We start from the raw sequence: 144,179 nt of genomic DNA, 5'->3' as shown, positions 1-144,179 counted from the left end.
TTGGGAAGAACCGTGCCTCTACAAAGCTTGTGCCGACGGGATAATTAGAAGATGCATCCCCAATGAAGAAGTCCAACCCATAATCTCTCATTGCCATGACATGCCGAGTGGAGGGCATGGTAGTTCACGAAAAACCGCCGCGAGGGTGCTCCAATGTGGATTCTTTTGGCCTTCCCTATTTCACGATGTGGCCACCTACGTCAAGAAGTGTGACAAGTGTCAAAGAAGTGGTAACATTTCAAAGAGGCATGAAATGCCAATGAACTACATACTTGAGGTGGAGTTATTCGATGTATGGGGCATTGACTATCAAGGCCCTTTTCCCTCATCAAATGGGAATGAGTATATTCTTGTTGCGGTGGACTACGTGAGCAAATGGGTTGAAGCAATTCCAACAAAGACTTGTGACGCAAAATCAGTGACCAAACTAATGGAGACAATCATATTCCCACGGTTTGGAGTTCCACGAATTGTGATAAGTGACCGTGGAACTCATTTCCGGGAGAGGACTCTTGATGCTTTACTCAAGAAGCATGGGGTGCAACATAGGCGGAGCCTTGCCTATCACCCACAAGCTAACGGCCAAGCCGAAATCTCTAACCGTGAAATCAAGATGATCCTTGAAAAGACCGTGAGTCGGTCAAGGAAAGATTGGTCTACCAAGCTTAATGATGCATTGTGGGCTTACCGGACCGCTTTCAAAACACCAATCGGAACTTCACCATTCCGGTTGGTGTATGGGAAGCCTTGCCATTTGCCGGTTGAGTTGGAGCACAAAGCACATTGGGCCATCCGACTACTTAACTTTGACTTGAAGAGCGCCGGAGAGAAGCGGCTACTTGACCTCAATGAGCTTGAAGAATTTAGACTAGAGGCTTATGAGAGCTCTAGGTTGTACAAGGAAAAGACCAAGCGATTCCATGACAAAGCTATTATAAGGAGGGAATTCAAGGAGGGGGACTTGGTTCTCCTCTTTAACTCAAGGTTCAAGCTATTTTCGGGAAAACTAAAGTCAAAGTGGTCGGGGCCTTTCACCGTGGTCCGAGCTTTCCCCTATGGGTCGGTTGAGGTATCCGATGGAGACCAAACATTCAAGGTAAATGGACAACGGCTAAAGCACTACATTGCCGGAACCCCTATCATCAAGAGTGTGAGCTCCATTGCTACCTACCTTCAAAATTATTGATTGTCATTCATAACTCCGTCGAGCCTACGACATAAAACAAGGGCGCTTCATGGGAGGCAACCCATGCATCTTTGTATATAATTTGCATTCTAGACTATTAGTGAGAGATTTGGAGTCGTATTTTGTCTATTTGGATTGGTGACGGAGGTCACTTTTGAAGAACACAAGTTTTTATTTTCGTTGACCCGAAATCCCGGCATCATGCGTCGGAGTAGTTGCGGAAAACAAGAATCCCGGGTCAATGAAAAAGCTCAAAGTTGAGTTGAAGAGAAATTGAGCAAATTTGAAGAACACAACGAAAAATAGCTGTGTGTTGTGTTTTGCCGGTGGACCGGCAGCCGGTTGGTCCACCGGCAGCGAGACCAAACCAAAATTTTGAAAATTGAAGTAAGGGTGTGTTTTGCTTGGTTTTGGCGAAGCGCTCACCGGCATAGCACACCACAAGATGAAAAAGCGAAGGATTGATGATTGAGAGTGTGTTTTGCCGGTAGGCCGGCAGCCGGCTCACCGGCATAACACACCTGATGACTTAGAAAAGAATTGAAGAATTGGTGAAGAGGAGTGTTTTGCCGGCAGGCCGGCAACCGGCCCACCGGTGAAACACTCATGTATTGAAGCCAGGAAGTTGGATTTTTGAGTGAGGAGTGTGCTTTGCCGGTAGGTCGGCAACCGGCTCACCGGCATAGCACACCTGGTATTTGGAAAAATAATTTGAGGGGAGTGATTTGCCGGTGGACCGGCAGCCGGTTGGTCCACCTAAGCAACAGCAGCCAAAATTTCGAAGGAGAATTTCGAAATTAGAAAATAGGGAGTGCGTTTTACCGGAGACCATGGCCGCCGGTTCGGTTCGCAACCGCAAAACGCACACGCAGACCACAAATTTAACCCGTGAAACCCCCCCTTTTTCCAATTCATTTCTTCATTTCTCCTTCATCTTTCCTCCTTATTTTTCCCCCTTTTCAACCCTAACTCCATTAAAACTCAATCAAACTCCCTCAAACCTTCACCAATCTACTCCAATCATCAAGATGTCGGGAAGAAGAACAAGGGCCGACATAGCAAGGGACCAAGAGGCATTGATTGCTCGGGCCGCAACCGATACATACCCCGATCCGGACTTTCCCACTGTCGAGTTTACCACACCCACGCAGAAGGGTAAGTTTATTCTCTTTAAAAATCGTCCCCTCACCCCTACTAAATTTCTTCATCATCCGTCTTTGTGTACCCTTGGGATTGCGGGGGAGACGGAAGCTTTGTTTACGGGGTGTGGTATGAGGGGCATATTTTCCATGCATGAATACACTTACCCCCGGATTACATGGGAATTTTTGAGTAGTCTTAAGATTGCCAAGCACCGGCAAACGGGGATGGTGGCCACCCTTAGCTTTAGACTCATGAACCGGGAACATAACATCACTTTGGGTCGGTTGGCTCAAATTTTTGGGCTGGAAAATGCGACATCGCACACCCCGCCCATTGACTTTCACTATTCCCGTGTATGGAAGGCGATTTCGGGCCTTGATGATCAACCTGGGGTAAAAAGGCCCGCGATGAGTTGCCACAATCCCGCCATTCGGGTGTGGCATAGATGTATGGGGTGCACCGTTCTTGCGGTAGATGAGCCATGGGTGTTTAGGACCCACGAGCTTGAAATTTTGGGGTCCTACTTGTTCACGAAACCCACCCCCTTCCGAATTAATGTGGCTCACTACCTAGCCCTTAATCTATCCAAGATTGCTAGTTCTCCGGGGCATAAAACCCCGATACATGTGGGTGGCATGATCACCCGAATTGCCCGCAACATGGACCGTCCGGTTGACCTTTCCACGATGAATTGGATACCCGGGGACACTCACTTGACAAAGCACTACTTAACTACAAAGCTTGAGTGGCTCAAAGAGAACCCCAATGACGGCCTTGAATATTGGCAAATCAATCACAAAAACTCCATCCGGCTTCCAAATGTTACCGCGGTAAAAATTGAAAAGGACAAGGAGTTCTATCTCCTTGATATTGAAGAAGAGCCTCCCACCGACCAACCTCCTCCCACTATTCCACGGGTTTATTCTAGGGACCGTAGACGCGACACTCCCTCCTCCCTACGATACGCCGCACCTCAAACTCATCAACCTCCACCGTGGCACTTTCAACAAGGTGAGGCGTCCTCCTCGACCCCTCCTCCCTTGCCACCTTCCCTCACCGAGTGGATGGAGAGGATGGACATTGCCACGGCGAAAGCCGCTAGTGAGAGGGACATTTTGGGGAGAAAGTTGGACCGGATATACTATGATCAAGCTACCGGTACTTATCCCATCTACGATGATTTTTGCCGGCGGGAGTACGTGGGCTATGAGGACCCTCACCCCTCTTATTTCACTTGGCCTGATGGGAACTACACGAGAGAGGATGGGAGTATAGCCCATGGAGGTCTTAACCTCCAACCGGATTACTTTGCGGCCCCCATTTTTCCCCCTAGGCCCGAGCAACGGCCGGAGGGACATGATGCCCAATGGTTGGGGGTCCGGCCTTATTTTGCTAGTGATGCGGGCGCGTCGGGTTCCGGTGGTGGTTTCACGGGAGGAGATAGTGGCGTGATGAACATGAGTGGTGATTTTACGGGTGGTTTCCCGGGTGTCGGCGGAAGTGGAGGTAATTTTACCTTCAACCCCGAGGATTTAGTCCAAGGCTCCGATTTAAATACCGGAGATGATATCAATGATGACGATTTTGATGATGTGATGGGGTCTTAGTCCCCGAGTTGATGACTTTCTATCCTCCCAATCAATCCAAATGACAAGTATGATTTCTCCCTTTTATCCAAATTTCTCATTCATGTTTAAATTTTTCGCATGCATTTAGTTGACAAAGCATTTAGTTGCATCATATAGGATTGCATTAGATTTCAATTTTGTAATATATTGTCACATTTAGTAATTGCATTCACTTAGCATAATTTGCATTGTCATTTCAATTTAGCATATAGAATAGAGCATGCATTGCATTTTTAAAATAAAAAAAACCAACTAAAAATTGAAAAAAATGACCAAAAAACCAAAAACATGTTAATTTATTTCACTAATATGCCCTCCCTTGTCTATAAATAAGTGTGGGGAGGGCCTAAAAAAAAAAAACAAAAAACATGTCTTTTAATTTGTACTCCCTCCACACATTTATTTCCATTTGGAAGTAATGTATATAAATAAGTGTGGGGAGGGAGTTCTCATATCAAAAAAAAAAACCCAAAAATATGTCCTTTTAATTTTTCAAAACCAAAAATCACAAAAATATGTTATTTTCCCTTTGAAAAATCAAAAAATCAAAAAAAATATATGTTCTTTTCTTTTCCTTATTCACTCCCTATGCTTTTGTCCATTGAGGACAATGTACATCTCAAGTGTGGGGAGGGAAATATCCACTCTTGTGCATATTTGTTTATATTTGTAAATGTTTATAAATTAGAGATAATGCCTAAAAATCGAAAAATTTCTGAAAAATTCAAAAAAATTGCATTGTATATATATGTTTTGTCTAACCTTTTGGCTTGGCACATTGACCACTTGAGGCAAAAAAGGAGCTAGAAGACCGCTTGGTATAATCCTTCCTATCTATTGCTCCTTTTACTATTCTTTCTTTTTGGTATCTTTGATATTTTGAAGGAGGATGGGAATTTTGTTGCTTTGGGTGTCTCCTTGGGAGACCGTTTGGAATTTTGGTGTTGATATGCTGCTAGGTTTAGCCAATTTGTTGCACGTTTCATTTCATGTTTGTTTGAATTTCCGCATGCATATTGTTCACATGTAAATACTTGTTGCATTTCTTTCTTTTGCATTGAGTTTGTAAATAAGCTTTTAAGGAAGAACATGGTCAAAGGAAGGGAACCAAGTACCCCCATGATGAACTAATGTGTCCAATAGTGCCTTTCCCCTCCTCGTGACTCGCACCCGTGGCCTCTTAGTTAGCCGAGGAAGGAGGGCGTGACCAAAGAGTTTAGACCAACCTTGTGAGACCTAGGGCCGCAGACTAGACCTTTGGCTCGACTTAGCTACTCAAAGGTAAGGGTAGAGCCTCCTAGGGTGGGTACATCCATACCCCGCCCTCATCTAGGTTTGAGAGTAGGCCTCCTCGCGAGGCGTGTCACATCACTACGCATAAGTGTGTCGCATCGTCCTTAGACCATGAAATTGCATTACATTTTTGTGCATATGATATGAAGCAAAAATCAGTTTTTATGAGCCTCACATAGCCAAATAGCCTTATTTTCTCCCCTACATTGCTTCCCTTTTTTATTCACCCCTTTGAGCTTAGCCTTTTCATTTGGCAAACCCACCTAAATAGCTACATTCCCATAACCACCCTTCCCTAATCAAGAATTGGTCGGTTTTTGTAGTTGTGTTGTAGGAGGTGATTTGGGGCATATATGATGGATAGTACCCATATCCATTTGGGTCGGAATTTGGTATAATTTGGCATTGTAAATAAATAAGAGGTCCTAAAAAGAAATGAAAAACAAAATAGAAAAGTAAAAAAGGTTATGAAAAATCAAAAAAAAAAATTGAGTTGTGTTGTATATATTTGTTTGTTGTCGAAAAAAAAAAAAAAAAAAAAAAGAAAAAGGCAAGCAACACCCCTACTCATCATTTAAAGGGGTAGAAAAAGCCGTTGCTAAATAAAAGGGCAAATTGATGTTTTTCCAAAATGAGTCGGGTTTACACAATTTTTGCATAACTCGGGAAACCGGGTTTTTGTTAGGGTGTAGACGTTGCCATTTGTTGAAATAAAAGGAGTTCTATCAAATTTTTCCTACTTGAGTTGGGTTTATGCAATTTTTGCATAGTTTTGGTCATCATTGCTATGTTAGGGCATAGACGTGTCTCATGTGTTGCAATAAAGAGACGGGATGTGTTGTGTCGACGATTCTTGATTTGAACCCCACATGTCCAAACGGTGCTTGCACCAATCCCGTTTCGACCTTCTCCTTAGCCCCGTTGTAACCCTTGCTTCATGTTTTGTGCATTTTCCCATTGTTTGCATTTCATTGGACATAGGACGATTTTACACATTAGATTGCGGGCACGTTTTCGCTAGTCGAGTTAGTTGAGTGATTTTGGTTACTTTTTGTCTCAAAAATCACCTTGTTCTTTCATTGAGTGACGAGTGAAAACCGTGAGGATGTCGTTGCCTTGGTCTCCTTAGTCATGGGTCCTTTGGTTGAATCTTGTGTCGGTTTTGTAATTCTCGGCGGACTTGCCCTTTCTTCCCTTTCCCCGCTCTTGAATTTGTTTCTTGAGCATTGGTCACACAAGGGTTGCTTTTGTCACATTTAGGGGGTTGGCACCTCAATTGGCACTCCTGAGACGGTACTCCCGACCGAGACCATGTTTTGTTGTTTGAAAAATCCGACCACTTAGATGAGGAAAGTGGGTCATTTTGTTAGATGCATTCTATCTGTTGATTACGTGCTTTCATGATGAATGTGTCAAAAGTTTTGTAGCAAGACCCGACTTGCCTTGCAATAGGGCACTCTCCCCTCATGGGTGTCAAATAGTGAGTTGAAGGGGCGTTGAGTGCGCTAATACTCGATCGGCTTAAGTAGTAGTTTAGTTGAGTGATGCTCATATTGTGCATTCACTCTCCATATCTATCATAATAATGCTTTGTACATTTGGTTTAGGGACTTACTCGGGGACGAGTAAGGTTTAAGTGTGGGGAGGTTTGATATACGATTAATTTACCTCTAATTCCCTCTTTCTTTTATGCATACCGACTCTTATCGAGTCGGTTTCGGGTGTTTTTCCTTGCATATTGTGCCCAATACCCGTACTTGTTACCGCGTGTGTCCTTTTGTAGGAAACGACCTAAGTATGGAGAAACTGGGGCAAGAAAGGCACCCCATTGCCTTTACATGAAGAAGAGGGGAATAAATGGTGAAGAGTGTGTTTTTGCCACGGACCGTGGCACGGTCCGGCCACCGGAAAAACACACCCCGAGAATCACTTAAGATTTTGAAGAAAAGGCCGAGAATGTGCTTTGCCGGCAGGCCGGCAACCGGTCCACCGGTAAAGCACAAAGAAAATGGAATTAATTGAAGATTTTGGTGAAAAACAAGCTTGGCCTCGCTGCGGTAGGAGACCCGAAATGGTCAACCGGCATTACGCACCATGAAGAAGAAGAAGAAGTCCTGAAGAGTGTGTTTTGCCGGCAGGCCGGCAACCGGCCCACCGGCAAAACACAAATGCCAGCTATTTTTAAACCTTGCACGGTTTTACCGGTAAGACCACCGGCTGCCGGTGGACCGGCAAAACACAGCAGCACGGGATTTGGGCTTTTCTTCCTCTTTTCTTCCTAATTTTGTACAAGCCTATAAATACCCCCTCTTAAACCCTTTTGTACACACAACCCTAGATCTGAATTATTTCCTTTTCCAAGTTTGAAACCTTGTTAATTATTTCACTAATCATTCCCTAATTAAGCTAGTTCTTCAATCAATTAGTGATTGAATTTGGGTTTGTAAGAAGATTGAAGGATTTCCTTCTTTATTATTTCTATCCAAATTCCTCTTTCACTATTTTGTTGGTATTAATTCTCTCCCTATTTTCATTTGTTTACATTTTGTTCTTCTTTTATGTTTGTTTGATTGTTTATGTTAAGATTGTTGGTGTTGTTTGTTTGTTGTTGTTAATTTCATCATTGTTCATCTTTTCATTGTTGATCTTTCCCTTGTTTCTCTTTCTTTTGTTCATCCTTGGGTAGTTGTCCTCAAAGACTTAATCTTTGAGTTGATTTGGTTAAAGATTGTGTCTTTAGGTTTAATCACTCTCATTATTAGATTAAATCATCTTTCCTTTCACCCATTGTTAGATTGTTGCATGTTTAGTAGTGAATTTCATCTTCCCACCATGTTTGTGACCAAAGTTTCCATCTTTATTGTTTATTTTGCAATTAGGATCATGATTAGTGAGTAGTCCTCCACTAGGGCTCGGTTTGACCCAACATGAGTAATTCCATTAATTGAATTTCTTAAAGGCTAATTATTTGGGGAAATTGGTGAGGGTAGGTTAGAGGATTGACTTGGTTTATGGGTTGACTTTTGGGTAGTGTTGACTTACGACCCTTGACCACCAACGAGAGTTGGTTAGGTTGTGATTTGGATACCCATGATTTGACCCTATTGTTGACCTTGGTTGAGACCGAAAGGAGAACCGGGGGTAGAACACCTCTAATCTAGCGTTTGAAATCGACCCTCGAGAGAGGGAGTGGGATGACCCGGGAATTGACGGGGCTTAATGACCTTAGCAAATATTGGACTACCTTGGGAATAATGCATGTTTTTGGGGTAGTCGGGTATTGAGTTAGGGATTCCGACCTTCGAACCCGAGAGGGGGGTTGGTGGGTAGCACTAGTGTCCTATTTCGAACCCGAGAGGGGGGGTCTTAGGCGAATTAGAGTCGTCACCTCCTCACCTAACTACCCTTGTGATTAGCCTAGAGATTTGATTGTGTGGAATTACGAATTGTTTGGGGAGAACCGAGTCTTAGGCTTTTAAATTATTTGATTTCCATCTATTTATTTTGTCTAGCTCTTTCTCTTATTTCTTTATTTAATTTGATTTACCTTGTTGTTAGTTGCCCTAGTATAACCTTCATCCCTTATTGTTGACTTAGCTAAACGATAGGATTAGAACAATTAGTAATCTTTTCAACTCCTTGTGGGATCGACCCTTAATAGTGTACAACGATAAAATCGTGCACTTGCGAGGTATAGCTTGATACCATCAGCGAGCTAGTAACAGAATCAAGGTACAAACCCAACACTATTTATATCAAAGCTTTACATAAAGGATGTGAGAAGGCGTTACTCCTATACCCAACAAAACTGACCAATCCAAATGACCCGACCCGAACCTGACTCGCACTTGAATTGAGAATCCGAACCTAACTCGAAATCCGAATTGACCCGACCTTATTCAATCTGACACGAATGTTTATTATTATCGCATACCGACTGACGACTGTTAGTGCCAAATTAAATAACTTGATAACAATGTAGCCGAAAATAACCTGAACCCGAAATGACCCGACCCGAATTCTTGTAGAATTGAACAACCTGAACTCGAATTGACCCGACCCAATTATCTTAATTAACCCGTTTACGAGATCTACTTAATCTTATTACCACCTGATAACATTATCTCATTTTTCCATATCCATATCTCAAGGTATCATCAAATTTGAGGAGTAAAGTCATGAATGTGAAATTTAAACTAAGTATAGAAACACTTTAAATTTGTACGCATTTTATTATTTTTATTGTACATCTCGTTTGGCATTATTTAGAATTATTTCTTACCAATGAAATTGCAATTAAAGAATAAATTGTTAGAACTCCCTTTGTGAGAGTCGAGCTTGAACACCTCCTCATTTTTTTCTTAATGACGTGGAGCTTATTGAGTCCTAAGTTTCTGATGATAGTTCAGATTATATTGATGGGGCTCCATACGCAGACTCAATCATGAAACTCTTTTTACTTATTTGTTGTATATTTATAATGAAATACGGAGTACTTCGTATATTTTAATAAAATCCTGCTAAAAATATTTTAGTCATGCTTAAAACATTTATTAGCTAAGGTGAAATAATACTATGGAGTAATGAATAAGATATTAAAATATCAGTTTTTCAAGCGTGTACCTTAAAATACATCATAATATTAAATAGCTTCTGAATATTTAACAATAGTAATTAGACTTTTACATATTACTCTATTCAATTGCAACATAAAAATCATAAATATACATAATAATACAAGCAAAAAAAAAAAAAAAAAACTCAAATTCCAACAAAAAAAAAGAATGAAATTATATAAATGTCTCATAGCATTTGCATTTTGCTTTCAAAATAATAAATCTCCGATAATTACAAATATTAATATTAAATTCTTAATAATAAATAACAAATTAATTATACTATTTGACTTTAACAATTTGAATTTAATTCATCCTAGCTATAACTAATTTAAACTCTCTTGCGTGTGTAGAAAAATAAACTATAATTGTCTAAAAACAATGAACAAATTAAACAAAATGTAGATACGTAGGTACGGTCACGTTTCAATGAAACCCGTCAATCGTAGAATTGAATTCCTAACTTGAAACAAATTCCTACCCTTAAGAATTCTACCATTACCATCTTCTAAACAATATGAACACGCCATTTCCTTATTAAAATTATTAATTCTTCTAGCTATTATCAAATGTGGAGGCAATCTCCTCCTTTCCAAGTCTTCATAACCCTCATCGTCGTCTTTGCACTCGATCACATCGACATACCGGAATGAATTAACCGGTATGTCCAAGGGTAAGGATTTTTTGTTGATCATACTAGTGTTTTTTCTTTTCCCTAGGGTTGTACTTGTATTAGTAGCATTAACCCTAGGGTCAGGGTTTCGACAGGTGTTTGGTAATTGACAGATTTCAGAAAACACGACTTCAGATTCGTGGAATTCTTCCTCCATGGTGGATGATTGATTATTAAGAGGTTTTTGGATGGAATGGTGTAAGAAGGGAGGAAATGTAGAGGTAAAGGGAAGGGAATATATAGGTGGTGGGTGGTGATGGAAATGTGAGGGTTTAGTATAAATAATGTCGTTAAGTTTGCGTCATTTTATTGGCGCGTTGAGTGTGACATACGTTACTTCTATTACACCATCCTATCATTTTTATGATAACACCTTACGTAAATTCGAGTAAGACGATTATACACCCTGAGACGATCTCATTTAAGAGAATACTTATTTATTGTTATTAAGAAAAGATTAATTTTTATTCAACTGGAGTACTGAACTGTATTACACCGTGAAACCGTCTTATATTATAATTACTAATGTAAGATCATTACGGAGTACATTTTACTATCATTATTAGTATACCATAAATTTCTTTTATTTCTCGTACATTGTAATTAGATGTTCTTGATTTTTATAGGTTGATTGATTGTATCATGTAAATGAAACAGTCTAAAAAATATTCACATTAATTTGAGAGCTATCAAATTCAACACCTATGCTAATGTACATTAATAGTGTATTAATTTTACTCTAGATTGAAGTCAAGAATCTTATCGCCGCAGTTTTCTCCTTTTCAAAAGTAACTTTTTTTACACGAAACTAATAATTACACTTATTTACGACATTAAAATAATAAATAAGTTTGAGGGTAGTAACAATCACTTTTTTCCCAATTTGTAATTTACATATATATATTTTTTTTCGTTTATGTGTAATTTTATGTGGGTTAATAATTCAAATATGAAGTGATTTTTTTATATACTATGTATCTAGGAAATTTAATTCATTTATGTTTTCCCTTGGTTACAAATTTCATTTCCTTATTCAACCAAGCATATACTTTTTGGTACGTAAGCAAAAGCAATTTGTGCATTGATACTTTGATTGAGATTAAATTATGATACGATATATGACATTGAAAAGGTCAAAACATGAATCTTCAAATACTACTCCAATAGATAACCATTTCTCTTAGCATCAAAATGGTATCTATAAGAATACAATACCTAGAAGAGTCAATTTTGAGCTTGGTTAGTACATAATGCAATTGATCTATTAGCTAGATTCCTAAACAAGATTCTAATCGCAATCCAAGAATAATCATTCAAATTATTGTGGACGTAATCTTACTGTTTCAGTCATTTATTTATCTTTTATATTCACTGTAAAAGCTATTTTAATCGATGGTAAACAAATGGCTGGAACAGATTTAAGAAAATTACTATGTACAATTCTGTTATGTCGAAACCTGTATTAATAACGTAATAAAGGGCAATGTAAAAAGGCTTACTTTTGTTTTGGTATTATGAGAGTTAAAATGTCGAATGTAATTCTGATTTAAATCCTGATTATATGTCACCCCTTATAATTAGCCGCTAAAGTTAGCTGACATATATATAAATTAAAAATATCTTGACATATATATACATTAAAAATATCTTGGTAGTTAAACTCATAATAAGCCAAAGCTATCATAATCCATTTGATTGGTTTGTCCAATAGGAGTAACAATTAGGTAACCAGGCAAGTGGGGGAGCTAGCTATAGGTTGGCCTTTATGTTGCAAGTTAAGGATTTGGCTTGATAGAATACCTCCGTTACTTAGGGCAAACGCCTCTAGTAATGGAAACTTGCAAGTAATAAAATAGTGTATGTAATGTGTGTTTGGGAGCTACAACATACAATCTTTCTCTAGAAATTGCCATAAAGATTAATAATAACACACATATACAAAAATAAAAATGTGTATGCAAACTTACCAATTCCTTCATTTCGATCTTTAACGTTTTTCTTACTTGAGTATCTTAGTAGCCATTTTTCTACTTTTTCACTTTTATCAGGTATAAATAGGCACGAATGTTAGAAAAAACATGTGATAATTTGCTTTTATGATAAATCATTAATTATGCTTTAATAACCTTTAATTTTATTAGTTAAGTTTATCGGTTTCAAAAACCAACGTATTAATACTCGGAGATGTTGAGTACTAATTTTGCTATACGACTACAACATAGTACTTCGTATAAATCTTGGACTCGCCCCTGGGTACAAATAAATTGACAATTCTTCCCATGGCAATTCACTTTTTCACATTCCTCGTTCTTTTGCTTTTATGTCAAAAACAAACGTAAAGATAAAATCAGGCCGGACTATGTATTACTCAAAGATAAGATATTAAAACAAATACTTGATGAAAATAAGTTCATTATCATTTATCTAAAAAAAAAGTGATTATGATTGTTAGAGCACTATGCATGTATGTGTCATGTCAAATGTCATTATATCAAAAAATGAGTTTATTTCTTGTATTAGTAATGTGTGCTAATTGTGTATTCCTATCCCTTTCAAGTTATGCCTTGGGTTTGGCCAATATTAGTGAAAGATGTATCTACTCTATGATGAAGGACACATACTTAACTAGTTCTTGGTCATGATTTTGCCATCTTTAGTGCCACATAATTACAAAAATTATGTGCCTAATTAGTGGTTAATTATTTTGGTAATGTTCATAACCCTTTCTCTTGTGTATATCTATTAGCTCTGTTTTTTTTGTCTAAACCATCCGGTAATCCGAACCACATTGAGCCGACTAATCCGGATTTTGGGGCGTGTCCAAGGATTACGGTATTTAAACCCCTCTCAATCGCAGTTGTGGGGGATCGATCCGCAGACCTCCTTACCAAGCGCAGCCCCATGCTAGCACTGCGCCAACCAACAATTGGTATATCTATTAGCTATGTCGTAATTTGTTTCGCCTTACTAGGTACGGTTACCCGTCTTTGGATGTTCAATTTGAGGTCGATCACAAAGGCGAACGTTTGCTTGAAACGAACTTTTGATATTTCACAACCATTTCCTCTTTTTTAATATTATTTTAGCCAACGGTAAAATGTCACAAGCTTATGAGTTGTGACGCGTTAAAAATGAGAATTTGTGTGATCTAGCAAACATTACAGAGTATGATTTAAGTCATGTCTTAAATAATATACATTGTACACCACCATGCTTATGTTTATGTCAAAATTTCATTTATTGCACCAATTAATGAAATTAATTTCAGAGTACGTCACATGAAGCTCATTTATCCCTAAAGGATAATTACAAATCTAATTATCTTCAAGTCTACTCATTAACAGGCTAAGGCATATTTTGTTTTGGCTCAAATATTCCAAATTTCATACATTTACGCTACCTTAAATGGAATGCGTCAACTTTGCTAGTTCAAAATCTGTATGATCTACTCCGTCATAAATTAAATTGAAAAACAAAGAAAAAAAGACACATTAACTATGATGAACTATTTTTAAAATTTTATACAAAATAATAATTAATAAATATAATTTGGGATTACAAGCTAGTAAATTTGTTTGGATAATAAGTCAAACTTTATTTCTAACTTGCAAAACCCGGCAATAGAATTGTAGGACCAAATAATATGTTCGGCTGTCTAATTAAGAGTTGATCAAATGCGGGTTTGGATAGCAAGCGTGCCTATCCCACGTAAGTTTGTGGCATACCAGCAAGAAGTGAGACTAGCTAAGCTAGCATATATAGAACGAGTTAGCAGGTTGGGTATGTATTTCTAAACGTCTAAATCGCAATGTTAACAACTTAACCACTTCTTTAACAAACCGGACAGGATAACTTGACATGTGATTAGCTCTACATACCCGTGATTAAACTACATAACTAGGACCTTGTTCTTTTAATTTGGACTTAATTTCAACTCATTTCAGTTCTATTCAATTCAGATCAGCTGATCTGTTCACAAATTACTCTTGTTTTAGTTCGAATAAGCTCTATTATGTTCAATTCAGATATTTCCAGAATTTCAGCCGAAAAGAACAGAGTTTTTAACAAATCTTCAAAGCTTAATGGATAAATATTATCTTAAACACTAACAAAAATCTCCAAGGTTGACAATAATATGGATGATTGCCACACCAAAACAAAACCAAACTTACCAAATAGGAGCAATTGGCAATATAATAGGAAAGTCGTATAGGTAATTTCTACATAATATTACGTAAGTATGATGATAACAAATTACCATAAAAGACAAATCATGAATTTTTGGAGTATACTATACAAGTAGTATAAAGTCTAAAAAAGGCTAAATATAGGATGGTCCAAACTCCAAAATGTAAAAAAAAGTCGTCGATTATGTAGTACTCAACTAGTACATTATACATACGTAAACAAATCAAATGATTGAGAGAGTTAATATTGAGTAGGTGTAAAGTTACGGTGCACCACCTTAACCGGATCCAACGGCTCATGATCCGAGATACTATGTTGGGTCCACATTGTTATCCATAAGTTTTATCACAAATTATCATTGAAGACATGACATATCCGTCACAAGTTGAAGACGGATACCATTTTACCTCACAAAGTACCCACTTTTTCTCTCTCTGCAACACTATTCATGTGGTCCCCTTTCTCCACTAACCCATTTTGTTACCATTTTATCTCACAAAATATCCACCACAAATGGTAACCCGTCACAAGGGAGACCAATTGAAGTTTTATAAATCTTAATCAGCATGACGATTGGTAAATGAATAAATGAATTTTCACGTGTACATAGTACATTACAATGTGTTAACATCATACACTTGTGAATCGTACATGAGTAATCAGAAAACGTATCAAAAATGTGTTACTCTAGTACTCTAGTAGTTAGAATTTACACGGGTATGCACAGTGACAAAGTTTTAACGGGGTGAATGAATAACGTGTTAGAATATTTAATAATATTCGAGTGGCCTATGTGTTTCGGGTTTAAATAAAAGTTAAGTTAATATTAAATATTACGGGACTTTAATATAAAAGACGACACCGTGATGGATCGGTCTCGATTAAATGTAATTAAAGTTCGGGAATTATTATTCCCTCTTACCTTACCCTATTATACATCGTCTTTCACGAAAAGGTACGATCGGGTTTGATTGTGCGAAAAGGTACGTAATATATTATATATATTACGGAAGTTAAAAGTATAATCAATCATACTGACAAAAACCACAAACATACGTACAAGAGAAAAGAAAGTGAAAGGGTGAGACAGTTTCTTCTCCATCATCAAGAAACATTAAAGGAAGGGTTAAGGAGGAGAATCAATCGTCTTATACTTCTTATTGAATTGATTGCGTCTGTAAGATATACTTTACCAAGTTAGTCCTTTATTTCGTCTATTGATTGTATTAGGGTTGAATTAATTCAAGTCTATATTGATTCTTGGGGCTGATTTCATTATTAAAATCATAAAGTTAATCTTACATTTGGTATCAGAGCAATTATAGATTTGATTAATTTACCCATTAAAGTTTACGTGAATTAAATATATTTGCGTGATGTTCCGCTACTTAACTATACTGAAAGAGTTTGTCATTAATTAATTTTGGTCATATCCGTGTGTTTGTAAAGGAGGCTGTAGATTTTTTGCAAATGCATTCATGACAATTTTTTTTAGTATGTTGGCAGATTGTATGGTTCTATGTATTGATGATTGTTTTGTTTATAGTCATTAATATATGTGGTGTCGAATTGTCGATCACTTCATATGATTTGAATTACTGTGTCTTTTTCTTACGCACGACAGATAAAAGAATCATAAAGCACAATTGCTTCCGCGTTCTTATGGTGAAATTCAGTCACTGATTAATACGTATAAGATAGGGTTGCCTTACCCTATTACATTGTCTTCTTATTATGGCCTGTTATTTGTTTGATAATGGATTAGAATAACAAGTGCATTTTGATTTGTCACTTATGAAGGCATGTACAGACAAATGAGAAAATATGTGTGCCATTTCTTTACACTGTACATTTAAGATTTCCATGGACCATGATAGTTTTTGGTCATTCATTGTTTTTCGTTTTGCATACAAACAGTATGGTTTGTGCCTTTGTTTCTACCTTTAATGTTTGTTATATGGGCTATCAAAGAAATAAGTCCACTGAATTGCTTTTCATGTTTATGTATGACAACTACAAGCATTGATCTGCAAAACTTGATATTCACATGTTGATATATGTGATAATGTCTCATTTTAAAGATAAGGATCCGTAAGATCATAACCAAATTTAACCCAAATTGTTGGTGGGATTTAATTCTCACATAAGGGAGGGCTTAGTGATTTAATGGGTAACTTCATGTTATGAATTGTTAACATATTAAGATAATATATTTACCATTAAAGTTTAAATGTTTTATTATATATGACATGTTAGTCACCAAAGTGGCCTTGTTATATTGCATTAGACATTTGAAATTAAAGTTTTAATTGATCATGATTAAAAGAGATGGTTAAATGACATTATAGTTTGATTGATCAATTATTTTTTTGTCATCTATATTTTGGGAGATCACCCAAAGGTGGGTCATTAAATATAGTTGATGATATAAAAGGATTAATTATTCATAAAGTGGGTCTAATAGTATGTATATCCAAAGATAGCATTCTTATTTGATTCATGTGTGTTATAATTAATTGTTAAAGTATACATTAGCATCAATGATGGTTACTTGTATTTAAGTGTTGCCCAAAGGTCATTTAAATACATGTATGAAAGTTCATATAATATTATTTGAATCTGTATGATAGTTTTTCAAAGCACTAATTGGTAACATGTATAAATGTTTGCAAAAGATCTCCAAATATGTTTGCATCTCCGACTCTTTTTGTAAAGTTTAATGGGCTTAATTATGATGAGTGGGCATTAAAGATCCAGTATACACTGGGTATAATGGCTTTGGACATTGCCATCCTGACAGATGAGGTGCCAACAAAAATTACACCTGAGAGCTCCGAAGCCGAAAAGTGTCATTATCAGGCTTGGGAGAAATCTAACAGGTTGGGTTTACACCTCATGAGGATGACAATGGCTGATAACATTAAGCCCTCCATGCCTAAAACAGAGAAAGCAAGGGAATTCATGCTTAAAGTAAAGGAGTGTTCACAGTCGGATTTAGCTGATAAGTCATTTGTTGGTAGTTTAATGAGTGAACTAACTACTAAAAGGTTTGACTGGTCTCAACCGATTCATGATCATGTGACACACATGTCTAACTCCGGCAAAGTTGAAGTTGAAGACTTTAGGAATGGACGTAAGTGATACTTTTTTGGTCCAATTCATCATTAACTCTCTACCTTATGAGTTTGGCCGGTTTCAGGTGAACTATAACACCATAAAAGATAAATGGAACTATCAAGAGTTAAAAGCCATGCTTATACGGGAGGAGGAGATTAAAGAAGATGAAAGATCAAGTCGTTTCATTTCTGAGTCATGATGGTGCCAAAGAAGTAAGGCTAAACCGAGTAAGAAGGGTAAGAATGGTAAAAAGGGAAAGTCTTTCTTTAAGGGACCTGAAAGTGCGATCCAGAAAGAAAAGAAGTGTCACTTTTGCAAGAAAACGGGACACTTCAAGAAGGATTGTCCTAAAAGGAAGGCATGGTTCGAAAAGAAAGGGATATCGTATGATCCAACCCATAAGAGGAGCTGAACAGTTTGTATCCATGGGAAATAGGATGAAAGCACGCATTGAGGGCATTGGGACTTACAGATTAATCTTAGACACTGGTTGTCATATAGATCTTACAGATTGTCTCTATGTACCCGATTGTGCTAGAAATCTTGTATCATTAAGTAAATTGGATAATTTAGGTTTTAACTTTAAGTTTGGACATGGTGTATTTTCTATGTACCGTAATGAATACTTTTATGGTAGTTGTACTTTGATTGATTCACTTTATAGGTTCAATCTTGATGTTAAATTTTCCGATTCCCTATTTTATGTTGAGTGTCAAGGTATTAAACGTAGTGCATCGAATGAAAAATCAGCTTACTTGTGGCATCAAAGGCTAGGTCACATATCCAAAGAAAGGTTAACGAGGTTGGTAAAAGATGAAATTCTACCTCAATTGGATTTTAGTGACTTAGATGTGTGTGTAGACCGCATTAAAGGTAAGCGGACTAAACATACAAGAAAGAAATCACTACAAGAAGCTCTCAGCTTTTAGAAATTATACACACCGACATTTGTGGACCTTTTGACACTCCATCTTGGAGTGGTGAAAAGTACTTTATCACTTTTATAGATGATTTCTCGCGGTATGGTTTCACTTATTTGTTGCATGAAAAGGCTCATTCTGTGGATATCCTTGAGATATTCATAAATGAGGTGGAAAGGCAGCTGGAAAAGAAAGTGAAAATTGTGAGATCGGATAGGGGTGGTGAGTTTTATGGAAGGTTTACTGAAAATGGACAATGTCCTGGTCCATTTGCAAAGTTACTTGAAAGTAGGGGTATTTGTGCACAATATACAATGCCCGGTACACCTCAGCAGAACGGTGTTGCTGAAAGGCGGAACCGTACTTTAATGGAAATGGTTAGGAGCATGTTAAGTAATTGTTCTTTACCTCTTTCACTATGGATTTATGCATTAAAGATAGCAACCTATGTTTTAAATCGGGTTCCTAGTAAAGCAGTTCCTAAGACTCCTTATGAACTGTGGACGGGAAGGAAACCGAGTTTAAGACATCTTCGAGTTTAGGGTTGCCCACCAAAGTAAGGTTGTATAACCCAAATGAAAAGAAGCTAGATCCTAGGACAGTCAGTGGTTATTTCATTGGCTATCCTGAAAAGTCAAAGGGGTATAGATTTTACTGTCCTAATCATAGTACGAGAATAGTAGAGACTGGAAATGCTAGATTCATTGAGAACGGTCAAACTAGTGGGAGCATTGAACCACGAAAAGTGGACATTAAAGAAATTCAGGTTGAAGTTTCTTCTCCTGAAGTTGCACGAGAAATTGTTGTACCAATCGTGTCGTCACAGTCAAATGATATAATAGGACAACAACGAAATGAAGTGCAAGACCCACAAAATGACAATAACAATGACGATCAAGTCACAATTCAAGGGGAGAATAATATGTCACGTGAACAGTCAAGACAACCTGTAAGGCGAAGGAGGGTAGTCAATGTTCCAGAGGAACAATTAAGGCGATCTATAAGAGAAAAAAGATCAGCCATCCCAGATGACTACGAGACATATAACGTTGAATGTGACTTGAGCATTAGTGAGGATCCCGTCTCATTCCGTAAGGCCATAGGAAGTGATAATTCTGAAAAGTGGTTAATTGTCATGAAAGAGGAGATGAAATCTATGGATGACAACAAAGTATGGGACTTAGTAGTGTTACCTGAGGGTTCTAAGGCCGTTGGGTCGAAATGGGTCTATAAGACCAAAAGGGACTCTAAAGGTAACATTGAAAGGTATAAGGCTCGACTTGTTGCCAAAGGTTTTACTCAGAAAGACGGTATTGACTATAAAGAAACTTTCTCTCCGGTGTCAAAGAAAGATTCTTTAAGAATTGTCTTGGCTTTGGTAGCTCATTATGATCTAGAGCTTCACCAAATGGATGTAAAGACCGCTTTTCTAAACGGTGAGCTTGAGGAAGAAGTATATATGGACCAACCTGAGGGATTTGCGTCCCCAGGTAATGAAGATAAGGTGTGTAGGCTGAGAAAGTCGATATATGGACTAAAACAAGCTTCCAGACAATGGTATTTAAAGTTTAATGATACCATACGTCATATGGGTTTGTAGAGATTACCGTCGATCGGTGTATCTACATTAAGATCAGTGGGAGTAGATTTGTTATTTTAGTCTTATATGTTGACGATATTTTGCTTGCTGCGAATGATCTAGGCATGTTGCATGATGTAAAGAAATATCTATCTAAGAACTTTGAAATGAAAGATATGGGTGAGGCTTCCTATGTGATCGGAATTGAAATTTTCCGTGACAGATCACAAGGATTGTTAGGGTTGTCTCAGAAAGCTTACATTGACAAAGTTTTAGAGAGATATAGAATGAATGAATGCTCTGCAGGGATAGTTCCTATACAGAAAGGGGACAAATTTAGTAAAATGCAATGTCCCCGTAATGAACTGGAACGAAAAGAAATGGAGAGAATCCCCTATGCATCTGTGGTTGGGAGTTTGAACTATGTTCAGACATGTACTCGACCAGATATCAGCTTTGCTGTTGGAATGTTGGGTCGGTACCAAAGTAATCCCGGGATGGACCACTGGAAAGCTGCGAAGAAGGTCCTTAGGTACTTACAAGGCACTAAGGAGCTCATGCTTACTTATAGGAGATCCGATCATCTTGAGGTGATTGGTTATTCGATTCGATTATGCCGGATGTGTTGATAGTAGAAAATCAACATTTGGCTACTTGTTCCTTTTAGCCAAGGGGCGATCATGGAAAAGTGGGAAGCGGTCTGTCATTGCTACTTCTACTATGGAAGCCGAATTTGTGGCATGCTTTGAGGCCACTATTCATGCATTGTGGTTGCGAAACTTTATCTCGGGACTTGGGATCGTCGATAGTATAGCCAAGCCGCTGAGAATTTATTGTGACAATTCTGCAGCCGTCTTCTTCTCTAAGAACGATAAATATTCCAAGGGTGCTAAGCACATGGAATTAAAGTTCTTATCGGTCAAAGAGGAGGTACAGAAGCAAAGAGTGTCATTTGAGCATATTAGAACGGATAAGATGGTAGCAGATCCATTAACTAAGGGATTACCACCCAAGGCGTTCATTGGCCATGTAGAACGCATGAGTGTTGTATCAAAGGCCTTGTTATTATAAAGTTAATATGCTTGTAATAAATATGACATCTAGAATTCACTTATAGTATTGTTTCTGTTATAATAGACATGTTAATCATTATAGTATATGTATACATTACAGTTTAGATTACATGTGACTAATTGTGAGAATTAATGTTCTTCTCAAATTAAAGGTTTATCTAGATTTGGAATTGATTTGTGATACATGGAAGGAATCATGTCGATTAGTAAATGACGTGTGACCGCCATGATCCAATTAGTTCTAATTCATTAAAGATACACAAGTTAATGAGCTTAACATAAAAGTGCACATTATAGTATTATTGAACCATTAAGTAAACACAAAGGCCAAGTGGGAGAATGTTAGAATATTTAATAATATTCGAGTGGCCTATGTGTTTCGGGTTTAAATAAAAGTTAAGTTAATATTAAATATTACGGGACTTTAATATAAAAGACGACACCGTGATGGATCGGTCTCGATTAAATGTAATTAAAGTTCGGGAATTATTATTCCCTCTTACCTTACCCTATTATACATCGTCTTTCACGAAAAGGTACGATCGGGTTTGATTGTGCGAAAAGGTACGTAATATATTATATATATTACGGAAGTTAAAAGTATAATCAATCATACTGACAAAAACCACAAACATACGTACAAGAGAAAAGAAAGTGAAAGGGTGAGACAGTTTCTTCTCCATCATCAAGAAACATTAAAGGAAGGGTTAAAGAGGAGAATCAATCGTCTTATACTTCTTATTGAATTGATTGCGTCTGTAAGACATGGACCAAGGTTAGTCCTTTATTTCGTCTATTGATTGTATTAGGGTTGAATTAATTCAAGTCTATATTGATTCTTGGGGCTGATTTCATTATTGAAATCATAAAGTTAATCTTACATAACGGTATAAGATCAATTGGTCTCCCTTGTGACGGGTTACCATTTGTGGCGGATATTTTGTGAGATAAAATGGTAACAAAATGGGTTAGTGGAGAAAGGGGACCACATGAATAGTGTTGTAGAGAGAGAAAAAGTGGGTACTTTGTGAGGTAAAATTGTATCCGTCACTCAAGAGTGACGGATATGTGCCGTCACAAACAAGAATTTGTGGTATAAGATAAAGTTGGAAAATGTTTGAAACTTTAACTAAAAATTTCAAAGTTTTCATTTTTCATATAGGACTAGCCCGTCCCACATTGAGCCTCTCATTTTTTTTTTTCCAAACCGGACTTGTGCCCCAATCAGGTAGGTTATATGGCCACCCATGCAATTCTCTTATAAGACCGTGTTATAGCATAAGACTGATCCAATAGAAGAAAAGTCAAAGCAAAAACATTAATATATTAAATTTTCGATTTATTTGGATAAAATTAACATATTTAAATATGTAAGTTATTAATTTAAAATATTAGGTTATTAAGTGATTTTGTTGGGCTTTATGCTATTGGATTAGTCTTACCTAAATCGAAAATTCTTATTTCAGATGGGTTATTTCCAATCTGAAATAAGACGAAACAAATATAGTCATTTTATGATACTCCTAAAATGTTATTATTTTCTAATAAAATATTACCATCATTTGCAGAGTAAAAAGTGATAAATTTAGTTATAACATTTTGTATCGCACCAAAAAAAAAAGTTATAACTTGTTGTCATTGAATGATTACTTTCTATTTAAAAAATAGTGACATTTAATTCATATTATTTAAATATGTAAGGCTCTCTTCTTTTCAACTTCGTTAGTTACTTTAGTTTATTTACTTTAATTTTAATTTAGTTCATTTTAATTTAGTTCCTCTCAGTTGTAGTGAAAAGAACAAATTTAAGTAACAATTAGTTTTGCTGAAGACGGGTCGGAGCAAGTGACGGGTAATGTCACTCACAAAACGGATAGGGGACAAGGTGGGGCACTCCCATGTGCTTCCCTCTCTCCTCTATTTGAGTCATTTGTGAGAGAAAATGATATCCGTCACTCTAAAGTGATGGATACGTGCCGTCACAAATGAGATTTTTTGTTTAAGTAATTGAAATGTATTTGGTGGCATTTGTGTTAACAAGTGGGTTGAGATCAAATTATAATTTGGCGTCACACACATTATTATAGACAAAGAAGCAAAGAGTAGTATATTTTGTATCCTAAATGAGTGCCACGTTTTATGGTTGTTGCTTTCGTGCAAGCCATCCAATAATTAAGTTTGGATAAGAAGGGCTAAGATGATATTACTGTTCAAGTAAATATGTTCGATCGAAATTTAATTAAAGGGCATTTTATTTAAGCAAATTAGTCACATAAAAAGTTTTTTTTTGCTAATATTTTGTTAATTGTAATACTAGATTTCAATTGAGTGTCACATTGGTTAACTTTTCAAGTTGGTTGCATTATACCGTATGTCCATATTCAATCATACATTGAGGCATGGGATTTGAGTGAAAAATTAAAATCAACTACTTGAGAGTTGAGGTTAGATTTGTAGATCTGGTAAACGGGTTAACTATATCAGGTTTGGGCCAGGCTAGTTCGGATAGGGTCAATCGGATTTGCTAGCTCCGAGTGACCGAGTTAGGTTCGGGTTGTTTCGGGTCAACTATTATCAAGTTATTCATGGATAATAATCCGTTTGCAACAATAAACATTCGGACCGGGTTATTGTGGATCAGGTCAAACTGGTTTTCGGGTCAACCTCTGGTCTTGAGTTCAGGTGTTAAGTCGGGTAAGTTTTGCCAGATGTGGTTAGATGTGTATATAGATATTGACTCTTCTATTTTTCACTGGTATAAAGGACGCTACATGGCGAATGTGATACTGACGGGATTTAAACTCATGTCATTAGTGTCATCCTTATAATTTATCAACTAAGTTAGCTGATATATGCACTTTTCTATCTTACTCGGCTAATTCTTAAGGTTTGTAATTCCATTTTATATGTATACGAAGTCGCAACAACCACCTTGCCGTCCATATTATATCCTCCGTCTTTTGTTATCTTTTATTACGTATATTATTTATAAGTAATATTTTAATCAAAGTTAAACATATGAAAGAATTATTATAATGCTCCCAATTATTACCTATAAATTATTTTATGGGACCAATTTATCAATAAGACCAACCCAATGGCCCAAAATCCAATTAAACTAATTAATATAGTAGTACATTTTTTTTTAATAACATAATATTATAAATTTGATAACTTACACATTTTAACATGTTCGTATTCATTTTAAGATGTCGAGTTATCAAAATAAAAAAAAATGTAAACAAAATTAAATTTGATAAGTAACACATTTTAACATGTCCGTGTCAGACTGTCAGGCCCGCCCTGCCTGGTTCGTGCCGGTTCGTCCATGCTCGTGCCTTGGTACGGGAATTTTCACAAATCGCAGCCGCGGCCCGACTCCAACCCGCTCGTGTTGTTCTCGTGCCGGTGGCATTGTTCATCTGGACCGTGTCGTACCTGTGCCTTGAGTCGTACCGGATTCGTGCCACCCGCCCCTGTCCCGCCCCGAATTGCCATCTCTATATAAGACGGGCCTATAGAAGAGTTGCTTATTATTACCGAACCACAGTAATGGCCCAAAACCGTGACTAGTAAGTCCATGGGCATAATATAAACGAACAAAAACTCAATCACAAAAATTGACTCTAGTGGGTATTTGAGTTGCAAGCCTTTTTCTTTTTTAGGTGGCCTTTTAATATGTTTGTACTGTTTGATTTTAGAATCCTTAGCCCAAAAGCCCAAAACTAAAAAAATCCACGTTGAAAGAAGACCGTTTATTGATTGAATTAACTACGGATTTTACTCTTTCATATACTTGTGAGTTGTGAGTCGTAAATCACAGGTAAGGGTTTCAAATTTTTCTCCAAGTGTACCTTATAACAATACCCGTTCGCCTTCCCAAAGTTAAAATTCTGTCTCCACCACTGATGTAAATCATACGCAATACTAGAATTTGACGATACACGTAAATACTAATAAAGTGTTATAAACAATACTTCAAATTTTGCTACAGCAAGATTAATCACAAATTCACAAAGAACTTATTGATTGACAGCAAGTCTTGCTTGTGACGGTAATACTGAAACCATCTCCCCTTGAATTCCTTGTCAATGCAATCTGCTAATTCTTGATCTTTCAAGCAAATTATTCATAGCAATTGAAAATGCATCCTCAAAAATTTCCAACTTTGCCCTTGGATCAGCATACACTAATCTAGGCATAAGCTCAAAGATTATATACTTCCTCATTTTTTCCCTCTCTTTCAAAGGGATTTTCACCAACACTTCCACCACATTTACCTTCGACGACCTTATATCGTCCTGATCGATATACACTGAGTACTTCCGATAGTCCTCAGGTAAATGCCATGCATACTGATAATACGCGGTGAGTGGATTGAACAAGACTGGAATACAACCAGCAACTAGGGAATCGAATAGCGATTTCCTTGTTGGACTGTCCCCTGCAGGCTGCAGGCAGAACTCTGACTTCATGAATAGTTTAATGACAGGAACCGGGCTAAAACATGCCTGGTTCTCGCAGTCAAGAAAAGTGCATTTATCAGGAGTCGAGGTACATTGGTCGATGATCCTAGACCGTATGCTCTCCGAGGAATTTCTTGAAGCCCCTGCAAAACTGATAAAGTTAACGCGGTGGGTACGTCTCAATTGAGCCTGTAAGTCGAGAATTTCTTTATCTGAGCGAGGATGGAAGTGAGTCGGGTGAGGGACACCGACTTCATTGATCTCCCACGGGTGTCTTTCAATGAGAAGCTTAAACACTCTGTCAAGCCCATCAAGACCCAATAGTCCCGTCCCCCAGGTACCATTTCCAGACCTACGAAAATCCCAAGTAATTTTCCCTAAGACAAGCACATGGTCCAACCCGAAATTCCTTCTCCACGAGCTTTGCGACTTAAGCCAGTCGACCAGCTCGTGGGAGAGGGCGTCTTTCAAGTCGTTAGAGACGTTTTTGAAATGCCATCTTAAAACGTCTAGACCACCGTAAAAGGGCACATAAAAAAGGTTCGCTTCTTCAGCAGTCTTAACCCTGCAAGGATGGTTTAAAACTCGAGAGTGGAAAATCGGTTCCAACGAGTATTGATGAGTGTTATACCAACCGTTCCCTAGCTCGAGGAGAGGCTCGCCTATCCCGTCGTTGCTCAAGTATTTACAAAAATCGAGCCATGTTATTTCCTTGCATTTCGCTAGTAAATCTTTGTTGAATTTTGTAGGTAAGTCATACACATATATCCCCCTCCCATCACAATTTAAGGCATTTAAGGCCTTTGATTTTGCAATGTACGATCGTAGGACTGATACTTGTCTTTCGACCTCTTTTCTTGCATTCACCATCTCTTTGTTGTTAGAAGGCGCGCTTTGAGAGGCAGAAGGCGGAAAATGTGACTCCTTTTGTATGACATTGATCACAGGAAGTGGAATTTCGCAAAAGAGGTTGAATTTTCGAGAAGTTGCACAAATGCGGACAGTGGTATCGGACAGAATTGATGTCGAAGACGACCAGATGAATATGATTAGAACAGCAAGAAGGGAAAATGCTAGGATTTTACTGGAATCGAAGATGCTATTTTCTTTATTTACTGTTTTCTTGGTTATCTTCGATTTCTTGCTTCGCATGGGGATCGCCATTTTTCGAGAGTACGTGATTTTAACAATTTTGTAGCTTTGGTGTACTTCTGGTTAGGTAGCTCATGACATTGAACAACTCATGGGTCTTTATAAGCAATAGTACTGGTACATAGTACATACGAGTATACGAGTATGTTTTAACTAACCGAGTCAATATATAGGGTTTACTAAGTCCGAGTATGTAGTATTTGTAATCGTGCTGTCATGGTATGTGTAATTTGCCAGCTATCACGTATACTCTGGTTTTTGTAATCGTGTTGTCATAGTATATGTAATTTGTCAGCTATCACGTATACTCTGGTTAGGTAGTTCATGAGTCATGACTTTGAACAACTCATGGATCTTTATAAGCAATAGTAGATACGAGTATACGAGTATGTTTTAACCAACCGAGCAAATATATAGCCATATAGGGCTTACTGAGTCGAGTATGTAGTATTTGTAATCATGTTGATATAAGTGTAATTTGTTGGCTATCACGTATTCTCGAGATTTTTTCAGTACATACCTTATAAAAAGGTCCCCACGGATTCCCTCGTTATCAAGAAAATAGAAAATCTAATCTAATACGGAGTAGTTAACAAGGGTTATGTTATGACAAATCAAGTTAATTATTCCATTTTTATGTAGAAATCTTGAAGCCTAAATATACGGCAGATTAGAGGCATGATTAGTAAGAGTTATCTTAAATGCAGCTCCATAAATCGTGTAATTAAGGGACGACAATGATATGCTAATCGTTGCCATCCGCCAAAGGACTACACTAATAATGATGGAGTAATCAAGTATATATACATACAATAAGCCTTCCTTAAAAGGGAGGTATGTCTTAACATTAAAACAAATCAAATATCATACCATTCGAACATAACAAATCTTTTGCATTTCTATGCATTTTGTTTTTGTTTTATCACGTCTTAAATAAGAATTTTTGTCAAGTATTCTTTTTATAAATATTTCATATGGCTTAGTTTAGTGGTCAATACGGAGTTAGTATGGACAATAGGTCCTAGGTTCGAATTCCCGCTCCTCTCTATTATAATGCGACTAAGTACGCGATTTGTTAGAAAAAAAAAAATATATCATATGGCTTTGTTTGATAAAAGTTATCAATTCCGGCTAAACCACATTAGTGACGCCCTATCACCGTCCCAATATAACTAAAATAGAGGGAGTAATTCTTTTAAGCGGGTAGCTTACCATTTCAAGGCTAGTTCAATAAACTTAGCTAGGAAAATTTACAAATACTATCCTATCTACAACCAGTTGTACATTAATATTGTACAACCAACATATATCTAACTGAGTTTATTTGTAATTTTTTTGAGCTTTTTCTTTAAAAAAATAAAAATAAAAAATTAATGCTTAAGTGGGTGAGTTCAAAAACATTGTGATATAGCTCGGATTTGTAAAACAAACTCGAAAACTTTAATAAAACGTTCAGATTGGTAAATTAAAGTTTAGCCTAAACTGAACTAAAGTTGAACTAAACATTTTTCGAATTGATACTCTCTAAATTGAAAACTAAAATGGAAAAGTACAAATGCATAGAACTAAACTGAACTAAAGTTATAGGACGTGAACGGGATTGAAAACGCTTAAAAGTAAAGTGAAATTAAGTTCAAGAGAACAGAGCCTAAATATATGCAAATTACCAAAGATTAAACGACCTTACTTGAACATGATTGTAAATCGGCAGAATCGTGATACTACATACACCAATAACTCGACCGAAACTACATATTACTAGGCACATTAGTGCATTACAAGAGTAATTTTCATCTCAAAATGTATCAATGCATTATGCATGAATACAATCATCCTTCATCGATAACCCGACTCGAAACTAGCATAAATCAGAGTTCTTGGCCTTCTTGCTTTTGCTCATCAGTTGTATTAAACTGTGATGCTAAGTCTTTTAAAACCTGAAACAGACCCTTCAATTCTTTTCCACCAACTTCAAGGCAATCCTTGAGCAAATCACCCTCTTCCATCTCCTCCTCCAACACTTTCTTTAAAGGTTCCTGCAGCATATATATACGCATTTTCATAGACCGTCTTATTATATAATTTGTGTTCATTTAGTGCCAACCCTATTTTAGGCCATTTAAGTGTGGATTTTCAGTTATTTTGATCTGGTCTTTTATGATTTGGTCATTTTGGGTCCGGTCAGGTGTTACAAATCAATAAAGCACGAGTCAATTTTGAGTTGGGTCAGGTCGTTACAAATCAATAAAGCACGAGTCAATTTTGGGTTAGGTCATATCAACTCGGGCTCCGTGACAATTTCAGATATCCGATCCGAATGTTTTTTTCAGGTCGGATATTCGGTTTTTCGGATCGAATATGAATTAGATATCGGATCGGTTCAGATAATTAGATTTTTTGCTCAACACTACTACCAAGGACATTATAAAACACAATTACGGATTACTTATTTAAAACGGTCTAACACAATAAATGATTAGAAAAAAATAATAACACTTCACATTAACATCATTATAAACAGTCCGTCTCATTATAGACAGCCAGTCAGCCACTAATAGTGACCCTCTCACAAAATAAAAGTGGGAGGACAAGTGCCCGCTTGTCCTCCCACTTTTATTTTGTGAGAGGACCTATAGACGGATAGTGGCCGTCTATAATGAAAATTTGTGCATTATAAAACACAAATAATTATTTAAGACGATTTTACACAATAAAAGGCACTTACAGAAGTGATTAAAACAGAGAGCAAGCGAGTATATATGGCCTTAAACAACCCATTAATATCCTTATAATTACTCTGAACCCAAGCGACCCGTTCAACGTCATCCCTCAACCGGGCCAATTCCGTAACCCAACCCCTAACCGTCTCGTAATAATCGACAACATTCCGATACGAAAGCCGTTTACCAATACCCCGAGAACCGTAAGTATAATGCCTAACATAGGTCCAGCCCAAGGAGAGGACAGTGTGTCCGAACCTCCGGCCCAATATGCGTTTGACTTTGTCAGCGAGGATGTGGGCCCGGCGGGCCCCACGTGTGTCCCCACGTGAGGAGCGAAGGGAGGACACGCGCGTAAGGAGAGAGTGGATGATGTGAGGAAGAGAGAAGAGAGTTGGGATGTTGTAGAGGAGGAAGGTGATTAAGGATGTTGTTTGGTGGAGTTGGGTTAGTAGGAGTAGTGTGATTAGTAAGATAGTAGATGATTTTGGTGCCATGGTTGGCTTTTGAAAGACCGTATTAAGAGACCGTCTCTTAGAATATTGTGGTTTATATTTTATAATAGTGTGTTATGTTGGTGCAATTTTAATTTAATGCATGGTTGGAGTTTCAAAGTATGGGGAAGCTATAAAGTTGTGGATGTTTTGAAAATGTGTCACTGTAGTTGAGCAATCGTTCAGGTTTTCAGGAAGTCGTAAGATTTTTGTTCAGAATAAAAGATACGGATAATTGAGTAATGTATTCTATCCTGTCATCCTGTGTTAGCCCGACTCTTCGACACCGGTGTCGTGTCTAACACGTGTCGAGTGTCAGTTATGGTTGTTTTGTGCCAAATTTTCAATTTTCTAGTTTAAAATAAAATGTGGTGTCGGTGTTGACACTTGACAGGCAGGTGCCTAATATGGAACATGACAGTTAAGTGAAGTGTCGGAGTAACATAGATAATTCTATCTCAGTCATGGCTAGACTTTGTAAATTGTAAATGAGTTCATCCATTCTGGTATGTCCGTCAGATTGGGTTGGGTCGAGTTAAATTGATTTTGCTAGTCATGTTCTAGTTTATTGTTATCAAGTACTACCATAATTTATTATCATGATTGTTAAGCAACAATAAATACACAAAATCTTGTTTGTGACGGAGGGTATCCGTCACAAACAAGAGACGGGTACCATATTGTCTCACAAAAAACCCATAAGGGGTGAGAGAAGGAGCACATGGGGTGGGTGCCCACCTTGTCCCCTCTACCCATTTTCACTCACAAAATACCCGTCGTAAGATCCGACCCGTCACAAGGGAGACCTACTGCAATAAATATTCTGGTCGGCAACATAGGAATATAGGATGAGGTTAATTTGGATTTTGCGTCAACTCGGGTCTTCTATTCGGTACTAATTAGTGATACACACCAAAAATATCATGGAGGGTAGTTTAGTAATTTATCTCTTTAATTTCTTATTCCCCGAGGCATATAGCCTATATAAGGGCATTGGTAAGTTGTAATGAGTAATCAATGAATTTTATGAATGATGTATGAGATTTATCTCATTTGGTTAATAGAATCTAGATGTTATTTGATTAGAGTCATTTTTTATGAGGTTTGATTAAGACCACATTGATTAAGGGGAGTAGGTAAGCCACTTCCCACATTATGTAGGCATTTCAAAAATATGACAACCAAATAACCTTATTTGTTTATATTTATGGGATTTTCCATTTCCCGCATTTTTCAAGTGGTAACCAAAACACTCCTAATATTATTGTGAGAATTGAGTAGAGTTTTGTCTTAACTTCTGCAATAACGGTCCAATATCTTATCAAAGTTTTATAGATAGAGTTTCTAGAGGGAAAACATAATGTGATGTCACTAACCCATTGCTAAAATTCACCATAAGACTTGGTTGTCACATGTTTTTTTCATGCCATGTCAAATCAACTACCCTAAGGCCTAAGCATGAACATTTTCTGTAAAATCTGAAAAAAAAAAAAAAAAAAAAAAAAAGTAAAATGATTAAGTAAAAGTTTAAGGCAATGTGAGTATCACTAGAGGTGGACAACATGGAGGGCCAATCCGGCCCGGCCCAGTTTGGTCTTGTGGGCCGACTTTCTCCAGCCCGGCCAGCCCAGCATAGCTCGCTCCTTCACTCGGGCCGGGCTAGTGCCGCATTTTCCTTGGCCCAGTTCGGTCCAAACACTAAAAAAATCTAAAAATAAAGTTGGCCCGACCCGCTACTATGTTGGTTGTGCTCGGGCTGGACAAAATCAACCCAGTACTGGCCCGGCCCGACCCAGTCCCTCACCCGTGTTGTGCTAGTGCGGAGTGCCCCAAACCCTTAGCCCGGCCTGAACCCGGCCCAGCCCAGCCCGACCCATTGAACACCTCTAAGTATGACAAATATTGACTGATAGTCTGGGGTGGAGTCTATAAGCTAAAATTTAGGGGAAATTCCCAAAGGTCTCAACTTCAAATCTCATCAAGAGCAATCTTGAAAATGGCATGAGACTATACCTTCTAAATTTGGCAGCACACAGGAAACAACTTCTCAAGAAAAAAAAAAAAACAACGGAAACAGCGGCAGAGCTACATTTCTGAGACAAGTTTGCAGAATAACATAAACACAGAGAAAACATGAGTAATCAATTTGGAGATGTTGATATAAATATTTCATCTTTCAACTGAATGCCTTGCTGTTGAGATTACGCAACAGAACTCAACAGCGTAAGCATTCCTGCATTCTCCCAGATAGGCGATATCAGGGATCCGAAACTAATAAGGGACTAGGAGATAAATTTCCATTTCTGGTTGTCACCCTTTAGATTCTTAGAGAATGAAAGATATTTGTCATCATGGGTTTCCTTGCCGTCACGGCTCCGAGCATCCATGGCTAAGCCAGTGTTAGTAGCAGTCACTAGGTATGTAAACCCATAACCATCGGTTTCGCTTTCAGTCCACATAAAGGAATTGTCTGGAGTATTAGGCCTGTTTGCCAATTTCAACTGCACCAAAAATAATTAAAAATTTGAGCAACTAATTAATTACCATATATAAGCGGGTTTTATATTAAGGTAATGATATAAAGTCGTAAACTCACTGGTTGATCAGCTGAGGATTGTTTAGCAGCTTGAAAATTTGATTTGTTAACTAGCATAAAGCTCCCGGCTTGATTGCTTTGGGTATCATCCTTGTACCATTGCTGCATTAACAATGTCAACATATAAAATTAATTAATTAATTAATTATACAAAAACTGATCTTCGCCGAGACTGGTATCAGTTAATGAACTAATCAAGTATTTTTTTTTCTTTTTTTTTTTGTTGATGACGAGGGGGTTGAATCCCCCGGGCCCATGTATTCCCGCACAACCATATGGACTATATAAGCCACCCTCTTCGGGGGTTGTAGTGCCCATGTGATCATGGCCCCAGTTGGTAGACCTGGCAAAACGGGTCAACGGGTCGGATTCGGATCGGGTCAGTTCGGGTTTCTCATTAATTTCGGATTAACTCCGGTCGGGACGGGTCATTTCGGGTTTCAGGTTTGTTGGTCGGGTCAATTCCGGGTTGTTTCGGGTCGGGTCATTTTCGGGTCAATGAATAATGGAGAAAATGTCATTTTAAGTCTTTTCGGTTCAATTAGATTATATTTCGTTGGGTCATTTTCAGATCAGGCCAGTTCGGGTCAAGAAAGCTCGGGTCATGTTCGGGTCAGGTCGGGTCAATTAGGGTTTTCGGGTCACATTCAGGGTGATGTAGTTCGGGTCTCGGGTCAGACTTTTCGGGTTGGGTCAATTAGGTCGGATTGCTTTTGGCAGGTCTACCAGCTGGTAGTCGAACCCGGGACCTGTCAACTCCTGCATTTCTGCAAGTTTTAAGGTTTAACCCGGCTACCACTGAACTAACACCACTTTATAAATAAAAAAAATGTTGAAATCGAAAAGGAAAAAAATTGTAACTACCTGAGTGGGATCGTTGGGGTTGGGAGAGGCAAGAACAATATTTCCGGCTTTAATGGCAATACAGTATTGAGCATCCCTTGCTAAGCAGTAGATCATGTTACTTGGCTGCGTATACACAGGAGCCGGGGCAGGGGCAGGGGCAGGAACAAGTTTCCACTGCGCACTCTCTTTGATATGGTATTGATCAGTACAGCGATAAATAGAAACGAAAGCGCCATCAAAGACATCCTGAGCATCCATAGCATTGGTACTGAAACCTAGCGGCATGAAACCGTTATACCCGCATCCGAACCCTATAGATTCGGTCCACACAACGTAACCGGGGACATTATTGTAACTGGGCTTGTCCACCAGATACAACTGTATGATTGATTATATACCCCATAAATAAAAAAGGACAAATAAATATAAGCAAGTATAAAATTGTAATGCTAGAAATTATAGAAAAATGAGTCGTCGTCATCGTCATCGTCGTCACCTGCTGGCTGCGAATATGGCTAATAACCTTATTAGTGGCTTTATTGATCAGCATGAATCCGTACGAGCCATCATTCTCTTTCGACCACAGCTGTTTCAGCCACACAGAGAGTGTTTTCAGATAACATTATGGAAATTGTGACGACAAATGAAAAACGATACCTTATTCATCATATTTCGAATGGAAAGAAACCTGATAAGGATCAGAATCGTCCGGAAGAGCAAGAAACAATTTGTCACCTCGAACGGTAACACAGTAATCACCACCAGGTCCTTGTTTTCTACACACTAATCTGAAAGCCATTTTATGTATCAAGATATTGAGTGTTGAGAGTTGGATTATATACACACATTAATCATCCTATAACCACATTTGTTTTGGTTGACTCTTCTTAGTCGTCGTTTTTATGAATACTATTCTCTGTACATTATAAATACAACCGCGTTGAGCTCGCGTTGAGTTTCCTGGGAAAAACTATTTTTTTTTGTATTGCTTATATTAATCCGAAAATGTACAAGTTACTCACCTTATGGTTTTGACATTTTGCCAAAAATACCCAATTTTTTGGGTTTTTTAAATTAGAGAGGAATAGGGCGAATTAGTGAAAGAGTAAAGGATATTCTTGTCTTTTGGAATGAAAACGTCATCAATAGGTTATTAAAATGTCGTTGATGTTTTACAATCTGGTTATTAAATAAAGTGGGTATATTTTACATTCATAATTGTATGTTTTCCTTAAATTACACACAAATTCTCATTTGTGACGGCGGTATCCGTCACAGGCTTGTGACGGATACCGTTTTCTCTCACAAAATACCCATTGAGAGGTGAGTGAGAAGTACATGGGGGGGTCCCACCTTGTCCCCTCTCCTTTTTTGTGAGAGATCACAAGCTTGTGACTGGATTAGCCCGTCACAAGCAAGACTAATTGTAAATTACATTGGTGCAGTTGCATACTATTGCATTCTTGTTTCAATAGGTCTTGTTATAGACGGGTGGGGCGAACAGACGGGTAAAGACCTCTAATAAAATGGGTAGGGAGACAAGGTGGGGTACCTCCCATGTGCTTCCCACTTTATGACAAATGGGTATTTTGTGAGGGGAAATGGTATTCGTCTATACGTATAGACGGATAATGTCCGTCTATAATGAGAATTTGTGTTCTTGTTTTGCTTACTGTATTTTAGTGCAAGTTGTACGTACACTTGCAAAGTTGCACCACAGAAGGATAGAGTGTTACCCGGTGTCATAGTCAAGTATCACCTTTACACATGCATTCTTTGTTGAAGGGGTCTTCACTTATCATGTGAGAAGGTACGTCGAAATTGGGTGTCACCCGATGACGCCAACTCATTTTCGAATAATTAATGTACGGAAAATTCACGTGTCATCCTTGTAGGCTGGGCCCGTCACCGCCACTTAGACGGTCTCCTGACATGGTTAAGATGCCTACTCTTGGTCAAATTGATAGTGGTGATTCGGATAGGGTGTTGTCACAGGAGTTAGCCGACAGTTTTCGCCATGTTTTAGACGAGGAGGAGTAGTCGGAAGAGGGGTCGGGTGGACGAGGAGGAGAGTGACTTTCGGTTTGTAGCGAAACCGACATCCCAGTTACCACAACTCAGAGGGTGGCCCGGGATCCTTTAGTCCGCTATTCGAGTACTAGGGAGACTCACAGAGAGGTTGAAGCCGCTAAAGAGGGCCACTTTTTGGATCCTCAGAGGTTCTGTTTTAGGTAGGCCTAGTAACGGAGTTTTGGTGGCCGTCTTCAATGAGATTTTGTGTTCACACCCAATTTCACAAACATTTCAAGGTCCCACTTAATTTGATTTATTTTCAACTTTCAATCCTGAAGTCAGTATTATCAAGTGGTTTGCAACCATTATAATCTTGAAGGGAGGTAGACCCTATTTTTTTGGACTTGACCCTGTTCTTTTGAACTGAAACTTATAGGATTTGAATCGAATCAACTTATAAGATCTCGAATCGAATCGAATCGAACTTATAGGATCTCGAATCAACTTATAGGATCTCGAACTTAACTAAACTTATAGGATCTCGAACTTAATCGAACTTATAGGATCTCGAATCCGAACTTAGAAGATCCGAATCGAATCAACTTATAGGATCTCGAATCGAACTTAAATTAAGTGACGTATAGGATCTAAATCGAACTTATAGGATCTAAATCGAATCGAATCGAACTTATAGGATTCGAATCGAATCGAACTTATAGGATCCGAATCGAACTTATAGGATCGATTGAATCGAATCAACTTATAGGATCTGAAGTGAACTTAAATTAAGTGACTTTAAGTCCAAAAGAACATGGCCTTAAAGTCACTTAAGTTAAGTTCAGTTTAAATCGTATAAGTTCAGTTCAGTTCAGATTCAATAAGTTCAGTTTAGTTTAGATCCTATAAGTTCAGTTAAGTTCAGATCTTATAAGTTCAATTCAGTTTAGTTCATACAACTTATATTAACTAAAAATTCATACCCGTTTTCTAATATTGACAAATTGAAAAAAAAATAGTACGTTTTTCATTTAAATCAATGCAAAAAAATCAAATAATAAAATTATCCAATACACATTATTCTTAAATAAAAAAAAAAATCTTATAATTTGTTTATGCTAAACTGCTTACTCATTACTTATTCACAAGTTCACTCATCTCATTAATATTTTTACCCTTATTTCACCTATACCTCATTAACCTCAACAGATTGAGACATGTCCAAAACAAAGCGCAAGGAAGCTATGTACAAGGTACGGAATTACATAGTAAAAGACATTTGGCGAGACAATGGGTTCGATTATGTCAGTGAAAATGAAAATGAAGATGAAAGTGACGAGAAGGATGATAATATGGAAAGAGATGGTTAGAAAAAAAATGTAATATGTAATTTATTTTTTATTGTAATGTATTGTAATTAATACTTGTATAAAAAAGTAACTCATATAAAACGCAAAATTTTTATAAGTTTAGTTCGACTTCTATAAGTTCAATTCATATAAGTTCAGTTTAGCTCTAATAAGTTCAGTTCAGTTTAGTTCAACTCCTATAAGTTCAATTCAGTTCAGCATCTATAAGTTCATTCAGTTCAGTTCAACAACTTAAAGTTCAAAAGAACAGGGCCTATCTCTCTTGTTAATCAACTAATAATTCAAGAATTACATTAAATTATGGATTAGTTAATTATGGTTAAATAAATTAAGGTTTATAAACTTTTGTGTTAATGAAAAGTAGGAACATATGAAGGCTAAAGGGCGGCTGGGATGGAAGGGGAAGGGGTGGAGTTCAGGCGTCGGAGGGAGGCATGTGGTTGTAACGCCCCGAAAAACAAGCAGCTGACTCAAAATAGCTCTTTTATTTAACAATAAACAGTAGCAGAATTACAAGGGCGTCACCGCCGTATTCCCCCTTCGTAGAATACAAGGCTAAACAATTAAAATAAATAAACTATTAAAGCTTAAAACTATTTACAACTTGTACTTATTATCCTCTATAATGTCAATTCCTCACACTTGACCTTTCCCGATACCTGTACCTGAAAAAGAGTGAAAGTAACGGAATCAGCCGGTTGGCTGAGTATGACTCAAGTTCCCTCCACCGGCCTTATGTCAAAACATTTACTCAAAAGAAAATATCAACTTTATATTGCCCAATACGATACTTACCAGAATACAAATATTTCCTGTCAGGGACCAACCCGGTATCCCAAAAACATTATATGACTACCATACCAACAGGATATATATATATATATATTCATATGACACTACTACCGGTATACCATTACTGAAAAGAATAGACATTACGGAGTAAAACTCCCACCGGGTCTAGAACCCATCTCCGTGTACACAAGCTAAATAGTTTTCAGTCCATGGGCCATCGCCCCTCAGTTTATATATTGAGCCAACGCTCGCAGGGCCAACGCCCTCTGTTTATATATATGGAACCAACGTTCCTGGAGCTACTGCTCCTGGGGCCAACGCCCCTCATGTGTACACCGGTTATATAATAATGTCATCCCAATCCAATAATCGTATCCCGAATGCTACAATTGGCCAATTATGCAATATGACAACAACAACAACCTTATCACAGTCATATTTACATAAGACGGTAACTAATATAACATGTGAGTAATATAACAATCATAAGACGAAATTAACAATAAAACAAATATAACGGATTATTTCTAATCTCTTATTTCAAAGGTAAATAATTACTTATATCGACAAAGGGTCCCGAAATCATACCTTATTGTGAAGGTTGGTATAATATACGGAGTACTTGAGACTACTAAGCAACCTTATTGCTATTGCCCTTCCCCGTAATATTGCTAGAATTCTCCTTTTGCCGTTCTCTTATGCGCCCCAAACTGCCTTATGCAATTTTAGTGTATATATAAGGATATGATTAAATGATATCCTAGGTGAGTCACAATTAAGGGTCTACGTGGATTGCTAAAGAAATTACTCTTGTTTACTTTTTTTTTTTTTTTTTTTTCTTTTCCATAGTTATCTATATTAGTAAATAAACGCCATACATACAAAAAATGTTACGGGTTATTACATTATACCCTCCTTAAAATAAGTTTCGTCCCGAAACTTGAAATTTGAAAATTGAAAAGTTCAAAACTTCGGTTTTCCAATACACAAGAGTGTTACAAAAATTTTATTTCAACAAAAGTCTTTTAATCACATTTATCACAAGAGTGATAAAACTAATGGAACACACGAATTCCCGTCGCGAACAAGAATTCGAGAAATCCAATTCAAAACGAACTCAAATTATGTGTTAGTAGGCGTTGGACTAGTTATTAAACGTTAATAATAACAAGTCCTAGCATCCCACCTACCGCACAAGCTAAAGAAAACAAAAATTGAAAATTTTATTTTCAAATTCTAAGCAATGGTTAATTAACTTTTTTTTTTTTTTGAAATACACAAGGAACTAACAAGAATTAATTTGAACTTTTGTAATATAAGAAATAGTTTGAGTATCAAAACTTCGAAAACATTAAAGTAATATAAAAATAGAATGAGTGGAAGGCAAGGAGTAAAAATCCGAAAGATAAAATGTCCTGAAATTTGACAACATTTTTACTAAAACAAACATGTGTATGCTCTTAACAATTAAATATGGGATTTTCAGAGGGTATAACATGTATAATAATATACACATGAAGGAGATATAAAGGACAAATACAAGTAAAACATAAACATGATCAACATGAAACCACACATATGCATACAATCTTGAAATAAATGACTTGAATGAATAGATAACACAACGATATTATCTACCCCACTCACTATTAGTCGGTTTCTATATATTTGTTACGAGTTTTATACTAACCCCAAGAATTTTTTCCCCGCTAGACGTGTGGCCGAAGGCTCACCATGTGGTTGCAGTGCGGCTCTGATACCAATCTGTAACGCCCCGAAAAACAAGCAGCTGACTCAAAATAACTCTTTTATTTAACAATAAACAGCAGCGGAATTACAAGGGCGTCACCGTCGTATTCCCCCTTCGGAGAATACAAGGCTAAACAATTAAAATAAATAAACTATTAAAGCTTAAAACTATTTACAACTTATACTTATTATCCTCTATAATGTCAATTCCTCACACTTGACCTTTCCCGATACCTGTACCTGAAAAAGAGTGAAAGTAACGGAATCAGCCGGTTGGCTGAGTATGACTCAAGTTCCCTCCACCGGCCTTATGTCAGAACATTTACTCAAAAGGAAATATCAACTTTATATTGCCCAATACAATACTTACCAGAATACAAATATTTCATGTCAGGGACCAACCCGGTATCCCAAAAATATTATATGACTACCATACCAACAGATATATATAATATATATATATATATATATATATATATATATATATATATATATATATATATATATATATATATATATATATATATATATATATATATATGACACTACTACCGGCATATCATTACTGAAAAGAATAGACATTACGGAGTAAAACTCCCACCGGGTTTCTGTTATTTTTTTTTTTTGTCGATTTTTTGTTGTTGGTCAAGTAGTTGTTCTTCTATTGTTGTTGTTGTCGTCGAATTTGGGGTGTTGTTGTCGTTGTCAATGAGGTGTTCGTTGGGCGTTGTCGTGGTGGAAGGAGGGCTGAACCATGGACGAAAAGTGAATATTCAACAATCATAAATGAAGCGTTAAGAACGATTAACACCTAAGAGAGGAATGAGGTGAATTAGGTGTACCTTTTAAAATTTTATCCTTAACTTGGTTAATTAATTAACTTAAGTAAAGAATATTGAAGTACAAGACTTGAGAGATTTAATTGAATGTAAGTTCAGAAGAAGGTACATTAGTTCTATGTCACAGTATAGGTGACTGTGACACAGAACTTGATTAGGTACAAGCGAGAAATAGCAAAGTGGAAGAACGTAAAAATAAATGAACAAACAAACGACATTTTAAAAATTGGTTCAGCCTCTACTCCGAGGCCTACGTCCAACCGTTATTTTATTACTTGTTTAGAAATTTACTCAAACTTGCTAAACCCCTTACAATGAAAATAACTCGCCAACCTACTCCGGTTGCACTCAAACTTAAAGCTACTCCGCTTCAAGAGTTTATGGGTTCTATCTCAAGGTGTTACATAATCTTGAATCTCAAGAGTTCACTAAATGAACATGGAGATCACAATTAAGATCTAACACGAATTATGGAACAAACTCATTATGTCACAGTACAACGAACTGATACTTGGAGGTTTTACAGCTTTTTCGAAAACAATTTGAAGACTTTAAAAATCAGAAAAACGTTTTGCAAACATTTGAAGAACAAAGCTTTAAATACACAAATGATTTGCAAAGTTTTACAATAAATGCTTTGGAAGTTTTAAGAAATAAATGTGACCAAGACACTCTATTTATAGTGGATTTAGTCTTAGGTAAGTACAACTTAGAAAAATTAAATCCAATATTAAAATGGTAGCCTTGAGTGATGGTAAGTGTTAGACTATAGGCTTGAGGCTTAAGAAATCAGAAAACTTAAGCTACTACACTCAACATGTGACATTTTACCAAAATGGCAAAAAACTTTTCTTACTTTAGAAGTTTGACAAGTCTTCTTTGCCATTTTTGTAAAAGGTGTTTGCACAAATCTAGAAACTTAGTCAAGTGGGTTTGTGACTCCAAAATTTCAAATTATTTTCAAGCTTTTGAAAATTCAAATGTTTAAGGTTTGAAGTTTGCAAAGTTTTAACACTTAAAACATTTTGGTCGAAATTCCTCCTCCGTATGATAGTACCAGAAACCACAGTACAGCGTAGTGTTGCATGGTTTTGCCATTACTTGACTTAAATGAGAATGTTCCACTTACTCTTATATTTTTCGACTAAGGCTTAGAAAATATAATTGTCTTGACTTTCTTGATTAGCTTGATCATCTTGAATCATTGTTGAAAGTCCATTTGATTGCTTCAATCACTAATCATTTCAACTAAGAACAAACAATTAAATAACAAAGGGACTTGGCATCATCAACACAATGTGTTCTAACAATACATGGTCCAAACGTTGAGATTTAACGTTTAACCATGGGAGACAGTTGAATTTCAATGTTTCTCCATGGTCTTTTCTCCCCTTTTAGACATATTACCCAAATTTCTCCCTTTGTCCACCCTACAAAACGTGAAAAAGCCCTCTGCATGGGTTAAACCTTATCAAAAATCTCGCCCATCTCAATCTCCCTCTTCACCTCTGTCGTAAAATAATTTTTACTGCCATCTTCACCTCCTCCTTTACATTTCGACATGCTCAGCTTATAGACTATTTACTAATGTCCATCTTAGACATATTAAAGTACCCTCTTTCTCTCTTCAAAGCGAAGATGGTGGGAATAAGAAACCCATGATGATTTTCAATAATTAACACTAGGCGTTGTTTGTCCATCTACATAGTATAAAAGCCAAGTTTTTTTAAGGCTTCCTATTGGCTGATGAGTTTTATAAATTTGGCTGCATATGGATCTCCCCACTTTTTATATACTGTTTTGTTCCGGGTTTAATTCCAGAGCAGGTGTTTGTTACCACTCGTAGCTAACAGAATGATGTCCTTGCTTGAATCCTCCTTGCGGTCTCCTGAAACGATGAACAAACTGAGGGCTCGGCTTTGGCCGAGCGTACTCACTCCGACGCTCAAGTCAGTAAACTCAGAGAGAAGTTGTTGTAACTTGGCTAAGAGTGTATTGTAGAGAGATAAGCAAGATATTACCAGATGAATAGTGGTTATTAGGTCAATTTGTGGATCCTTTCCTCAATGAAGATTGAGGAGTATTTATAGGCTTTCGCCTTTTGTCACGTAGTGGCCAAGTGGCTATCAGGTGAAAAAGATCGTTATACCCTCGGCCGATGGACTGTGGCGGGCTCGCCGAGGGTCTTGGATATGAGTACGCGGTTTGTGTCCCGGCTGGCTAGTTGTCTGGCCGAGACCCGGTGTGACAGATGGGCTTCACCGGCTAGACTGTCTAAGTCGTTGACTTTGCTGTGAATACCCTTGACCTTGCTCAATGTGTTGACTTGGTCAGCGGTGCAGAATATGCCCCATCAATTTGCCCCCAGCGTAGTCTATGCCGTGGTATGGGCTTCGATGTATGTGAACGTATATTCTGCGTAAGTATTTTTGCAAAATTTTTGGTATCGGCTTCTTCTGAAGCATCGGCGTGGTTCTTGTTAGGCCGTACCATATATCCCCCCTCCACATGGATGCGTAAAGGGTATCCGATGTGGGAAATAATATGACGCTGGCCGAGACCAGGGCTGAGAGTGCCGGTTCTTTTTTGATTGCCCCCGGTCGGTGCTTCCTGGCTTGGTCGATCATGTAGCCGGCGGAGAGCAGGCACCTAGGATTTTGTTGAGGGAGATGAACAGGCGAAGAGATGTGAATGGGCGTGTTGAATACGCTTGGTAACTGTAGCATTGATTGACATTCAACTGTTGCAACGATTGACATTCCGTGGTTGCATGTCTGACACGTGTCCGCTTGCTGATTGGTTGACGCTTCATGGGCTGTGCCCTGATTGGTCCTTCTTCATGGCCTTTTCCCTATAAATAGGGTAGTTACTCCGTGATTTTGGCCATTATTTTCATTTCCTCAAATTTTCAAAATTTTCCACCAAAATCTTCCTCTTTAAACTTTCAAGGGCTTTCTTTTCTTCCAATCTTCGGTCTTCGATCCGGCGAGTGTATTTCTTCAAGGTAATCAAACAAATTTTCTTTTATTTCGTTTGTAGTTTGTTGTGAACATGTCTTCTGCTGATGCTGGACCTAGTAAACCCGCGTCGGGGGGCCCTAGGTCTCCTTCTCCTGAAGTTGATCCTCAAATTCTTGAGGAATGGGAGGACTCTGATTCCTATGGCGATTTTGGTGATGATTTCGGTGATGAAGAGGAAAGGTCTCGTCCTAATGAAGGGAGGCAGTATGTTATGGATCACGGCGACGCCTGTAAGGTCCGTTCTGACCGTGCTTGGGCTCATAAGCTCGCCATTGTTCAAGGCGAGGAATTTTTCGAGGGCCATTTTTTCTTCGGTAGGGGATACAAAATTGTTATCCCTGAGGAGGGTCAGGCCGTCTGTTGCCCTCCACCGGGCCACACCGGCGTGTATATGCGGCATTTGGAGTATGGGCTCCGGTTTCCGTTGAATGAGCACGTTATGGCCATTATTAGAGCTATGAACGTTGCCGTTGCACAACTGCACCCGTTGGCTATGAGGACCATAATCGGCTTTGTCTGGCTCTGTCTCTTCAAGGGAGAGGCCCCAACGGTGAATTTATTCCGCCGGCTTCACCATCTCAAACCATTTTCTCGCGCGTCGGATGGTACAACGTGGAGATGGAGCCGGGTTATGTCTCTGTCAACAAACTTTCTTCCTGCAAGGATCGGCAAGGCCAGTGGGTGTACGTTAAGGTCTTGGGATGACTATCCGCCGCCTCGCTTTTTCGGCAAGACCGAGTTAACTTGCGGTGTGAGACTCGGCGAGCACGATAGATGGGTTTCCCGGAAGAAGCTCAAAATGGATGCTAGCGTGTCTATCTCCGGGATGATGAGAAGTCGGCAATGAGGCTCTTTGAGGTGGACAAGAGTGGGGTGCCGAAAAGATGGATTCCTCCGACGCGAGATCATCCTTCGGGATGAGCCGCTCTGCCATGTCGGCCTCATATCGGCCCTAGCACAGGGTGAGTGGGGTCGGTGTGAGGCCCATCGCCGCTCTTAATGCTCTTGCTCCTCGAATTCCGGTTTATTTCCTCTACTTAACTCTTTCTTTGTTTCTTTCGCAGACCACTTTGGAAAGGGCTTGTCGAGGATCTTCTCCGAGAGAATGGGGCCGCACAAAGATGGGACCGTTGCCAACTTGCATCCCAAGGCTCAAACCCACGACCGTAGGAGGTCGCCGGGTGATCTTATGGAGCAGGCGGGCCGAGGGGCTTGAGCGTGGAGGAGGCTCGGGCGAAGGTTATCGGTGGCGTTGTTCGTCGGACGCGGAAAAAAAGGTGTCTTCGGCGGCGAGGGCGTCGACGTTGGCTCCAACTCCCACCCCCCCTTCTAAAAAGGTGGAGGTTGTTGATATTCCTTCCGAGGGGGACTCCGATGCGGAGGAATCTCCCCTTATCCGAAAGAGGAAGGAGGCAGCCTCTACCGTTGGCAAGGAAGTGCCTCCTCCGGCCAAGAAGGCGAAGCACGGTACCTATTCATTCTGTGGCCTAAATTTAGCCGAGTCATTGGGTGCTCCCGATGACAGCTTCTGACATGTCGATATACGTTGATACGACGTCTTTATTAAATTTTTGTAGGCCAGGCGCAGCCGGCTTCGCTCTCGTTGGGCGGCGGTGGAGGGGACCTCTGCGCGAGTTGGTGATCAAGGCGTCACCGTCAACCCTTCATCCCAGAAGGCTTCCTCCTCCCAGCCGCAGGTTGGGGGTCAAATTGTTACCACCGTCCCTTCATCCCAGAAGGCTTCTGTCTCCCAGCTTATAGAGGAAGGCACGAAGCTAATTAGGGAGCTTGCAAGGTGGAACGTGGTTACCGCATTGCTCGTCTCACGGAGCGGGAGAAGGCCGTGGCTCGAGCCGTTCATGAGCGTAATGCCGCTAAGCGGTGGGCTGCGTCGGCAAAGCCGGGTCTCCTTAATGAGCGGAAGCTTAGGGGAGATGCTTTGAGAAGGCGCTCTTGGGCGAGAGAAAACTCGGGGAGGACGCCGAAAAAGAGGTCCTTCTTTGAGAGAGCCAAGGCCGAGGCTGCGGCGGCCCGAGGCCGCGAAGTCTGCTGGAGAAGTGTAACCACGTTCTAGGGCGTGCCGACCTCTATCTCCAGCAGAGGAACGAATCCGAGGGCCTGTTTAAGGCCCAGGCGGAGGTGGTTCGGGGCAAAGAGGCCATCATCAAGCGATGAGGAGGCCGACATTGAGATGCTCCAAACTGTCATGCTTCCCAATCTGTGCGCTGAATTTCGGGACTTGGCCGAAGGAGCTGCTAAGGAAGTGATCGATGAGCTCTTCCCTCTTGATGGTTCCTTTCCGTGGGGTAGATATGACAAGTCGCTTGATGACAAGCTCGAGGCTAAGGAGAACGCCATGGTGGAGAAGGCCAAGGAGGTCAGTGAAGGCAAAGATTGATAAAGAGGCGGCCGCAGAGAAAGCGACTCTTCTTTGAGAGGGCTAAGGTGGCCAAGGAGGAAGCGAGAAAATGAGGGCGGCCGATGACGCCGAGGCCAAAGCCGAGGCCGCTAGGAAAGCTGCTGGGTTGCCTATTGAAGAAGATGCGGCTATCGCTACTGACGGTAAGCAGCACCAGGCATAGGTTGCTTGATGAGGGCAAGCTTACAGTAGATCTGCTTCAGCTCCTCACATACCATCATGTGCTGCTTGATGAGAACAAGTTTACAAATAGATCTGCTTCACTGTCGGGGCTGATTATTAAGCCCTTCCTCCCCGCCATCCTTTGGTGCTTCAAATGATAATTGTAGTCTTTTTGCTTTTCTCCTTGTATTTTGTATCCTTTGGTAGGTTGTGTTATCTCCATTCTTTTCGCCTGCAAACTGTTATTATAAATAAGAGTTCGTTTCTTTTGCCTTCGGTATGGCCGAGGTCTTTGCTTTATTTCTTTTGAGCGTCTCAACGGTATTTAGTGTTTCCACTTTGCCTCTGGCTTGGCCGAGGTCTTTTCTTGTTTTTGTCCGAGTTGTCCTCTTACGTTATTAATTGAGCGTCTCTTTTTGTTTGAGCCTTGGTTTGGCCGAGGCAGTTTAGAGTGTGTATCTCAACTGTTTTTTTAACGCTTTTGAGGCATTTTGATTTGTTTATCAACTGCGCTGGCCGCGACTGTCGCGGTGTCTTCTTTTTGATGGAGACTGCCGCTCTTGTCGGTACGACAGTAAGAGTCGGCGTCCGGATAGCGTGTTACGCGGCGTCTACCACTTTAAGTGACTGCCGAAGCGTCTACTATTTGGGGTGATCACAAAGACTACATTTCTTCATGGGGGCCACCGCTCTTGTCTATGACGCTGTGAGCTGGCGCTGGATAGCGTGTTACGCGGCGTCTACCACTTTAAGTGATCGCCAAGCGCCTACTATTTGGGGTGATCGCCACGCGCTACATTTCTTCATAACGATCGCTCTTGTCGAATCGACGATGAGACGGCGTCGGCCTCTTTTAACGATCGCCGCTCTTGTCGAATCGACGGTATGAGACGGCGTCGGCTTCTTTAACGATCGCCGCTCTTGTCGAATCGACAGGTATGAGACGGCGTCGGCTTTTTTAACGATCGCCGCTCTTGTCGAATCGACGGTATGAGACGGCGTCGACTTCTTTAACGATCGCGCTCTTGTCGAATCGACAGATGAGACGGCGTCGGCTTTTAACGATCGCCGCTCTTGTCGTATCGACAGTATGAGACGGCGTCGGCTTCTTTAACGACTGCCGCTCTTGTCGAATCGACAGTATGAGACGGCGTCGGCTTCTTTACTCGTACCAGTGATTTGTGGGGAAAATGGACATCTTCATGGGGGACTTGGTCGATTTTACATTCGATATTAACATGCGTCGGGATGCCCACAGCTGTTTTGGGCACCTCCGGCGCTATACAAGGTCTGTCGGTTTCTAATGCCTTATCTAGAGGCGCTGTTCCCCCAATGTCGGCCGTCGGTTGCATCCATAAGGTCGCCCTTCGGTTGTGAGGATGAGCTTTTCCCCTTCTCTCGATCGCTTCGCCACTTTGAGGGATTGCATGTTGCATCCTCGCGCGATATCCGGATGTTGACCACCTCGTCCTTCTCGTCTTTGGAGACGAGCTTATGCGCTTCCCCCGGTCCGAGACATACATTAGTGTCGGGGCTCGGATGGACATCACCGCGTCGGCATCGCTCGGAGTAACTCGGCCTATTAGGACGTTGTAGGCGGATGAGCCGTTGATGACGACGAACTCGGCTAGGACATTCTTGGCCGCATTCCCTCGCCGAACATCACCGGTAGTTTGATTGAACCCGGGGGTACCGGCCACCCGGAGAAGTCAGTATAGTGGATGGGCGCGAGGGCTCAAGTCCTTGATTCTCGGCCGAGGTCGGAAGCACTCCCGAACATGATGTTCGTGTAGGCGCCCGTGTCTATCGGACATCTCTTCACTAGGTGGTTGGATATTTCCAAGTTGACTACGAGTGGGTCGCTGTGAGGGGCGATGACTCCCTCGTAGTCCTTCCCTCCAATAGTCATATTGGGAGCGCTGGAGGCGGCGGTCGCTGCGTTGGGCACAAAGTTGATAGCCTGATACATGGCTCGTTCGGGTGCCGTTTGTGCCCATGAGCGGACCCACCGTTCTCGTTACCTCCGATTACTACATTGATAACTCCTATCCGTTGAAAAACGGATGTCTTATCCGAGCCGCCGGCGTCGGTCTTCGGCCTTTGGCCACATACTTGTCGAGGCTCCCCTTCCGATTAGCTCTTCAATGGCATTCTTCGAGATGCCGGCGATTGTCGATGAGGTGGCCGGCGCAACCGTGGTACTCGCAAGATCTTGGTTTGAGTCACCGTCTCCTTTTGGCTTGGGAGGCCGTTCCCACTTCGGCCCTCGCTTCGCTTAGGCGAAGACCTTGGCGGCCGATGCGACCAGAGGGGTTTTGTCATGGTAATGCCTTTGGTAAAACATTCCCGAACCGTCGCCGCGCCCGTCGAGGCCTGTTTCTTGCGTATCTATCGACCGTGACTGTTATTGTCACGGCGTTTATCATCGGATCGTGACTGTTGTTGTCACGGCGCCTCTCATCCGGCTATCATCCCGGCGGCTTTTTCTCCCGAGGGATCGGCCTCGGCGGGGCCCACCCAGGTCTTGTGGTAATCTTCCACCTTGATGGCCTGGTCGGCCATCTTCCTCGCGGCGTCTAGGCCCGGCCCCGTGCTTGATGAGCTCGTCTTTTAAGTTCCCCTTTGGGAGGCCCTTCATCGGTCTGGGAGCCGCCGGTTCGGGATTGATTTCCCGAATCTGCTGGACCTTGCCGTCGAACCTCTTCATATAGCTTCGTAGAGACTCGCCCTCCTCCCGCTTGATAGTTAGGAGGTCCGACGTCTCCACGACCGTCCTTTTGTTGCAAGAGTCTTGGGCTAAGAAGGCGTCCTTTAGGTCGGCAAACAAGATATCGAACCGTCGGGAAGCCCCTTGTACCAGTTTTGAGCCATCCCATGCAGAGTCGTTGGGAAGACTCGGCACCACACCTCATCAGGCTGCTCCCATACCGACATGTAAGACTCGAAAGCCTCGGCGTGGTCGGTCGGGTCGGCTGTCTCCTTTATATGTGAACACCGCAACTTCGACTTGGTTGGCACGGCGGTGTCTAGGACATAATCACCGAGGGGTGTTTGACCACGTGTCGGATGACACGCGGCGACCGACTCCTCGCGTTCCTAGTCCGGCTTCTCTCCTCGTAGCGGGAAGGACTTCTTCTCCGGCTCGGCTTCTTCTCCGCTCTCCGAGTCGGGCTTCGCCGTTCCCCGGGGTGTGCCTCGTCGGTGTTGCGGCGGCGATGTCCTCTCCCGAGTACGAGAAGGACTTACGTTTACCACGACCACTTTGGGCTCCTCCGGCGTCTTGGTAGGGTCTGCTTCTCCCAGTGCTCCGTTCAAGTTTCTTGGAGTCACGTTCGGGCCCCGGCCTCCCGGACGGCTTCCGCCGCTCGTGTCGGCGTGCCTATGTGAGCCGGTGTACTCCCACCAGGTCCAGGAGTGTCTTCAGTTTTGCTACGTCAACCACCTGTCCCATGATGGTGACCTGGTTGGCGGACGGCGGTGTGTCCGGTATTATCGGCATTCCGAATTTCGGTTGGACTACTCCGCCGGTGGAGGGTTGCACTACTCCAGAATGGTGAAATGTATCATCTTGGTGTAGCTCGGTTTCGTCGGTCACGACTACTTGTTGTTTCGACATCTTAGCTTTTTGGGTGGGTTTTTGTGTTTTTGTTTTTGTTGTTTGGGAATGAATGTGACTAGCTTCTAGTTTGCCTTTCCCACAGACGGCGCCAATTGTTCCGGGTTTAATTCCAGAGCAGGTGTTTGTTACCACTCGTAGCTAACAGAATGATGTCCTTGCTTGAATCCTCCTTGCGGTCTCCCAAACGATGAACAAGCGAGGGCTCGGCTTTGGCCGAGCGTACTCACTCCGACGCTCAAGTCGATAAACTCGAGAGAAAGTTGTTGTAACTTGGCTAAGAGTGTATTGTAGAGAGATAAGCAAGATATTACCAGATGAATAGTGGTTATTAGGTCAATTTGTGGATCCTTTCCTCAATGAAGATTGAGGAGTATTTATAGGCTTTCGCCTTTTGTCACGTAGTGGCCAAGTGGCTATCAGGTGAAAAGACTGTTATACCCTCGGCCGATGGACCTGTGGCAGGCTCGCCGAGGGTCTTGGATATGAGTACGCGGATTTGTGTCCCGGTGGCTAGTTGTCCGGCCGAGACCCAGTGACAGGCCGATGGGCTTCACCGGCTAGACTGTCTAAGTCGTTGACTTTGCTGTGAATACCCTTGACCTTGCTCAATGTGTTGACTTGGTCAGCGGTGCAGAATATGCCCCATCATGTTTAATTACCTCTCTCCTCTCATCTACTCCATTCTTGTTCTGATTGGTCTTATTCAGATGTCGATTTTTAATTACTTAAATCTTAATTCTTCAATCCAGTGATTAGTGATTCTATTAGAAATATTAATGATTAATATCGATCCGTGCATTTTTTTGCACGAGTTTAACACTAGTAATAGATCATTATTATTGAAGAGGAATTTACCGTGTTCAGATAAATGTCGATGGTGGTTTATTTTGATGAATTAGGATTTTGATCGGATAAGAGATGGACAAACTGAGGTGATTATATTAATGTTGGGTTTAATCAATATTTATCGTCGATTATTAGGTTTAAGAAGTAAAAATTAAATTTAATGTTAGAATGACAAGTCAACACAAGAAAGTCTTTTACAAAAAGAAGAATTGAAAGGTAGTTGAAAGACAAAAATAAAAGGAAAGGGACTAAGAGATAAATTTCCATTTCTGATTGTCACCCTTCAAGTTCTTAGAGAATGAAACATATTTGTCATCATGGGTTTCCTTGCCATCACGGCTCCGAGCATCCATGGCTAAGCCGCTGTTAGTAGCCGTCACTAGGTATGTAAACCCATAACCATCGGTTTCGCTTTCAGTCCACAGAAAGGAATTGTCAGGAGTAATAGGCCTGTTTGCCAATTTCAACTGCACCAAAAATAGTTAAACAAATTTGAGCAACTAATTAATTACCATATATAAGCGGAGTTTAAGGTAATGATATAAAGTCGAAAACTCACTGGTTGATCAGCTGAGTATTGTTTAGCAGCCTGAAAATTAGATTTGTTAACTAGCATAAAGCTCCCGGCTTTATTGCTTTGGAAATCATCCTTGTACCATTGCTGCATTAACAATGTCAACATATAAAATTAAGGAACTGATCTTCGCTGAGACTGGTATCAGTTAATGAACTACTCAAGTTTTTTTTTTTTTTTGTTTGATGACGAGGGTGTTGAATCATGCCCCAGGCTCATGCATTCCCGCACAACCATATGAACATGTAAGCCACCCCTTTCGAGGGCTGCAGTAGCCATGTGATCATGGCTCCAGCTGGTAGTCGAACCCGGGACCTCTCAACTCCTGCATTTCTGCAAGTTTTAAGGTTTAACCCTGCTACCACTTAACTAACACCACTCGATAAAAAAATGTTGAAATCGAAAAGGAAATAAATTGTAACTACCTGAGTGGGATCGTTGGGGTTGGGAGAGGCAAGAACAATATTCCCGGCTTTAATGGCAACACAGTACTGAGCATCCCCAGCTAAGCAATAGATCATGTTACTTGGCTGCGTATACACAGGAGCCGGGGCAGGGGCAGGGGCCGGGACAGGGGCTGGGGCTGGGGCAGGGGCAGGAGCTGGGGCTGGGGCAGGGGCAGGGACAGGAGCAGGGGCAGGGGCAGGGGCAGGGGCAGGGGCTGGAGCAGGGACCGGAACAGGTTTCCAGAGCGCTTTGTCTGAGATTGGAAAGGGATCAAAATAGGGATAAAGAGAAACGGATGAGCCATCAAAGACATCCTGAGCAACGATACCACCGGTAAGGATACCAAGCGAGCCGAAATATCTATACCCGCATCCAAAGTCTATAGATTGCATCCACAAAACGTACCGGTCGACATAACTGGGCTTGTCCACCAGATACAACTGTCCCATAAATAAAAAGGACAAATATAAGCAACTAAAGCAAGTATGGAGTTATTAGTTAAAGAAGAATTCGTCGTCACCTGAGTACCAATATTGGTCAGATGTCTAGCAACCTTATTAGTGGCTTTATTGACCAGCATGAATCCATCCAAGCAATTCTCTTTGGACCACAGCTGTTTCAACAACGGAGATCCTTCGGAGCAATTCTCTTTGTACCACAGCTGTTTCAACAACCACAGAGGGTGTTTTCAGGTAACATTATGGAAATTGTGACGACAAATGAAACGATACCTTTATTCATGTTCCAAATGGAAGTAATAGGAATAAATATAATAGTTGGCCGGGCCTCAACCATCACCGTAAGGTTTTGGTTGAGATAGTTCTTCTATCATGATATCAGAGCCAGTGTGACCAAGAGGTCACGGGTTCAAATCCTAGCAACTCCAATTTCAGCACATGGTTTGCGGGAGCCTATGCACTAACCACTCTCGAGTGAGAGGGCGTAATAGGAATAAATATAATAGTTGGGTTTTGGTTGAGATGCTTTATCTATCAGAAGCATAAACATATATATAGAGAAATAGAAAGAAACCTGATAAGGATCAGAATCGTCAGGAAGAGCAAGACACAATTTGCCAGCTCGAACTGTAAGACAGTAATCGCCACCAGGTCCCTGCTTTCTACAGAAAAATCTAAAAGCCATTTTATGTATCAAGATATTGAGTGTTGAGATTTTGATTATATACACACAATAATCATCCTATAACCACATTTGTTTTAGTTGACTCATCTTAGTCGTTTTTATGAATACTATTCTCCGTTAGATTATCTACTTATTTTCAACATTATAAATACAACCGTGTTGAGCTCGCGTTGTGTTTCCTGGAAAAAACTTTTTTTTTTTGTATTTCTTACATTAATCAAAAAATTTACGAGGTATCCTTGAGGTTTGACATTTTATCCTAAATATCCAATTTTTTAGGCTTTTTGAATTAGAGAAGAATAGGGTGAGTTAGTGGAATAGTGAGGATATTGTTGTCTTTTGGAATGAAAACGTCATCTATAGTTACTAAAACGTTGTCGATAATTTACAATCCGGTTATTAAATAAGTGTGTACATTTACATTCATAATTGTACTGTTTGCCTTATATACATTGGTGTAGTTGCATACTTGCATTCTTGTTTTGCTTACAGTATTTTAGTGCAAGTTGTACACTTGCAAAGTTATACTACTGACAAAGCGTCTTGCTTGTGACGGACACTATCCGTCACTCTGAATACGGATAGTGTCCCTCTCACAATAAAGCAAGTGAGAGGGCAAGTGGGGAGAAAATGGAGCACCCCATGAATAATGCCACTTGCATATTATGAGAGGGGCACTATCCGTATTCAGATTGTGACGGATAATATCCATCTTCAATGGGAATTTGTGCATTGCTGAATGGATATAATAGGGTGCCACCATTTATTAGGTGGCGTCGAGATTGAGTGCAACCCTTTTACATACATTCTTTATTAAAGGGTCCTCACTTATTGCATGTGAGACGGTGATGCAGTGTGTCACCCAGTGACGCCAACTCATTTTCCAATAATTAATGTACGGAAAATTCATGTATCATCCTTTCAGGCTGGGCCCCGTTGCCGCCACTTAGACGGTCTCCAAACATGGTTATAATGCCTACTCCCAGTCAAGTTGATAGTGGTGATTCGGAAAGGGTGTTGTCATGGGAGTTAGGCGACCGTTTCCGACATGTTTTAGACGAGGAGGAGCAGTCGGACGAGGGGTCGACGGACGAGGAGGAGGGTGACTTTCGGTTTGTAGCGAAACCGGCATCCCAGTTACCAACATTGACTCAGAGGATGGCCCGGGATCCTTTAGGCCGCTATTCGAGTATACTAGGGAGACTTCCTCGAGCACGACAGTCGAAGCCGGCCAAGAGGGACACGTTTTCGGTCGACGGACGAGGAGGAGGGTGACTTTCGGTTTGTAGCGAAACCGGCATCCCGATTACCAACATTGACTCGAGAGGATGGCCCGGATCCTTTAGGCCGCTATTCGAGTATACTAGGGAGACTTCCTCGAGCACGACAGTCGAAGCCGCCGAAGAGGGACACGTTTTCGGTTGACGGACGAGGAGGAGGGTGACTTTCGGTTTGTAGCGAAACCGGCATCCCATTACCAACATTGACTCGGAGGATGGCCCGGATCCTTTAGGCCGCTATTCGAGTATACTAGGGAGACTTCCTCGAGCACAGACAGGTCGAAGCCGCTGAAGAGGGACACGTTTTCGGTCGACGGACGAGGAGGAGGGTGACTTTCGGTTTGTAGCGAAACCGGCATCCCAGTTACCAACATTGACTCAGAGGATGGCCCGGGATCCTTTAGGCCGCTATTCGAGTATACTAGGGAGACTTCCTCGAGCACAGACAGGTCGAAGCCGCTGAAGAGGGACACGTTTTCGGTCGACGGACGAGGAGGAGGGTGACTTTCGGTTTGTAGCGAAACCGGCATCCCAGTTACCAACATTGACTCAGAGGATGGCCCGGGATCCTTTAGGCCGCTATTCGAGTATACTAGGGAGACTTCCTCGAGCACAGACAGGTCGAAGCCGCTGAAGAGGGACACGTTTTCGATCCTTAGAGGTTCTGTTGTTGGTGCCCTTGGTGGGCATAGTAACAGTTCCGTGTTACGGAGTTTTGGTGGACATCTAGCGTTCACTAGTTGGTCCGAACCTAACCTGGTGCACTGTTGAGATCATGGATCAAGTGTTACGAGAGATCGATTTTTATTTCAACTAATATATATGGACCACATAATTTTCATCAATTATTTCAATAATTCATAATTGATTTCCCTAGATTGTTACTTGAAAGTTTTTAATATTTTTATTATTTATTTAGTAAAATAACATACTCCACCCTTAATGTTTCATTTTCATTTTTCGTAAGTGTGCCCCATGTTAAATTTTATGTGAACCCAATTTCACAAACATTTCGAGGTCCATTTAATTTGATTTATTTTCAACTTTCGTCTCATTATAATCCTGAAGTCAGTATTATCAAGTGGTTTGCAACCGTTATAATCCTGAGGGGAGGTAGTAATCGTACAATATACTTTGTGTAGCATATTATAATATATCCGCCCCTAACCAAGGAGAATATATTATTAGGGTTTTTCTAAAATGTGCCTTAGAACACATATAAAATGTTAATAAGTTAATTACAGAATAAATCATGAAAGATAGATGTACAAACTCATATTTACCATAATTAGTGAAATATTCTCAACAAATTTTCTGTAATTAACTTATTAACATTTGCCCTAAAGACACATTTTAGAAAAGCCCTATATTATATTTATTTCGTTTAGGTTATGTTTTAGTTATTCATGAAAAATATTTAAATTCCAATTTTTCATTGAATGTAGAGTTTAATGACGTGGTACACCAGATATATCAAGAATTTCTCGCTTGTGGATGAACAATCGTTCATTTAAGTTAAACTGTTTCAATTTTCAAAATATGGTTCGAATTCTATTTTAGTATTAATGATAAAAATAACTATAGTAAAATCGTTGATTGAATACTATATTAACTACCCTCTAATGAACTAAGGTAGTTCTTAATTGTCTTTCTTTGAACGAGATTTTATTTTATTTAGTTCTAGTTGTATTGTATCCGATTAAATTTAATCTGGATAAAGGGAGGATAAACTAAGTTGGGTTTACATGTATATATCTAGTCAAATCAACAAAATGTTTCCAAAATGACACCCTACGTGTCTACGTCCCCCACACGGTGCACACATCGGGGTCAGCCAGCTCTTTGGAATCAAACAAAAATGACATTCCATAGAAAAGCTAGAATGGTGAAGTGTGAACCCTTTGTGTGGAAGGAGTTAACCTAAGGTTATGATGGATAATGAACTACTAATGTCGAATTAACTTAACTGAGTTGATGAATTTAATTGAATTAAGCTAAATTTAATTGGACTGAACTGAATAGAGTTGAACTAATGAGCAGAAATTAAGGCAAATGAACAGGGTCCCTTTAGCTAAATTTAATTGGACTGAACTGAATAGAGTTGAACAGGGCCCCTTTATCGAATACAATAAATGTATGTATTCTTCGTGTCTATATATGGTCTTTTCGAAATAACTCAACAATTCTTGGAATGTTTTAACAAGCATACGTGATATGCTAAAATTAACCTTAACCTATGGCTTGAAATATGCCATATTTTAATGCTCCAAAATCTAAACCACTAGCTACAATGCACATTTCAAGCTTCCAAACATCTTAATCTACAATTGTACACCATTTTTTTTTTTCACTTTGTTTTCTTTTACAATGGTAAATTCTAATCTCAAAATGTACAAATTTTTACCTACAATTTTGTTCATTTTGATTTTAATCAGCAATTTGAAGGTTCATGCAACACCTTTGGTACCATGTTACTTTATTTTTGGAGATTCGTTATCCGATCCCGGTAACAACAATGCCCTTAAGACCAAGGCCAAAGTAAATTACAAACCTTATGGGATTGATTACCCGGCGAGACGTCCCACCGGCCGATTCACCAATGGTCGAACAGTTGTCGATATAATTGGTAGATTTTAAGCTCGTTACCTATTTAATGTTTTTGATACACTTAAAAATTGTTCCATACTAGTATAGTTCCCGTGCATTTATGCACGGTTTTGTTAGATGTCAATATTTGAGATATGAACGATTAATTTACTAACTTCGCTTGTAATTTAATGATAAAACCTATGACTATTAAAATCAAATTACTACGAGTACTATTTAACAATTTACGGAGTAGTTTGGAATTTAATATCTATGATCATTTATTAAATTATTAGTAAAAATAGAACTTTAAGGAAATGATTTTTTATTTATTTATGGTAGTTTGAAATTTAATATCTATGATTTTTTATTTATTTAAAAGAGGAAGAGAGTAAGATCAATTATTGAGAGTGGGGGGCCACTTATTAGAAGGTGAATTCATAAGCGGAAAATTTGAGCGGAAAAGTTTAGAGTTGTGTTATTTTTCTAGTATATAGGGGATGTTGCTATGACTTTATTTTCAAATAAAAATTTAGAATATATCATAATTGTTAAATTATTCTTGATATGAACTAGAAAATAGAATTTCTAGTTATCAAATTATCGAAAAAAAAATTATTGACCACTTATTTTCTATATATTTACAGCGGAACATTTGGGATTCAAAGAGCATATAGCACCTTATAGCACCGTGAACAAAAATCAAATACTCCAAGGTGTTAATTACGCTTCTGGTTCAGCTGGCATTAGTCGAGAAACCGGTTCACATTTGGTAATTGATTTTTTGTATATATACAAATTTAAAATATATAATTCAAATGAAAGGAAATCATTTTTTTAATTATTTTACTAACGCGTGCCTAAGGTTGCATGATAAGGAGCTATTTAATTTTTTTTTACTTCATTTATTTTTGACATATTGATATTATTTTCATGAATATTTTCGATTTTCAGGGCGATCATGTAAGTCTAGAAGCGCAAATGGGGAATCATATAAAGATTACAAGAAGGCTTAAAGCTACGCTTAATAACACAACTAATGATTACTTAACTAAGTGCTTATATACAATCAACATTGGTAGCAATGACTACGTCAATAACTATTTCTTGCCAAAGTTTTATCCAACAAGTCGCAAATATACCCCTGATTATTTTGCTGCACTACTTATTCAGCACTATTCCAAGCAATTAAAGGTACGTCATATACACATATACGGAGTATATATCTCATGGTAGCTAATTTTATGTCGTTGTCTCGACTGATAAGTCATAACTAGAGCTGACCGTCAGCACGGGTTGACCCGCCCCGGCTCAGACCCAGCCCACATTGACCCGTTATTTTATGCAATTTGGCCTAACCCGCCCGGCCCGGTCTTGGCCCGTTGTTGTCCCTGGCCTAGCCCGGACCCTAAAATTCCAGCCCGGCTCGTCCTTGGCCCGTCATTTTAGCATAAATAAATAAATAAATTGGGAAGGTCCATCAGCCCGGCCCGACCAAGCCCGTCCATCCCCCTGGCATAGCCCGGGTCTAACCAGATGAGCCCGACCCGGCCCTAGCTCGGCCTGAGTACATGTCTAGTCATAAGCATGTCAGACCCAAGTTTGGGGGGTGTTTGGTAAACGACGTGCGTGTTAGGTAGATTTTTAGCATATTTGACCAATTAATATGACAATTTTGGTGTTTAGTAAACATCGTTATTAAAACCGCATATAATTGGGCAATATGTTGTTTTACAACACGCTGCTCAACAACACATTGGTTGCCATATTTAAAAATTTACTCCATTTTACAATGAAAAAAACAATATATTAATCTTTAATCTGTTAATTATCAAACAATAATCTAACTAATACTGCTAGTAAACTCTAAATAATCTGTCAATTATAATCTGTTTTCCAATCCGGCAATCTACTTACATGGAAAATAATCCGCTGATAACAAACATGGCCGTTGATCGATCATCTAGTAATTTTTTTTGTACAGTCATCTAGTAAAAAGTTGTGATTACACACTAAATCACAAATCATATACTTTTTCAAAAGTCCTACTTTTTATACGTAGCTACGCTCATAACTTAAATCCTATAAATTCAATCCAGATCATTTCTTCACCAATACACCATCCACATGTCCTGAAACACCTATTTTACGTTACGATCATAACTAAATCCTATAATTTTACGATATTCTTTTAGTAACTACTAATAAGATGTATGAATCTTATTGTTGAATCGATAATTTGGTTTTAGACCTTGCATCAATACGGAGCAAGAAAAGTAGCCGTGTATGGATTAGGGCAAATCGGGTGCGCATTGGCAGAACTCGCAAAGCGGCCTAACGGTGTTGTTAAGCATCCATTGTTAGGACCTTGTGTGAAAGAAATCAATGATGCAGTAAATATGTTCAATGCCAAGCTAAAGTTGCTCATACCTCAACTTAATCGTCAACTTCCAAATGCCACATTCACTATTATAAATACTGAAGCTATCTTTGCTGGTCCTGGACAAGGTACGTCTTTTTATTATGGATAATGATAGGGCACGCCGAGATTAGATGTCACCCTCTCATATACATCCTTTATTGAAAAGGTCCCCACTTATTGTATGTGAGAGGGTGGCGCCAACTCATTTTCCTTTTAATTATTCAAACTAATAACTTATCAAAAAAAAGGAAAATGCGGAAATAATGACGTGGACCCATTTTTGATAAATAGTTTGAAACCGACACCATTTTGTTAAATAGTTTCGGTTTCAACCCCATTTAAGCAAAAACTTCCTTTTTTCTCTTGTTTGCTTAAATAAATTTTCGAATTTGGAGTTGTGTCACTGGATCTGTATCATTTAGCCCGACAAAATTGATTAGGCTGAATGACCCAACTCGAATAACCTAATCCACACCCGATCGAGCTCAGCACCCAGGTATGACCCGGGCTCAATTTACCCGAAGGCTGAAGTCCCGAACTAATATGACCCGACCTCAATGTCTATCTTTGCAAACATGTTATTATTCAACTAAAAAACTTGATAATAAATAGACCTGAAAATAACTGTTAGAGTATAAAACCGATCTTGGCTACTTGGGACTTCAACCATAAGCTTAAGTTTTTGGTTAAGATGGTTTCTTGACATGGTATCACAGCCGACCAAAAGGTCACGGGTTCAAATCCCACCCCTTCAATTCTAAAGTGGAATAATGAGCACCGGGGGAGGTAAGAGGAGGCCTGCAGTTACATCCACACTTGAAGCCTAATGGACATGCGTGTGAGGAGGTGTGTTAGAGTACAAAACCGATCTTGAGAGTCCAACCATAGACATAAGCTTTTGGTTGAGATTGGTTTCTTGACAATAACCCAAACCTAGACATGTAAACAGGTAAATCAGTTCGGGTCAAGATTGGGTCGAGATGAGTAATTTCGGATTCAGGTCAATTTCGAATCTTTTATTTTCAAGTTATTTAGAGATAATAATCAGTTTCTGACCATAAACATTCAGGCGGGTCAATTAGGTCTGGTCTATATGTGTTATAGGTTAACATAGGGTCTTCATCTCGGGTTCGGATCGGGTCAATTTTGCCAGATCTCAACCCGAACCTTAAACTTAAAGAAAAAAAAACACAACAAAGAATAAAAACCAACACAGAGAACAACAGCACATATTATTCAAACACCAAGACGAATATTCAAATTAGATTATTTATAATTATAACACATCACACATGTTACATGAAATTGTAGGGATTAAAACAGTGACGAAGCCATGTTGCAAATTAAGAGAAGATTATCAATGCAAAGAAGGAATAGCTCCATGCAATAACCGCGAATCATATTTTTTTTATGACGGGTTTCATCCGACTGAAGCTGTGAACAAAATCACCGGAGCAATTGCTTTCAAAGCCTCGTCAAATTTTGAAGCCTTTCCATATGATATAAGTCATCTTATTAAGCAATGAAAAAGGGATTATATATCACTAGGTGTTATGGATTGTTGATCGACAATATGTTGTGCTTTGAACAGATTATTTTCGTATTCTTGTTTACTCTTTCCATCTCGGTTAATTGTTATCGCTGATTGAAATTCCCTCGTGGATTTCAAATAATGATAACTATTGACGAAGAATGAGAAAGTTTTTATCTCTTTTTTTTTTTTTTTTTTTTTTTTATTAATGGTGTGGGACTAATAGAGTCTCTCAATTTTTTGTATTTAGATTTGTTTATGTAAGTTGGTTAGGTAAAGGTATATAGATACCATAACATAACATTGTTAGATAATAAAATTATTGAATGAATCTCAACTATTATTTTAAGGTTTTGGTTGAGATTATTTTTATTGAAGCCAGTATGGAATATTAGCATCAGGTACAGGCTAGGAGGCCTGCAATGCATCCACACTTTAAACCCTAAGAGAATTCGTGTAAGGAGGCGTGTTAGAGTAGAAGATCATTAATTGAGCTTTAACTGTCATTTTAAGGTTTTGATTGAAATAGTCTTCTCACAAATATTAGCTGCTCCTTAATTTCGATAGCAAAAATGAGCTCAATCTATGATAGCATAGAGTTTATGATAATACAAAAGTATCAAACCACTTTTTTTTTTCCATGAAAACGTCCAAATATTTTTTAATTGCAAAATGAGATACACTCAGGAAAATACCGAGTCTCAATACCATCATCTCACATATAACATGTTAGGCACGGATCATTATCATGATTCATGAAGGCTGTTATTTTTGACCTTTTGCGAAACTAAGTTTAAATTGTCTTACTAGTTTCGTACAATTGTCTTAAGGCTTCACAATGCGGGCAATACAAAGTTGACAAACAAATCGATAGAACCTTTATAGTCTTGTCTGTGTCGCATTTGCAGTTAAAAATGGGTTCATCTGTTGATAGCTCCAGTCTGATTTATTATGATTATTAAAGGCTGGTATTTTTGACATTTTATGAGACTATATGAAATTTGTTTTATAATCGTCATAGCATTGTCTTAACACAAACTGTTGTTTAAGACAGACACTATTCGTCTTAAGCTTAGTATATACTCCCTTCTATTCCGAATAACTGTCCCATTTGTCATTTCCGTCTATTCACATAACTGTCCCATTTGCCATATTTGGACATTTTTTTTTACTTTCCTACCCTTACTCTTTTCTTTATTTACCACCCCCATCCACCCCTAAACCATCATATTCAATACTTTTCATTATTTAACTCTTATATTCTTACCCCTATACAATACTTTTCATTATTTTAACTCCATTTCTTAATTTTCGTGCTATTGTCTAAATGAGACAGTTATTCGGAATAGGAGGGAGTATTAAATATACTCAGTGGCGTTTTTGGCGGGGGTACAGGGGGGTTCATCTGCACCCCCTTTCCCGAAAAATAATTACAATATTTTTTAGTAAAGGAGCACATTAGTTATGTCGGTTTAATGGTTATTAAGATTATTTCTTAGTTAGAGGTCGTGGGTTCTATCATTGTATTGAACAATTTTTATTTAATGTTATATATTATACATTTTGTCCAACTAAACAATATTTTTTTTCATATAACTCGATATTTTCATAAAAAATTTTACGCACCCCCTTCCATCAAATCCTAGAACCGCCTCTGAATATACTCATGTGGGATAAATAGGACAAAAGCATAATGCATTGATATTTTCATAAAAAGTTTTACGCACCTCCTTCCATCAAATCCTAGAACCGCCTCTGAATATACTCATGTGGGATAAATAGGACAAAAGCATAATGCATTGAAAAAGGCACAAGACATGTCAAATATACTGTTGTTTACTAATCTTAAGTTTAAAACAGATAGTGTCGTCTTAAGTAAGAGTAACTGTTGTTTTAAAGTTTTGACAATGAAGGCAATACAAAGTTGACCAACGTGTATTTTATAGTTGTACTTGTACGTTATCGTATGATCGGTTGCATGCATGGATTGATCAACTTAATTATGGGCATGACGTCGTCTTCAATGACGATCTATGGAACTAATTTTTGGTCGTTCCGTTACATTATGAATCTTATTTCATGGAATAGTTTATTAACTTACATAAAATCTCATTCGATACCATCGAAATATAAGACGGCATTTTCCCATCTTATATAGTTTATTTAATGTTACCTACGATAACTATTGTATATTCCAAATATAAGATGACTTTAATTAAGACTAACGTTGGTCAAACATAAGGGCCAGACCCGCCTATTGGGTCATCACTTTTGCCCGTTTCCTGGCCCGCATACAGCCTAGCCTGACTCGCCCCCTATCTCAACATTCTCAAGCCGGTTCTGGGTCCCCCAATCCAAGCCCGCCTCTCCCCTAACCCAGCCCAACCCGGCCCGTCCTGCCCGTTGACTAGCCCTAATTAAGCTTAGATTGTCGGACCGTCGGTCATTCGGTTGACTCGGTTTTTCAGTAAATATGATATGGATCTGGTTTCGGATTCATTTTGATACGTCTACATATATTATTTTTTTGAAGCAGTCTACATATATTATTATACGGAGTACATAATAATTCAGCACAATTATTATTGCAAATAGTTGGACGTGCATTGTTGACCATGAGGGATTACGTACCTAAGTGTACTATAAATATTGCCAAATTACTTACTAATTTTGTAAATTTATAAACTTGTATCATACGAAAGAAACACAAAGATATAATGAATTTTTTATGTATATTTTTGTTATTACTAGCTACATGCAATTTTGTGCATGGTGATTTAAAAACACCATGCCATTTCATTTTTGGCGATTCCTTATTCGATGTTGGCAATAATAATCAACTAATTACCTTTGCTAAAGCTAATTATTTACCTTACGGTGTTGATTTCCCTGGAAATGTTGCTAATGGACGATTTACCAATGGCCTTACCATTACCGACGTGCTTAGTAAGTCCTCATTCTCCGTTTTATTTATTTATTTACCTTTTTTATACTTTGTAAGAGTTAATTTACTTATTTACTTAAAGGTAAACAAATTGCCGAAGCTAATTGTCTTAAATTGGAAAATGTTATGATGGATATACATCGGTTAATGGCGTGATTGGAAATTTGAAATTTATTCGAGAAAATGGATAAATATAATGGGATTAAAGAATATATTGGGATTTAATTATATCTCTACCCTTTAAAAAGAGAGGACTTGGTGGTACTGTAGCTATGAATAGTACCACCAAGTTCTCCCCTCTACCGTTGGATCTCACCCTTAAATCTCAATCCTCCATTTTTTATTTATTCACAGCCACATCTTTCCCCTTCTTTCTGACGCTCTACTCCGCTCATTCCGTCTCACTCTCACTTTTCACTACTCACTCTCACCCACTCAGTTCCTCTCAAATATCACACTGAGATGATGATGCGACGATGCCGATTTCTTTCTTCACCATAGTTGCTGCGATCCATATAGGTAGTTTTTGTTCAGTTTAGTTTTCGTTGTTGATTATTTTCATTGGTTTTTTTGTTCAGTTTAATTTTATTTGATCCGATTAATTGTTAATTATATTGTTGTAGTTGAATTAGGCGATCTTTAAAAATTAGGGTTTGTTGATTTCCCCTTCTTTAGTACCATTGGTTCTTTGTTCAGTATAATCCGATTAATTGTTAGTTGTTGATTTTTTCAAACTAATCTTGTTCCTTTCTCGTTTTTTGGTCAACATGTTGTTGATAGTGCGATGTAAGTCCTGTATGCGTAGTTTTTACTGGAGCTTAGGATCTGTTACTAACGATTTTGGAATGGACTTGGGTTGTTGTACTGTGATCGGCGCCGGCGGCTTCCTGTTGTTGCTATTGTCATTATTATTATTGGTGCGAATAGTGCTGGTACAGTGGTACTGCTGCTCCAGTACTCCTGTGTTTGTTTCTGTTATTAAAGGAATATTATTACTGTTATTATTGTTGTTACTATGATTATTATTTAAATTGTTGTTATTATTAGTGTTGTTATTATTGTCCTTATTGTTAGCGGAAGTGTTTGTTGGTGTTACTTTAGTTGTTCTTATTGTTGTCGAAAGCAAAACGTTCGGTTTTGGGGTCTGTGACGCTCCTGCTTTGTGTTTGACTGCATTTTCTTTAGTAGTAGTGCTGGGGTGTGTGATTAATTATCTTTTTTTTTTTTTTTTTGCAAAATTTCAGCAATTTGCAACAATCTGTCAAAGACCATATGCACTTGGACGTGTCGAGTGTTTTATAGTATACACAAAGCTCCTCTAAGATTTCCGGAAACTGAATTCTGGTGTCGTCTAAACAAGACCTTACCATGTTAACGCCATCTATCACAGTCCCGGAGCGAGGGAGGCAGCGGAGAAGGGAAATGATGGAATTAATTACCTTGCCTTGTATCTTCATGAACTGCGACGTGTTCTTGACTGGTCTTGCACTACTACATTCTTGACGATGTATGACTGGTTGAAGGTAGACACATTTTCCTAGATTTTTTTTTTTTTGATCACATTTGAACTTCTGTTTTGAGATAGCATCTTCTTTTAGCACAGACAATTAAATTGTACTCGGGCACTAAACCGCTAAAAACATAACAAATATTAGCTGTAGGCAAGTAGTCAAATTAGGAGCTTATTAGACATCATGCGAAAGTTGGAGATATTATAAACATGCTTTGACACTTATACTTGAACACAGACAAATATGTTGATCTTATCTTATCGTTCTTATTTGTTTCATAGTATTGTCTAAGAATTAAAGTACTTCATTATGAGTATAAGTATATAATGCGTGTGTTTTCAGTTAGAAGATATTCATGCAAGCTTGTTTCTTGGCAAATGTGATACGAATTTGAATAGAGCAAACCACAAGCAAGGACAGAACCAAACAAAAACAATGAGATTTTGCAATGGTATTTGCTTGTTCCTTGTGCTGATTGGTGTTATATGGGCTCATATGCTGGTAAGTGCTCATAATAAATATTTTCATCTAGGAAATCAGTAGCATACTCTTGACTTTCTCTGTGATCGTATCATATGAAAATAGTGAAAAAATATAGAGGATATGGTGTTTTACATGGACAATCAGGTAAAAGAGAGCAGCCCAGCAAACTGTACTATTGTTAAAAATTTAAAATAGCCTATGAAGTAATCTTCAAGACTTGATTAATACAATAGGGAACTGGTTCCATTTCACATAAGTTTTCTGATAAATTTAACGAAGACGGATAGTTTTCTTAGCTTCTAGAGAATGATAGGTTAGAGAATGATAGGTTAAGAACTTGCCAATGATAAGTTTTCCGGGTGTTCCACTTCATGTATTCATGTAATATGGCTTTGTACACTATAAACTTAATCAGTAATCTATTTCTTCCTCCGTTCCATTGAAGTGTTTACAATTTCTATTTTAGGCTGTTCCATTTGATTCTTTGCGCTTCCGTATATGGATATCTTTTGCTCAATTAAACGACCAGCATACCCTTATTTACTTTTTTATCTTTTGGTGCCTGCGTGACAAAAGGCGTGAGACTTACATTAGGGTATTTTGGTAAGTAAGCATATGTCCGCTCTTTTTTTTAAAACTAAATTTGTGGTTCTTTTAACAAAAAAATGCTAGATTGCTGATATACAGCACTACATGGGAAGAATGGGAAGCCTGCATTTTTTTTATTGTTCAGCTCTTGGGTCACTTATTTATTATTTACTTATAATGGTGTGCGAACTTATGTAGGGTGCGAGTATCTTGGCTTGGAAATTCAACCAACCATCAATTGTGTTGAGCCAGCTGCATCTCTCACGAGGCGTCACCAGCCTGTTGTTATGATGTTTGTTGAAGCAATAGACTTCATTCCGGTGTAATGGACAATTCTATTAGAGTAAGCGATCTGGTGTCATATATCAGTTCAAGCTTTTTGTTAATTTAGGTCGTACAACTTAAATACTCCTTCCATTTGTCTCCTTTGCTTTTTGCTAATCCGATTTTCTTCAGGTTCGAAATATTGAAACGCTACAATGCATCAAGACATTGACGGGCCATACTTTTGATATTATGTCTTTTCTCTCTTGGGATCAATTTTTGTTGTCATATTCTCCGGACCGAATCAGAAGGTTAGTCCTCTATAAAGTTGAGGAGCAGGACTTCTTTTTGTACCTAAATTCTATATTTGTGAGTGTCCGTGTCTTAAAATTGACACTTTTATCATGCTATCTACTGCTCTTCTGTGGACATGGTGTCCTATGGAAGAGAGCCCTGGCGATTTTCGCGATGTGTCGTCGTACCTAGCTACAGGTATCTGCTTATTACTGATCTGCTTTTTCTGGTGGAATTCCTTCAGGTTTCAGATATGCGTTTTTGCCCACTTTCGTATATGGTGAGTTGCCCTGTCGAATCTTGTGTTGCTCCCTGCCATTATGGCCATTCTTTTTTAATATAATCACACATGGTGCGAAGAAAGAATCATCCAAGTCTGGTTATTGTTCCTGTGTTGGGAATCACGCATGGAACTTGCATTTTTCCCCTTACAAGAGACTGATTTGAACACTAATTTAATTACTTTCAATTCTTTATTTATGTCATTTCTGTTTCATTTTGTGCTTTTTTTTCTCATTGGTTTCATCTTCTGATAAGATGTACCTTGTTGAAATTAATTAATGTAGTTAGTTGTACATTATTATTATTATTATTATTATTATTATTATTATTATTATTATTATTATTATTATTATTATTATTATTATTATTATTATTATTATTATTATTATTATTATTATTATTATTATTATTATTATTATTATTATTATTATTATTATTATTATTATTATTATTATTATTATTATTATTATTATTATTATTATTATTATTATTATTATTATTATTATTATTATTATTATTATTATTATTATTATTATTATTATTATTATTATTATTATTATTATTATTATTATTATTATTATTATTATTATTATTATTATTATTATTATTATTATTATTATTATTATTATTATTATTATTATTATTATTATTATTATTATTATTATTATTATTATTATTATTATTATTATTATTATTATTATTATTATTATTATTATTATTATTATTATTATTATTATTATTATTATTATTATTATTATTATTATTATTATTATTATTATTATTATTATTATTATTATTATTATTATTATTATTATTATTATTATTATTATTATTATTATTATTATTATTATTATTATTATTATTATTATTATTATTATTATTATTATTATTATTATTATTATTATTATTATTATTATTATTATTATTATTATTATTATTATTATTATTATTATTATTATTATTATTATTATTATTATTATTATTATTATTATTATTATTATTATTATTATTATTATTATTATTATTATTATTATTATTATTATTATTATTTTTATTTTTATTATTATTTTTATTATGCTTACTTGTGATTCAGTTAATATGTTATATGTATGTTCTTTTTTTTTCATTCCCTGGTTACATTATTTGAGTTTGCTTCTTTATTTTTTTTCAAGGCTTTGCATTTAGTTTTATCTGGGTGACTATGTGGCAAACAAATCAGTGATGTTTATGGAAGGGATGATGCCTAAATTATCGACTATGTTTTTTTTCTGTGTTTCCAAAATCAAGACTTTGTTTGTTATAGTTCGTCGAAAGGATATATTTTTTTCCCTTCGAGAGCTGATTATTTTTATATAATGGTGAGAAGTCGGAAATGTGATGATTTGATGGCAGGGAAAATATGGGTTTTGTTAGGATTTACCTAGCTCACTTTATGTTAATGGATTGTTAAGATGTGAGGAAGTATATGGTGGTCATGATCAGCAATGTGAGCAAGCGGGTTATTTTGATTGGTAAATTTCGTATTGGTTGGATACAATTTAAAATGAAGGGTTACGCCAAGTGTACTCAGGGTCGGTGAGGGCGTAATAAGGAGGGTGAGGGAGGGCGTGAACAATAGGAAGAAGAATGAGGTGAAGCTGTGTGATGTCGTTCTAGAGAAGCAGAGAGAGCCGACATGTGGGCTCGTCCAACGGATGGGGTTGTCAAAATAGATGTTGACGCATGTGTCTTGGCTGATAGAGGGACGTGGTTCAATGGAAAATTGATGACGGTACTGTGCAGTGGTGTGTGGTGACACAAGGGGTCATTGAGGCGGAAGCAAAAGAGGCGAAGGCTCACAAATCGCTTAATTTTGTTCTTAGATTAGGGACCCTTATTTGTGTAACATGTCATCTTTGACATATACATTTGATTATCTTTATCACAAATTAATATGGCTGCAAAATGTTTGAAGAATTTGTGGCTCATGTTATATATTCAAAACGGGTAAACTGCAGTGTTTATATATTATGTCGTATGGAGTTTTGATTGTTAAATATGGTGAATGTGAGTTAATATAGAGTCGAAGTAAAACAAAGCTCACTGCAAAACTTAGATATTTAAACGCAGTGGTCTAAATATTAGATTTTATTGTATTAGAGAGTAAGCAAGCTGCAAAACTTCAATTTATTGTCTTAAATTATTGCTCTGTTTGGCTAATTTATTTCAGAAAAAAATGCAGCAACTTCGTGATAAGCTTGCCATTGTCGAACGCAAAACAAAGGCAGAATCACAGATTCACAGTTAAAAGTAAGTTTGCCATCTTTTCTATTTTAGTGTATCTCCTTTCTTCAGTAACTCTCCTTTCTATAAGAGGGTACTGCAATTAAGATAACCTACAATTGAACATCATATTTTATAATGATGATGACATATTAATCACCTATATCATCATGTTATCAAAAGAAAAGTATGTCTATTATATACACAATGCATTTGTGCTCTTTGTTAATGTGTCAGTTCTGACAATAAGACGGACCTAAACAATTTTTGCCTGTGCATTACTTCTATCTAATGTTTATATCACTTCTTTGTAGAGGAAATACCATCTATGATGCAAGATTTTAGAAGAAAAGCTAATAGTATCTCCAATTGAAGTGCTAGCCCCTCTCATGGTCCTTGAGAGGGAAGAAGTGTGAGCAATGGTGGATCCCAGTTGGGAGGCACAAGCAATAGCCGAGTTTGCCGTCACCCTTCGGGAGGAGCGGAGAACTTCTCTAGGTTGTCTTGTAATGGGTACTTCACAAGATACAACAAGCTGCTAGCTCACTACTGCTTAGAGTAAGATAACTAGCATCGACGAAAAAGGCTAGATTATTTAATATCGAAAAGGTACCGATTTAGGCTCACCTTAAGCTTAAATATAATTCATTATTTATTTATTTGGTTTGTTAATAACAAGATATGAAGATTGTACAAAGAGGCGCAGTATACGTGTATCTTCCTAATAAGCGTTCTAATGCTTTTTACAAATGTGACGGTAGACAGTCAAAGATGTAAGTATTATTTTTTATTTTACCGAAGGATTTTTAAGTGATTTCGCATCGATGACCCACAATGTATCAATGACCCACAGCCGAGAGATGAGGATAAAGATGAGGATGATCAATACTAGAGAGAGAGAGAGAGGACGAAATAAAATAGTCATGGAAGGAGGAGCGAGAGGATAATTATTTATATTCGATTTCAACAAAACGTTTGCTAAGACGTTTAATATCTCACGATCCATAACGAAAAAGCTTTGGAAAATCATCATTTTGGTAGTAGGTAATTAAGCAAAAAAGAGTTTAAGAGCCATTTTGTTTCGTACTGTCATACCACAGATTTATAAAAAAAGTAATTGAATATAAAATAAATCCAGTTATCATGGTAAACTTGCCTCTTTCAAAGCACGTTATTTTAGTGTTTAAGAAGCAAGCTAAATCTGTATATATCATTGCTCTATTAGTCTCTAATAACATTGGTTTGATACATAGAGTAAATGTAAGTGACAAAAGCTAAAAACGGGTATCTCTTACCAAACTAACATTTTTTTAGGACACGTAGAAAATCATTTGAAAGGAGGAAAAGAACAATTTCAAACAAGGAATAAAGACAATTACACAGGTATTAATAATTTGTTACGGGATTTTATACATAAGCAAGCATTTACAACTAATAATGTACAAGATTGTTTTTCCAACAATTATGTTAGAACGTATACCTGACTACCTGTAAATAGTAAGGTAGCATTATTTAGAATGTTATTACGACAAAGCGGTATTAGAAATGGTGTGACATGCATCTCTAAATTCAGCGCTTAGCTTGACATGTAGCTCTAAATTGACATGTAGTCCAATTATTCTCAAAGTAAGAAGGTTGTGCAAGATGTTTTTTTTTTTTTTTTGATAAATCCGACCTACAGAGAGTAGAGCCGAGGAACAAAAACCACAAAATAGTACAAACAAACTGTTAAACACCAAAGGAACGAAAAGAACAAGTATTAAACTCTAATTTGCCTCCTCTTCTCCTTCCAAGTGCGGATGACTTTCCAATTGCAAATCCAATCCTCAACGGAATATGGCAGATTCTCCTTCCAGGCCTTACTCCAAAAACCAACTCTCAGGATGATCCTCTCCTTCATATGCGGCCAGTCAGGGGTTTTTTGTTCAAAAATAATCGTGTTCCTCAATTCCCAAAGACTAGTAACGACCGCAATGAAAAAAGCGTCCCAAACTTTTCTCTCAAAACCTTTCAGGTGCGAGTTATTCCAAGCTAAAAATGCCTCATCAATTTCCAAAGGCCAAACCCAGTCCAACCCCCAATCTGCACAAACCTCATTCCAGAGTTCCCACGAGAACTTACAATGGAGGAAAACATGGTTAATCGTCTCTAGGCACGTCCCACAAAATACACAAGTTACCTCGGCCGCACTCAAAGCTTTCCACTTGAGTATCCTATCCTTTGTATTTAGTCTTTTCCACAGTATTGCCCACAACATTATTTCATACCGTGGGGGAGCGAGCCCTTTCCAAACATGACGGAACCAAGGCTTACTATTATCCTCCTTGTATTTCATATCATAAAAAGCTTTCATAAAAGAATTAGCAGTGAACGTACCCGATTTGTCAAGAGACCATATATACGTATCAGCTTTGTCTCGTACTGGCGTGAAGCCATCAATTAGTAGCCGGAGACTATCTGCTAGCTGCAACTCCCATTGAAATAGATTTCGTCTCCAATGCAAGTGCCACACCCACTCCTCCCCCTGCCAGGACCCCATCTCCGACACCTTGCTCAATTTCTGAGTTGAAGCAATGAACAACCTGGGAAACGAGTCTTTAAGTGTAACATCACCTATCCAAGGGTCATCCCAGAACTTCAGGCTACTACCATTACCAACCTTTACCTTCACACCTTGTTTTGTAATCTTCTTAATGTGTACATCCCAACCGTTAATACTGCAAACTGTCTTCCAAACCCCGTACTTAGCTTCTCTATCACCACTCCAAAAGACGCCCTCAGGGTTTAAATCATGTATTGAGCAAATAATTCTCTTCCATAACGAATGGTGTTCCTGGGAGAATCGCCACCACCATTTAAATAATAGACTCGCATTCCTTATTTCTAAATCACCAACACCAAGGCCCCCTAAACTCCGCGGTCTTTGAATCATACTCCAGCTTATCAGAGGGGCAGGCCGCCCATCATTCATATTTCCCCAAAAGAATCGTCTTTGCAGATTAACTATCTTTGCCAACACTCCTTTAGGCAAACGAAAAAGGGACATATAGTACACGGGCAGAGAGTTTAAGACAGATTTAATGAGAACTAATCTACCAGCTTTAGAGATAAGGGGGACCTTCCAACCTGCAAGCTTTGATTTTACCTTAGCAATCACTGGATCCCACGTCGACAAACTACTCGGCTTAGCACCCAAAGGAATTCCCAGATAAGTCACAGGTAGTTGGAGGTTTTGACACCCCAGCTTCCTAGCATTGTCTTCCCCCCATTCATCACACTTACCAAGCACAAGGATAGCCGACTTTTGAAAGTTAATGGCCAGACCGGTAGAGTTAAGTTTAATCTTTTGAAATATGATCTGCGCCACTCAATTGGCCATATCCTCCTTAAAGATTAAACTTAACTCTACCATGTTGGAATTTTAATTTATACGTCTTTGTTATGTTCGACTATGCAGTTCCTTGAGTAGCATTACCATTTCGATGTTTATTACCCTTTTCAAAGGATCACACCTTGTGAACGGCGAGATTTACAAATCTTAAATTACATCTTTGAACCTCTGTGATTTTCTACGATATTTTTGTTTTTTCAAAAGACGTATTAAAAGAAGCCACATGTGATGACAACATTTATTTTCTTAATTTGGAATGGGGGTGAATTCTCCCATATATATTTATATATATTTTAAAATATAAGTTATGTTCACTAAAGTTCATCTTTTGGCCGGGACCAACAAATATTTTTACTGTCAATTCAAATAGCTATATTTGAGAGTTGGTGGCCGTATATGTTTTTGAATATTTCCTCTTGTTTGATCTACTCTCATATAAATGATTGTTGACAATGCATTAGTTTTTATTTTTTCGGTGCATACACGAGTTTCGCTCTATGCTGTCAGATTTGAGAAGTGGCAACCTTATACGAATCAATAGTAGTAAATCGGACAATGGTTAAGAAGTGTTATTATCCGTCCGTATTGAAAATTAAAAACAATATCGAACGTAAAATTTTAATTGTTTCCGTGTCCAACTGATGGACCGTGTCCGTTTACAATACTATTTATTCATTTTTTTTTTCATATTGTACGTCGTATAGTGCTTACCGTCTTCTATCCAGATCTTAGGAAACGTGAATTGCAATGTCCACTCCTGCTATGCCGCTTACTAATGAGGTCGTCTAAATGATTAACCAAATTGGGGTTCCACGCCCGGTAGGGCGCGGAGCAACAACTAGTTTAATTAAAAGTGTCATATTATTAAACTAGTTGATTAATTATATAATATTTTTTTTCTAACTTGATTAGCTAAGCTCTTGGGAATTCAAGGATTCATACAACCATTTACCACAGCATCTGGTTTCGAGAGATTAAAAGGCGTCAACTATGCATCTGGATCTGCTGGAATTCGTCCAGAATCTGGATCACACTTGGTTAGCTTTATAATCTTATATATATTTAGGTGATAACGAAGCGAGCCGAGAACGAGCTTGGCCTTTCTCGGCTTATATGTGCTTCTGAAACAAAGCTGGGGCCGATCTCAAACTCATCCAAGTTTGGAAAAACTAAGTTGATTACCGTGCTTGCGAGCTTTAACTCGAACTCGAACTTTGAACTCAACTCGAGCCTACATATAATTGTTAAATTATCGTTTTTTTCTTTTTGATATTTTCAATAACAGGATTTGCAGGTTATATATAAAAATATTGGGCGAATCAATGAAACACTTGGTTGATTATGCAAATATATAATCATGACACATTTTCCTATTAGAACTAAGCGAACGTTAGCTCGACTTGACTCGTTAAGTTATCGAGCTGAGCTCAAGCTGCTCGCAAACTATCTCATCTCATTATTACCCTTAGGTGATACTATTTCATTTTCCTATTAGAACTACAACACATATATAACATATTTTCTCGTCTTTTCGATGATGTAGGGTGATCGGGTATGGTTGGCTAAACAAGTGCTCAACCATAGAATAACAGTTGAGAAGCTTCGACCCTATGTTACCGGACCCGTTAACAACTACTTGAACAAGTGCTTATACACAATGAATATTGGAAGTGACGATTACATAAATAATTACTTTATGCCACAATATTATCCATCAAAGGCCATTTTCAATCCTGACCAATTTGCCACTGCACTAATTACTGAATATGGTCAACAACTTAAGGTTGGTGCTTCTTATTTTCTTCTTTTCATAATTACTTCCTCCATTTCATTCAATAGTTTACACTTACTTTATTTCCTTCTCACAAAATAAAATAAGTGTAAACTATTCACTTGGACAGAATAAGTACTCATCTCTTTAATGCATATACTAGTATGGATCTCGCGCATACATGCGCGCTATTTATAGATCCTTCAATTTATAATGTATTATTCATAGATTTAAAATTGTCATATTATTAATTTTTCATATTTAAATAAAAAATTGACTAAAGTAATCAAAAGAATTGAGTAAAGTCACGAAATGTTTATTTTAATGAAACTTTTTACCATAAAACTAATGATTTCAATTTATAAATTTTTTCAAATAATTTAAAAGTTTTTTTAATCACGAAATTAATGATATCAATTTATAATTATTTTTTTTTGTTCGTGGTAAGTTTTTCACCAATTTTGTACGTGGAAATTAACGAATTTTAGATTTAAACCAATTTTGTTTTATTTTAATTAAAAGATTATAATTTAGTTAAAAAAATCATAATGATTAAAGATTATATCTTAATTAAAAGATAACAATTTAAAAAAAGTAGAGACTTGTTCTTTATTTAGCCATTCCTTTTTGAGGAAAAACTATTGAGAATTTTTATTCTCTTAGTAGTAAATATATAAAGGGGGATTTATATTACTATGGGTAGTAATGAATACAGTTCTTAGGACTGCAAATAAGAATTAAATTTATTTTTTAAAGTGGAATTAAATTAAGAATGTATGACAAATTTCACCCAGATATCTCGGTGCCATATCTAAGCTATTATTCCACTTTTAGAACCTTAATTATATTAGTTTCCTTATATTATTACTCAAAATTGACTACCTCGAGACATTTATTTCATTTTCCTTAGAGTTGTAAATAAGAACTAGATTTGGGTTTAAAAAATTTAAATATATAGTAAAAACTTTCAATCACTTAAAAAAATTAGATTTACAATGGTTGTATAACGCTATTGTACAATTAGAGATACAATCCTATTTACCTCTACGGCCTGTAAATTAATTACATCAACTTTAAATTTCATTTTAAATTTCTATCATCCTATTTTCGCTATAAAATAAATTTGGTATTCATCATCCGACTCTTATTGTTATGTAAAATTCAAAAAATAATATTGTAATTAATAATTTTGACAGGCATTATACTCGTACGGAGCAAGGAAAATAGCAATATTTGGACTAGGACAAATAGGTTGCACTCCTGCTGAAATTCGAATGAACAAAGCAATCCAATGTAACGAAGAAATTAATAAAGCCGTCACGCTTTTTAATCAAAAATTAATAATACTAATTGATTCTTTAAATGTTAATCTCATTGGTGCAAAGTTAACGTATATTGACACAAACGCCATACAATCTGCATCTACTCCTCCTCCAGGTTGGTATACGTACTCTACTTCATCTATATTAGTTTCGATATGATAAATATTTTAACCGTCTTGTGTAAGATCGTTGTATGGTCTAATATATTGATATAAATATAATTTTTTGAAATTTTTCTTGCAGGTTTTAATGTTATTGATACATGTTGCAAAGTAAGAAGTGATTTCCAGTGTGAACCAAACGTTCCACCGTGCCCTAATAGAAATCTTTACGCATTCATGGATGGATATCATCCAACAGAAATTATGTATTTGCAAGCTGCTCAAGCTGCATTTATTGCTACAAATCGCACGTTTGTTCGTCCTGTTGATATTAATACTCTTGTCAACTTATAATAGCCTTGGGTTTGCCCTAATTATAGAACTAGACCGTCTTACAATAATGTAAGGAAAACGTTTAATACTATAAGACAGTCTTACACAATAAATGTTGTTGATGCTTTTATACTTGTAACTTGTTCAATGCCTATTGTATTTTCCATCTAGGTTTTAAATTTGACGTATGTCGCTAACCCAATTTCGAGTTGTTGATGTTTATATTGATCGATCGTAAGATGGTCTCATACTATAATTTGCTTTCTCAATTTGTGATTGTCCCTATTATTAAGTCCTCGACATGGTCTCTCCCTAAAATATATCGAGTTTGTTATCTTTTTATGGATATTTTAATGAATTTTTTTATTATTATTAATCATATCTTTTATCAAATAAAACAGTTAGTCTCCTATGTGACATATACTACCCGTCATATGTAAGAGAAGAGTCGGTTGCATACTATATTATGTTAATATATGTAAAACAGTAAAAGTGACCCATTTTGCAAATATGTCATTTCGTCTTTATTTGAACTGTCACCATAAAATTTTACAAATGTTAGCATTTTTGTCGAATATGTGACCACTTCAATTATAAAAAAGCATACAATTTTGCTCATCTCTAAATTCATGTGACCATACGAGAGTACAATGTTACCACTTAACAAACTATATGTTTTCATTTTGAGATTAAGGTTGTCACATTAAAGTTACTTCTATTACATTTCCAAATCAAGGAAGTCACATTTTTTTTTTGAGCGTAAGAGAGTACAAAGATCACCATTTGTATTCATATACTCTGTATGTTATATTTAATACTACGGTGGTCACAGTAAAAGTTAGTACCAGATTAAGGCGGTCACATTTTATAACTATAGAAAAGCATATAACATTACCATATCAGAGCACATTGTTAGATTTTGAGAGTGTATATAGTTTTAATTAAATGGTAACAATTTCAGTTTAAATAGTAACATAACATAATGTTCACAAAGAAGATTAATATGTAACCATTTCTTGTTTATTCCATGAAAAAATACGGAACATTTTTTAACCGATGAGATACACCAAGTCACCAAACTGACCAACTTTAAATAACAAGTCTCAATATCATCAACTATTCATCTCACATATAATATGTTAATTCCGAAAACATGAAGCATGTGAAACTTGAGAAAGTCTAAGATCAATTATTTAAAATGTTGTGATTTCTTGAAGAATTCTTCAATGGCTCATTATCATGATTGATGAAGGCTGGTATTTTTGACTTTTATGCGACACTATGTTAAATTGGCTTACAATCTTCATAATGCAGGCAATTAAAAGTTGACCAACGTGTATTTTATAGAAGTAGAAGCGAAGAGTCTGGTTACTTTCCCCAATAAAACAATTACTATATATAGTAAGTCGTTGTGTGGGACCGTAACTATTATTGAAGACGGACACTATCCATCATAAGCTGAATACGGATAATGTCCCTCTCATAAAAAAGCAAATGGATAGTGCAAGTGGGAGGGAAGTGGATGCCCCCACTTGCCACTCACTTGCATTTTGTGAGAGAGTCACTATCCGTGTTCAGCTTGTGACGGATAGTGGCCGTCTTCAATGAGACGGACTGCTTTTGCAAAGTCATTGTCCCGGACATCGACTAGCTCTCGCTAATAAAAAAAAATCAATTTATGATAACGTGACCCTATTTTATGTAAATAATTGGAAATTAACCCATTTTCGTAATTAATTTGCTTTTCGACCTCTCGTAAGCAAAAAATTGTTTAGGCTTGTACATATCAAGTTTAGTCTGTCTCATGATATGAATTACGTCAACTATACTAATAAGGGTTGTTCCCAATGGTAAGAGTACTAGCTTCTTCTAACTTTGAAGTCAAGGTTTGATTCTCATTGAGTTAAAACATCGCCCTATTGGTAGACAATCTGTAAACACTACCGCTTTAAGTTCTCAAAGAAGTCGGTGGTCGATCTGCCCTGGCCTTGAACTGGGGAACGCCCACCCATAAACTATTAGTCGATATCCTGTTGATATGTATTTTTCTATTATAAGCATGTATATTATTTAGTTATCTTATTTAGTTGATTTGTTAGGATTATTAGGATTGCATATAGCTAACCATATGGAAACAATATCTCCTGTAATGCTTATATATTGGAATAATAACAACCACCCTAATCAAGGGATTACGTACTTTCATGGTATCAGGTTCGTTTCGATCCTCCTGCCTCCTTCGGTTTTGCTCACGGTAAAACCTTATTCGTTCTCTCGCCGTTCCCTAGCTAGCCTCACGCTACCATGGGTGACGGCGCCACCTCGAATTCCTCAAAATCCTCTCTTCACCCTGTCTATACCGTCACGAACATACAAAACAAAGTTCGTGTCTTAGACGGTGCCAAAGTATCGTACGCGTCATGGGTCAACCTCTTTACGCTCCATGCCCGCGGATACAAAGTGTTGCATCACATTGATGGCACGACAGCTCCTGCAAAGACCGACCCGTTGTATGCGGCGTGGTATGAGATCGATGCCCACGTATTACAGTGGATCTACGGCACGATGTCGGATGACTTACTGCCACGAGTCCTTGAAGCCGAGTCCACTGCTCAAGAAGCCTGAGATCGTGTTAAGAACATCTTTCTTAACAATAAAGGCGCTCGTGCCGCTAGTCTCGAAAGCGAATTTCACAATCTCAAACTTGCGAAATTCCCTTCGTTCGATGCCTATTGTCAAAGGTTGTGTGAATTTTTTGGTCAGTTAAAAGATGTTGGTGCTGCATTCACTGACCAACGATTTGTTCTTCAAATGGTTCGTGGTCTCCCTAAAGAATACGACACGGTGGCCGCGTACATCAATCAGACCTTGCCAAACTTTGAGACCGCTCGTAGTATGATTGAACTTGAGAACCATCGACATTTCAGTCGCGACGATGCCACAGCTTTGGTTGCTTCCTCTGCTCCGGCTGCCGAATCACGGAATTGGGATGAGCCACCTGCCCCTCCGCGCAATAATAAACGCGGCAACAATGGCAAGCGTGGTCATCACAAGGGTGGTCATAATGGCGGCAGCAAGACTCAATCCAAGTCCTCGTCCTCCATGGTTTCTGCTCCACCAGGCTTTTCGTGGGGACCCATGCCTGGTTGGCCCGCAACCTGGACCCCACCACCGTGCCCGTATCCCACTTTTCCGGGTTGGAGTAACCCGTGGCAGCCTTGGCAAGCTCCTGCCCACTCCTATACTCCTCGGTTTGCTTCTAGTCGTGGCACTCCTCGCCAGCCTGGTACAGCATTTGGACAGGCTCATGTGGCTTCCGATGAGGGTCAATAGCAGCAGCAGCAGCAGCAGCATACGGATTTGGCACAAGTCTTTGCGGCTCTTCAAATGCAGCCGCAACCGTATACTCCAAGTCCTTTCTATATGGACACAGGTGCTTCGTCTCATTTGAGCGCGGACCCAGGTACGTTTCACTTCCCACTCAATTCAAGTACAATTGATTCTATTTACGTCGGTAATGGTGCTAGCATTCCAGTTCTCGGTTCCGGAACGACTTCCCTAGCAAACCCCAATAGGACCCTATATCTTCACAATGTTCTATACACTCCCAAAATAATTAAAAACCTCATATCCGTTCGACAATTTACCAAAGACAATAACGTATCCGTCGAATTTGACCTGTGTGGTTTTTCTGTGAAGGATTTAGCGAATGGGAATCTGATACTGAGGAGCAATAGTGACGGCGACCTCTATCCCTTCTCATCCGAGCCCTCCCCGCCGTCATCCAAGCCTAGCCCGCAGCTTCTTGCCTTCTCCTATGACGTCTGGCACTCCCGTCTTGGTCATCCAGGTGCCAACATTTTAAGTTTTCTTAAGTCCAAGTCCAGTATTGATTGTAGTAGCAAAATAAATTCGTCTTTATGTCATTCTTGTCAAATTAGTAAACATCGACGACTACCTTTTTTTGATTCTAATTCTACTACTCTTGCCCCATTTGATATTGTTCATAGCGACTTGTGGACTTCACCTATCACTAGCAAAGCCGGTTACAAATATTACTTAATACTCATCGATAATTTCACTCAATTTGTGTGGGTATATCCGTTAAAATTTAAATCCGAAACCTTCACTAAAATTCTAAATTTTCAAAAATATGTTGCCACGCAATTTCAACGATCCATTAAAGCTTTTCAATGTGATTTAGGCCGCGAATTTGACAATCAAGAATTTCGCAATTTTGCAAATAATAATGGCCTCATTTTTAGGTTCTCGTTTCCCCAAACCTCCTCTCAAAACGGGAAAGCCGAGCGTATGATACGCCGCATTAATGAAATTCTTTTAGCTTTACTTCACCATTCCTCTACACCCTCTGAATTTTGGGTCGACGCCTTACACACGGTCGTACACCTTCACAATATCTTGCCTACAAAAATCCTTCATTTCCGCTCACCCACTTCCGCCTTATTTCACAAAAATCCCTCCTACTCTCACCTCCGTGTTTTTGGTTGTGTGTGCTACCCCAATATCTCATCCAAACGACCCCACAAACTTGCCCCCCGATCAACCAAATGTGTCTTCCTCGGATACCCGCAAGAGTTCCGTGGTTACAAATGCTATGATCTCTCTAGTGGTAAACTCATCATCTCGCGCCATGTTATGTTAAAAAAAAATGAATTATGTCAACCATTTTTAATTTCCCTTAAAACGGGTCATTTTTCGTCTGAATTAATAAAATGGGGTTTTGAAACTACGTTACAGCCAAATGTGACTACTTTTGGAGTTTTGGGGAAAAAAAAGCGTCGTAAGATGTAAATACTTGTTGGGCTATTATGATTACATTTGGCCATAAAATAGTCTCAAAACCAATCTTATTACCTCGGACGAAAATGGTCCGTCTAAAACAAGAATTTGCGATTTTCAAAATATATTGATACGTCTACATATACCTTACATAATTCAGCATAATTATTGCAAATAGTTGACGTGCATTGTTAACCATGAGGGATTACGTACCTAAGTGTACTATAAATATTGCCAAATTACTTACTAATTTTGTAAAGTTGTTAATTATCTACTTATATCATACGAAAGAAAGACGAAGATATACGAGTAATGAAATAATGAAATTCTTACGTATATTTTTGTTATTATTACTAGCTACATGCAATTTTGTGCATGGTGATCTAAAAACACCATGCCATTTCATTTTTGGCGATTCTTTATTCGATGTTGGCAATAATAATCAACTAATTACCTTTGCTAAAGCTAATTATTTACCTTACGGTGTTGATTTCCCTGGAAATGTTGCTAATGGAAGATTTACCAATGGCCTTACCATTGCCGATGTTCTTAGTAAGTCCTCATTCTCCGTCTCATTTATTTATTTACTTTTTTTTTATTCTTTGTAAGAGTTAATTTAGTTAAAGGTAAACAAATGACCTGGGACCGAGAGAGTATGTTATGATGATATGGATATACTCGGTTAATGACATGGTATAATAATGCATGAGATTTAAAAATATTTAATTAAAATTGTCGTATTATTATTGTTGATTATAGTATAAAACAATTTTTTTTCCTGACTTGATCAGCTAAGCTCTTGGGAATTGAAGAATTCATACAACCGTTCACCACTGCATCTGATATCGAGAGTTTAAAAGGTGTCAACTACGCATCTGGATCAAGTGGAATCCGCCCAGAATCAGGATCACATTTGGTTAACCTTTTAATTAACCTTATATTTACGTGACACCATTTCATTTTCCTATTGAAACTACGACATCCGACTTATTTAGTTATTTTCTTGATTTTTCTTGATCGTGTAGGGTGATCGGGTATGGTTGGCTAAACAAGTACTTAACCATGGATTAACAGTTGAGAAACTTCAACCCTATGTTAAAGGACCAGTTCCTGAATACTTGAACAAGTGCCTTTACACAGTGAATATTGGAAGCAACGATTACATAAATAATTATTATATGCCACAATATTATCCGTCAATGGCCACTTTCAATCTTGACCAATTTGCCACTGAACTAATTACTGAATATGGTCAACAACTTAAGGTTGGTGCTTTCTATTTTGTTCTTTTCATAATTACTCATCCCTTTAATTTATACTCCATCCGTTCCAGTGATATGTTTACATTTCCTTTATTTTCACCTCACAAAATAAAGGAAGTAGTGTAACATATCACTGGAACAGAGGGAGTAGTATATATTTATATTTTGGCCCAATGGTAAAAAGTTCACCGTTTGATCTGATCTTGAAATCAGGGGTTCGATTCCATTGCCTTAAAATATAGCCATGTTGTTGTTGGTAGGCAATTTATAAACAACATTCTAAGCCCTCAAAGAGATCGGTGATCTCCCCTAACCTTAAACCTAAATTTTTTGAAACCAAAAAATAATACTCGGATTACTTAATGAAATATATAATTATAACTACTTTGTGACATTTATTTCCTATAATCACAAGCTACCCTTAAAAAATTGTGAATATCCTTGTTATTCTGGAAAATATAACAATAATTTTCGAGTGAGACGGTTCCATTATATAAAAAGCCAACTCATTTATTAGCATTAAAAGAACAAACATTTTATAAAAACGAATTGTCTCACGGTTTAAGACCTTATTTTTTAGAATTTATGAAAAATATATAGGAATACAATTGTTGTACTAACATCGGGCAAAAAGTCATTACAATAACAATTGTTACATGATCCGATTTACCTTAACGACTCGCGCAAATTACAGGGTAAGGGGGGTCGGACTGATACAGTCCTTACCCTTGTGTTAGCAACAGAAAGAGGCTGTTTTTAAATGACTTAATTAATTAGATAAAAATTGCATCTAAGAACTGTTGTTTCACTCGAGAAAGAAGCGCAACCATTTAGTAATACAAATTAAAATTATTCTCTATGTTCACAAAGAAAATATTATGAGTTGTAGAATACAAACAATTCAATTTGGAACATATTATATCTACACAATATTTTGTTTTACTCTAAAACACTACACCTAAGTTACATCAGTTAATGTATTATACAACTGGTTGTATATACAACTTAGTCAATGTAACTGAGCTTTGTTACAAAGTTGTCGAGCTCTATTAACAAAATTATTGAGCTATGGTACAAAGTTATTGAGCTTACCAGAATAATTATGAAGCTCAATAACTGCGCAAAATAGCTCAATAACTTGTAAAATAGGTCAACAACTTTGTGTAAGAGCTCAACAACTTTGAGATGGTTGTACAATATTATTATACAACTGGTTGTAGGATAGTATTTGTGAAATTACATCTACTTTAATTTAAATTTCATTATTGATTTCTATGATCCTATTTTCGATTGTAATTAATTTTGGCAGTCATTATACACGTACGGAGCAAGGAAAATAGCAATATTTGGACTAGGACAAATAGGTTGCACTCCTGCTGAAATTCGAATGAACAAAGCAATCCAATGTGTTGAAGAAATTAATAAAGCCGTCATGCTTTTTAATGAAAAATTAATATTACTAATTGATTATTTAAATGTTAATCTCATTGGTGCAAAGTTAACGTATATTGACACAATCGCCATACAATCTGCATCTCCTCCTCCTCCAGGTTGGTATACATGCTAAACTTCATCTATATTAGTTTCGATCTGATAAATATTTTACCCATTTTGTGTAAGATTGTTGTATGATATAATATACGGAGTACTCCGTAATTGGTTATTTTCATTAATACACGCATATTTGATGGCATATAAAAGATAAGGCAATTGTGCATGGTAAAAGTTGAGTATTTTATGTTACAAGTTGGCCTGGTTAGGGCCCTAAAATTCCATCCCGGCCCGTCCTTAGCCTGCCTAGCAAAATAAAAAATAAAAAATAAATTGGTAAGGCCCGCTTGCCCCGCCCGCCTCGGACCCTGACCCGGTCAAGCATATCACAGCCCGACCCGACCAAGCCCACCCCTTCCCATGGCTTGTCCCGGGTCTGACCAGGAGAGTCCGGCCCGAGTACAGGTCTAACCACGATCAACAATACAATAAATACAAGGTTACGAAAATCATATAAAAGGGTAAGATCGAGTCAAGTCTGTCAACTTTTACTCACTAATAAGGTTATGTTTAAATCTGCTTTAGAGCTATATTAATGTAAAACCGCCTTACACAAGATTAAATCACGATCAAACAAATATGTATAACATTTTTATATTTTGTGCAGGTTTTAATGTTGTTGATACATGTTGCAAAGTAACAAGCGATTTCCAGTGTGAACCAAACTTTCCACCGTGCCCTAATAGAAATTATTACGCATTCATGGATGGATATCATCCAACAGAAGTTATAAATTTGCAAACTGCTCAAGCTGCATTTATTGCTACAAATTGCACGTTTGTTCGTCCTGTTGACATTAATACTCTTGCCAACTTATTATAGTCTTGATTTTGCACTAATTATAACTAGACCGTCCTACGATATCTTAAGAAAAATGTCTAATATTATAAAACTGTCTTATACAATAATTATTATTGATGTTTTACACACTTGTAAGTTTGTAACTTGTTCAATGCCTGTTGTATTTTTCCATTTTCCTAGGTTTTAAATTTGATCCATGACTCGTCATCAAATAAATAAATACTCTATTACGAAATATAGGTTGTTTAATGTATTAGCGCAAAAGTTAAAGAAATGTAGATATCAATTAGCATAATTAGTAAACTTATGAAGGGCCGTAATTATGATCTAGGTTCAAATCTCGCCAGTAATAAATTCTTCCTTGCCGCTCCCTTTAGACCAAAAAAAAAAGTTACAGAAATGGTATTGAAGAAATGATAAACGCACTCAATGACCTTGTTTGGTAAACGGCATATGGGTCAATTTTTAGCATATTCAAGGGTTTTAGCATGTTTGACCAGTCAATATGCTGTTTTTAGTGTTTGGTAAATAACATATTGAAACAACATATTTGGGGTCAATATGCTGTTTTACAATATGCTGCTTGGCCCAGCATATTAGTTAGCATATTCTAAACTAGGAAATTTTACTACATTTTACAAAGAAAGCTAACAATCTACTAATCGTAATCTGCCAGTTACCAAACACTCAAATTAATTCTGCTAATTATAATATGCTAGTCAAACCTTCTGTTAAAATCTGTCATTTCTAATCAGCCTTTGCAATCTGCTTATGTTGAAATTAATCCGTTGTTTACCAAACATGGCCATTGTCTTATTTTAGTACTTCGTCCATTCTAATTATTTATATACTTTTTTTACTAAACGAAACTAAACAAAGATAAATAAATGCTTAAGATATAGCGCGTAATTATTAAAAATTTTATAAAGTATTTAATGAACTAGTCGATTATACATCTCAAGTTGGTCTAGTTATGTCCACAAGCCTATATTCCATATATCGTAGCCTTAATCCTTAGCTTAGGGCTTCAAAACGCATGCATTATAAAGTTGACAAACAAATCGATTAAAACTTTTACTTCAAACACAAGTTGTTGTGCAATCGTATGCAAGGATCGATCGTACGTCCAACTTAAAATTGGACCATTCGTACTTTCCCACGTTTTATTTAACACATTTCTTTTTTATTAATTTAATCGTTGAGTCGTTGCGTAAAGGCATTCTCTTGTACTCCGTACTAGTTACTATATTTTATGTGAAAAATATTGCAATTAAAGATAAACCGATGATTCTTCTGAAGAGGAAATAAAAGTATTTTTTTTATATTGATAGACTTTATATACGTAAACACATTATGGATAAATTAATCAAAGGCATTGCGGAAAATTAATACTTAACTTTTAGGAACTTTTATAATAATGACATTTTACTTATTTTTGTATGACCCTTTTAGCTTAGTAATGTCGATACAATGATATTCCTTATAAATTAGAATAATACTTATAAACGCTATTAAGCGTTTTATTGTGTTGTCTGTAATCGTCTTAATTAACTACGGGTATTGATAAATTCACTCCACTTTTCACTAAGGCCACAACTTGATCGGCTAATAAGAGATTTTGGATGTGCACATTACCCTTACCTATCCATGGCATTAAAAGAACTACCATTGGATTTTTTTTTTTTGGTATAAAGGTGCCGAAATTATAAAGAGTCTTAAAAGTTTACCAGAGTACATCAAGGGGGCGGGTTAGGGGATAATGCTACAATAACAGAGTCAATTATACAAAACGAATCAACAAAGGTTGGTGCAATAATCCATCGAAATTTCCCATTGTTTGATGATTGGTCATGAAGCAAGAAGCGAGCGAGTGAATCAGCAACTAAGTTGGCTAATCAGCAACTACCAGTGGATTTAGGTCAGCCCTTAACTAATGTACTCCGTAGTAGTTTGTATTTTGTATCATCGTATAATAAATTTTACTATTTTGAACAATAACCTTTTTACTATTTTGAACAATATCCTTTTTACTTTCATAGCTTACGGCCTTGTCCTGCTGAAAAATGAAAATTTCGAAATTTCTAGTTTAATTTTCGAACATTTTTCAAATTTTTATTAAGTTAATACCCGTTCACTCCCATGTAAAATTTTCACCTTATAAATGAAATCCTGGCTAATGCCACTAATTATTATTATTATTATTATTATTATTATTATTATTATTATTATTATTATACCGTTGTAGTGAAAAATAACTTTATATAATAAGTTGCACATGGCTAGTTTGAAAGTGACCATTTTTTTTATCGTATAATTAGGGTCTAAAGCCTACCCAATTAACCCAAACCTTTTTGAGCCTTCGCCTTGTGAGTCATTTTCGACCCGCCTTCCTCCAAAAAATAAAATCTTATGTAAAATCCATAGGAAATTGACGTGCATGATTGTGCATGAGAGTTACGTAACTACGTAAATGTACTATAAATATACCATAAAATCTACAAATTTAGGGCATCAATTCTTAATTATACCAACAAATAATATCCATACACAAAATAAAATTATTATGAATTTCTTAGGGTTTTTTGTGATAATATTAATTGCATGTAGTTTTGTGCATGGTGATCCGAAAGTACCATGCCACTTCATTTTCGGCGATTCCTTATTTGATGTTGGCAATAATAATAACTTAACTACTGTTGCTAAAGCTAATTATGCACCTTATGGTATTGATTTTCCGGGAAGTGTTGCTACCGGAAGATTTACTAATGGTTTAACCATTACCGATGTGATCAGTAAGTTCTAATGTAAAACCGTTATACATCACCATTTCGATATATACTCCGTATATATGTTACAATTCGATATAAGAACCGTTATGTAAATGACTATGCATGATTTATGACTATTCTAATAATCAATGTGGTTACATACATATTTACACAATTAAGTTATATACTGGTCAATGGTACTCAAAATCTTAAGCTGATGGTTGAAATGTATTCTAACACATTCTTGTTTCATTGTTAAATAGCTAATCTCCTTGGAATTCGAGGATTAATATTACCATTTACCACAGCAAATGGTTCGGACAGCTTAAGAGGGGTTAATTACGCATCTGGATCAGGTGGAATTCGACCTGAATCAGGAGCACGCTTGGTACTATACAACTAAATCTTTTCAATTCATGCATTCCCGTTAAATTATTACGTATTTATTAACCAGAAATGACCTAACCCGATCATACCCGAATCCTTGCAAAACCGAATTGGTCGACTCAAACCTGACCCGATTAACTCGTTTGCCAACTCTATATACCCGAACCTAGTGACGCTATCTCATACCGTTACTAACTTATTATCGCAAAATTAAATGTCATTTAGGGTGATCGAATATGGTTGGCGAGGCAAGTAATAAACCATGGAGCTACGATTGCAAAGCTTCAACCCTATGTTTTCGGATCCGTTAGCAAGTACTTGAACAAGTGCCTATACACAGTCGATATTGGAAGTAACGATTACATAAATAACTACTTTATGCCACAATATTATCCATCAAAGGCCATTTTCACTCCTGATCAATTTGCCACTGCTCTTGTTACCGACTATGGTAAACAACTTCAGGTACGTACAGTCCTATAACTTATCGTCTTACTCATTTGTTTATAAATCGGAACCTTATAAACCAAAAATAATCAACAAGACAACGACATCAGAGCCTTAATTAATCAGAACTAGTAAAATAAAATAAAAAGAAACTCTTGCTGCTTATATCGGAAAATGAGATGACATCAACAGGTGATACTGATACCGATCGCTCCCTAGGGGTAAGCAAAACCGTATACCCGATAAGGTTTTGAAAACCGTATCGAGTATACGGTTTTAAAAATCGCAAAAATTACTATACAGATCCGATACGGTTTAACCGTATATACAATTTTCGGGTACCTGGAAAAACCGTGTATACAAAATCCGTATATACGGATACGGTTTGGTGACAAATGCCCAATTAAACATTGTAATTATTCAAGAGCTAATAATTAGCTCTAACATGACTACCTCTTATAACGGGCTAATTTTTGTTTAATTGAGATAAGTTAGTAAAAAAGGCCGTAAAAAAACATTAAAAGAGTGGAGTTGAAAGAGGAACTTTGCATTTTTTTAATTTTTTTTTTATACAAAAACTTCAAACCGTGTCAGAAACCGTATATACGATTTCGTTTTTTAATTTTCGTATCGTATATACCGTATCATATCCGTAATATAAAACCGTAACGTATATTTTTGCTCACCCCTACCGATCGCGTCTCTGAACCATATATCATATTGGGTTGGCAGGTACTATACACGTACGGAGCAAGGAAGATAGCAATATTTGGACTGGGTTCGATAGGTTGCACTCCTGCTGAAATTCAAATGAATAATGCAACACAATGTGTTGATGAAATCAATCAAGCTGTCATAATTTTCAATCAGAAATTAATAACACTTGTTGATAATTTGAATGCAAAACTTATTGGTGTAAATATTACCTACATCGACACGCTCGCCATTCAAACTGCAGCTCCGGTTCCTCCTGGTGAGTTTTTTTTCCGACACATAATCCTTGATCATAAATAATACGGAGTATTTCACGGGAGCTGAATATCAAACTCTTATTTTACATCATCCACCAACTAAGTCTATCCATGACATCGTATATCAAACTCTGTATTTAACGTCATACACCAACTAAGTCTATCCATGCAGATGTCAACTAGTTTAGTTAATAAAGTCATGAGAGGTACTGATATTTATGACCTGTGTTCGAACCCCGTCAGCTTTAAAATCGCCCTTGTGGCTACCTTTAGCCCAAAAAAACCAACTAAGTCTATCTATGGCGTCTATCCTAAATCAATTAACAATTTTCGACATAGGGCACTCTTTTATAAATTACGGTTTACAAATTCCGTCAACAATCAAATTAATCAGCAAGCCGGTGTCTATCCTAAATCAATTAATGATTTTCGACGTAGGGCACTCTTTTATAGATTACGGTTTTACAAATTCCGTCAACAATCAAATTAATCAGCAAGGAGTGTACAATTTTCAGATTTCAATGTTGTTGGTACCTGTTGCAAAGTAAGGAGCGATTTCCAGTGCGAACCAAACGTTCCACCGTGCCCTGATAGAACGCTATACGCATTTATGGACGGATATCATACAACGGAAGTAGTGAACGTGCCAACGGCTCAAACTGCATTTAACTCTCCAAGTCCCACGTTTGTTCATCCTGTCGACATTAACACTCTTGTCAGCTCCTAGTCGCGACTTAAGAGTACTCGGCGCATAAGTCGCCACCATATTATATACTCCGTAACTTTTATGTAAGCATATCGTATTTCCCATTTTTACTAGCTCTTGAACTCGGCGCATAAGTCGCCACCAAATAAATCTGTACCCTTGTAACGTTGGTATCTTCTATAATACTCACTATTATTACCTTTACATGTTACGATGTTGCAAAATGTTTACATAACACGAGTTTCGGGTGGGTGGAGAGTTAGGGGGATGACCTGATGGGGGATAATAGATGAAATTGATAGATGAACCATCTCAACCAAAACCTTAAGGTGATGGTTGAGGCCCAACTATTATAATTATTCCTATTACGCATTTACGCCCCTCATTCGAATGTCCATTGGGCTTGAAGAGTGGTTAGTGCACAGGCTCCCGCAAACCATGTGCTGAAATTCCACTTCGTGAATTTTTGGGGTTGCCAGGATTCGAACCCGTGACCTTAGGTCACCCTGGCTCTGATATCATGACCAACTATTATAATTATTCCTATTAGAAATACCCGCAGCCTAAAAAAAAATCGATAGCAAAAGCAGGTGGACATACCTACAAACAAACCAACTGCTACCAGTACGGTTATGTAGCACCGCGTATTCAGCTAAACAATCAGCAACTACATTGCATTCCTGAATCTCGAAAAAGATTCTCTAATCCTGGTGAATCCTGCAATAGTTCCTTACGATCTGCACCAGATATTTTTCACCGGTATACTGAGATTACAATTCTTGATCATATCTTAAACTCTGATCTCCAAGCCGATAAAAGTATAAAACAATACTGCAAATGCAAACAGGTGCTGTGTATCTGAAAGACATTACTGTTTTGTCACAAAGACTCGAATTGCATAAAACCGCGAATTAAGAGTAGGCAAGGAAAAGCCGAAGCTGCAGTTTTTATTCATATGCTGGAACTAAGAAAATACAAGTAAAACCACATTAATATTCAGATTACATTAAATTTTTTATTGAACACCAGGTTGTATGAAAACATCATTCAAGTTCATATTCGGCAATTTTTTCCCAGGATTTGAGAGACTTATCTTCAGGATCGGTTTTGTAAAGTGCCAAGCGTTTGATTAAGAAGCTCAAATTTCCAATGCTGTCATCCACAGCATTAGCTCTCTCCTGAGCTTTCTTTTTCTCATCTTCTGTCAAGTCCGCGTATAGAAGGCCCATATGTGGCATATAAGCTGTAAAATGAAGCATTGCAAATGAAATAACTGAAAAATCGACACAATCAAGTCTCAAAATATCATCTCAGCCAAGCTAGGAAGTCAGTTTCCACAACACAATCAAATTAGACGTGATAACTAACATCGGCTACTCAGTTCACACTTCCGAAAAACGAGTGCAGATTAATACATTTATGCAATAACAGGGGTAAAATTTTAATAAGCACACCATATGAAGTAATATACTCCAATTCATATCCAAAGACTGACACAGCTTCGCATTGAACTTACGTGAGCGTCGTTCATAACCAAAATGCCTGCAACAGTGATCACTAGGTGCAACAACCTGTTAAACCAAAAAGGCACAATTATATAATAAGACCGTCTGCAAGGTAATACAGTCTTTTCATTTGTTAAAACATTTCATTTATTACTACTTCGTCCGTTCCAATCATTTTAATCGACGGAGGGAGTATCAATAAAACTATTATAAATTAACGATCAGCACACACCTGTAAGACAGTCTTACACAATAATTATCGATCGTGTCACAAATAATCACAAATCCCACAACAACCCACCAACCATAACATGAAACCCAAAACCCGATTAATCAAATTCATCTAAACCGACAAACGACAATTAAGGAGTAAATTACCTGAGGATTGGTATCGAGAAGGAGATAAACACAAGTACCGGTAGAAACACCCTTAGAATGAACAACATAAGCCTTCTTAAGATCAGTACATGCTGAATTAAATTTGTTAATAGCATCTTCTTGAGTTAATTTAATTGCACGAACAATAGTAACATGGGGTTCGAACTCGGGACCATTGAACTCTGCTGCCAATGTCTTCATCACTTTCTTCACTCTTTCTCTTACTTCTTCTGTTGGTAGGCCCCATACTGAGAACACCTGCTTTTCACTATCCATTGCAAAAATTTAGATCATGAAATGGAATATACTTGGACATATTAATAAGAGAGGTTCTTAGACCATCTTTATCAATGGAGCAACTTTTTCTCAGTGGATAGAAGTCGAGGAATCGGAATCCTCCACTTCGTTTCTATTGGATAAAGAAATGGAACGGCCTTATCCCATTTCTTTCCATGTCAAAAATGGCGGCCGAAGATGAAAGCAAGAACTTAAACTTTCCAACCCAAGGCTGCACTTTGTCAACAATGAAACAAAAATATTAAAATCAACCCCGACGGCCCGACCTACTCCTACGACAAACAGAAAGTACAATAAGTCTTGTTTCAGACGGTCTGAAATAAGACGGACCAAATGTCACCATTTTTTTATAGAATGTAACCATTTAATGACAAAATGTTATAACTAAACTTGTCACTTTTTACCCTGAAAATGATGGCAACATTTTATCAGAAAATAGTAACATTTTATCGTAAAATGGCTACATTTGATCCGTCTTATTTCAGACAAGAAATAGCCCGTCTGAAATAAGAATTTGAGCAGAAAGCACATTATTATTCCATGTTTAACAAGAACCGTTCAATTTACCTTCCTCGAATCATGTGAAAACAGAGAACATAGTGCACTCTAATTAAACAAAAACAAAAACAAAAATCTAGCAAGCAAAAAAAACATGAGAATTGCACAATGCTATTACAAAGATGCAAGGTTTGTGTTTACAGCAAAGGGTAAGCACAGAAAAGCAGAAGCTGTAGTTTTTATTCATATGCTAAACTCGGAAAAACAGTAAAAACACATCAATCTTCAGATTGCATGGAAATCGTTTATTGAACACCAGTTTGTATGAAAGCATCATTCAAGTTCATATTCGGCAATCTTTTCCCAGGATTTGAGTGACTTATCTTCAGTATCGGTTTTGTAAAGTACCAAGCGTTTGATTGAGAAGCTCAAATTTCCAAGGCTGTCATCCACAGCATTAGCTCTCTCCTGAGATTTCTTTTTCTCATCTTCTGTCAAGTCGGCGTATAGAAGGCTCATATGTGGCATATAAGCTGAAAAAAAAAATCGCAAATGAGATGACAGAAAAAGCGACACACTCAAATCTCAAAACAGTCTATTTGTGTTAACAACAAATAAGAAAGGTTGCAACTTGCAAACATCCGGACCCTGTTTTGTTTATCCAGCCATTTGCGGGAACCCTTGAGGCACTGAGGTAACATTTTTGTTGTAACCAAGGTAAGACATACCAGATCATGAAGAAGCTCTAGTCATAGTATGCCAATATCGATATTTAATGAAACTTAGGTAAATCAGTAAATGAGAGTATCTACATAACAGAAACCTAGAATCTGAATGATGGCTAAAGTTCATAAATAACACGATAAATTTTAACATTCATCCACTAATAGAAAGCAAATTTTAATAAGTACGAAGTATGAAGTAATATACTCCGTATCTATTTCATATCCAAAGAGTGTACCCAGTTTCACAGTGAACTTACGTGAGGGTCGTTCATAACCAAAATGTCTGCAACAGTGGTCACTAGGTTCAACAACCTGTTAACCAAAAAAAGGCACAATTATATTCTCAGGCAACGGATAGTCGAGAAAATTTCAGCTTCCTGAATTATATAGTACAGGTAGAAATAGATTGAATATCAGCAACTTGCAAATTGAAAAGACTATATATTCCCTCAATTCCATTTCTATTGTCCCCTTTTAACTCTAATCATCTAATGGTCAACCAGCGTCAACTTTAATACATACGGAGTATCAATATACATTAATATGGAAACATATGGTTGGAGAAAACATTTGTTCTGATGATTCAAGTGAGGCTTATTAACGATCAAAGTTGATAAGTTGATATCGGTTGACCACCAAAGTCATAGTGCGAACAACTTCAAACCTTAGGTCATGAGTACTATCACTAATCGACTAAACCCCAAATGAACTAGTTGACATTGCATCAAGTCGGCCAAATGCAGGCGCACAAAAACTAAGCAGGGCCTAACATGAACTTTTACCAGTAGTAGCGGATATATGCGCAAATATTAGGAGGGTCCAAGATATAAATACCTAACCTCATGGTCCGAAACATTCCTATACTCAACCATTGAGCCATCCAAGGACAACAAGTGCTAATTTATGTACTACATTCAATACAAATGTAAAAGCTAGCAGCGACAGTCCGACACACAAAGATCTGCCATTGTTTACTGGGGCAGTAGTAGTATCAATGAACATTCTAACCGTAGTCCATAACACAAAAGCTAGCAGGCAGATTAGACAGTCTAATAAGCAAGTTTATTGTCAAACAACTAGATTTTAAGATTACAACAACAACAACAACAACAACATTACCCCAGTGCCAAAATGGCTCCCGCAAATTGCGGGGTAAGGGGGGTCGGATGTACGCAGCCTTACCCTTGTGTTAGCAACACAAAGAGACTGTTTCCGAGTGACCCAAGATGAAAATTGCGTCGAGAACTGCATCGAACGACCACTACTTCACAAGAGAAAGAAGCGCAGCCACTTTAGTGAGCCATTTTGCTTTATTCCATCATAATCCAGAACCAAAGAGTAATGAATCTTTGGCTCCATTGGAAATATGGAAAAACTAGATTTTAAGATTAAATAAGAAAATTAGATTGATCCCGCCAACCTATTTCACCCTTAACCCCTTACGGACGAGTGAACATACTACAAGTCATCAACTTCCAAACCAATTTAACCCTTACTATCTCGAAATACACACAAATTACAAATATTTCAAAACTATAATGCAGAAATAGTCGCTCCAATAACTCTCCTGGAAGACGTTTTCACACTAACACCGTGTAAATTGCAGATGTCAATTAGCTTAGCTAATAAAGTCACGAGAAGTGGTGCTCGTCAGCATCAAAATCACCCTTGTGGCTCCCTTCACACCAAAAAAACTAACACCGTGTAAAACCGTTCATCATGTTGGTCTAAAACAAAATCAAACTCTTAAGAGCATCCACAATGGTAAGCTAGTTGCTACTTACCTTACTTACCATTGCACATATAAGATTTTCATTTCTGATATTTTTAAGCTTAAACTATTACAATGGTAAAATAAGTGTTGTTGTGGCTTAGATGGGCCCATATGCACAACAACATTTCTGAAAATGCAATTGTACTTCATGCCTATTTCCACGTGTATTAGTTTAGTTGGCAGATTTTTTGTAGGACCATTTGAGCCTTCTTACTAGCTCCATGAGGTAGTTCTTTCAATTTAAAATAGTTCAATAGAGTCTTTCCGATGGTTAAGCAAGTAGCTTGAATTTTTTTTTATTTGCAAGCAAGTCCTTTTGGGTAACCATTGGAGATGCTCTAATAGGCTGCGTAAAAAAAACGTTTCTTTACACAAATTCTTATACTGAACGTTTCTTTACACAAATTCTTATACTCTATATAAGACCGTCTTACGCAAGAACTTGTATTGTCGCTTATATAAATCAAGCATGACTATTGACTAGCTAAATCAAACAAAATCATACCAAAATAACACAGATTATATAATAAGACCGTCTTACCGGGTGAAACACTCATTTATGAAGGACAGTCTCACACTGTAAAACCGTCTTACACAATAATTATCGATCAAATCACAAATCCCACAAAAACCACCAAAAATAACACAAGCCCAAAACCCAATTAATCAAAATCAACAAAAAAAGAACACAATTAGCAAATTAATTACCTCAGGATTAGTATCAAGGAGGAGATAAACACACTGATAATAAAAAGTACCAGTAGAAACACCCTTAGAATGAGCAGCATAAGCCTTTTTAAGATCAGTACATGCTGAATTAAATTTGTTAATTGCATCTTCTTGAGTTAAATTAATTGCACCAACAATAGTGACATGGGGTTCGAACTCGGGTCCATTGAATTCTGTTGCTAAAGTGTTCATCACTTTCTTCACTCTTTCTCTTACTTCCTCATTTGGTAGGCCCCACACTGAGTATACCTGTTTTTCACTCTCCATTGCAAATTGTTTTGGGTGAATTTTTCTGGAATATTTGATTATTTGGTGTGTATGAGAAGATGGAGAAATAAAGATTTGAAGAGGTTGAATTTGTAGAGTTTTATTAGATTGGATCATAGAATAAAATATAGTTTGAGATTGACTTATAGGAGTAAATAAATTGGGTCATTTTTTATCAAAAAAAAAGAATTAATTGGGTCATCTGACTAAGGATTTAATATAAGACTCGGCAAAATGAGTCAACGGGTCGGGTTCGGATCGGGCCAATTCGAATTGAGTTATTTCGAATTTCGGGTTAAAGTGGGTCGGGTTATTTCAGGTTCGGGTCATTTTTATGTTAATCTTCTCTTCGAGCTCGTAACATGACGAACAATTGGAGTGTGTATATAATAATACACGGTTTTCAGGATTTCAGAGTCCCGAAACAAAAAAGTCCGTAAATCACACGTAAGGTCTCTCACATAAGGAAAAGCAACTTCACAAATTTTGTGGAAAAACGGATGACATTTGAAATTGTCGGTGTGCGCTAAAACAGTCTTGGACAAAAATCGGATACTCGTTGAAATTTGTTTAATACTTGTTATTCGGTGCTGAAATTCAACAGGGTAACTCCCGAATCGACCCTAGACATGTGGTAGAAAAATCAGGAGAAATGGAAACACGACCCGGTACAGCCTTACGAACGGCTCAAAATTGAGTATATAAAACACGGTTTTCGTGATTTTCCCCGGAAGGTCTCACACATAAGAAAAAGCAACTTCACAAATTTTACGGAAAAACGAACGACATTTGAGGCTGTCGGTGTGCGCTAATTCAGTCTTGGATGAAAATCAGATACTTGTTGAAATTTATTTAATACTTGTTATTTGGTGTAGAAATGGAATAGGATAACTTCTGAAGCGACCCTAGACATGTGGTAGGAAAATGAGGAGAAATAGAAACACGACCTGGTACAGCCTTCCTAACAGCTCAAAATGGAGTGTATAATCCACTTTTTCGGGAATTCAGGATCCCGGTACAAAAATGTCCGTAAATTACATTTGAGGTTGTCGCCTTGGCGGTGTGCGTTAAACCAGTCTTCGACGAAAATTGGATATTCGTTGAAATTTGTCTAGTACATGTTATTAGGTGGTGAAATTGAATAGGATAACTCCTGAATCAACCATGGACACGTGGTAGAAAAATAGGGAGCAATAGAAACACGACCCGGTACAACCTTCTGAACGACTCCAAATGGAGTATAATACACGGTTTTCAGGATTTCAGAGTCTCGGAACAAAAATGTCTATAAATAACATCGACGGTTTCTGAGGTCAGACAAAGCAACCTCAAAAATTTTGCGGAGCAACGAATGACATTTGAGGTAATCGGTGTGTGATAAACCAATCTCGGACCAAAATTGGAATATCGTTGAAATTTGTTTAATACATGTTATTTTGTGCTGAAATTGAATAGAGGAATTCCTGAATCGACCTTGGACACGTGGTAGAATAATGAGGAGAAATAGAAACACGACCATAGCCTCCTGAACGGATTAAAATGGCGTGTATAATACACGATTTTAGGGATTTCAGGTCCCGAATCAAAAATGTCCGTTAATCACACTGAGGATTTCTTACATAAGAAAAAACTTCACAAATTTTGCGGAGAAACGGATGACATTTGAGGCTATCTGTGTGCGCTATCAGTCTTAGACAAAAATCGAATACACGTTGAAATTTGTGTAATACTTGCTATTTGGTGCTGAAATTGAATAAGATAACTCCTGAAGCGAGCCTAGACACGTGGTAGAAAAATAAGGAGAAATAGAAACACGACTTCCGATTGAACCCAATTCAACTTTTAAATGATGACCTCGCCCAAACTATTGACTCGTTTGCACAATAACCGACGTGACCATGTTATTACTCGACACAACCCACCCAATATGACCCAACAGCTAACCGACCTGAAGGACTCGATTGCCACCCATTCACCTATACTTTTGGAGTGGACCAATGTCTAGTCCTTGCTCTATATAGGCCACAATGCTTCAAGATCAAGTACACTTATTGTGATCATTCATATGGTTCAAAATCGAGTTACAGTGATTCGTTTGTTGTCCTCCTTAAAATAAGAAGGAACTTGATGAATAATTTCATCATTCACACTCCATTTATTCCACTTGTCATTTAGTTATTGATAATGGGTTTGTCGCACTCCCCAAATCAAACAAATAACTCAACTAATGTAGTAGGGTAGTCGAGGTCGAACCACAGGGAGATCAAGTTTGAATACTAGTTTTGTCTTACATTATAAGTTAGCTACGTGAATCAAAAAATTGGTTGATATTAAACTAATTAACTAAATTAATAACTACTAAAACAATTAAAGTAAGAAAGCAAGTAATAGAAATGGCAATTCAACAAGAGAAGTGAAAATGAGCAAGAAAAGATTAAGTTGTAAATCAAATGATTAAAAGGCCTAGAACTCGGTTCTCCCACAACAATTCGTAGTTCCACATATTGATTCCCTAGGCTAATCACTCGGGTAGACAAGTAAGGAGGAGATGGCTCTAATTCGCCTAAGACCCCCCTCTCGGGTTCGAAGTAGGACACTAGCACTACCCACCAACCCCCCTCTCGGGTTCGAAGGTCGGAATCCTTAACTCAACACCCAACAACCCCAAAATCATGTACAATTCCGAGGAGGTCAAGAAATCGGTCAAGGTCATTAAGTACTCATCGTTTTCCGGGTCATCCCACTCCCTCTCTCAAGGGTCGATTTCAAACGCTAGTCTAGAGGCACCCTCCCTCGGTTCTCCCTTTCGGTCTCAACCTTGGTTGGTGACAAGGACAAATTCCGGGTATCCTATTCACAACCTAACCAACTCTCGTTGGTGGACAAAGGTTACAAGTCGACACTACCCAAAATCGATCCTTAAACCATGTAATTCCTCTAAACTACCCTCACCAATTTCCCCAAATAATTAGCCTTTATGAGATTCAATTAGTGAAGTTACTCATGTCGGGTCAAACCGAGTCCTAGTAGAAGACTACTCACTAATCATGTTTCTTAAGACAAAAGAGACAATAAAGATGGATTCTTTAATCATGAACATGGTGGGAGAATAAATTATACTACTAATCATGCAATTAATCAACAAAATTATGAGGAAAGACAAATTAATCTAAGATGGAAAGAGATTAATGCAAAAAGACACAAACTTTAACATAAGCAACTCAAAGATTCAATCTTTGAGAGCAACAACAATGGAAAACAAAGAAAAGATGGACAAGAGAGAAAATAATAACAATCCAACAACAAAGGTAGGAATTCTAACATAAACAATTAAGATAAAACTTGAAAGAAAAGCAAATGTAAACAAATGAAATTATGAAGAGAAATTATACCAACTCAATAGCAAAGAAATGAACTTGGATTGAAATATGGAAGGATTCTTCAATTCTCCAAATACAACCGAAAATTACTAATTGTAAACTAATGAAAAGAGAAGAACTTCAATGAACAAAAGAAGAATTAAACTAATAATTAAAGAAAGATAACAACTTTTTATTCAATGAAAATAAGAGAGGAAATATGAGGGTTTTACAATATTGAGAGAATAATAATGGAGGGACTAATTTCTAATCTAATTTAGAGGTAGTAATGTCTAATGTGTGGTCATTGTCCAATGAGAGGTAGTCTTTATATACTACTACTACTAATTACTACGGAGTACTAATAATTATAAGGGTTTTTCCCATCTGTACCCCCGTGGTTTTCACTTTTCCCAACTGTACCCTCGCGTATCAGAGATTACTAATTGTGCCCTTAAACTTAATTAATGACTCCCACCCGTGACTAAACTTGGCTACTCCGTTTGTTTTGGCCGTTAAGTGCTACCATGCCACGCCTTATGCCAACATGGTTGCTTACATGACATTATATTGACGGTTTTTCTTATTTATCATCTCACTAGCTTGCGTTTTATCGACTTTTAATTATTTGCAATGACCAAACTATCCTTATTATTTTCAGATTCCGAATCAAAATCGATCTAATTGAATCAAGAAAATTTCGCCCAAACCACCTCTAACTCAATCTTATTCAAACTCAGAAACCCGACTTCACATCGTTATTGAGCCCAAATTCTTAATCGCAGCATCCAACACCCTAATAGCTTTACACAATAAATAACATGGATTTGGGGGTTAGAGTTTCAAGGGTACCTGAGAAAGACGCCGCAACAATGAGCGAATAAGGAGCGCGATGGTGGATTGCGTCGCGAATAGGGGACGAATGGCCGGTGTCCATATCGGGTGGAGAGGTACGGATCGGCGGCGGAAGAACGGTGTCCGGCAAAGATGTGTGTCGCATCGGTGAGCGACGAGTGTGGCACGGACCTACGGAGGTCGGGCGAGAGGTGGGGGCAGCAGAGCAAGGTAGGAGGCGGTTTGGGTTGAGGAATGGGATAGAGTGAAGTGGTTGGTGAGTGTGAATAAGGCGGGACATTACAAATAACTAAAAGTCGGTAAAGCGTGAGTGAGACAATAAATAAGAAAAACCGTCAATATAATGAAATTAAGGGTATGACTAGTGAATGGTAGAAGGGAGTTGGCAGCCAAGTCATGCCTTGTTGGCACATTAAGCATGCCATGTTGGCAATTAACGACAACATTTGACGGAAAATTGGAGATTAGCCACGGTTGGGAACCATCAGGTAAGCTTAGGGTAGTATTAGAATCTACGATACGCGAGGACACGATTGGAAAAAGTGAAAACCACGGGGGTATAGATGGGAAAAACCCTAATTATAATAATAATAATAATAATCCTACTAACTAATCTCCCCCAAATCAAAGACACGTACAAAAACTAAATCAAAGGGGAAAGGGCATTACGGGTTAACAAAATGAAAAAGGGCAAAAGAGGACGAAAAATGCAACACGAGATGTCCCAGCCGGGTGGCCGGCCGTCGGTGATGGCACCGGCTGGGAGGTTCCTGGAAAACAATTCAATTTTGCATGTATTCCCAGCCGGGATGAGGGGCGGCAGACGGCTGACCGTCTGGGAGAGCAGATTTGTGTTGCGAGCTGGTTGACAGGCAGACGGGTGCCCGGCTGGGGATGCCTTTGTTGCTTATTCAATTGGAGGCAGTGGTGGAGCTAGGGGGGGCTAGCAGAGGCGGTCGCCCCCCTGGCGGATGAAATTTTCAAAGTTTTTAGTTAATTTTTTCGAAATTTTTTGAGGGTGCCTTATGAAATTAGTCGTTCGCCCCCCCTAAAATTTTCCGCCCCCTAAATTCAAATCCTGGTTCCGCCACTGATTGGAGGTGCGGGTTTGCTGCCACGGTCGTATTTGAACGGAGGTGGTGATTGCTGAACTGTTGGTGCCGGTGATTGACGGAAATGGTGGTGGCTGTCGTTTGTCGTGGACAGAGAAGGAAGGTGAAATGAATGGTTGGGTTCGGAATTGATGATGGGGAAGGAGGTGCCGGGCTGAGGAGAATGATGTTAATGAATGATGAAGGTGATGGTGAGTTGCAGAAAACGAAATGGTGTTGGGTTGTTAATGGTGATGGGTTGTTAATGGTGATGGAGTGCAGGGACGAAATGCTGTTGCTCTGTTGCTAAAGTCAAGAGTTGACTTTGCTTATGTGGTTCTTTCCATCACCTTCCTTTGACTCTACCTTGACCCGTCTTGTTTCCGTCTCGATCCAATTTGTTCCTTAATTTCCGTCTCAAATTGCGCTTGACTCGAATCCCCTCTTTATTATTCCGCCTTCCCTACACATTAAATTAATATAATAATATCATAATGTTAATAATACTAATATTATATAAAACCGACTAATTATTAAATATAACTAATACGACTAATCATTATAAACTAGTAAAGTAATGGCAATACGAATATTATAATAAAAATACGATTAATTATTAAACATGACTAAGACGGCTAATTATTATTAATTAGTAAATAAATGAGCTATTTAACCAATTATGCATACAAAATCGAGTCGAAATATGGGGTAAAATGACACTAAAATTATACTTATCAGTTATTGACTTAGTTATTGGCTCCCTTCCCTTTCTTTGGTCTTTGTGCCAAAACCAAAGGACAACAAATGATCGAAACGAAGGGAGTATAAATTTCTATTACAATGCCGGCAACAAGGGTAACTAGTGAAAGATACAACACAATATAATGCCTATTTCTTCCCACCACAGTAAAATACTCCTCACAACACAGTCAGTATTGTTTACTAGTGGCGTACTTCGTCTTATGGTATAAGACGAACTGATTATCGGTGATTAGACAAAGATTAAAGAGTAACTAAATTACAACAAGGTAAAACTGTTCGGAAAGTAGTACCGTGCATTACAAAATGCACATTTATTGTTTATACTACAGATTCACACACAATACACACACATTCACGATTTCACGCACAACGCACTTGTACTTATTACGGGAAGGGCGTGATCTTCTTCATCTCCTCGGTGACGACATCGACAACAAACCCTGTCCCGCTTTTCTTCCAGTAATCTGCATTCGGGTTTATAAACGTCGGACCGGTGATGTCTACCCTTAGATCACTCAGTTTCTCACTTGCAATCCCGTACTTGTGGTCTCTTTGTTGTAACAAAGGCGGCCTTATCATACCTGGTGGCTCCATTTGTGGAGACATCATCAAAGCGGGCTCGCCTATCGGAAGCAAGTCACCTATTTCATTAACCATCCGAAGTAATTAGCACATTCATTGTGTTTATGTTAATTAGCAAGTCACCAAACAGGATATATAAGCATTCTGTTTTCATTCTCACCTCGATCAACTTGCCAGGTGCACCAAAACTTTCCATAAGTCTTGGCTAAGTTGTCTAGTTCAGACTTGGCCAGAGCTTCTGGAACTCGAGGAGTTACCCACAACCCTGATTTAATCTGTCATCGTCATAACATTCAACAAACATTGTCAACTTGTTTGACATATACATAAAACTCATGCATGTAGTGTCAAATGAGCCACAACGACATTACAATATAATCTCTATCAGGTGGGAGAATCAAATTTGGACCTATTGCCAATAGGTAACCATTAGGCTGAGACATCTTCCGTATAAACAATCCAAATATATACAAGTAATCGAGTAGTATCATCAATAATTTATTTTTTTAAAGAACCGTAATGAGTCTTCTAAAAAGATTTTCTTGACGGAGATCCAATGTATTCCTATTCTTCCCAAGAAACTTTATTTTGGTGTAAAGGGAGCCAAAGGACAGAATAAATATGATTCTGATGAGATGTGAACTCAAGTAATGAGTATATATTACACTCCTAACTTTACCAGCTAAACTAACTGACATCTGCTCATAAAATACTTAAAAACAGTCTAAACTAACTGACATCTGCTCATAAAATACTGAAGACAATCAAAACACCAGACACTAAGGCGCTATAATATCATAAAACCACCCTAAACAACACTTATTATTCCAATACTAACTACTCCATAAAATTATTTTAAGAAAAATGAGTTAGCATCACCGGGTGACGCCCAGTCTCGGGGCTACTCTCTCACATGTAACAAGTGGGAATCCTATAATCATGGGTGTACCGTCTCATGCAAATTTCCATGCAACAATAGAAAAAACCCTCAAAAACACCAAATACTCGTACCTCATAATAGTGGGAGTGCCACAACTTTTGTTCCTCAGCCGGAAGTGCCTCAAAAAGGCGATCCGAGATAATATACTCAACACCAATAAGGCGACCGCTACGATCATCAGTATCATAAACAGCACACTGACAGAAATCCTGATTAACCCGGTTCACAAAGTGATGAGTCTCAATCTGACGGTTCATATCATGACTATATAGAGCAAAGGTGCAAACATGTTGATTAAATTGTTTAATTGGTTTTAAAGATTGCATCATTTCTGCACCTTTGTCTATTACATGTTGCATCATGCTCATTGGTTCTCCTGGTGTTTTCTCATCTCTTCTTTCTCCTTCTGTTGATGCCATTGTTTTATTTTCTTTGATTTCTTGTGATTTTTAGTATGAAAAAATGTTTTGTATGAAATTAAAGGGGGTTTTATGATTATCTAAGGGAGTTGTGTGGCGTACAAGTGTGAGGAGTGCATGTTGAGGAGTGTGTTCAACATGCCATGCATTTTGCAGGTCTTATAGACACCTGGACTTTGGACGTGTAAATAATTTGGACTCCGTAAATGACAACATTTTTCGCAGGCAGAAGTCGCAACAATCCGTTTTCCGCAAAATTGGAGTCTAATAGTTAAAATTTGGGTGAAATTCTTAGAAAATTTAGGTTCAAATCTCCTAAGAGTAATTTTGTGGAGTAATTATGGCCCGATTCTATGCCTTCTATGTTAGAACAATTAATAGAAACGAATTGCAGTAAGGCGTTAATTATACTTTCCTTAAGGAAGTTGGCATTGGTTCAGGAATGTGCAGACATTCTGTTTGGGCAAACCAAGGGTTTGGTTTCAGTTCGGGAATTGCAAACGTGCCAGTCTTGATTCGTTAAAGATCAAGGCCAATATTAGTGAATTTACACTTGTTCCACTAATGGCCCATTTATCTTAACTAATATAATCATTCTACTTTCACTTATAAACTCTCTTAATTCCTCTTAACCCACTAATGTGGGACAAACAAACAAACTGTTCCAACATTCTAGACTTCGAGTCTATCAGCCTGCCTCGGGTGGCTTACCTGGTTAGCAATTTATCACGTACACTCGAAGATTTATCCACTGCACATCAAAGATAGTGGCTGCGGTTCCCTCGTCATCCAAAGAAAAAAATACCCGTTTTAAACAATAAAACTAATTAAATAGAAGGACAAAAAAAAATGATTGGATGACAAACTCTTATCCCACGGGATTGTATTTGACACGATTTTACATTTAAGAAGAATATGACCGTTTTAAAAGAGATCTACTGCTTATATAGTGATATGCCCGATTTCAATAGTCGATAACACTTTCTTACATATATCTTTATGAAACTTATTATTCTACTAGTCCCTCATAGATTGTATGTAAGGACTAAAGAGTGATTGAGAGTCCGCGATTGGAGATCATTCAGTGATGTTGTTGAGATTGGAGATCATTCAGTGATGTTGTTTCATTTTAGACGATCTGAATGGCTAGCTAAACTCGCTCCACAAACTTTAGGATAAGTTCAGTTCAACTCTAATTCAATTAAACTAATTTCACTTCTAAGCTCAAACTCATACTGAAATTAACCAATTACGAGGTCAAACCTTGATGAGTTTTAAACCAACTCCAAACTCGAGTTCATATCGATTTAAGACCGTCTCATAAAAGGCTTATTTTTGCTCCTAAATATAATAGTCCTGCAACTAAATTCAACCAGCAAATTTCAATTTTTACCATTCATATTTCCATCTATTCCCTAATTACCCGCGTAAACTCCCTTCCTTCAAAATCCCCAATTCGTAACCCTAACCCTAACGCTAACTCTCCAGATTATCTTTCCTCAATCAATCAATCAATCAATCAATAAATAAATAATTCATGGAAGATGCAAAATCAACCGATGAAGACGACAATTTCGTCGACGCATCTGACGAATTCCCCTTCTACGATTGCCCAGAAACCCCCGAAACATCATCCTCTTCAATTAATCGGGATTCGAGGAATCGCGAAAATCTCCGACGCCGGAGATCACACCGTAAAACAATTCATCGTGATTCGAGAATTCCCGAAAAGGGTACCGTTAAACTATCGGAATTGGATGTAGAATTAGATCAATCGACGTCGAAACCCGACGTCGTTTCGAGTGAAAATGCAGAGAATTCTACTGTTACAATGGAAGAATTAAGTGAAGGGGTAGCTCGTGAGAGAGAAATTGATGATGGGCAGTTTAGTTTATTGGTTTATCTTGTTGAATTGTTAGTTAAAGCAATTGCATTTCAGTTTAATTTGTTAATTAGTTTGATTACATTCCCTTTTTCGGCGATTTATTACGGTTTGATGCTCATCTTTAACCCTTTTTATGTGATTGGGCTTGGTAGGAGGTATATGATGTCGAAATTGATGCAAATTTGGAAACTTTGTTGTGATGCAGTAACCCCCTTTTTGTCTGAATGGATAAAAGAGCATAAATCATGGTTAAATTTCGTGTTGCGATTTGGATGGGGGTTGTTTTGGTCGATTTATGTGTGTACTGTATTGGTTTGTTTACTGGTTTTAGCATTTGTTATTGGTGGGGTGGTGATGAAGTTTTTTATTGTGGAGGAGCCATTTCAGTTGAAGCAGCCTCTGAATTTCGACTACACGAAAATCAAGCCGGAAGCTTTCGTGCCTATAACTAGTTGTAGGACTATGGAATGTGGGGATAAGTATGATGGTGGAAGTGTTGGGAGAGGTGTAAGAGTTGTGCCTCGTAATCAAAAGTTGCAGGCTACTGTTACATTGGTTTTACCCGAGTCTGATTACAATCGAAATTTGGGGATCTTTCAGGTATACTCTTGTTGGAAAGGTTCATTTTTTTGGGGATAAAGATTATCTTTGATTCTTTGCTTATAATTGCACCTGTTAATTGATGGTAATGACTAATGAGCATTGCATTCATATGCATGCTTGGCGCTTAGGACACGGTTGTTGTAGAAACTTGTGGAAATCTGAGCTTCATTAAATACCCCCTCCGATATGATCATTTGTAGGCTTTAGGATCTTGCAAAAAACTTATATGAGACAGCTTTAGATGTGAATCCAATCCATTAACCTTCCGAATACTTCAAGAATACATTAGTATTTAGCTTGGTCTCACATGTGAGATCATCTCATACAAACTCACGGTTGGGATCTCTCAATAAGGTATAGATGATGCATAATCATAATTTGTGAATTGGTCGCAGCCTGAGGATTGGAATCTCGTATCTCGTTTCGTTCCATTTATTGGAAGAGGGTTTTTTGGGTTCGATCATTTTGAAGTTTCGATTAATTGTTACCTGATTTAGTTTATAAATGACAAAGATTTTACCTTGTACATGAGCTGACTCCAGGTTGCAAGTTTCTGAAGTAATAGTTTTACCTCCACTCTTGATCATTCAAAGAATGTAATGCTGCTACAAAGAGTTGAGTTGACCTGTATTTTTGTTGCTGCATATATACGTCTTAGAGCGTGATGGTTTGTATTACGCTTTTGTGCTGCTGTTTTTTTTGTATTTATGCTCTGTCAGACTTCTTCTAGTCTTCTAAATGGTTTTTCTTTATATTTAGTCATAAAGGATGATTCATGTCAGCCGACCCCAAATCATTTTGGGATTAAGGCTCTGATGTTGTTGTTGTTGGTTTTGTTAGTCATCATCAGACTGGAGTCGATTATTGGCCTTTTAATTTTCAGATGAAAGTCTAAGAGGTCTTCACTTGGAGATGATATTTGTCTCATAAGTTAATGAATATGAAATGCTTCTTTTGATGGAGGGTAATATATGAAGTTCTTTGTATTTAGATTGATGGTGGATTGCTTATTGCTGCGTATGAAAAAAATTGACATATGGGCTTTCAGTATGTTAGTGTAGATGTTTAACTCCCCCATGTCTTTTTCTTGCTATCGGATTAGTTTACGTTGTCAAATTTAGCAGCTTCGCTATGGTGATGGGAATCCATAATCTGTCTGATGTGTTTGACACGCTGTCTTCTTACTACTTGTCCCAAAAAGATTCGCCATTCACTTTTGAGTGTTTCTAAAAATAAATTCTCACTGTCGTTACCAAGTAACTTTTGATTATGATCTTCTTATATCACCCCCGTCAAAAGAAGCAAATTGGAAGGGATGAAATGGGAAGACTGCTTCACTTTTGAGGAAGATGGACATTCATTGTGAATCCTCACATTTTCTTAATAATGAACCTCGAGTCAAAATAATTGATCCTTTTGGATAAAGGGATAAAGAAGTATGAGTTTGGTACGGATTGAGTGTGTCACCTTTCATGTTGGCATTTTTTGACTACTGAGTAATACATGAGGAAGTATGAACCTTGGCATTCTGTTACCTGTGCTAGAAAAGTCGACATTTGGAAAGCTAAATAATTGGATGGTAGTATGGTTTTCTGATATACTGATACTGATCTAAGTGTTAGCATTTACAAACTCCTTCAAGTGGATAGTTTATGTTTGCTTTATTTTGTGAGGGAAAAATAAAGCAAATGTAAACTTTTGACAGGGACGGAGGGAGTACATTTTTAGCATAGTTCTTCATATATAAGTCAAATTAGTCCTAGCTTTTGCTCTTCTGAAGAAAATAGTATGTGGACAAGATTGACAAGTGACTCGGATACGTTTAACCTCTCAAAGAATTGTGATTCTATTCAAGCTTATTTATATCATGACTTTTGCTTTTTTATGTATGAGACCCTCGATTAAGAGTTTATCATGCATTGGATGATATCTATTTCATGTCATATAAGGAAACGCTGATATTGACAGAAAAATTTCCTTTTTCACAGGTAAGGGTGGATTTTCAGTCAGAAAAAGGAAAATCTCTGGCTAGTTTAAGCCATCCGTGCATGTTGGGGTTCAAAAGTGAACCAATCCGGTTATTACTGACTTTCTTCAAAATCGTACCTCTTGTTGCTGGTTATGTGTCGGAATCTCAAACTGTAAACTTGAAGTTTAGAGGGTATAGAGAATCCATTGTTCCGTCAGGTTGCTTGAAGGTTACAATTGAACAAAGGGCAGAGTTCCGAGCAGGAGCAGGTATTCCAGAGGTATATGATGCATTTATAAATCTTGAATCCGAACTCCCGTTTCTGAAAAGAGTCTTATGGTACTGGAGGAAAACTTTATTTGTGTGGCTAAGCATGATGTTGTTTGTCATGGAGTTGCTCTTTGCTCTGTTATGCTGTCGACCTCTAATACTCCCAAGGGCAACAACTAATACAAGGGATAATGATACAAGAAATCATCATGTTCAAAGGTAAATTTGGATGCTTCAAGTTTTAGTCGATTCTTCTTGTGCCATCTCATTTTCGCTTCAGTGGTGTTTTCTTGGTTTGGAAAAGGGCGGAATAGGTGATCTCTGAACTTGAGATCCGTTGTACCTGTGCTTGTTTGCATCGTATAGAATGACTTCATCAGCTAAGTTAGCTAACACTGGTTACTATCAATACTATGTATCGGTTGTACATTAGAGTGAAGAGGTTCTTTCGTCTCCTGTTATACTATTGTTGTTAACTTGTTATAGGGAAAAAAAAAACTGTTAATATTTGTAATAAGGTCCTTTTGATAATTTGATTTATATTAAGAGCAACTTACACACCCATTTGGCCAAGTTCGGGTTTTCTGTCTCATTTCCGTGTTTCATCTTGTGTCCCACTTTCCGGACTCCTACTCCTTCAAAGTATTGCTGTATGTCTCATGCTACCACATAATGTCTTCAATTTCAAGTTGGTTAGCGTATTTCATTTCCATTTATAGAGTGAAGTCCTTTTTTTTTTTTTTTTTTTTTTTTTGTGACAAGGGAACTCAAAGCCGCTACCTTTGTTGCACACTATATATATTAAGAAAGCTATCTGAGAGTGACATACTCAAAGTCAAGAAGACATGGACTCGGACTATAAAATACTCCACAAAACTGCTCTTGAAAAAGCTTAAACCTGAATCTCCTGAGAATTTTACCCGAGTTTTAACTACTAGACACGAATCTTAAGTTGTTCTAAATGTTAAGTTTGCAAAACCACTTAGTCACTTAGAAAGCAACCAGTCATCGAACTCTAAATTAATTTGAGATAGGACAAACGAATCTCATCCTTTCGAATGAGTGAGGTAAGTTGAAGTCACCAGTTTTTAAAACACCTTAAAAGAGTTAGAATGAATGTCCAGTAGAAATCATGAAGTCAGCAACCTTATTAATTGACTTCACGAAATCAATTTTTAATTACCACTATATCAAAAAAAAAAAAAAAAAGGTCTAATTTAACATCTTTGATAATACAGGAAATTTCCCAAGTATTACGGATTTGAGAATTCTAAGTACTTAGCGGCTAAAATACCTTCTTTTAAAGCTAGAACTTCCGCAACAAGAATACTATTAGATTCGCACTTTTTTGCTCCCAACAAAACGACATTACCATTATGATCTCTTATACAATATCCTAAAGCAGCTTTATTGTCTTCTATTCTCAATCCGTCAAAATTTAGCTTTAGAAAACCGTTTCTAAGTTTCTCCCAAGTGTTCCTAGCTGACTCGTCTATCTCCGGATTGTTGAGATCCTTAATCTAGTCTCATTCCAGGTATCTTAGTGGTATTCCATAAGGTAATAAGTTTGCAATAAGGAAGCTTTTAATCCACATGGATAACTCTCCTTGTGTAAGCCTTATTAATGAAGACTGTTCCGGGTGTGGTTCCAGAGCAGATTTGTTACCACGTGAGCTTGTAGAATGATGACTTTGCTTGACTCTTCCTTTCGGCCTCTCCTGAAACGATGAACAAACTGAGGGCTCGGCTTGGTACCGAGCGAACCCACTCCGACGCTCAAGTCAGTAAACTTAAAGGGATTAAGTTGTGTGTTACTTGGCACAAAGTATATTGTCGAGAGATAAGGGAGTTTATACTAGATTAGTATGTTTAATTGATTATTTGCGGATCCTTTCCTCAATGAGGGTTGAGGAGTATTTATAGTCTTTCACCTTTTGTCACGTAGTGGCCAAGTGGCCAAGTGGCAGAGCAGGTGGAAAGACTGTTCTACCCTCGGCCGGGGGACCCATGGCAGCCCGGCGGGCCCTGTTGACTCCATGCCGAGGGGTCTTGGATGTGAGTACGCGGATGTGTATCCCTGGTGATTGACCACCGAGACCCAAGTGACAGCCGGACAGTCGCGTCGGCTAAATAGTCCCAAGGTGTTGACTTGCTTTGGATATCTTTGACCTTGCTCAATATGTTGACTCGGTCAGCGGGTGCAAAATATGCCCCATCAAAGACCAACTGGTCGCAATAGCTTAAGGTTATTGTCAAGCAATGTAAAAATTTAATACGGGAAGAGCATTATTGGACAGTCAGGCTAGAAGCCTAGAACACACCTATAGAAAAGCAAATCGGACAGCCGATTTCTTAGCAAACCAAGGAGTTTACTCGAACACTACTCCTACTCATTTGGATAGTCCACCTAGTAGTTTACGATCTATCTTTCAGGAAGATATTTTTGGGGTAATTACTCCCCGTGTAATAGCTAATAGTTAAACATCGGGGCTCCGCCCCTCATTTGTACCGAAAAAAAAATAATAAGTTTGCTGATAATCTCGACCCATGTCGTTGAATATTTTTAGCATTAATAGAAAATAACTACACGTAATTGTACCCTTTATCCGACTCGCCAGTCACCAACCTCCCACTCGTTCACTCGACCTGCTTAAATGAACAAGAAAATGGAGGAAAATGATGGACGTTGGAGATAGAATGATGGAAGATAGTGTAATAGTCTATCCATTAAGGGGGTAATAATTACCCACCTTCCCCCTCAAGTAATGCATTACCTCTATATAGAGGTAATAATTTCTCTCTCACCACCTCTTTCCACCCTCAACAACCACCACTAACCACCAATCTCCTTCTATTTCCTCTTATTTTAGCCTCTATTACTCCCTTAATAATTACTCTCATTAAGAGCGAGCCCTAAGTGACACTTCCAAGCCTCTTAAGTCTTGAATTACTCATCCGCCAACTTACTTTTCCCTTTCCTGGTCCGCCTCATGCTTCTTTCTCTCTTTCTCTACCCATATTCGGTTTCTTAAACAGGCCCAAAAATCTCTTTCGGGTTTTGTCAAGTGAAGCCTCAAATCTTTGTTGGTCATCGACTCATCGTGATCATTGGGTATTGGTAATTGAGTACGGGTTTGCAGTGGTAGAGCTAGGGGGCTAGTAGGGGCGCTCGTCCCCACTGGCGGATAGAAATTGCAAAAGTTTTAGTTAGAATTTTCGAAAAAAATTCGAGTTTCCCTTATATCATTTACCCATTCGCCCCCCGCAGAAATTTTTCACCCTCGCTGAATTCAAATCCTGGCTCCACACCGTTTGCTAATTTTGAACCCTTGCAATTCTAAGGATTTATAAGTCCAAGATGAACATTAAGATCATCTCTAAGCAGAGGTCGTGCTAATTAGGTCGCGGTCCGATTTTGCTCTTAATTCCACTTTATTTATCTTGACCCAATATCACCCTCCCAAGTAAAAGGTCACGATCTATGTCATCAACCCAATCATTTTTCACTTCACAACATTCCCAATCATGCCTCACTAACATAGTATATACTTTTTCTTATTGTTTTTTTATTGTTCAACCAATATAAATTCTACACCTAGAAGGTCAATTTTATTCAAATGGTCACAAATTAACCTTTTAATGTAGAAGGTCACAAATTAATCATCAAAGGTCACCAATTATACTTTACTTGGGCATGATCTAAAGGGCTGGGTCTTGATTCTGGGTGGACCAGTAGCCACTCGCCATCCCCACTTGTACACATCGTTCGATTTCCCATTTGAATCATTTGTCTGGTTTATTTGATGAGTATAAGACAGGTTCAAAAGCTAGTATATATATATACTCCCTCCAACCCAATCCATTACTAACATTTACCTTTAGGAAGTTAAACTTGGAAAACTTTGACCATAAATTCCCAACAAAAAAATAGGAAACTTTGAAACATATTTGGATTTGCAATTCAAAAGTCTAATCATAAAAATAACGGTTTTTTTAACTTATGCCCACTAGGCATAGGATAAGAAACCAAAATAGGAAAGAATTTGATGGGGCATATTCTGCACCGCTGACCAAGTCAACATATTGAGCAAGGTCAAAGATATCCACAGCAAGTCAACGACTTAGATAGCCTAGCCGATGCAGCCCATCGGCCGGTCAGCCTGGGTCTCGGCATGACAACCGCCAGTAGGGACACATACCCGCGTACTCATATCCAAGACCCCTCGGCGGTGAGTCAGCAGGGCCCGCCGGCCTGCCATAGAAACCTCGGCCGAGGGGTAGATCAGTCTTTCCACCTGCTAGCCACTTGGCCACTACGTGACAAAAGGTGAAAGCCTATAAATACTCCTCAACCTTCATTGAGGAAAGGATCGAACAAATACACAACTAAACCTAAATACACTATTCATCTGGTAATATCTTCCTTATCTCTCTACAATATACATTCAGCCAAGTAACAACTTATCCTTTAAGTTTACTGACTTGAGCGTCGGAGTGAGTACGCTTGGCACAAAGCCAAGCCCTCGCCTTCGTTCATTGTTGCAGGAGAGGCCGAGAGGAACGATTAAGACCAAAGGAGAATCCCACTCAAGACATCATTCAACAAGCCACGGGTGGTAACTATACTTGCTCTGGAATTACACCCGGAACAATTGGCGCCGTCTGTGGGGAAAGATACTAGAAGCTAGTCACATTCATTCCCAAACAAAAAAAAAAAAAAAAAAAAAAAAAAAAAAAAAAACCCACCCAAAAAGCTAAGATGTCAAAACAACAAGACGCATCGTGACCGACGAAAAACCGCATTCTACCACGATGATACTTTCAACAATGCGAGTCGTGCGGCCCTCCACCGGCGGAGTAATCCAACCGGAGTTCGGGATGCCAATAATGCCGGACACGCGCCGCCCCGACCAACCAGTCACCATCATGGGACACGTGGTTGACATAGCAAAACTGAAAATGGTCCTGGACCTAATTAGTAATACGCCCGCTCACACCGTCACGCCGACAAGAGCGGCGGAAACCGCCCAGAGACCGGGGCCCAAAACGTGACTCCGAGAAATTTGAACGAGCACCGGGAGAAGCCGACCCACCAAGTCGCCGGGGAGCCCAAAGTGGGCGTGGTAGACCTAAGTCCTTCCCGCACTCATGGGAGGACAGCGTCCCCGCAACACGAACGAGGCTTACCCCAAAGGAACCAGAGGAGTCCGACCCAGCAGAGTTGGAGAAGAAGTCCGAGTCGAAGAAGAAGTCCTTCCCGCTACGAGGAGAGGAGCCGGATTAGGAATGCGAGGAGCCGATCGCCGCGTGTCGTTCGACACGTGGTCAGACAGCCCCTCAACGCCTACGTCCTAGAAGTCCAGATGCCAACTAAGCTCAAGTTGCCACCCCTATCATACAAAGGAGATAGTGATCCAGCCGACCACGCTGAGGCTTTCGAGTCTTACATGTCGGTATGGGAGCAGCCCGATGAGGTCTGGTGCCGAGTCTTCCCAACAACTTTGCATGGGATGGCTCAAAGTTGGTACAAAGGGCTTCCCGACGGCTCGGTATACTACTACGCCGACCTAAGAGACGCCTTTCTAGCCCAGTACTCTTGCAACAAGAGAAGGGCCGTGGAGACATCGGACCTCCTAACTATCAAGCGGGAGGGGGCGTCTCTCTACGAAGCTATGTGAAGAGGTTCGATGGAAAGGTCCAGCAGATTCGAGAAATTAATCCCGAATCGGCGGCCTTGCGGCGATGAAGGGCCTCCCAAGGGGAGACTTAAAAAATGAGCTCATCAAGTGCGGAGGCCTGAGCTTGGATGCCGCCAGGAGGATGGCCGACCAGGCCATCAAGGTAGAAGACTATCACAAGACATGGGAAGGCCCCAGCGAGGCCGAGCCCTCCGAAAAGAAGAGCCACCGGGAGGACAACCCGGATGAAAGACGCCGTGGCAACAACGGGTCACGGTCCGATGAAAGACGCCGTGAGAATAATAGGTCACGGTCGGACAAATCTGCCAGAAATGAACTCGGCGGATGCCGGGGAGCTCGGGAACGTATTACAAAAACGGTACGATGATCACACCCCCCTAGTCGTATCGGCCGCCGAGGTCTTCGCGTTGAGCAAGAACGAGGGCCATAAGTGGGAAAGACCCCCTAGGCCGAGGAGTGACGGTGACACGAGCCAGTACTGTGAGTACCATGGCCACACCGGTCACTTAACCAACGACTGCCGACATCTGAAGAATGCCATTGAGGAACTGATCCGAGAGGGGAGCCTCGGCAAATATGTTGCCGGAGGCCAAAAACCAGATGCCGGCGGGTCGCATAGCAAGTCCGTCTTTGAACGGATAGGAGTAATCCATGCTATCATCGAGGGCAACGATAATGGTGGGTCCGCTCATGGGCACAAACGGCACCTGAATGAACCGTGTCAGACCATCAACTTTGTGCCCAACACAGCCACCCCCGCTTCCAATATCCCCGATATGACCATTGGGAAGAAGGACTACGAGGGAGTCGTCGCTCTTCACAAATGACCCACTTACGGTCCACCTGGACATAGCCAACCACTTGGTGAAGAGGTGCCCGATTGACACGGCGCCTACACAAACATTATGTACAGAGAATGCTTTCTCGGCCTCGGTGCCGAGAGTCGAAGATTTGAGCCCCGCACCAACCCGCCGTACGGCTTTTTCCTGGGGTCGGCCGGTACCCCAGGGTCGGTCGACTGCCGGTGAGGTTCGGCGAGGGAACTGCAGCCAGGAATGTTATGTCTGAATTTATAGTTATCGACGGCACGTCTGCCCACAACGTGCTCATAGGCCGGGTCACTTTGAGTGAAACCGACGCCGTAATTTCCATCCGGGCCTTGACATTGATATACGTCTCGGACCGGGGGGAAGCACATAAGCTCGCCTCGAAGAACGAGAAGGAACCCGGCGTATGGGAGATACACACCAACGGCCCTTCCACGACGGATAGCTCGAAGGCCAGCATCGTTATTCTTAGCCCAAACGGAGACGTGTTCGAGCACGCCTTGAAGCTTACCTCCTTGACCTCAAACAACGAATCCAAGTACGAGGCGGTGATAACCGGAGTCGGGCTAGCCGAATCGCCGGGGCGGAGCATGTCGTGGTGAAAACAGATTCGCTCTTATTGACCAACCAGATCAAAGGAGAGCACAAGGCTCGGGACCATAGGACGACAAGGTATCTAGAGAGGGTGAGAGTCGTCGCTTCAAAATTAAAATCCTTCCAGATACAGCACACTCCCACGTCCGAGAACGACCGAACCATCGCATGGTTGAAGGAGCGAGAGAGGAGAGGTGGAGATTGACCCGAGCCGCACCGTGACCGTCGGTGTCAACCGGGAACCAAAATTCAGAGCCGAACTCCTGGACCTGCTAAGAAAAATAAGGACGTCTTCGCCTACTCAACGGCCGAGATGCCAGGCGTGAGCCGGGAGGTAATTATTCACAAGCTGAACGTACTCCCCACCGCTCGCCCTGTCAAGCAAAGGATGAGGAACTCCTCAGTCGAGAAAGATGAGGCCATCAAAGCCGAGGTAGATAAACTACTTACGGCGGGCTTTATTATGCCTTGCACTTACCCTGAGTGGTTAGCCAATGTTGTGATGGTAAAGAAATCATCGGGGGCTTGGAGAATGTGTGTAGACTTTACCCAACTTAATAAAGCATGCCCCAAAGATTGTTACCCTTTGCCTCGAATAGATAGCTTGATCGACGCCACGGCAGGATACACCATGCTGAGCCTGCTAGACGCCTTCTCGGGGTATCACCAGGTATTCATGGCTGAGGAAGACATGCCTAAATGCGCATTCATCACCGCTAACGGCACATACATGTACAAAATGATGCCGTTTGGTTTGAAAAACGCCGGCGCAACGTATACAAGGCTGGTGGACAAAGTGTTTCAAAATCAAAAAGGGCGAAACATTGAGGCCTACGTCGACGATGCTATTGTGAAAAGCAAGTCCGACAGCGAGCACACGAAACATTTTGTTCACTAAGGAAATACAAGATGAAGCTCAACCCAATGAAATGCAACTTCGGTGTCCGGGCAGGTAAATTCCTCGGTGTACTTGTCAGTGCCAGGGGCATTGATGCAAATCCAGACAAATTCCCAAGCATCTGTTCTCCGCCGGCCACATGGTCAACCAAGCTAAGTAGCGCCGGCCGGGGGCAATCAAAAACAACCGGCACACTCAATCCTGGTCTCGGCCAGCGTCACTTTCTTTTCCACATCGGATGCCCTTTACACATCCATGTGGAGGGGGGATATGGTACGGCCTAAGAAAGACCAGGCCGAGGTAAAAGAAGCCGCCGCAGAAGAAGCCGATGCAGAAGTTTTCCGCAAAATACTTACGCAGAATATACGCTCAAACGTACATCGGAGCCCATACCACGGCATAGACTACGCTGGGGGCAAATTGATGGGGCATATTCTGCACCGCTGACCAAGTCAACATATTGAGCAAGGTCAAAGATATCCACAAAGAAGTCAACGACTTAGATAGCCTAGCCGATCGACCCATCGGCCGGTCGGCCCTGGTCTCGGCATGACAACCTGCCAAATGGGACACATACCCGCGTACTCATATCCAAGACCCCTCGGCGGTGAGTCAACAGGCCCGCCGCCCGCCATAGAAACCTCGGCCGAGGGGTAGATCAGTCTTTCCACCTGCTAGCCACTTGGCCATTTGGCCACTACGTGACAAAAGGTGAAAGCCTATAAATACTCCTCAACCTTCATTGAGGAAAGGATCGAACAAATACACAACTAAACCTAAATACACTATTCATCTGGTAATATCTTCCTTATCTCTCTACAATATACATTCAGCCAAGTAACAACTTATCCTTTAAGTTTACTGACTTGAGCGTCGGAGTGAGTACGCTTGGCACAAAGCCAAGCCCTCAGTTCGTTCATTGTTGCAGGAGAGGCCGAGAGGAACGATTAAGACCAAAGGAGAATCCCACTCAAGACATCATTCAACAAGCCACGGGTGGTAACTATACTTGCTCTGGAATTACACCCGGAACAGAATTAAATGCTATTTTTATGGGAAATTGCAATGTCCCATCATTTTTACTTCAATTTACAAAAAAACACATTTAATTCTTTCCTATTTTAGGCTCTGTTTGGTAAAACTGACTGAAAAGGTACATGAAACCTGAAAAGGTACCTGAATGACTGAAATAAAAAAAGGTACCTGAAAAGCTAGCTGAAAATTGAAAACTGATAAGGTAGCTGATTAATTGTAAAGTGTTTGGTAAAATTAACTGAAAAGGTAACTGATTTTTTTGTAAAATGACATAAAAAGACATTAATAATTATAATAAATTAATTTAAATAAAGGGTAAATAAATAAAGTAGAACATTTCAGCTACCTGAAACTTTAAAAACCTACATGGAGTAGCTTTTCATTTCAGGTCCTGAAAATTCATTTCAGGTACCTGAAATGACTTTACCAAACAGCACTAGATGACTTTACCAAACAGCACTAGGTAAAACAACTATCTGAAATATTAGTCAAATCAGGTAGCTTGGTCAAATCAGGTACCTGAAATATCTTGCCAAACATAATCTTAGTTTCTTATCTTATGCCTAGTAGGTATAGGTTAGAAAAACCCAAATAATAAGACCCTCGTATAAGTGAAATCATTTGACACGAATTCTCAATTGTGATGGCCTATGTCCATCACAAGCTTGTGACGAGTCAAGTAAACCCACATAAGTACTCTCTCCCATTCTAGATAAACCTCTCTATTCATGGAGGGCACTAGAATTAAGGAAATGGATTAAAATAAGGTAAAATATTGTAGTCGGGTTTGGTAATTGGAGAGAGGGAAGGTATTGTGGGGTATTAGTGTGGGTGGATGATTAAAATAAGTATTGTTGTGGGTTGAACTGGGTTATTGTTGTGTGATAAGGTGATTAAAATAAGTATAAAATTTTACTAAATAAGAAAATAAGGAAGGTATTGTGAATAGTTGAAAAAGGAAATAGTGAAGTTTACGTAGAATATGGGAGAGTAATAAACAAGATAAACTATTTGTGACTCTTTAGATACTTTAATTTTTATCTTATTTATTTAACCAGTCACAAACTTGTGATAGATATACTCGTCACATGAAAGACTTGCCGGCAAGCTGAATATAACTCACACACAGTTCATAGACTATACATCTGAGTTAGTACCTCTTATTGTTTATTTTCTGAGTTTTATTTTAAAGTTTTTGAGTTATGCTTTAGTATAAAGTTTTTTTTAAGACATTTACTAGAACATTACACTAAAAAAATATAATATTGCTCAAAAACTATATTTATAAATGGTAATATGCTCAGAAAAAATGTGTATATGTTCAAAAACTACAAGGTCTGAGGTACTACCTCAGATGCGTATTCCTTTTTCTCATTCACACATGCAAGTTACGCACGTCATTGCATGAGTCATTCTATGTGGATAATACAACAGCTAATCTTGTTATAGATCGATATATTCCTCTATAGTTAACGACAAGTTAAATAGCTTGAAAGTAGTGAGATTTTTTGCCTCCATCACCCTACTTGTTGTTTGTCCTATTACAAATGTGATATTATATTTGACCCGTCTTTAATTATAGACGGATATATAGCGTGGATAATGAGATTTTGTGATAATACAATTAACACTACTATACGGATCAGCCACACAATAAATATATTTTAATTAGAAAATAATTTGTATTTCCCAATGAGACAACCGGTTTCGGTCGACTTAAATATGCATACACACATACAGTGGAGAAGTTGCTAGAAATGGCAAATTATTGAATCAACTAATCACATGATTCATGGCATGGAATGGCGAGGGAGAATAAACAATGCAAATAATTGTGTACTGAATAAACAACGCAAATAATTGTAATAATAATATCAATCCATAAATTACATAGAGAGTTGTAGCAATTAGTGGACTGGTATAATAGTATAAATATGGAGCTTTATAGCAAAGAATTTGAGCTTATATATATATTTTACGAATTTTATTGAAAAGAATCTGAACGTCTTTATAAAATGTTTTTAACGCAAAATATTATATTGAAATTCAAAAATAATACATATAAGCTCGATAAGATTTTAATTTTAACATTAGAAAATTAAAATGTGAGTCAAAATTTTTAAAAGCTTGAAAAAATTACATATAAGCTCAATTAGATTTGTATTGAATGTATCATGTTCATATACATTTGGATGCATAGTCCTATTTGTGAGAGTTTTAGACTTTTCGTCCATAAGACGTCCATTTTCATAAAGGAACTATTTATTTACCAATTAATGGATTATACCACATTATAACTGGTGGTTTAGAATCTGAGGTCTGTACTATAGTTTACGAATTTTGTTTTAAAGAATTTGAGTGATACCGTAAATTTTCTGAATTCACACACAAACATTAAAAAAAATAAACTTTTAAGAAACGCATAAATTACAATGTTAATTATATATTTATAAATTAGAGGTACAATAGTATTTGTGTTCATTTACTACTAATAAAATAATAAACAAAGGAAAAATTGTATATCCCAAGTTACGAGTTACGATCATCTCCAAAACCTCAAAAATAATGGATGATCCATTAACCTCTAATGGCGATCCTACACATCACCATCTATTACTTAATATTGTTACTCTTAGAACGTTTCCGGATAATATCTAGACCGTTGAGAGGAAATAGAGAGGAAAAGTAATGGAAAGGACCCAAATTACCAAGTTATAATCTTATCAAAATAATTAGCCAAACTACCAAATCCTCTATCCTATCTACTAAAAGAATAGGTTAACTCACAAAGTTTCCTTTCAAAAAGTATCTTTTTAAATTAGGAAGTTATTGATAATTAATTATATTCACTAAATAAGAAAATTAATAATTATATGTATTCATTATATAACTATTTTCAATAAAATTAATCTTTTTTCAAATTATATAATTTTCACTAAATACTAAACTATAATCTTTTAATTAAAGTATAAATAATATAAGACTATAAACTATTAAATCTTTTATTAATATTATTATTTTAGTATAACTTTACTCATACTATTCATACTACGTATAAACATACTACGTATAAACAAAACTATAAATAGTTTTGATTACTTTCAATTCATTAAAAAAAAGTTGAGAGAATTTATAAATTGGAATCATTAGCTTTGTGGCATAAAAAATATTTTTAAAAAAAAAAAATACATTTTAGCACATTACTAAATTTTATTTAAGCTATAAAATTATATTTAAGCTAAAAAATAGCTAAGGAGAAATTGGTAAAAATTTATATTTAAGCCAAAAATTTATATATAAACAAATTAATTAATTTTTTTTATTCAAAATAGTACTCAAATATATTAAGATACTAGATTTTGTGCCCGTACGTTGTACGGGTTATAATATTGGCTCGCCTCTAATTGTATCTTCGCAATTGAGAAGTTATGTTTACTTTCTTAACATTAGTTTTCTCGTGAGAAATTAACCTTTTTTTTTAATGATTTGTGTATATAAAAGTTATAATAGCCATGCACGAGTAACTAAATAGTGTTCTGTTTGTAAGTGAGCTTGTACAAATGTAGTTTTTTTTTTTTTTTTTTTTTTTTTTTTTTTTTGTATCTGGAAAATGTAAGTTTTTCTTCGTAGAATAAATAATTAATGAGTTAAATAAAGGTCTTGATTAATTCAATATTAATAGTTACGGAGTATGTTGTATGTTATATTTGAAGAATAATTAGAAATTATTATTATTTTAAATATTTAAAATTACAAAAATAATTGAAAAATCAAGTTTATATATTTTATTAAATTAATATAATTTTTATAAATTTTTCACTATAAGTATGGTAAGTAATATTAATTATATTATAATATTATTATTATTGACATGTATTCTGATTCTGCCACGACCCGTGACTTGTATAAGCCCACCCATATTTAGTCTGACCCGTATTCGAGTTTAACATGTATGAACCGCCTCAGCAGCCGACCCATCCAACCCGTTTGGGTGGTCTAGCAAACCTTGCATCAAATTCATGTGGTAATTATCTAAGTTTTGTAGTCTGACCCGTATTCGGATAAAATTATAAAACACTTTGTTATTATAAACAATAATAGAATCCTGAGAAAAAAAATAAGCTACGTTTTTTACGAATCCACTCCAATAATAATAATAATAATAATAATAATAATAATAATAATAATAATAATAATAATAATAATAATAATTGTGAAGAAGCCCAAAGTTCCACATGTGAGGGTTGTCCCACATTGATAAAAGAGGAGAAGAATTACCACCTTATAAGGCAAGGGGCTACTCCCTCTATCGTCAATTGGTTTTAGAGTGGAACCTCTTTGGCCACGTTGTGGACTCTTTCTCCTCCGTTTGGTGCGGCCTAGCGCCCGTTGTTGAATTTAACAATAATAATAATAATATATTGCCTTATGCCTTACAAATAACTTATAGTATTACCATCTCTAAGTAACATTAGATTATACTTCCTCCAACCTATGATTAACATGATTAACATGATTAAGTGACAAATCAGTTAAATTCTATAATGGGAGAGATGCTCAGTTCTACGCGCACAAATATGATTGTAGTTTGCGACTTTGCGTTGCTCACTTGCTCGTCAATTACCCGTTGAGAGGAAGATTAAGGGCACTTGTCTTTAGCAAAATCATATGCCAGATAAACTTAAATGAACCAAGTGATTTTAAGATATAATGGATTTAAACTCGTAACAATAATATGTATTTGAGCTGTTGCAATATATTCATTCATTGCTTATGTGCTGGTTTTGCCTTGTTTTCCTCTGTAATCCTTGGTTGAATTATGTTTCATGTTCCTGTAATTGGCCTTAACTTAACATTACGTTTAAGTACAACAACGAAACAGTGAGCCACTTATACGGTTATACTCCTAAACAATAAAAAAAACCACGTTAGTTAACTAATATTCCGATGATTCACTTGCATGGACGACATACCACCATAATAATACATGGAAATGTATTATTTATTCTTCTGGAAATAAGAAAATGATGAGAAATAAACATTGCAAACTATTTTTATTGAAAAAAGAAGAACCTATGTCAATATTGCGATAAATCCTTCAAACAGCAACTTAAACACCGTAAGTTATTGGTTGCTAACTCATCATACAACATGCGGAAGTGTGCTCGTCATACCTGAATTACGCAAGTTGCTGCCACAGTAAGTAGAGTAATGTTTTCTCATGTTTAGGAATTAGTATTTAGTAGAAATATCAATTTTTCATGATCTTTAAATCTCAAAATTATACTCCGTACTTGGCAACTATGATAAGTCGTACTCGGTTTTAACTCTTAAATAATAATACCAATTCGATAATATAATGTTTCATAATTACTATTCGTGATTAAAGATTGAATTGTAACATCGTAGATTATAGGCTAAATATATAATATTTGATGAAAAATATCGCCGATATGCCGATTATGACAATTGAATGTTGCGTAATCAAAGTTGGAAGAGTATACTGTACCTGCAAATACAATTAAATTAAATAGTTGGAAGAGTATACTGTACCTGCAAATACAATTAAATTAAATATAGGAGTATAAGACTTTGTGATGCTTTAGCCATTATTCTAACGAAATCAAGAAGCAAACACTAAGCTAATAATAATAATAATAATAATAATAATAATAATAATCATCATCATCATCATAATTACCTGAAGTGAGAACAAAGAAGGATAAAAAAAAAACAATGGTATTGATGGTGAGAAACTGAGAAATCATGATGGTGTAGCATTTTATACCCAATTAAATGTTCATAGTAATAAGAATTCTAATAAAGGTAAAACTAATCTTTTTGTTATTGTAGGTAAACCAATTTATGAGTAGGATTCTAAGAGTTATATGTCAAATTAATCAACGTACAACATCATTTTAGATTTTGTTAATATCTATTATCTTTTTTTATATATATATATATATTTATGTAAATCATTTTAGATTTTGTTTTATTTATTTTTGGTTAAGTGTTTTGAAATTGTTGGAGTCTCTAGAATTGCCTGAAAAAAGCCTCTTTTATATATATATATTGATGCTTTTTTTTATCCATATTCTCTACCCAAAATTTCCAAAATCCCTTTTACTATAAAAGCCAAAACATTTGAAAGCTTTTGATTGGTCCAAAAAATTAGGGAGAAAAAAGGAATTAATTTCTCTAGCACCCCATTTATCTTAGAAGATTTAATTTCACTATCTCCTTATTTCACTATTAATTCTCCCACCACTCACTCCTTATTAATTATCATGTGAACACTGATGATATTATAAAAAAAATTAATAGCGACGGTAACTCGCTCGGGCGGAGATTATGGCTTTGTGAAGGGGACTAATAATTGCTCTGGAAAAACGCCTCACTCATTTAATCATACAGACGGATTCTAAGACCGTTCGTGCTTTGATGGATGCAAAATTTACGTTTCCAATGGCGCACTCTCATTTGATCACTATTTGTCAAGCCTTCATACAAGACAATCCTTGGAGAGTGGAATTACACCATATTTATCGTGAAGCTAATTCGTGTGCGGATTGGTTAGCTAATAGAGGAGTCTCGCAAAGGCAGAAATTGAGCACATATGACCTTGATAATGTGCTGGATCAGCTATTCCGCTTAATGGAGCAGAATATCGTAGTTTTCTTGTTGTTTTATTTGGAGTTTTTTGTTTAGCTAGTCTCTTTCTTTTTATGGATGTAATTCCGCTCCTCTTTACCAAAAAAAAAGTTAATAAATACTCCTTCCAATTTCATTTATTGTTCCCTTTTTTTTAATATAAGATATAAGGGAATCAATTTGGACCACACAATACAAATGACCCCACATCAAATTGATTTTGGACCACGCAAAGTTGTCCAAAAAAGGAAAGAGACAACAATAAGGAAAATGGATGGAAAGGGAAAGAGGAACAATAAATGAAATTGAAGGGAGTATAATAACTATAATTTCACTCTCTCCTTATTTCACTATTAATTCTCCCACCACCCACTCTCTGTTAATCATCATATGAACACTGATAATATTACGGAGTATATGATAACTAATAAATATAATCTAACTATAATATTTCTCTTGCTCTTTTTATTAATCTAACTATAATATTAAAATCATGTTATATTCATTAAACATATACACTTTTAAATTATTTGTTAATTTATTTATCGGATTAATTCAATTCCTTTTATAAAAATGCACTTATATAACATTACTCATATTTTGCCTGCACTAAACCAAACCCATTATTATATTAAAACTTATTTTGTATTTCGGATCATTGAAGGCAAATCCGTGCATTTTTTGCACGAGACTAAAACTAGTTTATATTAATTAAAGAATATATAAAAAAATTGCAGTTATTAAGTAAATCGTTATTTGAAGTAACGACTTTGTTCATTTCAGTATTACCTCAACAACAAGTTGATGAATGAATATAAAGCGCCATGTACCATTCTTTTCGCTAGACTTTTAGACGTATTTGGATGAGATCATGAGTCTATTTCTTGCTTTTTGTGCTCTATTCCCAATACTACCGCCGCCTACCTTTAATTGTAGGTAAACGAGCTTAGGAAGGGGAATCAAGCAAGTAACAAGACACATAGAGGAGCTAGCAAGGGAAGAAGGGAAGAAAAGAGCAGAAGGTGCCCCTTAGCCGGCAGGCCGGTCATCCGGCAAATGGGTCATCCATGATGATTTAGAAGAATTCGAGCTCCATGGAGACTGTAGTTGACTTTAAACCCTTGACTGTCAATGAGAGTTGGCTAGGTTTGGAGTTGATGCGCTTTATGTAGAGTAGTTGTCTACTTGAGTTGAACCCGGAAGGGAGAACTTTAGAAGGGTGCCTTTAGTTAACGGTTTGAAATCGACCCTTGGGAGAGGGAGAGGGAGTGGGATGACGGGGGACTATCGCGGACCTAACGACTTGAGTCTTAGTGAGAGGTGAACGAAAATAGGCCAATTTCGGTGAGCCTTGACGTTAGAGTTGGGATTTTGATCCATGAGCCCGGGAGGGAATAGGATTAATAGTACTAATGTCCTATTGTGAACCCGGGAGGGAGACAATAGTACTTAGTTTACTTACTTCATGTTATTTAGCTTAGTTGTTAGATAACACCCCCAAACTTGCTCTTATTAAACTTAGCTAAACTATTGGGCGAAACGATTAGTAGTCTCATTTTGCTCCTCATGTTCGACCCTTACTAGTGCAACGAAACGTGCACTTGGGAGGTTAAGACTTATACCATCACAAGTAGCTACTATTTGATTGGGTGATAATTTAGTTAAAGTCGCTACTTGATATGCAATTTACTTTGTTACAAACGTATGACAAAAAAAACATGTTTTATACTTGGGAATGCCTAAATCGCTATGTCAAGTAGCGACGAGAGTTGTTGTCCTGTGTTAGTAACCAAGGTATATAGTTTGAAATGAGCCTTAAATCTCTAGTTATTTTGGTTTAAAGCATAATTAAAAAAAATGATACTATTTTTTTATATATAATTTGGATGGATTGTCTATATTCTAAATTGATTCACATTAAGCTGAGTCAACACTCGTAATAATAGGTTTGTTTCAGCTTAGTCATATTATACGTTATTTAGACTACATATTGTAAATGAAATTTCAAGTCAAACAAATTCAAGTCGAGAATATATTAAGGGTGAAAACTATTTACCATTTTTTAGTGATAAAAGATATTTAATATTGTTTATTTAAACCTTTATAAAATGTTCATAAAATACCCAAATTAACAAAATTCGAATTTTCTAACCGTTAAATTTAATGAAGAAAATATATTTAAGAATAAATAAACGAAATTTGTGATAATTGTTTGACAAGTTATCCCTACAAAATCAATAAATAGTACATTTTGGGTATTTTGGACCATCTTACAATGTGAAACTGTCCAAATCATTTCTACAATCAATCAAGCTAGGTATGATCCACGTATGTGTGTGTAATTGACTCCTCTATAAATATAGAGCCGAGTATTGGATTCATACTACCAGCAAAGCATAAAATCATACAATCATAAAACGAGCAAATTTACTCCCAATCTTACAATGGCAGCCTCTTTTCCAACGAACAACTTGAAGCCCGCTTTTACATCGTTTCTTGTAGTGCTACCCCCAACTCAGGTTCGATACGAGGATTGCTATTAACTTTCTCTTTACTCGAATCTTTTAATATTTTCTTTGTGTTGATCCAGCTCGATAATCTAACCTACCACATATAAATATTAAATAATATCCATTCCATTTCCTAATCAGAAAATTTTCTTTGTAACGGACATATTTTTCATAAGCTTGAGTTAGGTTAAGTACTATCTATATGGGTAGATAAGACAAAATAGATTGATACACCTAATTATGCACTCTTTTTTTATGACGAGGGGGTTGAGTCTCCCCAAGTCCATACATTCCCGCACCACCACATGGACCATGTAAGCCACCCCTTCGGAAGCTATAGTGACCATGTGATCATCGCCCCCACACCCCAGCTGGTAGTCGAACTCGTGACCTCTCAACACCTGCATTTCTGCAAGCTTTAAGGTTTAACCCGACTACCACTGGACTACCACCACTTTGTTACCCTATGCACTCTTCTTTTGTCTTATCTACCCTATATATAGACCCGTCGCAAGCTCACGACGGACATGTCCGTTACAAATGAGAATTTATGTTTCCTAATTGATCATCATTACTGTGCATTTTAATTTCTTTTTTCGTGCAGTTACTAATAATTTTCTTTGTGTAATATATACTTATGTGTAGGTCACACAAGATGAAACTGTCGCTTCATGCCCTGTGTAAGATGCATTGTGCATATTCAGTGATTGGCCTTTATCCTACCAATGATCGTTATGAGTGTGATGTTATGTTTTCGTTTTAAACATTAAAACTTGAGTTAATTGATGTGAGTGTGCAATATATCCAACTCATACTCTTAGACTCAGTCATATCCTTTGTATGTTTCCGTTATAATAAAATATAAAAGGCCAATGTTATAAATTTACGTTGTGTACGTTTTTATTATTATCTTAGACTATGTATTCATCCGTCCTTCACTAAAAAGTTAAAAATACCAACTTCACTAGTATTCTTACAGCGTAAAAACGAAATATATACACAAAGAAAATAAACGATAATGAAGATTAAAACTTAATGAAAAAAATAACTCGAACAAATTGTTCAAGTGTATTCTTTTCGGAATAGAAGAGGAAATACATACCGGACTTATAAGCCTCTCTCATTCTCTCACTTTTGACCATTAATGACATGAAATTTATATGAGCTAACTTAGGCTAAAATTGAAAACAAATGCCCGTAAGTTTGGAGTCTATAAGTGCTTAAAATTTGGGTGAAAATTTCAAGGAACGCAAGTTCAAGCCTCGTCAAGAACAATCTTTTGGAGTATCTATTTATGGCCTGATGAGCCTACCTATACCTTCTAAACATCGCGCATGTCACTCGTGTGTGGCTTACGTGGTTTGCCGGTTATTACATGGTCTGAGCCTATGCCTTCTAACTGTTCATAATTTTTGGCTACAAATTCAAAAAGTAATAGTTTTTCTTTTTTGTTTACTTTGACCGTCTTTGGAAGGATTTCTGTTTGAGAAAAAATTATCAATCGTAGTCAAGAGTATAGTCGGACAAGTTTTTTATTATACAAAAAAAAGTACGGTAAACTTAGAAAACGAAAAAACTTATAGGGTTACAATGAGAAAATCTTTGCTTCCACGAATTTGTATTGAAATCTTTGCTTTCCCAAGGTTTTTAAATTCCCGTACTTTTTGTACTTGTAGATGTTTATCAATTTAGATTCTCTCCTTTTCTTTACCTCTTCATTTCCTTCCATTTTCTTTTAATGGTTCGAATTAGATTTTAAAATGATCAAACAGTGCAAGTGAATGATGAGATAAATGTAGAATACTAATATAATATAGGATTGTGAGAGGAAATGGAGAGGATCCTTGCTCGATGTTTATGTACATAAGTTATGAGTAAGGAGCTCGCCTCTTTTATAGGATGACAATTGTGGCTCAAACCGAATCGAAACCGAACCGACCCCAAGGAAAAAATCTGATCCAAATCCAAAGTTTAAAAACCACACCCAATCCACTATTTAAATACCCATATCCATATCCACTATTGGAAAACTCGAACTATAGCCAAACATGGTCTATTCATACCCGACCCGAACCCGATCCAGTCAAATATTTTGAAAATTTAGGGTTTATTATACGTGAATTTTCAATGTTGTCATATAGTAAAGAATATTTTATATAATCAAATCAAGTTTTGGGTCGAGTTTTAGATTATATGTTGGATTGGGTATAGATTTGGAGCGGATATGGAATTGGAAAAAGGGTATAATGGATCGCGTATGGATTTTAAAGTTTTTGATATGGATCTGGTTTGAATATAAACTGGAGATCCAATAAGTAAGTGGATCGGGTTTGGATCTAACAAAACCCAATCCAACCCGATTCAATATATATACTTTAAGAGAACAATTATATTTGGACAAATGTACCAAACCTTTTTTCAATAGAATGGCTATACATACGTGGACAAAAGATTTCTTATATTGATATGAAAATGTAATTATTAGGGGGCAAATTCATGTGTTATATTATTAGGAGATTGGGTCTATACTAGGCTCGACTACCATTAGGGTTAGCCATATTAAGTTTAGGGTTTTATTAAGTTGGAGGTATTATAAATACCTCACCCTATCGATGTAACACAACAACAATCAATAATATAATTCTCTACCTTTATGAATTATCTCCGTCTAGATCTTAACATATATCGATAGTATAAAGGTGAAAAGTATCTTTATAAGTATCCACAAATTAAAATATAATAGTGCGATGCCTCTTAGAAAGAAGCTCAAGATAAAACCATGAAGGTTTCGCCCAAAATCGGACAATATCGGAACAAATAGCATTCAGGAGTCACGGACGCGCGAGCTCTGTTTGCAAATCTCAAGTCGAAGGTGATACGCTGGGGCTGACGTACAAAGTAAGGCATGAAACTCCTAGCAAGGGGTGGAGAGCCTTGAGCAAGCGTGGGCTAAATGGGATGAATGATCGTTATAAGTCTTGTGGGACAAGATCATTTGTCTACTAGAACTGATGATTAGGTGGGCCCTTATCAGGTTGTGTGTCCCAAGTCTGGTGAGTTCTTTTCAGATTAGATGTCAAAGACCATTGTATTTTAGGACACTTCTGATAAGTGGCGGACCCAATTCATATATTGGAGGCATATGTAGGGAGTTCAATATGCATGTGTAGCACAATCACTAATGAGACCCTTAACAGTTGGACCCGAAGCATGCGAGGGTACTCACTTGATCAGGTGGTGACATGAGGTGCAGAGGTAGCATGGTGCCTAAAAATTAGTTGGGCTATGTGGCGTGAAAGGTTTTGCATAGAGGTCTGAGTGAAGATGATGGTCCTTGGCTTGAGAGGAGGATTATTGTTAGGGTGCAAACTTATGTCGGTAGTGTACGTAAAGGTGAAAGGCCATCCTTATAAGTGTCCGTAAAATATATTAGTACAGGGTTTTTGAAAAGAAGCTCAAAAGTAAATACGTGAGGGATTGGTCAAAGCGAACAATATCGAACTACTATGAACCGTGAAAACCGATGCAGAAAGTCCAAACAAAAGGTATCAATGCTTCCGAACAACAGTAATTAAAATGTCTTCATATTGACATCATCATGTTCAAAGATAGATTTGGATGCTTCAAAGTTCTATTCAATTCGTTTTGTGCCGTCTTCTCATTTTCGCTTCAGTGCAGTTTTCTGGGTTCGGATTGGGTTCGGATTAGGTGATCTGTGAACTTGAATTCTGTTGTGCCCTTGCTTGTTTGCATCGTACATAATGAATTCATGAACTAAGTTAGCTAACATCGTTTACTTCTTATATTATTGCGACTTACACAGCCATTTGGTCATGTATTTTAATCGACAAGCGAGTATTTTTCTTTTTGTTTTTTTAAACGATGTGATTAATTTTTTTTTTATTAAGATCAGAAGACGACATTATAATATCACCAAAAATGTTGATTTTGATTCTAAACATCAAAGGACTTCCTTACTAAAGGACCGGTGTGGTCGACAGTCGTCCTGCTCCTGCAAAAATTTTCGTTGGAATTATAATGTGTCGTGTTGATTACCGTAGCCACATAATTGTTTACATGAATGCAATGTGGGGGAGAACATCCATGGTTCCCAACTTTATTGCTTCTTGCACGACCGCGATTTTAAGTTGATGCATTCATGCACGTTTAATCATTTTCTGTCCCCAAGACCGTCACAAAATTGTTGTGCATCATAGCAATTTAGCCTAAAGTCGCTTGCTGGCTCGACATTGAGTGATTTTTGTGCACTTTTATTCAAGTTTCCGTAAATGTTGAAGTTGCAGAGCCGCTTGGTTAGAGACTTTAGCTGAAGCTTGTTGAACCTAAATGAACCATATATAACGAACTCTCATAAGTTTATGATTGACCTATTTTTATGGGGAAAAAATTAACCCACCTCATTTCGCCATAAGGTGGTGGAGTACGATTGGGGAAAAATAACAAACTTAAGAAACTAATTTGAGATCGTATAAAACGCGTACAAATCTAATCGCAACAATACAACAGTTGTTTCACTTCTTGAGGGTCAAGTTGTAGAGTATCTGCATTTTATCTCCCCATTTAAATTTCGAAAGCATTCGCAATTACATTGCAAATTCAATACCCATTCGGCCAGGACAAAACTAATGTAGTTCATCCTTTCTTTGGCATGGCAGCCAGTCTTGTGTACATTCTCGCCATAGACTGGAACCCTCTTACATCTCCTGATCGAAGAAGATTACCTGTATACAAAGTCAAACATGCCTTTAGACATCCTCCTCAAATTTATCTGTCAATGCAGGTTTAAAGTACTTCACATAAGAAGCCGCTATCTTGCTTGTGATGAAAAGGTACTTGTGCCATCTCACAACCACCTTCCCTTTTTATCATTATTTAAACTGGTTGGAGACGTCACAAGCTTGTGACTCCTCACAAATAAGAATTTTTGTAGAAGAAACATCAGCCAAGTGCTTATCTTGAATTTCAATCAAGTTTGATAATTTCAAGCAAATACTGTACACAATATACTGGGAAACGTAAAATGGTCCACAAGAATACTCGAGGTGTAATATCATTGTGAAACGTAAACCACCAATTCTTATATGAGACGGACTCACGATAAGCTTATCATGAGACCTCTCACATAAAAGAAAGTTATCCTTTTTCTTCTATATTTTTTTTCCCCTTTTTGTTAGATTCTACATACTATTCTAGTGGTTTTTGGTTATGTCTCACATTAACCGTCTCTCATAAGACTCAACAGAAATCACAAATTCTCATAGTAAGATTATTAGAAGACCAATTAGCTCAAAAATTAGATAGACCACATATGTACTAATGATACCCTTTTAATATCGTTTACGACGGTGACTACTTTATCATCAGTAGAAATCCGAGTATAACATAGTGACCGATTTTATATCATTAATGATCATTTGACAGTCGCACGTGACCATTTTAATATTTGAGTAAGAAACTATCTTGCAAGAGATATGCTGAATGTAAACAGCATACCTGAATCACAATTTAAGGGGCTGTCAGCTTCTGGATGGGCCATCAAAGCAATAATTGCTCTGCACACTGACTGAAGTGTCCACGCAGGGCTCCATGCGTTTTTTAAGATATCCAGACAAATTTCTCCAGTCTGCATGTCAAAAACAAACTCATTTTCTCAGTCATCATTGTAAATTCAGCATTAATTCACCGTCTTCTACATGCCCCATGTACCTATGTATGGATGTTGCCAAGGTATAGGGAGATTTACATTGTAAGGGAATTTTTACTGTACTTGTGCAAATATCTGACAAATCCAAGTCTAATCTTGTATAAATGTATTTCAAACTCATAGATCAAAAGGCTTGCTTGGATTGAGGGCAATTGTTACGGGGCAATTGAACAAAAACAACGAGAGGTGTTCACCTCCTACGGCAATGCACTACCCTCATAAGGGTATAATGAGTACTACTACGTCTCAACAAATTCTTTACATTTACTTTTTGGCACTATTCATGAGTAGAGAGAATTCTTTACATTTACTATGTGAGATTTTTATGAATCGTCTTAATGAGTACATTAAGAATATCAAAATTTTATAATTTTTAATAATATATAAATAAAGATATGAACAAAACAAAATGTACATACGCAAGCATGAAAAAGTAAACGTAAAGAAATGGGTGAGACTGAGGGAGTAATAGTTTCCCACATCACCCCTTCATTCCTTTACCACCTCTTTATATTCCCTTTCAACACATTCATTTAATTTTTGTATCCTTTGTTTTGAGCTCTATTAGCCTTATAACATTTGGCCCCTATCCAAGCAAACCCTAAGACATGGGTTTGTGGTCTAGAAAGGAAATACCAAAAAGACCAGAGAAATTTCTGCTAAATAACAAACATGTGTTCCAATAGTAGTCTTACCTATATGACTCAAAATTGGGAATAATTATCCGACATATATACGTGTCCAAGTGTCAGTGTTAACTACTCTTTCGAAAAAAAATCATTTTTGGCATAAAATGAAGTGTTGAGTGTATGTACACGTCCGCAGATCGAGTATGAGACCCAGTACTGAAGAAAAAATGGAAAGTCCAGGAACATCAATGACCAAAGGGAAAACAAGGGAAAGACGATTAATCTACGAATATTTGGAAATCAGAGACAATTACAAAGCACCTACCTTGAAATGGACATTTGGATGAAATATCTTTGTTAAGAAACGCACTTGTGGAGGTTGTAAAGGATATTGTTCAGGAACAGCAAATGCGAGCTGAAAAACACCACCTTCATAAGGAGTTTCTGGAGGACCCTGAACATGGATAATTTTACACAGGGTTAGTTAGATGATGATAGGGAGGGATACAATTTCCAACAGATGAGCAACTCTCTCTACCTTAATTAGAGCAGTCCACTTAAAAATATTGCTCTCATCACAAACAAGTTGAATATCTGGATCAGCAGTTTTTTCTCTCTGTACCTCTTTATATTCCTTGAACAACCTAGCTCTGGATGCCTGCAGTCAAAGTCAAGTTTCAGCTGTAACTTTGAAGCGAATATAGAAAAACCTATTTTTATGAGGATATCCATTATTTGAAGTTACATGTGATCTAGAAGGATCCAGCCAACTAGCTGATGAACCATGCCGCGTACAACTAAATACACAATAAGAAACAGCAAGTAGGACCAAGAGTGGCACCATTGGGATGTTCTCCTATCTGTAAATCTAAATCTAGCTTATATTTAACCTTTCTACATATTTTACGGGAAGTTGAGCAGTTGGAAGCGTCAAATGAAGTTAAGTTGCCAAGCCTAAAACATAAGCATTCAAAGTTTGGCTAGGCTCTAAGCCTCCAAGCAGTTTCACCACTACCTCAGCTACCCCGTCAGTCAAATACTCAAATAGAAAGACACTACGTTTCTTAAAATGAAGCAATCACGTCAGGAAACGATTCTTATTGCCAATATACCCTACATGTACTCTTCAAGCAGTATTTCGTTGACTAACATGTTCATTAATAACAGTGTAAAACTCTTACCTTTGACATAATTGAAGTAACAAATGACCTTGTTTCCCTACTTTTGACTAACACATGCTACTCAAGTCTACAATTTCTACTGGAGTTGAAATTTGAAGGACTAGGGGCACAGACAGTCAGACAACATGTTACTTTCAACAAGTTAACGATGTAACTAACTTGAGAAATTTTGGTCAAATGACAAACATCAAATAAGACCAAATGCTAAATTACTGACAACCTGCCACTAATAAAATACATGAAGGGACCAACCTAACATGAGAATAAGTAAAATAAACAAAAAGCGTAATAGGACATGCATACACAATCAAGTTTTTGGGACCAAACCTGCATATTCTTCAGAAGTGGCAAGCAATGAAAATCAAAACCTCAACTAACTTGATGAGAGACAAGTAGAGAACTAATCTGCAGGATAAGAATAAGAGTAAACATGAAAGTACAGTATTAAACATCCCTCTATGGCTCTATGTTATCGATTATACAATAGCGACCAACCTAAGGTTAGTGAAAGGAAACAACGAGTCTTAACTTGAATAGAACAGAAAGTTGTACTGTTACTACTGTACAATGGAAGAAATCAACAGTAGGGGATTCACAAACAAGCCAGACATAAATCCACGCTACCCAAATTCATTAAAGCTGATTTTTTTTTTTATCTTTCCAGTAGTAAAATAATGGGCACGATATGCAGGTTTAACAGCGCTTAGAACATATTATATGACTGATTTCCTCAGCATATGCTGATTTTAAGAATATAATTATGACAATCAATAAGCATAGAACAATTCCATTCAGCAGTTACAAGCACTCTTTGGAGAGTAGGAGAGAGTTGAGTGGTGGAGGTTTAAAGAAGGTAACAACTCCCTAGTATTAATTTCAGCAAACACTTGACACTTTACAGTCACATAACTAAACCATGTTGTCTCGTTTCATCAACTAAATGACATCACATGTTGGACTCCGCAATTCACACATGAGCAATGAATTTTTGTTTTTTTTATCAAAGTCACCGTAAGAACCAGTTGCTACAAGAGTAACATACTTAATTCAAGTCTTGTCATACCCTCTAGTGTGCCAAGACTCCCATAATATGGATTGCTACATTCACGGAAGAAGTTCAATTATATGTACTACACCACTTCTTGACCTGTGCGTCTTTTGCACGGCAAAAACTAAAAAAAATGATAGGTCTACAAACTTCAAATAGAACTTGATAAGCCTGAAAACGCCAAAATGATATTAATACTTTCTTCCTTTTCCTTCCTGCCTCCCTCCCTCCATGAACCCCTCAGAATCTATTCAATCCAGCACTGGACTCCGTTTCTAAATTTTAGCATCTCACCCTGGGAGGCCAGGGCACCTACATATAGTGAAGCAAAAGGATCCTTAATACTAAAAACATAAATGATGTAAGTGATAGCCTCAGCCCTCAGCGGCTTAAGCTACTCAATGCTACATTTTGCCTGATTCTAACCATTCTTGTTCATAGCTGAACTCCGAAACAAGGCTTCCAAAGTTTTCCCAATGAGTCCATCAATCATCATTGCTTTCGTCTCTTAGAAGGTGTAAGGGATGCAAATCCATGATGACTTCTAAGATTGTTAATGGGTCATTAGTCAATATACAAACTATCATGGCTTTCTCAGGGCTCTATATAATTTCTTCCTCACACACACTGACGCACACAACTTGTTTTATACCAACATAAGTGTATGAGAAGTTTGGGACTAAGTAGAGATGAAGTTACATCTCACGATTGACAATACAGTTGTCATAAATAACAGCGTATTACGGATAAGGTATAAAAAAACATTTTGTCAACAAGAATTTGTTTCACCAATGTACCATAACCAAATTAACTATTTTTTTATCCTCTCACACGCTCATCCAACAATAAAAATTATACCTTGATCCAACAACGTGTAGGATAAGAACAACTGATTCTTACATGTAAAAATAACATGTCGACAGAGCTTTAGGAAATTCAAAAACATCTACTCGAGCTATAAGCTATCAATCCTTCCCTCAAATTTAAGACCAGTACTTCACCCACAACCTTAAATACCTAAATACACAAGTAGACCAATATGATGATAGCAGAATCTAAGGATGAAACACATCCAAGTTCCAACAATAACAATGGAGCCTTAATCCCAAAACAGTTTTGGTGATGATACACCCAATCATACTATGAAAATTCCGCTGAGCTCAATCTTTTGGGAATCAATATAAACCAACACCTCTACATTTTACTCTTTCCTGCTTGAGTTAGTCTTGTTTAATGTGTCTTAAGGTTACAACATAGTCATTATAGGTAGCATTAAATGAACCATATAGCATGAAAGATTGCGTCTTAAGCTTAAGACAGCAATCACGACGTCTTTCATGTTACATGGTTCATTTAATGTTACCTATAATGACTCCTTATGTTATAAGTTTACAGCATAATCATTATAGGTATCATCAAATGAACCATATAGCATGAAAAATTTGTCTTAATTTTAAGACGACAATCATGGCGTCTTTCATGCTACTTATAATGATTACTTCTTATGTTGTAATCTTACAACATAGGCATTTATAGGTAGCATTAGCTGAACCACATTGTATGTTGTAAGCATAAAGACGGTTTTAAACAAGACTAACTCTTTCCTACCGCAAACATTACCCATTGTCCAAGAGTTATATACCCAATTCTGAAGTTAGGGAAAAAATACATTCTTGAACAATATAAATCAATCAAAAGAATACATTGGAATTTGGAAGGGGGAATTCAAAGAACAATCATCATCTCCATATAGTAAATTCAATAATTGCCCAAGAATATAAACAATTGAATATTCAAAATAATTAATTTAATCATAAATTCATCATCCTTGAATAAAATACCTCTATAAAAAGCCCTAAATCAATTGAATTCAAGTATAGATCTAAATATCCCACAATTGAGCTATCGGAAAACTAATTCATAATGTAAATTTCTAAATTACTATCGAAAAAGGCACAGAAAATCCTAAATGAAACAAAATTAAAGTACTTACACGAAAAATTGGGGGTTTTGTGATTGAATCGAGGTGATGCAAATTGAGGGATAAAACCGAGTAATTGATGGAAATTATTCACGGAAATATGGTGATTAGATGAAATCAGCCCTTCGATTTTTCCACCATGCGAAGATCGATTGAGCTTTAGGTTAAAGGTTTGAGATTTTTGACGATGCAAGAAAACAAAGATACGAAAAGAGTAGAGAAGTAAAGTAAGGTAGAATTGATTAATGAAATGATCGATCGGTATGTGATATGGTCTAGCCTTTCTAAGTTGGCTCGGTTTGGCCTTTCGGGTCGGGTTTTGTTGGGTGAGGCGGTTTTGAGACAGATGGTGAAATGACTTGAATTGAAGACGTACTTTGTGTTAATTTGTGGTTAATTGATAGAGACGGGAATTAGGGCTGTTTGGTTTTGTTTTCGGTTGGGTTGAGATTAGGGGCGCTCATGGGTCGGGTTGTGCTGGATTGAGGGATCGAGTCAGTGTTAGGGCGTGTTCATTGGGTCCGAGTCTAGCCCACGTAGTAGCCCTCCATGTTGAACAACCGTAGTTGAGATAGAATGATTGTATTAGGTTAAGATTTTCTTTGGTTGATATGAGTTTTGGGTCGAGTCGGGTTTGGTTTAATGTATGGTTGGGTTATAATTTGAGTTTAATATGGTTCTGGTGACTAATTGGCCTATTTATCATCGGACATTTCATCATGTATCTTTGAATTTGAAACTCGTTTAGATCCCGTGCAATATATGCACGGTATTTATAAAATTTTACTTTTTAGTGTACTCCGTATTATTTATGGATTTTAAATTGATAACTCACTTAATTTTTATGTTTCTCATCACTTTTTTAAAATTTGAGCAATAAAAATTAAAATTGTAAAAAGTCACGAAATGAATATTTAATGAAAGTTTTCTTTTTACCGAAAAATTAATGATGTTATTTTACAATATTTTTACTATTAACATTTTTTGTGCAATTTCTTATCATTAAAAGTCAATGAATTTTTGTGTACAATTATTTAAAAAAAAATGTACATTTTTTTATCATATTATAATGGAGATAAATTTATGTATAATGTGAAATAATATAGAATGTTTTAAATATTAAATTTACTAGTTTGAATACCCGTGCGTTGCAACGGGGTAATTAACTTATTTATAATGCAAAAAAAAAACGTTATAAGCGTTTAATGTTTACATTATATGTCTAATGATTTGTTTACATATTATTAAAATATCTCTTTCAAAAAAAAAAATTAATATATACGTGGGTTAACTCTTATTTATAATTATATAATCACCCTACCTTATATTAATCTTTCGATGTGGACAATTCTACTATTTATAAGTAATATATTCACAAAAATTGGAATTTTTTTCTGATGTGGGACAATTCTAATATTTATACGTAATATATATTTATCAAACCTGCATTATTTTTCAATGTGGGACAAATAACATACTCAGAATTACACCATCTTTTTTGCACTTAGTTCGACATCCAACCAGATCTCGAATACCGAATACAGACAATTGCTACTAATTATATCTAATAGTTATATTTAAATTTAATAATATGATCAAGTACTCTCCATTGATGATTGTACGTTGTTTTTCTTCAAAAAAAAAAAAAATTAAAATAATTGAGATACGGAAATTTCCCGTAGTACCCCTTAGTTTTGTTAGATTTTCCATGTTACCTCTACTTTTAAAAATCTGTCCATGGTACCCTTGAGGTTCCATTTTTTTGCCCATGGTACCCTCTAATGTAAAAGCTGTTAAATGGACGTTAAGTTTGATGGCGTGACAATAAAATAACAATTAAAAAATAATACCCCCTTTATTGTTTTATTGGTACGGATATCTCTCTTTTAAATGCAAATTTAACTAACTATATCATTATAATATTGGAAATTTCTCATGGTAACCTTGAACTTTGATAGATTACACATGCTACCATTGACGTTTGTTTTCTATTTTTTTATCATAATTAAAATATGTGCAAATGATAAGAACCTATACTCTAATGATAGAATATTTTTTAACACAATTCTAATTATATTATTTAAACATTGTATATTTACGGATTTACCACACCTACATTATTTTTCAATATGGGACATATAAATTCTATAGGTAGAAAATATAATGATATAAACTTTTAAGAGCTCTCGAAGACAATACTTAAGCGACTCAAAAGATTTTGGGTTGATGCCTAAGTTCCAAGGATGCTCATAGAGCCACCCACCTTATGCTATATTTTGATGTGGGAAAATTCTATTTTTTATATGTAGTATATTTATCACACCTATATTATTTTTCAATGTGGGAGATATAACATACTACGAAATACACCATCTTTAATATGTGCAAATTATATGAAATCTATATATACTCTAATGATAGCATTTCTTACCATGAATCCAATAATATTATTTTCATAATTTTTTTACCGACATTATTTTGTCAAATGAAATTTAAAAGTTTTTATATGAAAATTAGAAACATCACTTGAATATAAAATAAGAAATACATAGTATATATTATAATAACTAAAAGATTTTTCAAACATTAACTTAGGTTAGAAATCATTATTGTAGAAACAGTAATATAAACTCTTTTAAGAGTTATCTCTGACAATACTTAAGGGAATCAAAAGATTTTGGGTTATGACTTCTATTTATAATCATAAGATCACCATGCCTTACGGTAATCTTCCGATGTGGGGCAATTTTAATATTTATACATAGTATATTCACCACACTTACGTTACTTTTCAATGTAGGACAAATAACATATATACTAACTACTAAGTACACCATTTTTTTTGTACCTACTTTGAGATCAACCCGATTTAATAGTGAGAAAATACAATACAATACAATATACACTCTAATGATAGCATTTTTTTGTCACGATCTAATTATATAATTTTCATACGATATTTTTTTTCAAATGAAATATAAAGTTTTTATATCAAAATAATAAACATCACTTTAATATAATATAGAAAATGTATATATATGGAACATTTTTATTATTTATACATAATATTTTCACAACACCTACATTATTTTTCAATGTGAGACATATAACATACTAAAAAGTCTATATCTTTTATATCAAAATTTTTTTGGATTAATACCTAAGTTTCAAGGATGCCTCCTATTTATATTTATAGAATCACCCTACCGTATACTATTATTTCAATGTGAGATACATAATTTAATTATTTAGACGTAGTATGTTCATAATGCCTACATTATTTTTCAATGTGAAAGATATAACATACCAAGAAATACATGTTTCTTCTTAAAAAACCACTATTGTATACATATTATTTTTTTTAAGGTAAAAACCACTTAGTCTCGATCATTAGATATGGATCTCTACATCGTACATATAACGACTCATTAAAACTCTATTACTGCATTCAGAAGACAACCATTAGTAAACTCTTTAGTTTTGTATTGTGTCAGAAGACTACCATTAGTAAAACCTTTTATTTTTTTATTTTCTTGTTCAACCTTTAGTTATTTTTTGATTTTCTTGTTCATATTCTTAACTCTTTCCAGAGTAATTCCCAACGATTTCCACTTTATTTTTATATCATATCGTAGATAACGATAGAAAATCTTAAGAGCTCTTTAAAACAATATTTATGAGACTCGACAAATTTTGGTGGATACATAAGTTCCAAATATGCATCCTATTTATAATCATAGGATCACATCACCTTATACTAATCTTTCGATGTGGGACAATTCTACTATTTATATGTAGTATATTCACCACACCTACTTATTTTCCAATGTGGGACAAAACATACTAAAAATTATACAATTTTACGTATTAAGAAGTACACCATCTTTAACATGTGCAAATAATATGAAATTTATACTCTAATGATAGCATTTTTTAACACAAAGCTAATTATATTATTTTCATAATTTTTTTAATGATATTTTTTTGCAAAATGAAATGTAAAAGTTTGATATAAAAATTGGAAATATCACTTGAATATAATTTAGGAAATATACATATTATAATAATTAAAAGATTTTCCACTTTATTTTTTACATCAAAAATTATACTTTCCTAAATTGATTTTTGATGATGTGGACGCTCTCAGATCGCTCGAAAAAACTCTCTTTTATATATATATATAGATATATAGATTACAAGATTGTGCCATTAAAAGATTGTGAGATAATATATACTAAAAATAGTACACTTTATTTAAGGAAATATTATTTAGGCAGGAAAAATAAGAGTTTTGCCTATTCATTTAGTAAATAAGGGATGAGTAATTTTACGTTTAAGGTACATAGGGTCATTTTATTTTGTTTTCAAGTTAATGGTAAACAGATCTTACTTGGCTTGATATCAAACCATTTTCCAACTTAAGTTGAGCTGATTGTAAACATAGGAAATTTTAGTGGTAAGTTTTCGAAATTTTGAATGAAAACAATTTTTTGATTGAAAAGTCCCCGTTTCATATAGGTTCACCTAAGTTCAAGAGGTAAACCACTTGACCATGACCCATGTGTTTTGTATGTGTGTCACACGTAGAGGTGGGCAATGGTTCAAGCTGATCCGACTCATGGGCCGCATCTTAATTAGCCCGTTTTCCAGTCCAGACGATCCATTTTCAGTAACTCTCCGCGTTAATTAAAGAGGTCTATTGATAAGTTTAAATGACTAGTACTTAAAAGGATTGAAAGTACTACATACTCATATCAATAAAGTGCACTTTCCTTATGGGTCGTTTGATTCGCAATGGGAAATTGCAATGCCTAGGAAGATTCAATTACTATGCTATTCTATTTCATGTGAATTTGGAAAAGTTGTTTGGTTGCATGTGAGAACTCCAATTCCATAGGAACTTCCACTTACCTAGGGGGGCTTAGAGCAATAGCAATAGAAGAACTTACATAAAGTTCTTATCTTGCCATGTTACATTTCATTAATTCCAATGTTTAAGAACTTTTATTCACAATAGATAACATTTTTATAAAGTTTTTAAATGGAAAATAGTAAATATGTAATTGGTATTCACAATTTTCAAAAAGTCATGTTTATTGGTCCTCAAATTCCCATGTATAAACAACCAAGTTTTTATTTTAGAACTTAATTCTTAAAATTAAGAACAACCTTGTAGTTGCAATAGAAGAACTTTTTATTTTGGGTTCTTATTGATAACTCCAAGAATAAGAACCATTATTGCTATTGCTCTTAGGTAAGCAACTTCCTCCATTATGGAGGAATTAGAGTTCCTAGGAAGTTCCAATTCATGTGAATTGGGGCAACCAAACAACTTGCTATTTTTACACTTCCCATGAATTACAATTCATGTGTTTTTGAAGGGCAACCAAACAAGTCCTTAAAGAATTCCACAATTAACCGTGTTTAGCTGGGAGTAGTTTTAAGATGGATGACCTTTTGGGAAGGTTCTCGGGATGAGCATGAGTGAAGACAAAATGTGTTGGATATGACTCGTGTTGATATGTGGGCCATGTACACAACCTGGAGAGCTCTCGACCTAATGTGTGGGCCGGGGTGTTACATTTTCCTTACCTAACCCCAAGTCTGCATCCCGACCTCCCCAAGTTCGCCAAAAAAGGAAAACAAAACATATTAATTTAGGTCGACTCTGATCAATTTGAGTTCAGGTAATTTTTCGAGTGGATTGTTAGCAAATTATTTGAAAATAACGGGCAGTATGCGATAATAAAACATTCAATTCAAGCTTGGTTGGATAAGTTTAGGTCAATTCGGATATTGGTTCAGATTCGTACCCTCTACATATACATGTCCAGTTATTCGGATTTGATCAATTTTACTTGACATATCAATCGATCACCTAAGAATTTTACCCTAAAAATCAAGAATTACATACCGTTAGTTTAAGCTTGTACTAGTCAACCTATTATAGACTAACACAAATGCAATGGCCCATCATTCCATCAATCATGACAATTTCCACAACAACCAAAAGGTCTAATTTTACAATTAATGTATGTAACTCGTAAGTCCATAACGGCATAAACTTTTACGTCCAATGTTTTTCTAAGAAAACTAGTGTGAAACGGATGAAATTCCAGAAAAACATGCAAAGGTTCAATCGTTCATACCTTCAAAGTTGGCGTGCATGTGCTTTAGTTGTGCAAGTCTAACTTAGTAAATAGTAAATTGATAGACAATATGTGTTAACTTTCTTAGAGTGAGTGCTAGATTAACGCATACTTGTCGAAATTACCTTGACTGTCTCCAAAATTTGATTGATTTTGTTGAATATTACCAACTTTAATTATGTTTTGGTTGAAATTTTGAGTTTACTTTTAGGTTACACATGCGCCATATGGAGCTATGGTAATTATGACTGGAATTTACGGTTTACTTTCAGTTAGTGACCTTTTGAGTTTTGATTGTTAGTCACACCACTCCACTATTAGATAGATTATGCATGCATGGAGTGTAATTAGTCTCTCCATGATTATTACATACCACTTATGGTTGTGGACTTGTGTTATATCGGTAAATAAAACGGTTGTAGGGTATAAAACAGTTAAATAATAACTTATGCATCTGTAAGGCCCTGTTTTTTTGGACTGAAACTTATCTGATCTGAACTGAACTTAACTTATAGGATCTGAACTGAACTGAACTTAACTTATAGGATCTGAACTGAACTTAACTTAACTTATAGGATCTCGAATCAACTTATTGGATCTCGAATC

General features: G+C 37.3%; 11 protein-coding genes and 2 long non-coding RNA genes across 15 annotated transcripts; 7 read left to right on the top strand and 6 right to left on the bottom strand.

Annotated features, from left to right (window-relative positions):
• The first annotated feature begins 15,758 nt into the window (after window positions 1-15,758).
• On the top strand, window positions 15,759-18,479 carry LOC141594040 (uncharacterized). Its single transcript, XR_012521985.1, has 2 exons — window positions 15,759-15,923; window positions 17,403-18,479. It is a non-coding gene; the product is annotated as an uncharacterized LOC141594040 (long non-coding RNA).
• Window positions 18,480-25,328: 6,849 nt separating this feature from the next.
• On the bottom strand, window positions 25,329-27,081 carry LOC141594039 (xyloglucan-specific galacturonosyltransferase 1-like). The gene has a single exon (XM_074414254.1). The coding sequence runs from the start codon at window positions 27,044-27,046 to the stop codon at window positions 25,505-25,507; it is 1,542 nt and encodes a 513-aa protein (XP_074270355.1). The 5' UTR covers window positions 27,047-27,081; the 3' UTR covers window positions 25,329-25,504.
• A 5,229-nt stretch (window positions 27,082-32,310) lies between these two features.
• Window positions 32,311-52,839, bottom strand: LOC141596198 (ricin B-like lectin R40G2). 3 transcript variants are annotated; one of them, XM_074416301.1, is made up of 5 exons: window positions 52,570-52,833; window positions 34,187-34,276; window positions 33,709-34,068; window positions 32,845-32,946; window positions 32,311-32,749 (listed from the first exon to the last, which is right to left on the bottom strand). In XM_074416301.1, exons 1-5 carry the CDS (start codon window positions 52,678-52,680, stop codon window positions 32,531-32,533), a joined length of 882 nt encoding a protein of 293 aa, XP_074272402.1. In that variant the 5' UTR covers window positions 52,681-52,833; the 3' UTR covers window positions 32,311-32,530. The 3 variants fall into 3 exon arrangements, with proteins under 3 accessions (XP_074272402.1, XP_074272401.1, XP_074272400.1); XM_074416300.1 differs by lacking the exon at window positions 52,570-52,833 and adding an exon at window positions 34,379-34,663; XM_074416299.1 differs by lacking the exons at window positions 32,311-32,749; window positions 32,845-32,946; window positions 33,709-34,068; window positions 34,187-34,276 and adding exons at window positions 50,607-50,983; window positions 51,076-51,177; window positions 51,516-51,977; window positions 52,058-52,198 and having other exon boundaries at window positions 52,570-52,839.
• A 3,402-nt stretch (window positions 52,840-56,241) lies between these two features.
• LOC141594038 (GDSL esterase/lipase At1g29670-like) lies at window positions 56,242-60,836 on the top strand. Its single transcript, XM_074414253.1, has 5 exons — window positions 56,242-56,586; window positions 57,194-57,318; window positions 57,501-57,740; window positions 58,796-59,054; window positions 60,280-60,836. Exons 1-5 carry the CDS (start codon window positions 56,328-56,330, stop codon window positions 60,492-60,494), a joined length of 1,098 nt encoding a protein of 365 aa, XP_074270354.1. The 5' UTR covers window positions 56,242-56,327; the 3' UTR covers window positions 60,495-60,836.
• A 2,358-nt stretch (window positions 60,837-63,194) lies between these two features.
• LOC141594037 (GDSL esterase/lipase At4g18970-like) lies at window positions 63,195-76,175 on the top strand. The gene is made up of 5 exons (XM_074414251.1): window positions 63,195-63,445; window positions 73,431-73,555; window positions 74,062-74,301; window positions 75,486-75,726; window positions 75,855-76,175. Exons 1-5 carry the CDS (start codon window positions 63,217-63,219, stop codon window positions 76,064-76,066), a joined length of 1,047 nt encoding a protein of 348 aa, XP_074270352.1. The 5' UTR covers window positions 63,195-63,216; the 3' UTR covers window positions 76,067-76,175.
• A 4,950-nt stretch (window positions 76,176-81,125) lies between these two features.
• On the top strand, window positions 81,126-84,679 carry LOC141594036 (GDSL esterase/lipase At4g18970-like). Its single transcript, XM_074414250.1, has 5 exons — window positions 81,126-81,397; window positions 81,637-81,761; window positions 81,871-82,110; window positions 83,417-83,657; window positions 84,266-84,679. Exons 1-5 carry the CDS (start codon window positions 81,166-81,168, stop codon window positions 84,478-84,480), a joined length of 1,053 nt encoding a protein of 350 aa, XP_074270351.1. The 5' UTR covers window positions 81,126-81,165; the 3' UTR covers window positions 84,481-84,679.
• Window positions 84,680-86,975: 2,296 nt separating this feature from the next.
• Window positions 86,976-89,944, top strand: LOC141596195 (GDSL esterase/lipase At4g18970-like). The gene is made up of 5 exons (XM_074416296.1): window positions 86,976-87,251; window positions 87,491-87,615; window positions 87,840-88,079; window positions 88,794-89,034; window positions 89,548-89,944. Exons 1-5 carry the CDS (start codon window positions 87,023-87,025, stop codon window positions 89,757-89,759), a joined length of 1,047 nt encoding a protein of 348 aa, XP_074272397.1. The 5' UTR covers window positions 86,976-87,022; the 3' UTR covers window positions 89,760-89,944.
• A 714-nt stretch (window positions 89,945-90,658) lies between these two features.
• LOC141596197 (cyclic phosphodiesterase-like) lies at window positions 90,659-92,337 on the bottom strand. The gene is made up of 3 exons (XM_074416298.1): window positions 91,622-92,337; window positions 91,255-91,309; window positions 90,659-90,981 (listed from the first exon to the last, which is right to left on the bottom strand). The coding sequence occupies exons 1-3, from the start codon at window positions 91,895-91,897 to the stop codon at window positions 90,782-90,784; spliced, it is 531 nt and encodes a 176-aa protein (XP_074272399.1). The 5' UTR covers window positions 91,898-92,337; the 3' UTR covers window positions 90,659-90,781.
• Window positions 92,338-92,431: 94 nt separating this feature from the next.
• Window positions 92,432-96,128, bottom strand: LOC141596196 (cyclic phosphodiesterase-like). The gene is made up of 3 exons (XM_074416297.1): window positions 95,624-96,128; window positions 93,399-93,453; window positions 92,432-92,949 (listed from the first exon to the last, which is right to left on the bottom strand). Exons 1-3 carry the CDS (start codon window positions 96,026-96,028, stop codon window positions 92,750-92,752), a joined length of 660 nt encoding a protein of 219 aa, XP_074272398.1. The 5' UTR covers window positions 96,029-96,128; the 3' UTR covers window positions 92,432-92,749.
• A 6,234-nt stretch (window positions 96,129-102,362) lies between these two features.
• LOC141594035 (oil body-associated protein 2A-like) lies at window positions 102,363-103,950 on the bottom strand. Its single transcript, XM_074414249.1, has 3 exons — window positions 103,572-103,950; window positions 102,721-102,835; window positions 102,363-102,619 (listed from the first exon to the last, which is right to left on the bottom strand). Exons 1-3 carry the CDS (start codon window positions 103,917-103,919, stop codon window positions 102,363-102,365), a joined length of 720 nt encoding a protein of 239 aa, XP_074270350.1. The 5' UTR covers window positions 103,920-103,950.
• Window positions 103,951-105,296: 1,346 nt separating this feature from the next.
• Window positions 105,297-109,219, top strand: LOC141596194 (seipin-2). Its single transcript, XM_074416294.1, has 2 exons — window positions 105,297-106,404; window positions 108,396-109,219. The coding sequence occupies exons 1-2, from the start codon at window positions 105,457-105,459 to the stop codon at window positions 108,867-108,869; spliced, it is 1,422 nt and encodes a 473-aa protein (XP_074272395.1). The 5' UTR covers window positions 105,297-105,456; the 3' UTR covers window positions 108,870-109,219.
• Window positions 109,220-126,744: 17,525 nt separating this feature from the next.
• LOC141594034 (uncharacterized) lies at window positions 126,745-127,744 on the top strand. The gene is made up of 2 exons (XR_012521984.1): window positions 126,745-126,869; window positions 127,506-127,744. It is a non-coding gene; the product is annotated as an uncharacterized LOC141594034 (long non-coding RNA).
• Window positions 127,745-131,318: 3,574 nt separating this feature from the next.
• Window positions 131,319-137,715, bottom strand: LOC141596192 (protein PEROXIN-4). The gene is made up of 6 exons (XM_074416292.1): window positions 137,437-137,715; window positions 134,723-134,800; window positions 133,753-133,872; window positions 133,540-133,668; window positions 132,375-132,504; window positions 131,319-131,602 (listed from the first exon to the last, which is right to left on the bottom strand). The coding sequence occupies exons 2-6, from the start codon at window positions 134,726-134,728 to the stop codon at window positions 131,514-131,516; spliced, it is 474 nt and encodes a 157-aa protein (XP_074272393.1). The 5' UTR covers window positions 134,729-134,800; window positions 137,437-137,715; the 3' UTR covers window positions 131,319-131,513.
• Between the last annotated feature and the right edge of the window lie 6,464 nt (window positions 137,716-144,179).

Source organism: Silene latifolia, chromosome 8 (assembly GCF_048544455.1).
Source record: "Silene latifolia isolate original U9 population chromosome 8, ASM4854445v1, whole genome shotgun sequence".
Classification (NCBI taxonomy): domain Eukaryota; kingdom Viridiplantae; phylum Streptophyta; class Magnoliopsida; order Caryophyllales; family Caryophyllaceae; genus Silene; species Silene latifolia.
This window is presented reverse-complemented; position numbering and strand designations above follow the sequence as displayed.

Bases quoted from the DNA above. Each gene is read 5' to 3' on its own strand.
- LOC141596198 (XM_074416299.1), bottom strand. From the start codon at position 52,680: ATGGCTTTTAGATTTTTCTGTAGAAAGCAGGGACCTGGTGGCGATTAC. The intron at 52,199-52,569 runs GTTTCTTTCTAT...TTGTTGAAACAG, and splicing joins ACGATTCTGATCCTTATCAG to CTGTGGTACAAAGAGAATTG. The intron at 51,978-52,057 runs GTGACGACGAAT...TTTATGGGACAG, and splicing joins TGACCAATATTGGTACTCAG to TTGTATCTGGTGGACAAGCC.
- LOC141594036 (XM_074414250.1), top strand. From the start codon at position 81,166: ATGAAATTCTTACGTATATTTTTGTTATTATTACTAGCTACATGCAAT. The intron at 81,398-81,636 runs GTAAGTCCTCAT...TGACTTGATCAG, and splicing joins TACCATTGCCGATGTTCTTA to CTAAGCTCTTGGGAATTGAA. The intron at 82,111-83,416 runs GTTGGTGCTTTC...TAATTTTGGCAG, and splicing joins AATATGGTCAACAACTTAAG to TCATTATACACGTACGGAGC.
- LOC141596195 (XM_074416296.1), top strand. From the start codon at position 87,023: ATGAATTTCTTAGGGTTTTTTGTGATAATATTAATTGCATGTAGTTTT. The intron at 87,252-87,490 runs GTAAGTTCTAAT...ATTGTTAAATAG, and splicing joins AACCATTACCGATGTGATCA to CTAATCTCCTTGGAATTCGA. The intron at 89,035-89,547 runs GTGAGTTTTTTT...TACAATTTTCAG, and splicing joins TGCAGCTCCGGTTCCTCCTG to ATTTCAATGTTGTTGGTACC.
- LOC141596192 (XM_074416292.1), bottom strand. The intron at 133,669-133,752 runs GTAGAGAGAGTT...ATCCATGTTCAG, and splicing joins AGTGGACTGCTCTAATTAAG to GGTCCTCCAGAAACTCCTTA. The intron at 132,505-133,539 runs GTAGGTGCTTTG...TTTGACATGCAG, and splicing joins ATCCAAATGTCCATTTCAAG to ACTGGAGAAATTTGTCTGGA.
- LOC141596194 (XM_074416294.1), top strand. From the start codon at position 105,457: ATGGAAGATGCAAAATCAACCGATGAAGACGACAATTTCGTCGACGCA. The intron at 106,405-108,395 runs GTATACTCTTGT...CCTTTTTCACAG, and splicing joins GAAATTTGGGGATCTTTCAG to GTAAGGGTGGATTTTCAGTC.
- LOC141594039 (XM_074414254.1), bottom strand. From the start codon at position 27,046: ATGGCGATCCCCATGCGAAGCAAGAAATCGAAGATAACCAAGAAAACA.
- LOC141594037 (XM_074414251.1), top strand. From the start codon at position 63,217: ATGAATTTTTTATGTATATTTTTGTTATTACTAGCTACATGCAATTTT. The intron at 73,556-74,061 runs GTTAGCTTTATA...TCGATGATGTAG, and splicing joins CAGAATCTGGATCACACTTG to GGTGATCGGGTATGGTTGGC. The intron at 75,727-75,854 runs GTTGGTATACGT...TTTTTCTTGCAG, and splicing joins TGCATCTACTCCTCCTCCAG to GTTTTAATGTTATTGATACA.
- LOC141594035 (XM_074414249.1), bottom strand. From the start codon at position 103,919: ATGGCATCAACAGAAGGAGAAAGAAGAGATGAGAAAACACCAGGAGAA. The intron at 102,836-103,571 runs GTACGAGTATTT...TGACGATGACAG, and splicing joins GGCACTCCCACTATTATGAG to ATTAAATCAGGGTTGTGGGT. The intron at 102,620-102,720 runs GTGAGAATGAAA...TTAATGAAATAG, and splicing joins CACCTGGCAAGTTGATCGAG to GTGACTTGCTTCCGATAGGC.
- LOC141596196 (XM_074416297.1), bottom strand. From the start codon at position 96,028: ATGATCCAATCTAATAAAACTCTACAAATTCAACCTCTTCAAATCTTT. The intron at 93,454-95,623 runs GTAATTAATTTG...TTTGGTTAACAG, and splicing joins TCCTTGATACTAATCCTGAG to GTTGTTGAACCTAGTGACCA. The intron at 92,950-93,398 runs GTAAGTTCACTG...TTTTTTTTTCAG, and splicing joins TGGTTATGAACGACCCTCAC to CTTATATGCCACATATGAGC.
- LOC141594038 (XM_074414253.1), top strand. From the start codon at position 56,328: ATGGTAAATTCTAATCTCAAAATGTACAAATTTTTACCTACAATTTTG. The intron at 56,587-57,193 runs GTAGATTTTAAG...ATATATTTACAG, and splicing joins AACAGTTGTCGATATAATTG to CGGAACATTTGGGATTCAAA. The intron at 57,741-58,795 runs GTACGTCATATA...ATTTGGTTTTAG, and splicing joins ACTATTCCAAGCAATTAAAG to ACCTTGCATCAATACGGAGC.
- LOC141596197 (XM_074416298.1), bottom strand. From the start codon at position 91,897: ATGGATAGTGAAAAGCAGGTGTTCTCAGTATGGGGCCTACCAACAGAA. The intron at 91,310-91,621 runs GTAATTTACTCC...TTGGTTTAACAG, and splicing joins TTCTCGATACCAATCCTCAG to GTTGTTGCACCTAGTGATCA. The intron at 90,982-91,254 runs GTAAGTTCAATG...TTCATTTTACAG, and splicing joins TGGTTATGAACGACGCTCAC to CTTATATGCCACATATGGGC.